The sequence below is a fragment of the Phacochoerus africanus genome, chromosome 3 (assembly GCF_016906955.1).
Source record: "Phacochoerus africanus isolate WHEZ1 chromosome 3, ROS_Pafr_v1, whole genome shotgun sequence".
Classification (NCBI taxonomy): Eukaryota; Metazoa; Chordata; class Mammalia; order Artiodactyla; family Suidae; genus Phacochoerus; species Phacochoerus africanus.
Window position 1 is genome coordinate 137,634,385 of NC_062546.1, and position 138,626 is coordinate 137,773,010.

The 138,626-nt window shown below is 38.1% G+C and overlaps 1 protein-coding gene and 1 long non-coding RNA gene across 2 annotated transcripts; one reads left to right on the top strand and one right to left on the bottom strand.

Moving 5' to 3' along the window:
• The first annotated feature begins 607 nt into the window (after window positions 1-607).
• Window positions 608-90,661, top strand: CSRNP3 (cysteine and serine rich nuclear protein 3). Its single transcript, XM_047772781.1, has 5 exons — window positions 608-749; window positions 16,257-16,427; window positions 71,245-71,504; window positions 86,249-86,545; window positions 88,664-90,661. The coding sequence occupies exons 2-5, from the start codon at window positions 16,280-16,282 to the stop codon at window positions 89,720-89,722; spliced, it is 1,764 nt and encodes a 587-aa protein (XP_047628737.1). The 5' UTR covers window positions 608-749; window positions 16,257-16,279; the 3' UTR covers window positions 89,723-90,661.
• On the bottom strand, window positions 57,264-60,899 carry LOC125123247 (uncharacterized). Its single transcript, XR_007134014.1, has 3 exons — window positions 60,709-60,899; window positions 59,246-59,303; window positions 57,264-57,292 (listed from the first exon to the last, which is right to left on the bottom strand). It is a non-coding gene; the product is annotated as an uncharacterized LOC125123247 (long non-coding RNA).
• Window positions 90,662-138,626: the final 47,965 nt, after the last annotated feature.

Below are 138,626 nucleotides of genomic sequence, written 5' to 3' on the forward strand. Positions count from 1 at the left end.
GCTAGGGCACATTCAACATTTTATACAATTACCAGTGACTTCATGTATTTGTATAGTGACTCGAATAAATATATGCCTGTAAGATGCTGTTTAAATCACAACAAAAAGAAATACCCTATGTCCCTGATTATGCCTGCACTATGTATTCCAAAAGAAAAAAATATATAGCTATGTTTCAAAAACAAGAGAAGTTAATGAAAATTTTAAATTGGCCTTCCGCATGTATTTAAATGAAGTATTTGACTATTTGGGTTTCCTTGGTTACCATAGTCGCTGCTGACAGCTTCTCTTGGTGGGGAGGGGGGGAAGCAAGACTCTAAAACAAAGAGTTAAAAACACTTATCCATTAATAGACACGGGGGATTGGAGGGCGGGGGCTATGATGCGGGCATCCCGGCACAGCCGGTGCTCACTCTCCATCGCGTATTCCAGCTCTCGGGTGATTCAGGTATTCTGGCAGAACTGCAGTTCCACAATTCTTACCCAGCATTCCGTTTCAGCTGCTGGAGGGCTGCCTGAGCCTTATGCAAATGAGACCAGCTCCGAGGCTTTGACTGCAGAAACGAGAGAAGGGGGGCAGAAGGGAGTTCAAAGGTCACAGGGCTGGTGGAAAGCTGGATCGGTTGCCCGGAAAAAATGCACTGGGCTTCTCTGCAGCAGTGTTTCGCAGCAGTTACATGGAGTGTGCTTTATTTGTCAGAGTGAAGATCTTACAGCGTGTGTGCGGTAGTCGTTTAAAGTGCACGCAGGTACGGTGACAGATTTCATGATGCGCCTGATTTTGTTTCTGTGAAAGACACTGATGAGGATTGGCTATTTTAATTCATTGTGGAAATTGGCAGGGTAGTCTCTATTCTCAGCGTCCTTTAACTAGTTTATTAAATCTTCTTAATGTTTTCTCAATTTGAAACGTGGGTGTTTTGCTCCAAGGTAATAATGTCATGAAAGAAAAAATTGGGTTTGGGCTTCTAAATAATTCCATTTGGGGGAAAGTTTGATTGCAGAGGGATATCTAGGTTGAAACATCCAGCTAAATATCAGGACTTTCAACTTTTAGAGGATTTTCACATTTATAAGAAATGTGTTTTAAGTAAGAACTGGGTTCCTAGCCAAAGATTCCTGTGAGGTATCTGGAATTAAATAATTGTGTTCTTTTGTTCATATCCCACATGCTATCACAAGGACATTTTTAATGAGTTATGTACTTTAATTTCATTTTAAGAAAGTGTTTCAGTTTTGAGAGTTTTCATTCTGTATTTTATTGCTCAACCTTATCAAAGAGGTAATTTATTTGGTGTTACATCCTTTAAATACTTTAATTTACATAATTGTTATTAATTTTCTTTGGGACTTTTTAGACAATGCTATTTTGAACTCAACATATTCAACTTCCTATGACTTTTCCTTTCAGTTAAGTCTGGATTGTAAAGTGATCCTTATAAATGTCATAGGCAGGACAAAAATCTCTTTTTCCATGCACCAAGTATCACACTTTCGTAAAATGTGTGATTACATCATAGTAAAACCTGACCTGAACCAAACAAATGTGTACTCACCTTTATCGTTCATATTGCTTTTTTTATTTCCAAAGCACATTTTAAAATACACTTAATTAAAGCAGCATGATCAGACTGTTTATCCATATCATTAAAATGTTTAAATATATCAATTCAGCAGTTACAATGCAGATGGAAAAAAATATTATTTTAACTTGCATCAAGTGTGCATCTGTCTACATGATAGGTTGTATGTCTATGAAAATAAATTGGAAAAATGAAGAGGCAAAACAATGTTTAGTCATGAAATAACTGCTCTTGCTTTCACATTTACATGAGATATTTTAAAATGAATTTTATGAAGCTTACATACAAGACCTAGTACATATTTAGATTAATTACTTTCTTTTGCCTTGAAAAGTGGGCAATAAGTTTATTATAATGATTAAAACTTAGTGGTTTGGCAACAGTATCTTTTAGTTTAACATGGGGAATAGGGAGAGCATGGAAGGCAGACCAAAACAGGAGGATGGCCATTTGAAACAGTGAAGGACAATTATTTTAAATATTTATGAAATCACTTCATAGTAGTCATTCAGGGCCAGATTCTCAACCTTTATCACTCTATAGGGACATAGTGACATTTATCGAGGATCCTGAGACTAATTTAGGAAAAGATACTCATATTTTGTGTGTTTTTTAAAAACAAAAAATTGCCATTTTCTTCCAAACTCTCTTTTGAAACTTTCAATAATGACTGTAGCCAAAGGGGATGTATTTTAAATAAATTGTTTCCTTTTTATGTGAGTGGAAAATGATGCCCTGTGGTCCAAACAACATATTTGTTTACTTTTGTTTTGTACATGTATATAATTTGTTGTGGAATACGTATGTATACATGTATTATATATTATATGTTATGTATGTACATATACATACATATATTTCAAACGGCCAGATAAAATCTTTTTATAGTCAACCATATTTAATCCAACAATTTTGAAAAACAAAAACTCTTTTACTTTTAACTCAGGTCTTGCCCATAGTTTGTACCTACCAGCCTCTGCATGTGTTCTAGGCCGGGCACAGGGAGAAGGAAAGAACTAGGTTTAAAATTCATTTAGGCTGTCCAATACTATTAACTTTGTAAATGCATCCACTACCAGTTAGCACATTCAGAATATAAAAATAAAAACAGTGCAAGCAGAGGACAGCCTGTGAAGATTCTTGGAGAAAATATGGTAATAGACAAATGTGAAATAAAGAGAATTGTTGTGCTTCCGTGAGCCACGAGAGAGCTATATATGTCCTGCAGCAAATTTATGACTTTGAATATCCTGGAGAATTTATGTCTCTATGCAAATTCACTCAAAACTTTGAAGTCTTTTTTTTGCGTTCACTTGAGTCCTATAGCTTCTGTATAGATTTCTACAGCATGTACCTAGTAAGTTCATGGTCTGGATATTTAAGTGTATACAGAAAGATGCATTTGTGTAAATGCAATTCAAATCAAATTTAGGAAGTTAAAGAGTAAATAGAATAATGTAAAAACAAGTCGTTGAAGGACGTGCAGTTGGTCTACTTGAAGAGATGGTGTTATATGACTTAAAAGGAATCTTTAAGGATTTTTCAAAAATTAATTTCCTGCTTTCTGATTACCAGTCTGTCTTTGTCATCACTTGAAACTAGAGACCATATTGTAAGCTTGGAAAAGATTTTAGGGCAAGCATGTTGTACTCAGTCTAGCAGTGTGGAACATAGTCTAAAATCTACAAATAACTATTGTCATCTCAAAATCACATGTGTAGGTTTTAAGTTGTATTATCACCATTTATGTCCTTCTCCTGAACTTCTGGTACTAATGGAATAAAAAGAAGAAGAAAAATACTTGTAATATATAGAAAGAAAATGTTCAAAATAATTGCATATTCAAAAAAAATCACATATCTTCATTTTAACCTGGTATTTCTTAGGAAACATTCAAAACAATTTATTGCATTTTTATCACCTATTCTGAAATTTAAATTGAATTGTATCAATTTTATTGGAAAGTATAAGGACAATAAAATTGTAAAATGATCTTAAAGGTCTTATTTCTATTCCATATTATTAGACACATGGTAACCTTATAGTAATACTTTTTTAGAAGGGTTGGAAAACAATCTGTACTAAATTAACCAATGTTCCAGCTAGGTAAAGTTTATAACTAAAGTGGCCAGTTTTTTTAAATGTTAATTGTTTTCATGGAAGCAAAATATAGTACATATCATTCTGCTTTGTTGAGCAAAATGGAAATCATTTTAGGCTTTTCTTCATGGCATAAGAATCATTATTTCCATTACAGAGACTTATTGTGAAAGATAAAACTGTTCCCCAGTTGTGCCCCAACACTAAATAGTCTTGCTATTATATACTTCTTGCCTGTAAGTTTATATGCTTTTTATATACTTTATATGATTTTATAAATTTATTCTTTTCCCATGTTCATATTTATTATTTTTAATTGTTAATAATTGCTCATTATCTGAGAGCAATTCAAAATTCCAGTTTCTGTACTTTGTTTTACATTAAATTCTAAATCATTTAGACTTTGGTGAGCCAAGGAAGATAGATAAACATACCTCTGTACTTCTCTTATATACTAAATTTCTAACACACACATATACGTAGTAGTATACTGAGCATAAAAACATAGAAAATAAACAAAATTTGTCTTAGTTTTTCTCATGTTCAGGATATTGAAAATCATGTTTGAATCCAAATAGATGAGAAATTGGTTCTTGTTGCTGCAATGAGAAACTGTCATATTAAGCCATCGACAGGAACTTGAAATTATTTTGCCTAATAGGGAAATGAGAAATCTCTAACAGGTATACCAAAGAAAACATACAGACTAGTGTTTTGGGCTGGCATTTGACTAATCATTGGTGTCATATACCTCTTCCTGCCAATTTCAGGAATTATGGTCTATTTCATTCTTAAATCCTGGGACTTTGAGATACATCACCTTCCACCACCATGCTAGCTAGCAAGAGTTGTTACTCAGGCAGTCCCTTATCTCCATGCAAGCTTATGAACCCATGTATTTCATTTAGAAATGCATTTAGTCGTGTGTATCATTTATGCAAATTGCACACACTTAACATTCTTCCAATCACATAACAACAAAAATAAGACAATGGAGCCATCAATCCCCATTTCTTTGAAAATTCACTAGTATATAAGATGCACAGGTGACTGATACCATACTAATTAATAGGTGTTCTCTTACACCTGAAGATCATTTAAGAGCTGAAGGACTGTTGATTCTCATTCCATAAGAATTAGACTAGTCCAAAGTACTGGGAGAAAGCTCAATATTCTGGCTTTTTTTTTTTTTTTTGCCTTAATAGGGCCTTAAAACTACTTTAACAAATGTGTACTTTAATATAATAAAACATTGTAAATTTAGGGCACTTCATGAATAACTGGAAAACCAGGAAAATATTGTATATTATTTTCTTGATAGGTAAGTGCTTTTTATTGTGCAGTTTACTGAGAGTGTGAGTTCAAACTATATCATGGAGTGTGAAAAGGCTGACTAGGACAGTGGTCTGGAGCTTACCTTCAAGTTCCAACCCTGGTATCACTTCTAAGACATGATCTGCCACTTTCAATCCATGTGGCCTTGGACAGGGTACTTGAAGCCTTATCTTCATCAGCAAAGTGGGGATAATTGTGTCCATATCAAAGGTTTTTTTATGAAAATAAAATGACATGATGCCTGCCTGGCACAAAATAAGATCATTATAAGTGATAATTAATATTACTGTTTTTCAAACCACAGGGAGTTGATACCCTGGTGCTGAAAAGACAAGTTCAGCTTAAGTCTGTAGTTGCAGACAACCTTGATAAAACATCTTAGATTTCAATACATGAGGAAAAGATGTGTTTTCCAAAAATAGAAACCCACCAGGAATTTATTGGAGCTCATACGTAGGAAGTACTGAGCAGCTGACACTTTATATGTAGATGGTACTAGTAGAGAAGGCAGTCACTATAGTCATCATGGTTTAAATTATATGTGGCTTCATAGATACATTAAATTTTACTAAACAGAAGCACAATATCCACAAAATTCCTCACATGTAGTGATAAAGGCTTTTCTGAACTTTCTTTGTTGCTTTAAATTTTTTTCACCTTTGGGCCTTTGCTTCCCTCTTTCTTTCATTTTCATGTTTGACCTTGTACAATTAAGGCATTCGTTTTTCATTCTATTCCATGCAGAGTTTCTGTCTCATCCATAGACTATGGACTTTTCTGAGGTTACTTCAGTTACTGTCACATGTAGGTGCCCAAGGAATGTTTGCTGGGCCAATGCTGTTATGGAGCCTAAGAGTCCCATTCCACCTAATGATTTAAAAGTACTGATTTGTTTGAATCATGAAACAGTCTCTATTCATGGACTTAGTGCTGTTTTAAGCTTCCTCTGTATCAGAATGTTTAGAAATATTGCATCTATTGATTTAGTCACAAGGTTTTTCAAAAGAAATTATATCCACTTTTTTTTAACTTAAAAATTAGTATAATAGTAGCATACCTAGAAGGCTCTATGATAAATATATATTGGTAGCAAGTGTTGGATAAATTGGTGGAGAGGTATATCGTGATTCTGCTTTTGTGAAACTTGTTTGAATGACGGAACTTTTCTAAATAGTGATTTTCCAAGTTTTAAAAGATTGTTTGAGTTTGGTGTGACTTATTTCTGTTGTGAGCCAGTTTTAATTCATGCCTATAGAACCTTCACTAAGACTTTAAAATCCAGGTATTTAATCTTATTCTCTAAATTATTTTTACTAATTACTGCTTAATGCAATGTCAGCTGCAGGTTGAGTATTGTTCTCTGCCTCAGACAGTAAAAATCTATATCTTGCCTAAGACAGTGATTCATTTTAAAGAACATCCAAAGTACTTTTTTCTACTTACTCTAATTTTTTTTTTTGAATTTTCTTTATTTTCTGCACAGTGTCTTTGGCAGGATCCTCAAGCTTAGATGGGTATGGTCCTGCAGGTTGGCCATATTTTAATTCTAATATCCACATTAGAGTACTTTATAAGGGAAATGTTTTTAAAAGATCCTTTCACTTCAACGATTCTGAGGTTACTTCTGAAGGAAAAGAACGTCATCTCTCTTAAATACCCTTTGATCTACACTGACTAGTCTTCTTTGTCATTTAGTCAGAAAACTTCTGAACTGAAGAGAAACTTCTTAAATACTCAGGAGGAAAAAAAAATGCTATCTTCTAGTGCTGCAGTAATAATTCTAAATTTTTCCATGTCTGTATGGTCTTTTTTTTTTTCCTTAATATGGTAAGTCTCACCAGTCATCCAAGAAATTAGGCTAAGTACTGATCTTTAGTCTTAATGAGCAAGCATATGAAATAAATTTTTCATTCATACTTTTGTTGTTGGAGGTAGGCAAAATAGGCTTACAACAGGCACTTGATTAATTTCCAACAGTTTTAAAAGCCTTAACATGTTTTTGGTTAGATCTCTCTACTCTTGCTAACTGAAAAAGTATCCTGAAAGATAACTTTAGGGAAGGACTTTCAGTTCATGTGTTTTTTGTTATATCATGTTCCCAAATAGCAAGTAATAAAAATGTTCAGAATTAAGAGATATTGAACACCAAGTTCTGACTATTTCATATGGATACCAACCCCAGTGGCAGATAATAAAAGCTTCTTGGGGTCTCCCCAGCCAGAGAGAATCATGAAGAACTCCTTTACCATTAATTAGTAAGTGAGGTACACTTCCATCTCTTTATCAGCAGGGCATAAATCAATTTAGCCACTACAGTTTGCACACAATGAGAGAAGAAGTTATGGACAATTAGAGGCACCCACCTTTGAGGGCCTTTGAGGCCTTTGGAGGCCAGCGCTTTTATCATTTGCTCCCTGGTACTGCCCTGCATCAGAGCCTGTTCTTACTAGTTATGCCCTGCCCCTTATTTTGATGGAAGTGGAAACTGAGACCCAGAGAGGTAATCCTCTTACCTAAAATTAGGCCACTTGTTAGTAGCTGATCCAGGATTACACTCCAAATTGATGACCATTCATTTTCTGAGCAGGCACTGCAGTACTTATTCATTCTAGGAGGAAACTTATGGTCAAGTGTAAGAAAATGTCAGGTAAACCTGTTACAGTGTATTAAGTACTGCTGAATGCATCAGTCTGGTGCTCTGAATGCAGGGGTCACTATACCCAGTGTGGTGCTGGTCAGGGAATATTTCTTAGAAAAAGTTTGGCTCAGGTTTCTTGGGCAACTGATATAGATTTCTCGAACATTAGTTTCCTTTCTACCTTGCAGGGTTTGGGAAAAAATTACAGAGAATAGATAGTAAAGTATCTGGCCCATAGTAGGTACTCACCAAATGGTGACTGCCATTATTATAAAAGGAACGTGGCAGTCTAACCATGTTCTAGGAAAGACAGACACTGGGAAATGTACATCAGTTTAGATCCATTCAGGTATTCTGCAACCCAAAAAGTTAAAGACAAAGCTGGTTTGAGCTAGTTGTGTTAGAGTAATCTATGGCAGCCAAGAGAACACCAAAGGAAGGAACCCTTAAAGTCAGTAAGGAATTCCTCAAGAGATGCAATCAGCTCTTTGGCACACATAGCAGAAGAAACTGGGGGAGCCAGAAAGAGCCTTGACCTAGGAACGGGATGATCCTGGTGTAAAGAGAACAGGAGGCAACAGATTTTCAAACTTCTTTGGTATTTTGAACTAACATGTTCACAATGAATCATTTCTTCAAGTTCTGGATATCCACCAAAGCTAAGGAAATGGTATAAGTAACCAGAGTAGAAGTTCTTAACTGGAGAGTCCACGGGTAAATAGCATGCGTTTGTGCTTATGTGCACTTTTTTCAGTGAAGACTTTTATCTCTTTCATCAAATTCTCAAACTGCAAATCATCAAGCTGTGAAAATGTTGAAATCCGAAGCACATAAAGTAACCTCAAGGTCACAGGCAGCTCTGGCACAAGGATATCATACATAATTGGGGAACCGCACAATCATTTCTCCAACAAAAATATTCATTAGATAGGAGTGCTCCCAGCATTTTTGGCTTGAGCAGACACCTGGACAAGAGAAGTGTATTTGGCCAACTTGCACATCTTGAGTTGGCAAGCCACCAGTAGCATTTTTCACATTGGTGATGCCCCATGGAAACACCTTGCAGGATTTTACCTTGTGAATTCACTGCCAAATCCCTATCTTCTTGGCAGCAGATTTGTTAATTTCTTGCCAAATGGGTTAAGGCAGAAATGGCCCTACTATTGTGGAAGAATATATCCCCCCATCCTTTTTAAGGAAATGCACAAGCCTTCTGAGACTGTGTGGCGTGATAAGTGTTCAAGGCATTAAAATCTGATGCCAACTTCTTAAGATAATGATTATCCTATTTAGCGGAGACTTTAGCCAATAGTCAGTGTTTGATTAACATAATAGTGTAAGGCCAGTAGCAGTGTACATGTTAGGGCAGAACATCACAGATTACTCAAATCCATGGTATAAAAAGATTGAAGATGGAAATGTTCACACCAAAAAAAATAAAAATAACACAGTATGATATTTTTTAGCTAAGGTCTCTTTTCTTAAATATTGGAATAAAATCTACACACCATCAATTGAGCAACTGTCCTCTTCCTCCTCTATCTAGCCCTGTGGACAGTCTGGTTGATGAAGTGTGACATTGTTAATAATCTTGCTTTTGCCAGATAAGCTTTCCCCACCTGCTATCACAGATGAGCCACACACCAGTATTTTCATCAACCTGTTTGCAATGTTTGTCATCTCATCATTTGAATTTGGTGAAGCAACCAGAAGAAACATCAAAATTGCTTTCCATTCTGCATGAAAGTAAAGAATAAGCTGCTTCTTCTATGCAACTTAATCCTGACACTGGTGTTTTCTGGGCTTGGGGCCCATTGCTGACTGAAACAAGCAGACTTGACTTATCAGAATCATTGGGAGAGAACTTTATCATGGTTTCTTAGCTTTTTGTGCCTGCTGGAAGAATTTGATGAGGATGTAAAAGAAATGATTTTGTTCTTTGACAAATCGTGAAGAAGTGCCCTTCATGTCAGATCATAATGCAAGTTAACATGTCCTTTGACATGTGGTGTGCCACATCACTAAGGCAGAAGGGTCTTTGTCAATGACCTTTGCAGATAAAGATTACTCTCATTTTGATTAACTACAAAACTAGCAAGCAAGCAGCACAAGGATATACCCAGACTCCCTGGTAAAAATGAGCAGAGGGGCTCTAAACACCTTGCTTTGATCCTGAGAGGGAACCATGAAAAGCTCCAGGTCTGAGCAGCTCCGTGGGATAAGGACCTGCCAGGTTAAAAGAATGAGGAACTCAGAGCTCACCATGCTTTCTTTCATCAGGCCAGAGAAGAAATAGCATCTCATCAAAAAGACCTCCCTATCACCATATAAGGAAATTCTTGCTGAGCCAGAATTGCTTCCTTCTAAGTTCATTTTTTCCTGTATTAGTGATAGGCCAGGTCTGCTCTTAACTTATTAACCATTTCCCACCCCTTAACCTTTTTTCCAGTTGTTTGACAGACTCATGCTTCATCCAAATGAGCTTTCATATTTTATTTACTGGGTTTCATCTGATTGGTAAAGGACAGGAATATTCATGTGCAGTAGCTCCAGTTGGTAGGAGGCATTTTTTAATATAGATGTTTTGTTTATTTCATAGTCATTCTACTTTTTTACCAAGAGCCAAGCGCACCAGTTAGGGTTGTCTGAAGAAATGCAGGATGGCCACTTAAATTTAAATTTCAGATAAGCAACAAATAATATCCCAAATGTTATTTATTTTTATATAAAATTCAAATTTAATTGGGTGTCCTATATTTTAATTTACTAAATCTGGCAACCCTAGAATGATTCTTCTCCAAATCAGATAACTTGCTCTTCAAAACTGGGAGATTGATGATATCCTCAAGGCATATTTTCTGTGGTCATTTCCTTATAATACATAGCAAAACATTAGGAAATAGGGTCAGAATGTAAGAGGAAAAAGGATTAAACAGTAAACAAATATAAATGGAATAGAAAGAATTCATTAAGTTACCTAGGAAAGCTGTGAAATTTTTAGGCTGTCAAAAGAGAGTGATATGAACAATATTCCAACAAATACCCAAAGCTTAGCTTCAGTCTTTCTTCCATAGGCATTAAAATGTACATTTTTATTCAACATCTATCTTATCTTCATCCTGCATCCTTCTAGTTTATGATAATTTTTAAGAACTATATTAAATACAATAATTGCATTTATAACCATAGAAAATCTAGTTTAGTTTATCAGTATCTTTTTGAGGAGAGAGATGGAAAGAAACATTCATACTTCTACTTTTTAAAAAAATGTGTTCCAAGGCTTCCAAGCAATAGTTACATCTAACACAAACATGAAATAGTGTATGTTAATTAAGAATAACATATCCAAGATTACAAGATGTTTATTAATTAGACTTGTAAGAAAGTAGTTCTTAATTTGGCAATAGAAAGGGCACTTGGGCGTAGGGAAAGAGGAATCTCAAACTGAGAAGCTAGCCAGGTGGGGAATACATGGACTATATCAATAAATGAAAACATTACATAAATAAGTATTAGACCAAGAGAGAATATTGGCTTTGAAATGCAGTTGAGGAGTTCCCATTGTGGCTCAGTAGGTTATGAACCCAACTAGCATCCAAGAGGATGTTGGCTAAATCCCAGGCCTCACTTAGTGGATTAAGGATCTGATGTTGCTGTGAGCTGTGGTGTAGGTCACAGACATGGCTTGGATCCTGCATTGCTGTGGCTGTGGCCTAGGCCAGCAGCTGCAGCTCTGATTCGACCCCTAGCCTGGGAACTTATATATGCCACGGTGCTGCCCTAAAAAGACAAAATAAAAAGAAAAAATAAAGAAATGCAATTAAGCTTATTGAAACCTCCGAGTGAGGTTCTCTGGAGTGATAGCTAATTGGGAGGCTTCTTGCCCATTGGCCAAAAGTCAAATGGTCACAGGGCTAACACCTGACCCAAGATGGGCTAAAAGATTGCTTACACCTTGGAACTTTAAACTTAAATTATGAGTCATACAAGTTACTGGGCTTAAACCTAGTAACAGTGGTGCTTTAAAAAAAAAAAAAAAAAAAAATCAGGAGTTCCCATCATGGTGCAGTGGTTAACGAATCCGACTAGGAACCATGAGGTTGCGGGTTCTGTCCCTGCCCTTGCTCAGTGGGTTAATGATCCGGCGTTGCCGTGAGCTGTGGTATAGGTTGCAGATGTGGCTGGGATCCCGCGTTGCTGTGGCTCTGACCTAGGCCAGTGGCTACAGCTCCGATTGGACCCCTAGCCTGGGAACCTCCATATGCCGCGGGAGCGGCCCAAAGAAATAGCAAAAAGACAAAAAAAAAAAAAAAATCAAGGAATTTCTGCAACCATAATCCTAGAAGCCATCCTTATTTCTGCAGTTCCTCAATTTTGCGTTTCAGCATTATCTTAGATTGCATGAACTAATTCACTATTTTTCCAACAGATGTCTTTGTGCTTAAGTTAGCTAGCTAACCTGGCTTTAGGGTTGCTAGCAAGCAAAAAAAAAAAGTGTATGACGTTTTGAGGTTAATTTCATCTCATTTTGATTTTCATTCAGTCAAATATACCAGATTTTGTTAGGAGAGAGAGAGAGTGGTGAATGAGATGAACATGATTTCTGCTTTTAGAACTTTTAGTCTCTGAGAGAAAGTAGACACTGACAAAGTAATTAAAGTATGTAAATAGAAGGGGGTTTCACTCATTCGTCAAACAAATATTTATTGAGCACCTATTAGATATAAAGTGTTGTTCTAGACTCTTGGTATACTGGTAAAGAAAACAAAGATCCCTGCCTTTGTATCTTTTAGCGGAGAATAAAAAAATAATTATTAAGCCTAAAAGTATATGAATAAGTAATATGGATTTAGAAGGTAGTAAGTGCTACAGCAAAAGAAATTTAAAAAGTAGATCAGAAGGAATAGTGCATTCATCAAAAGGCTTAGAGGCCAGAGAGAAATTGCAGATTGCAGAAAATGAGCAATTATTAGAGCTGAAATACTGGCAATAAGGCTAGTGGCTCAAAATGAAAATGAAGTTAGCCAGAGAATAGTTAAAGACTTTATATGCCATTTTGGGGATTTTGAACTTTATCCTAAGGCAATCCAAAGCCACCTAAGAGTTTTAAGCTACTGACATGAACACATTTGCATTTTAAATTTACTGTTCTGCCTCCAACCTGGAAAACAGCTTGAGAGCAAACAGTAGTGGATGGGAGAGAATACTTTGGAGGTGGTTGTCCTAGTCCAAGTGAGAAATGGTGATACCCTTGGCTAGCATGTGTTTCTTGAATTGGAAAATGGTAGCTGTGTTAAAATGGCTGATTTAGACTTAGATTTTCAGCTTCTCATATTTAAATTAGTGCCTGTCCAGGTTTGTCTTCTGTTCTTTGAGCTTTGATGCTGTCTGCCGATTTGAAATGTTGACAGCCTTTTCACTGGCTTCTTATCTACCAAGTTTAATTATGCCTCATTTTTAGGAACAAAAATATATTAAGTGGCTATTTCAACAGCCACAGCAGCCATAGGATAAGCACTGATTCTGCTCACTTGCATCTATACCTCACTAGCCACACACTGTCCTCAGATTCTGAGAGAACCAGTACAAGGTACAAGCAAACCAAGTATATATAGCTCCCTTATTAATAGGACCTTCACCCTAAATTTTTGTTTTATTTTCTCTTCAAGTGCGCTAGTAGAGATGAGGTGAGGAAAAACCACATGCTCCCTTTACCATTCCACTATTAGATCTCGATCAAGTTTTATATACTGATAAGCAGTGGGTCAATTGACCCTTATAATTTGTTATGACATCTTATTATGTTCACATAATATTTTTTTAAAGATAGTGAAACTAGACAAGTGTTATGCTTGGTTGCTGCACAAGCAGTTTAGCACTTAACCAGTTTCATAGGTGTATATTAAGGTAATGCCCACCTGTAAATATTTGAATTTTTTAATTTCCAGCATAGATACTAAGATACTAATACCACCTTAGGTAGTCATATCCTTTTTTTCATTTGACCTGGGTCTCACTCATGCTCTTTCATTTCCAAAGACATGGACAGAAATTACAGCCAACCTTAAGCTCCATTGCTTCAGGTCTTGCCAGTTCAAATGTAATAACAAAGGGAAAAGAGACTTTTGAATTCCCTTATCATCACTCTAAAAATTTCCCTTCTCATTCTTGAGAAAGTAAGAAAGGAAGAGTAATAAGTACTACCTTTCACCATGTTGGAATATAGTTCCTTTGGGTCCAACTGAGTGTCCTTGATTGTTGCCTTTCCTAAGCTGGAGCAAGGCAGATAGGAAAGTGGAGCTTAAGGACATGGTTTTTAACTGTTTCCATTGCAGTATCTTATTATAAAAATGTACTTTTTAAACATGGGTTTCCATCTTGTATTACTTTGTGTCTTGGAGCCTCTCCCTTGTGAATTACTTTGCATCTTGTTTGAAGATTGTTTGAACAATTTTAAAATTTATAGCCTGTCCTACTTTTATTTCAGGAACTTTACCTAAAATATCTTTTTTTTTCCTCCATCCTACTCAGATATGCATGAACATTTTATGCATTTCACACTCTATGATGGAGAAAATAATAAGCTAATCTGAATAGTGGTAAAATCAGAATCAGAGTAGAAATTTTGTTCTCAAAAGAGTGGTCAGTGCAGTATCTTCTTATTGCTATCAGTTATCTCTATTGTTAATATAAGTAATGAAAAAGACATGAATTAGTAAAAGAAAGCAGTAGAACCGGAATTTGGAGTTATTTTCATTTTTATGGAGCCCAGCATAATGGATGTTTGCTCCTTTGGGGCAAGTAGTGCATTCTACTCCTTTTTATATCCCCTGCTCCACCTAAGAAGTCAAGCATGTGCATACTAGTTACCAAACATGTGATTAGTTGAGTAGAGTTAATTGAAATTAAAGATACTTCAGAGACGTCTAATGCTGTGCTTAATTTTACTATATATCACACCAGTTGTTGGACAAAATTATTTTGATTAAGAATTAAGTGCTGAGTTATGTAACTCTCTAGGGCTTGTGTGTGGACACAGCCAAGAAAAGAAAGTCCAAGGAGGGAGGCACTGGAAAACAGAGTAGAAATTAGACAAATGGCCTTCCAATTTGAGCATGCATCAGAATTTCCTAGGTGGCTCCACAAAGTACAGAGTGCTAGGGCCTACCCCCTAGGAGTTTCTGATTCATTAGATTTTGAATAGGACTGAGAATTTACATTTCTAACAGTTTCCCTCCCAGGTAATGCTAATGCACTAATCCAAGTAGCCAACTTTGAAAACTACTGAATTAGAATTTGGAAAGCTGGCTCAGCTAAGGTGATCTGATCAGGCTGCCTACTCTGATCTGTACAGAGAAGGGATGATTACAGAGATTTCTGAGGGCAGTACCTAGATAATAAAACTACGAACTCAAATGAGGGTTTAAATCAGCTGACATAAGTGAGATGGAAGATAAAATGCTGGAATCAACGTAGTAATACTTACAGCTAAGTTAATTTACAATGTAAGACCATGCTAATTTATATGTATAAGTTATTCCTGAAAATATTATTACGCCGTAAGGAAATTTTATGCCCTTCAGCTGACTGCTTATGTCAAAGTAAATGGAGAAGGTGAAAAAAATATAGCTTAAAGAGAGGGGAAAGCCCATTCATCTTAGAGAAAGGATTTAGGAAAAACCGTGCCCACTCCCCACACCTCATTCTTTCCACCCAGTTAGTGCTATATCCCAAGTAAATAGCCTTAGGAGGCTTCTGAAACAGTGGCAACAGCTTCAGCAACCAGATATCATGAGGATATACTTCACTTTATTGTAATGTTTAAATAGAAACTACCTAGAATTAGGAGTTCCCGTCGAGGCACAGTGGTTAACGAATCTGACTAGGAACCATGAGGTTGCGGGTTCGGTCCCTGGCCTTGCTCAGTGGGTTAACGATCCGGCGTTGCTGTGAGCTGTGGTGTAGGTTGCAGACGCGGCTCGGATCCCGAGTTCCTGTGGCTCTGGCGTAGGCCGGTGGCTACAGCTCCGATTCAACCCCTAGCCTGGGAACCTCCATATGCCGCGGGAGCGGCCCAAGAAATAGCAACAACAACAACAACAACAACAACAACAACAAAGACAAAAAAAAAAAGAAACTACCTAGAATTAGACCCAATTTCTTATGCTTCATTGTTCTCAGCTACTTAAGTTTCTTGCATTTTAAAACTTCAGTGTGAAATTTTTCCATAGATATCTGTTCCTTCCAGTAATCCTTTAGGACTTTGGGGAACATTGGCATGTAATTTTGTTACAGAATTTTTTGGACTCAGATGGATTTTCTCAATTTGCCAACAAAAAGTAATAGGTATTACATTAAAATGAACAATTTCAAAAAAAAAAGTTGATGCATTTTGGTAAGCAAATGGTCAAATGTTCGTATTTAATTTCATTTCATTTTTGTTAATTTCAGAATTTTTTTTAAAAAAGCCTTCCCTTGCTCCTTTCAAGGGAAGGCTCATCTCATGTATAAAAAGCCACATAATAATGACTCTGGAGACCTTGGCTTCACATCCAGCGGTCAAATATTTCAATGCTCCGTTGCTCCCATTCCTGTTACAGGTACATGTGACAGCGCTGCAGCAATGAGTGGAATTTTAAAGAGGAAGTTTGAAGAAGTTGACGGCTCCTCACCCTGCTCTTCTGTGAGGGAATCAGATGATGAAGTTTCCAGCAGTGAAAGTGCTGACAGCGGGGACAGTGTCAATCCATCCACTTCCAATCATTTTCCCCGTGAGTAAAGAAACTACATGAAGCTGATTGTCTCGTGCTACAGTGAAAATAGCTGTGTTATCCTGGTCATTTTCTAACTTTTATTACTAGTCTTGTTTTGTTTTTACAGTTGAGCTAAAAACAAAACATGATTAAGTAAAAATGAATATTTTTGAGGCATCAGTGGATTCCTTTATGTACACTGCTTTTGGGAGTGGATTATTTGACAGTGTTAACCAACTGATTCAGTGAAAAAAATGGTTTTATTATTATTACTTTTCAAAGGAAGTACCCTGCTCCAGCAGTAGATGAGGAAAGACAAGCCCAGGCACAAAAAGTGTATCCTCTAGGAGCTGAGATGATATCCTAGGGATAAAAGGCGGGAGGATATATTTGGGAGTGGAAGATCTAGGTTACAAAGAGAAGGAACATAGCCAACCATTCACTAAGAGATGGAAAAACAGGAAAACTCTCCCCTGTGTGCAAGTGAGTGCCGTTTACACCTCTTTACTCGCATCCCTTTATTTTCTTATCCCTGAGAATGATATTTAGAGCTTACAAAAAAAAAGATGCATGCTTTCTCTTTTTCCTTTTTCTGCCACCCTGTAACATCATCCCTTCCTGTTAAGCAAGGTACTATGAGATTTGAAGACCTGATGAAAAAATTTCATACGCTAATACAATCTATGAGCTAAAGGAAACTGACTAGTATAGCTAAATAATCTTGAATTGATATCTCTAACATGAAGATTTTAATATATCATGATATCATGTTATATAACTATTCTTTTCTATTTTTCAATTAGGTAGCTGATTTTATTAGTATGTAACTCCATAATAAAGAATTTATTTTGGAAATGTGACAACCCACAAAACCAAAAGAATTAACCCCCCCCCCCGTTTTTTTTTGCTTTTTAGGGCCACACCCGTGGCATATGGAAGTTCCCAGGCTGGGTGTTGAACCAGAGCTGAAGCCCCTGGCCTACACCACAGCCACAGCAGTGCTGGCTCCAAGCTGTGTCTGTGACCTACACCACAGCTCATGGCGACGCCGGATCCTTAACCCACTGAGCAAGGTCAGGAATCGAACCCACAACCTCATGGTTCCCATTCAGATTCATTTCCACTGCGCCATGACTGGAACTCCAGAATTAACCATTTCTTAAGAGTTAGTAAAGAATTCAATAAAGCTCTTAAGCATGAAATAAATATACTAAAAATCAACAGCATTCCTTTAAGCAAGAAAAACTAATGGAAAGTATAATGAAAGGGAAATTACAATTATTATAACAGAAAAATAATAAAATATTCAGGGACAAGATTATTGTTTGATGTAGGTGATCTACAAATACATTTACATATATCATGATAATGCGAAATGAGCCTGTGTTTCATAAGAAGGTATATGTTTACTTATTTGATCTTATTATTAACAGTGATAATCGGAGTTCCTGTCATGGCTAAGCCATAACAAACCTGACTAGTATACATGAGGACTCCTGTTCGATCCCTGGCCTTGTTAGGATCTGGCATTGCCATGAGCTGTGGTGTAGGTCACAGACACGGTTTGGATTTCAGGTTACTGTGGCTGTGGCATAGGCCAGCAGTTATAGCTCAGATTCAACCCCTAGCCTGGAAACTTCCATACGCCACAGGTTCGTCCCTAGAAAGACAAAACAACCCCCCTCCCCCCCCGCCGCCCCGAAAACAGTGATAATAACAACTTCATCTAACAGGGTTCTGTGGAGATCAAAGATAAGTGAGATAATAACACATGAAAGAACTTTGTAAAGTGTCAAGTGCTGAACATGTGTTATATTAAAAGTTATTCTCATAACTAACACTTATTGGTACATACTACAATCAAATAGTTTTATATACATTATGCCAACTCTTTACAGAAATCCTGGAAGTTCCACTACCTTCAGTTTACAGAGGCAACAACTGAGGCTCAGAGAGGCTAAACATTTTGCCCAAAATCACACAGGATTTAAGCCTAGACATACATATATACATATATATGTTTATATATTTATGTGTCCTACTTCATAGTCTACACCTTTTCGGTTATCTCATTTCTGCCTTTTAATTATATACCATTGAATGTATCTTTAAAATGTTATTTGTCCTGAGTTAGAGAAGAATATTGAATTAATGAAAAGACAGGTTATGATTCTGGATAAAAAGGTAAATCAATTAAATCTTTTCACATTAATTTATGAATGTAAAAGTATAATCTCAATGAAATCCTCAGTTGGATTTTCTTAGAAGGTGATATAATAATAAAAATCTATCTGGAAAAATGAGCTAATGAGAATAAAGGGGCATTTTTTTAAAAGAAACCATAAATGTTGAAAGCCACACCAGATATAAAATCATAGTAGAAAATTATATAATTTAACTTTTTTTGGCACTGTGCTAGATCTAGGAAAAAAGAGAATAGAAAAAAATGAATAGAGCATTATAAAACAATGGGAAAGAGAAGAGTATTTAGTAAATGGTTATGGTATTAGAGTTTGAAAAGGAAAATATTTAGATACACATCTCACAACACACACCAAAATACATTATAGATGGACTAGGTAGATAAAGATTTTTTAAGTCAAATTATGGAGAAAGTTGCATATTTGTTAGACATTTGGTAGGATTGTTATCTGAGCTTTGAAGTAACTGAGAAAAATCACATTGCAAAATACATAACATATTTAATAATAAAAAAGTAGTAAACATACCTTCTCCCCAAAAAAGCCCAAAGAAAAAGTAAAACTATCTATATTGAAAAAAAAAAAATTGGGAGTTCCCGTCGTGGCACAGTGGTTAATGAATCCGACTAGGAACCACGAGGTTGCGGGTTCGGTCCCTGCCCTTGCTCAGTGGGTTAACGATCTGGCATTGCCGTGAGCTGTGGTGTAGGTTGCAGACGCGGCTCGGATCCCGAGTTGCTGTGGCTCTGGCGTAGGCCGGTGGCTACAGCTCCGATTCAACCCCTAGCCTGGGAACCTCCATATGCCGCGGGAGCGGCCTAAGAAATAGCAACAACAACAACAACAACAACAACAACAACAAAAAGACAAAAGACAAAAGACAAAAAAAAATTGGGTAAAGCATGATTGTATAAATATCAATTTAATTTTTTATATAAATTAAGATGCACACCCCCAAAGATAATCCACAGGATAAGACATGATTAGCAAACATTTTAAAGCATTTAACAATAATAGTAATAATAATATGGATTAAAATAATACTACTAATAATAATATGGATTAAAATAATACTAAAATAATACTAGAATGAAATCATGGAAATTTTATCTCCATGAAATTAGTGTTCCTCCTTCCAATAAAAAATATTAATACCTAAGTGCCAGTGAAGATCACAGTGCAGATTGTACATAAGTACATGTTACTGTTGATGGAAGTGAAATTCAGAAAGCACCTCGGAAGTATAAGAGGCATAATAATATTCATATCTATAAGTTTGTACTTCAGAGAATTTGTCTGAAGGGGGAAACATTAAAAGCATGAGAAAAATGCATAATTGAAAAAGTTGGTGGTTGAGGGTAAATACTAAAACTGAGGGTGGAGGCAGGGAAGAGGAAGGTAACATGTCTGAGTGGTGAAATAATTCATTAAGTTATGGTAGCTTATGCAATTAGTTTATTTTTATGACAGTTATGAAGAGTTATGAAATAATATTAAAATCAGAACACAAAATTTTACCTACACTGTCAGGGAAAGTCTATCATAAGGGAAAAGAATGGTAAGGTACTCTAAAAACTGAAAAAGATTTGATTTGTTGAATTTTTCATATTTATTTTTATTTTAGTTAATATTTTATGCATCCACACAAATAAGTTGTAAATTTAAACTAAAATGATAACTGTCATTCAGATTGTGTTTATGTAAGCAAATGGCATGATTAGCTAAATCATGTAATACTTCAGCTAACTAGGAAAGACTTTTTTATGAGTTATATCCAACAGAAGTTATTTTTCCCATTGAAGAAAATATATATATTTTGTTATGTCCAAGAAGTTATTGAAATGTTTCAATTCATAATTTATTGTCAGTGGTAGTTGGCAATGGTTAGTTTACTAAATTGCTCATTTAACTTTATATTAAATTAAATCTGGCAGAGATTTTTCATGATTTTTAAAGATAATTAAATGATTATGTTAATAAAAAGTGCTCTTTTTATTTAATAGTCTGTTTAGTTCACCATATTCACATTGAAGAGAGGGAGAAAAGTGAGAGAAAAAAAACCAAAGACTCAAAAGACAAAAGTTCTCCCTAGAATATTTGCTATATAACAGATTTGAAGTGTTAACCAACATGAAAGGAGTATTTAAAAGGATTTGTGTTTCAAGAAATGTATTTCAAATTATTTGCTAGCCCTAAATTGATGCACAATTTTTTTTTTTTTTCTCTTTTCAGGGCCGCACCCATGGCATATGGAGGTTTCTAGGCTAGGGGTCAAATTGGAGCTGTAGCTGCTGGCCTACACCATAGCCTCCACAATGCCAGATCCAAGCTGTTATCTGCAACCTACACCACAGCTCAGGGCAACGCCAGATTCTTAACCCACTGAGAGGCCAGTGAGCGAACCTGTGTTCTTATGGATCCTAGTCAGATTCGTTTCTGCTGAGCCATGACTTTATTTTTACTTAGCAGTTTATCCAAAGTTCAATTTAGTATAAATCATTTGCTGAGCCACCATGGGAACTCCAAAGCACAAATTAAAAAAATGTTTATTTTTTCAGCTAATTAAAGTAAGTGCTTATAATCTGCAGTGGTCTTATCTGCATGTGAATCTATGGACATAAATTTTTAGAAATGTTGTTACTGATGATCTTATTTAATATATTTTTCTATTTTCAAAAATACAAATAATTACCTTAAATAAGGATTTTTAATGACTATCAAATTTGCGTAGTATTCGGAAGCCAAATTTAGTTAGCTTCACATTGAGATCTTTTAGGATATGGTTATTTAAATCTCACTCATCATGAGTTCATCTTTCAAATTTAAAATGTCAGATGCACTCACTGCTTTGTAAGCACTAACATATTGTGTAACAACATTTTGTTGTTGTTGCAAATGTAGGAATTGATAAGATTGTATGATATGTCAGCAGTTATGTTAGTGGAAAATTCCAGGCTCTTCTAAGCTTTCTAAGTAAACATATTTAATTTGCAGCACTTCACATGGTACTAAATGCTTCAAACTATGTAGCAGTAAAGGCATTATGCCTTTTACCTTGGACTTTTGATTTTTGCTGGGCAACTAGCATTCTTACCAGTGATCAACCAAGGTCATATCTCGTACTTCCCTTGAGATAGAAGCAGCTGGATTCTGTATTGCTGTGGAACGCTTTGTTTCATCAAATCCCTGTGGCTCTATAGCCAATCAGCCTGTACTTGAGCGCTGTCAAAAGGAGAGCTACAGAGAAGCTGGAGAGGAATGATTTTTCCTGCCCTCTCAAGGTTCTTGGCACTTCACACGAGTAATGAGAAGCATATGATGAAACATCCTCCCAAAAGGAACACATTTTTCCTGAAACAGAGTGTTTCAACAAATAAATGTATGGTATTTAGGAAGTGGAAATAGCAAAAGGTAAAATGATAGATAATCTAAATTGCACATAAAAACAGGTAGTGGATGTCTTATAAAGGAATAAAATTCTCTACACTTTCACGTTCTTGAGTTCATTTGATATCCAAAAATTGTTGTGTGATTAGTAGTCATGATAATACCCATTTTATAAAAATATAAATTAGTATTCAGAGATGTATTATTAATTTATCCAAAGGCTGAGATTATAAGCTATGTTTCCTTCTCTCCCTCCTTTTTTTTCTTACTTCCCTCCCTTTTCTCTCTGAATACATAGGGCATAAATATGCTACCACATATACCCAAGTCAGTCTTTCACCAATGTCATTTCTCTCCAATGTCATTTCCCTCCCACTGATTGCACATTTCATAGTGGGATTAGACATAGGAAATCAATAGAAATCAGATCTTGACTGAAAGTGTGATTGAAACATATCTATTCTCTTTACCAAGCAGCTAAAATGCATTGAAAATTTAGATTCAGTTTCAACAGACACAGTGTTTCTTATATTACAGGCTCTGTGTAGGTGCTTTCAGACATATCAAAATGGTAGACTGCAAGTAGTAAATACAACTTGGAGACACAGTGACAGATCATGTCTATTTAGCATTGTGGTGTTAATGTAAGAATTTACTATAGCAAAGGCAAACATAGTGATCTACCCCCTGAATCAATGATTTTTCAAACAGTGGAGGAGTGTTCAGGCAGAAACTGTACACAGAAATTTTAGGGAGGTCTGACTGAGCAGGATAGAGGGTCATGTGACCCTTTAAAAGTTCCTTTCTACCCTGTGGTACTATAGTTCTAAGAACAAGGATCAAAACAGCATCTTAAGTTAGAGCAGAGACCAAATAAGAAAAGATAAGCAGCTAGGTCAAGGCCCTCTGATGGATCCTCACACTCTCTGCATCTCCTTATGTTGCATCTCCAACTAGCTGGACCTTGTGATATCAGACCTGGAACCATTTTCATATCTAGTTTACTAGATCATGCCTCTATCCGAACACCAGACATGGGCTGGTTGAATCATTCTTTAGTTTTGTGGAAATATGAGAGTTATGTGACAATAACAAGCAGAGGAAATAGATAGGAGTTAATTGGTTCATTTGGAAAACACTCACTTGAATGTGTTATAAAAGCCATTGAAACAATGGAATTGTTTTCAGATCATTTCATCTGAGAGATCTAAGATCTGGTATGATGAATCAGAAATAGTCAACCATCGCTGCTTCTTCTGACCTTACTTAACCATCCTTCAGTCTGAAATATCTTCTCCTCTGCCTCTCAGTCTCTGACTAGGAAGTTCTATACATGCTACAAGGGTCATATCAACCATTTCTCTCTCCATGAAAACTTTACCAAGTCTCTCATTCTACTTATCCTCTTTGCCTGAATCTCCTTGTATTTCCTCAACATTCAAAAGCTGTGGCAATGATATTCTATATTCTTTCCACCCCATTATTTCCCACCAAACCTTGATGTTAGTAGCCATGTGACGGCTCATTGAACCATTAGCCTCATGTTTCTTTGATCTATTTTGTTCTTGTTCTTTACCTTCATTCCATTTACCTGCTTATGTAAGTAAAACTATTCCACAGCTTCACATAGAATAGTTTTACATATTAATACAGCTCTCCCACCAAAATATCAAATTTCAGTGTTCCAAACTCAAACCAAAACCCCTTTTCCTGGAGTTCCCGTCATGGCTCAGTGGTTAACGAATCCGACTAGGAACCATGAGGTTGCAGGTTTGATCCCTGGCCTTGCTCAGTGGGTTAAGGATCCAGCGTTGCTGTGAGCTGTGGTGTAGGTCGCAGACACGGCTCGGATCCCACGTTGCTGTGGCTCTGGCTTAGGCTGGCAGCTATGGCTCCGATTAGACCCCTAGCCTGGGAACCTCCATATGCCACGGGAGCGGCCCAAGAAATGGCAAAAAGACAAAAAAAACCCTTTTCCTTCCACTTGTTTTCTCCCCTCCCCACTTTTTTACCTCATCCTCTTGTTTACCCCAGCATAATACCCACTTTCTTTTTGCTACATATTTTCCCACCCTTTATTAGCTCCATTATTTCAGCTTTTTTTGTTTTTGAGGCCTGGATTCTTTTGGGGGGGGGCACACTCATCCCTGGGATGAGTCCCACTTGATCATGGTGTATGATCCTTTTAATGTATCGCATTTGGTTCGATAATATTTTTATTTTTGTCTTTTGTCTTTTTAGGGCCACACGCATGGCGTATGGAGGTTCCCAGAATAGGGGTCCAGTTGGAGCTACAGTTGCCAGCCTACACCACAGTCACAGCAACGCCAGACCTGAGCCACATCTGCGACCTACACCACAGCTCAGAGCAACGCCGGATCCTTAACCCACTGAGCGAGGCCAGGGATCAAACCTGCAGCCTCATGGTTACTAGTCGGATTCATTTCCACTGCTCCACAACGGGAACTCTGAGGCCTGGACTCTTAATTCATTTTCCTCCCATATCCTTCACTCCATATTCTCTTTTTATTCAAGACCACTGAACATTTTAAAGAAGGTAAAAGGACAAAACTGTGTGTTTTCAAACTCAGCTGCCCTTTTTTGCTGTACAGCCTGCTTATGTAAGTAAAACTATTCCACAGCTTCACACAGAAGCTCAAAGCACTGTTATCAGACCCAACAGGTCCCTCCCCCTCCTACCTCTTATTCCACAGATCACTTTGCCTTCTCATCATCCTGAACCTTGCCTTCCTATTTGTCCTTATCTGCATGTCCTTACCTTCTGCCTTGAAGCAGGGCACTCAAAATGAGATTTAAAGGAATGACCGTAAGCTCATCAAAGGCAGGAACTAGGTCTTTGCCTGCCTAGTACCTAGTGAGCACTTAATAAATATTTGTATAAGTAGACAAATGAATATTTACTAAGCATTTTCTATTTGCCATTCACTGCACTAGTACTAAGAGCTGGAAATATAAAAGTAAGTAAGGCTTTACTGATAGATCCAGTATCTGTAGAAACTTACAGTCCAATAGTTCCTTAACCCTTCTCTAAGATTTATCTTATTTTGTTTTACATTAGTGTTATTTATGCACACACCTTATCTTTTTTGGAGATTTGTAGAGCTTAAGCATATATTTTTCTCAGTAGTGAGACTAGTACAGGTTTAATTACTATTAAATACTTGGTAAATGACACTTAGCTTGGTAAAGAGTTCTTTTAGTACAACTAAATTGCATAAGAAGAAATGATGCATTTATAGTAGGACTTCATAATGACATGGACATTAGTAGAAATAAATACCAATTTACATGCTAACTCTGTAATTTCTGATTACAGAGTTAGCATGTAAATTGGTATTTATTTCTACTAATGTATCCTTGTGGCACGTCAGGATCTTGATTTATGAGTTATTATATCCAAATACATATGATAGTGAACTGTGTTTTAAATAGGGTCCCACTGTAATTATATATTTCTAACATGTACATGTACCTTTCTGATTTCATTTACTTTTATATGGCTTTCCCCGGCAGAAACATCACTGTTTAATTGGATGCTGTATAGCTATTTAGGCAGTAGCTGAATAACACACTTGAGAGAATCCAAGTTGCTTTCACCTTCACCATTCTTTGAATTGACTAGGAAAAATAGGCATTACCAAGTCAGATCACTAACATTACATAAGTATGGTTCAGGTGCCATTATATAGGTTGTTTTGGTTTGTTGTTTGGTTTGTTTTAAATTTAGAATCAGTTACACACATTTAGGCTTATGGTAACATTAGATTGAGCTCTTTATTTCAGCCTGTTGAGATTTTTTAAAAATTGTTTTTGTTTTATTTGATTTTTCTTTCACAGTCACGTGTTATATAATATATCTCAAATCTGTCCACTTATTTCCATTTGTGTTGCACCTCCAGGTACATGCGACGTCCATCTTTCCCCTTGACTGGTGTCAGAGCCTTCCAGCCTCTCTGTGCTTCCTCTCTTGTTGGAAACTCAGCCTCTTCTCTATGCAGGAATATGTTCGATCGCATCACTTTCCTATTTAAGTCCTTAAATTGCTTTTAGTTGTACTCATTACCTCGATCACCAAAACTCTGTGACTGATCCTTTGTTTTTCTTCCCAACTTCCTCTCCTGCCTTCACTCCCCAGCCATGCTGATCTTGGCTCAGTTCTTTGAATATAACAAACTTTTCTTGCCCTAAGATCCTTCCAGGAGGAGTCTTCCAATGAATGACTTGTTATATTTCAGATTTCAGCTTAAATATCTATCCTTTAATGTAATTGTTTCTGATCACCCTCATCCAAAGCATTCAGGTCCAAAGTTTTCATCTCTTAGAAATATATATGCAAGTATTTATAGGAAAAATGTTAGCTATCTTAGAGTTGCTTTCCAATAACCCAGCAAAAAAAAGAGACATGAAACAAGATTTTTTAACTATATTATCCTCTATATTTTTATTTAATTAAAATTTACATAATACATTTAAAATTATGTAGATGCAATTTACCCTAAAATTTCTGTGAAAGGGTCATGAGCTAAAAAAATGGCCAAGTAAAGTTTTAAAGAAGAATAAGGAAATGGGAGGATGTGCTTACCCTAACAGATGTCTGTACTTAAAATGCTGTGATAGTTAAAAGAGAGTGGGACTGCACATGGACAAACAGAGAGCTTACAAACAGACCAATATTTGAATGGCAACTTAGTTTGTATCAGAGGAAACACTGCAAATGAGTTGGGAAAAGAGAGACTGTTCCAATGAATGTCCTTTTAACAACTGCCCAGCCACACTGAAAAAGATAGTTAGGTCTCTATCTCAGAGTATACATGAAAATAAATTCCCAATGAACTAAATACCTAAATGTAAAAAAATACAAAAAATAGAGAATACCTTTCTATCAGTTATGATGTAAATAATACAAAGCCTAAGAAAATATGACATATTTAAGTATATAAAAATATACTTGTTTCTATGACCAAATATGCCATCAAAAAAGGGAAGAAATAAGCTACAGACAGGAAGAAAATATTTACAATTCATTAACGGAAAATAAATTACTACTTCGTTATGAAAGGAACTTCTGCAAAATAGGGAAGAGCCAAATTAAAAAAAAAAAGCCATATAATATATACTACACAGGAAAAATGGCCAATACTATTATGAACAGAGGTTCAATTCTGTCAGTAATTAAGGAAATTAAAATTGAAAGAAGACACTATTTCATACATAACATTATCAGGTTGGCAAAATTTTAAAGTTTGACGATATAATGTATTGACAAGCATGGGTTGAAGCAGGAACTCTCATAAAGCAGTTCAACCACCTAGGAAATCCAGTAGTAAAAGTTAAAGAAACGTTAACTGTCCTTCACTGTAGGATTAGACAAGCTGTAGTTTGTTCATATAATGATAAGTTGGATAACAGACCGAATCAAATAATCATGTTTACATATTGTTGAGTGAAATACACATGTTGAAAAGAAGATAGTACTTACATAATTAAAACACAAGGGGCAACACTTTATTTTATAGAAGTTAAAATAATCTTAGGAAGAGAATGATGCACAGCAATGTGAGGATTGGTGCCTCTAGAGAGGAGGGGTCTAAGAATAGGCAGAGGATAATTTAGTTGTACTTTCTCATTTATTTAAATTTTAAAAAGAACAATCTAAAGTAAGTATGCCAGATATTAACATCCATTAAATATGGGTAGTATGTACATGTACATCTGAAAGTTTGAAATATTTTATAATTTTAACAAGTTTTACATATCTTTCACCTGGATAAAAGTCTATGGTTCACCCCCACTGTCCCCATCCCCGTTATTTTCTTTCTGAGGACTCTTTTTTTCCTTTATAGTGCATACCACTATTTGCAACTATTTTATGGTATATTTGTTTACTTTTTGTGTAAAGGCAGAAGAGCTCTGCAGCACATTAGAAACTTCCAGGCCAAATTAGTCATTAAGTAGAACTAAATTTAATGTATTTATTCAGAGCCTTCCTCTTGTCCATAATGATAGCCAACTGTCAATTTTTTTCCTGAAATCCTTTCACATACATTCATTGCCTATGTCCTAAAATTTAGGGAGCCATCTCTTCCCCAGGCATCAGGCTCCAGGCTGCACAGTGACATCTAGAAAAATCACTATTGAAATTTAATTTTTGTTCTTATAAAATACACTATACTCTTTTATACGCTGTATACAGTATGTCTCATATACCCTTTTTATCCTTTCTGTAGTGTTAAAATAGAATATTGTTTCTTTAGTCAATTATCAGTGAAGTAGCTGCTTGTGTTTGGGAGCTATTGTGAAAGAAGAGTATTTACATTTGCTATGATTTTGCTTTCTCTAGTGTATCAGTTGAATCTATAAGAATAAAACTCTGCCTCAAATTCCTTCAGTTTGTTCTAATTGAAAAAGCCACAACAGAGGAGCCAAAAGGTCCCCAAACTGTTTTAGTTCTGTTACAAATAGCTCTGACCAAAATTATATCATGTTTTTCACTCGAAAAATGTGAAGATTGATTTTCAAGGTATTTTAAAGTTCATAAGAATGAGATAATCCTTTTTCCTTCCAAATATAATATACCTCTGATAGTCTCTTTAGCTTGAGTTATTTATAGTATCATACTTAAGGATATCTTTGGGTTTTCAATGTACCATTCATGTACCTATATATAAGTCCAATACAATATTCTCTCCGGTGCTTTTAGTTTGTAGACTCCACCAAAAAAAAAGAAAGAAAGAAAGCAAATCATGTGAATTTATTGTAATTGATTACACTTTGGGCTGTCTTGATTAAATAGTTAATTCACCAAAGTATAGTACATTAGAACTGTAAAAAAGGCAGTTTGGGAGTTCTCTGATGGCCTAGTGGTTAAGGATTTGGCATTGTCACCGAATTGCTGTGAGGTAGGGGCCAGACTTTTGCATGCTGTATGCACAGCCAAAAGAAAAAGACAGTTTAATAAGGACTGAATAAAAATACGTGATAATGGTTGGAATAGGAGTTGTGTATATTGTTCTGTTGACAGTGAAATGTTGGAGAAATAAATAGAATATTTGTGTACTTACAATTTTAAAAAATTATCTTCAAATCTGTCTTTAGCTGAGATATATATATAAGTGAACACTCTGGAATATCACATCACCACAAAGGAATGTTCTAACTAAATATTTCCAAAGAAAGCCATAAAAGAATGAAGAATTAGAAGAAGTGATTTATCTAGAACATGTTTAAAATGCAAAGTCATTTTATGTCATGGCATATTATTTATAAAACTGAATTTGTCACATTTATGTGCCAATTGTATTTTAATATTGGTGAGGTCAGCCCAACTTGTCAACAGAATGTGCAGGCATTTAGGCAGTGTATTTTAAGAGGCTTTCTTCTCCTAAAATATCTTTTACCAGATGACTGAAATTCCCACCATTAATGTAATTGCTTTGGGATGATTCCTTTGGGATGACTATTAAAATCCACATATAGGTGCCTATCTAGTCTGTCCTGTAGTTAAAAATGTAATGTCTAGACTCAGATTGCCTGTATTCTCATCAAAGATTGTCTACTCAAAGGCAAGTAATGTAATATCTCTGATGTTTGGTTTCCTCATCTATACCAATGAAAATAGTACCTATACTATAAATTTGATGGTGGCTTAAATGAGCGAATGCAGGCAAAATGCTTTACATTGTACTTGCTATTTAGTAAGTGCCCAAGAAGTGTTAGCCATGATGATGATGATGGTCCAGTGAGGGACAACACACATTTTATTAACAGTTATCCTGGAAAACTACCTATAGAGAGAATAGCTCTCCAGAGGAAAGAGACATATGATAGTTGTGTTTTTGGTAGAGTGGGAGAGAAGTCTAGAAAAGATCTAGATTAGAAATACAAATCTAAAATATCTTCAGATTCAAGCAAGTCCTAGAATTGTGAGAAAGCAGCCAGGTGTATGACGAATACATGGCAGATGTAGAGTATAGCTTCCCAAAAGGCTTTTTATTTCATAGTAACAATAACAATAAACCCATCTAATCCCATGAAATTCTTCCTAAGGCTATAGTCAGTTTACTAACTACCTGTTTGCTACTCTTGGTCTAGGCAGCGGAACATTATTCAGGGGACATCATTAAGATTCAATACAACAGTCACAGAAGTAAGAATTTCCAAAGTATACTCTCTATTCTTGCTCGCATTAGTCCTAAAAAATCATAAGGGTTCAGAATAATAATCACGGATGTAATGACTGGCATTTATTGAACTTTCAATAAGCATTCAATGCTAAGGTCTTCACTTCCATTTTACACGCGTTATCTTACTTATTAGCATTACCTATGAAGCATCTGATGCTGATTTTAAGTAGCTGCCCAGAATCACAAAGTTTATATTAAGTGGGGCCAGTTTTTGAGCTCTATGTCAGTGTGACTCCAGGTCTTGTACTTTTGTATTATTATATGATATTGTTTCCCATAATTATTGCTGAAAACATCATTAATGATCTTTCTCATTTCTCTAGCCTCACTTCTCAGGATTCTGAAAACATGTCCTAACAGTCTGTATCCAAGTCAGAAAATATAGTAAAGTCAACTGTTAATTAAAAAAATAGCACATCGATTCCATTTCAAATGGAAGATGCTCAATAAATATTACATGGTTTGGGTTCAAAGTGAATAAGCTTTGTTGCTTACTAACTCTTTCCTTTGTATATAAATTGCAAGGCAGATAGTCAGAATTTTGTCCTCTTAACGTTTTTCTGAACCTGAACCACTTAGTATTTTTCTGAGTGGTATTTCTTTGCAGAGTAAAAGGAACAAGGAAGAAGAATTGCTGACATTGTTATGACTGAGGGTGTAAGACTCGGCATTGTGGTACCTCCCAGCCAGGCCCTTTTCCCTGCAAGAAGTGTTTCAGAGCTGCAGAGAGGAGGGTGTCTTGGCAGCTGCCTCCCCTTTCATTGACCACATCGGGCTTTAAAAATATCTATGGGCTCATTAGCATCAGCCATTTGCAGAGCTCTCTTGCAGATGATCTTAATGGAAACGTGAGAGCTTTTATGAGTGCACTCCAAGATAGGATTTATGAGAAACAGTCACAGCAGGTGTTTGATGTCTTTTGGACTTTTTCTCCTCAATTCTAGGCACCATCAGAACATCAATAAAGTTTGGCTTTTGTGTAAATACCAAGACAGAGAAATAAGTATTGGCACAGCTATTTCTGGAAAATTTTCTATAACATTTTATCAAGGACAGTTTACCAGAAGAAATGGATAGTAACATGAGGCTTAAAAGTCAGAGAGGGAGGGAAGAGGAGAGTGGAAGGGAGGGAGAAAGAAGATAATGAAGTCGATTGGACTGAAAATGTATACTTATATACACAGAGTGTGGGATTAGGAAAGGAAAAAGCATTGCAGGATGGAGACCTGTGCTTGGCTCAGACCCACAGCAGGGACAGCAAGCAAGTAATAAATAAAAAAAAGCATGGGGGAGTTCCCGTTGTGGCTCAGCAGTAATGAACCCAACCAGTATACATGAGGATGTGGCTTTGATCCCTGGCCTCTATCAGTGGATTAAGGATCCAGCATTGCCATGAGCTGTGATGTAGGTCGCAGACACAGTTTGGATCCTGTGTTGCTATTGCTGTGGCATAGGCCAGCAGCTGCAGCTCCAGTTTGACCCCTAGCTTGGGAACTTCCATATGCCCCATGAGTGGCCCTGAAAAAAAAAAAAAAAGAAAAAAAATACTCATTAAAAAAGCAATTGCTACTGTTCTAATTAGCATCTCTTAAAGTTTCCAGTTAAGGGAGAATCTATCACAGCCTCAGGAGAAGGGTGGGTTTCCTTTCAAATGGTAAAAGAAATATGAGGTTTTAAAAAAAGATGTTTCCAGTGCCTGAACTCTTAACCATGAACTTTTACCTTCCTATGTTAGCCTCAAGGGACTTGCTCAATAAAACCTTATTCTTCTCTGATTTGCAGTTCTTAACCTAGGCTTGATTTTAACCATTGCAGAAATTTCTAAATATAAACTAAAATCATTAATTCAAAAAAGTCTTCAGGAGTTCCCGTCGTGGCACAGTGATTAGCGAATCCGACTAGGAACCATGAGGTTGCGGGTTCGGTTCCTGCCCTTGCTCAGTGGGGTAACGATCCGGCGTTGCTGTGAGCTGTGGTGTAGGTTGCAGACGCAGCTCGGATCCTGCGTTGCTGTGGCTCTGGCGTAGGCCGGTGGCTACAGCTCCGATTCAACCCCTAGCCTGGGAACCTCCATATGCCGTGGGAGCGGCCCAAAGAAACGGCAAAAAGACAAAAAGACAAAAAAAAAAGTCTTCATTGTACAGCTTTTGTTTGTATTGCCTAAAAAGTAAAAACATTTATAGTGCTTAAATGCTTAAAAACATTTAACTCTTTTTTTAAAAGACTACCTTTATATTGTCTACATAATATTTACAAAACCACAGGATACTTGCCAATATATTGAATGAATTATTTGCCATATGCAAAGATTTTTTTAACATTATTTTTGTGGTTTTTCTTGCTAGCCAATTAGTTTTCCAACTTTTAGAATTGTATTTTGTAGAGTAGCAAAATCAGTTGCCTAGGAGACACAGATTTAAGAAGGGCTTGAGGAGTTACCCTTGTGGCGCGGCACAAACTTATCCAGCTAGTATCCATAAGGATACGCCAGCCTACGCCACAGCCACAGCAACTTGGGATCCGAGCCTCGTCTGCAACCTACACCACAGCTCATGGCAACGCCGATCCTTAACCCACTGAGTGAGGCCAGGGATGGAACCTGCAACCTCATGGTTCCTAGTTGGATTTGTTAACCACTGAGCCACGATGGGAACTCCCAACATGTTTTTGATGTTTCATTTTCCTTTTACTTATTTACTTAAATGAAAATTATTAACCAGTATTCTTATCTTAACTATACTCATCTGTCGGCTGCAACCAGGAGTTGGTGATGATATAAAAGTTAGGTAAAAAGCAATTAACAATTGATTCTATAAGAATCAATTCATTAAATGAAATTACAGTAGATTATTTATCATTGGGCTACGCATTCTTCATGGGCTATGCATTCTTCATATAAATAATATTTATAATAAATGTATATGTTTCTGTGGGGAGCCAGTTGTTAATTACTGGGTTAGCTCTATGATTATTGTTAAACCCACCAGAGTTTTGTGTGTTTTTTAAATTTTTTTGCATTTTTCCCTTTATTCTTTTGAATGTACTGGGTAAAAAAAAAAATTTAGTGTTTCTTAACTGATAAAATGGTATTTTGTTAATTTTCATAAATATTGACTCATTCCAAATACTTAAAACTGTAAAAATTGGTTGGGATTGGCCATTCATTACTATAAAATGGAAAAAAAGATTGGGACAATAGTTTATAGATATTTAAGTTTTTTTTATAAAAAATAACCTAGTTTTGGAGTTCCTGTCATGACTCAGTGGTAATGAACCTGACTAGGATCCATGAGGATGTGGGTTCGATCCCTGGCCTTGCTCAGTGGGTTAAGGATCCGGTGTTGCTGTGAGCTGTGGTGTAGGTCACAGACAAGGCTCGAATCTTGCATTGCTGTGGCTGTGGTGTAGGCCTGCATCTGTAGCTCTGATTCAAACCCTAGCCTAGGAACTTTCATTTGCCATGGATAAGGCCCTAAAAAGTAAAAAAAAAAAGAAAAGAAAATGCAGCTTTTGTCTTATGTTTCTCAACCATTTCCAATCTTCTTATGCTATAAGCTTTTGTCTGACTGACCGCTGCATCAAATTCCTTTTCTTCTGTTGACACAGGCTGGCCCCAGTTCTGATCAGATAACTACACTGTCTGTTCTCCAGTTCTACCGAAATAGAGGACAAATAAATGAAAACATGCCACAGCAACAGAAAAACACAGTTCAAAGTGTGTGGTGCTCAATGATCTTTATACACAGACCGTAGTCACATATGATATACAAAAAAAAAAATTGTCCATTTTTTCAACACAGTGGTGGTAGGTCTTTTTACTATGCTATCTTAAAGCAGATGCCTGAAAAACTTTTTTTCCCCTCTTGAAAAATGAAGTATATTATCTTATTAATATAGCTCTCTTTGTCATCAACATTAACTAATATTTGCTAACACCCAAACAGTTACTGTTATTTAATTGGACTCTAAAATTCACAAAGGTAGGCGCCTTTGTTGTATTGAGGGGGAATAGCGTCAAGAAGACAATACGAACCAAGAACCAAACAATTGACATTTACACAGATTACACTATTTTATATAACTCTGACGCCAGCTTTAGGACATCTTTTCTATCCACTCACCTCTTTCTACAACCCACCCAGAGCAAATTATTTATGTGGAAGGATTATGAAATGCTAGAGATAATAGCCTTCACAGGGGTAGTAAATGCTCTAAGGTTAATTATAAAGGGTTTATTATTAGAAGGACCAAATTTTAAGTTGGGCTTAAAGAATGATTTGGTAATGTTTTATAGGTTGGAAAAGAAGTATATAGTAGGATTATGTTGGATTATCCTTATGAATGTTGTTATTTATGTGGTGTGAGTTTGGAAGGCTGTTCAAAAGTGCTGTAACATGTTAGAAACACATTCCTTTTCATTTAGACCCACCCTTCACATTCTTTCTTTGGGGATGGTTAATATTAGGACTTTAAAGCCATAAAGCTCTCAGTTACAGAGAATGTGGTGTGAGTGACTTGGTTTCTAAAAGAAGGTGCGTGGGGCCACAGTAGTGTTCTTTATATCTGAATTATAGAAAAACCACAATTAAATCAAGAAAAAGGGCAACAAAAAAGAGAACTAAAGCCAAATCTCTTCTAATTTATAATTTTACCCAAAATTGTTCCTAAAAGAATGCAGAGTAGATGAGTGCTTATAGAAAGATCCCCTCTTCTATATTTTAATTTTCCATTCAATATTGAGTTATGAAATGAAAAATTATGAGGTGTTTTTTTCTACTTATCTAAAGTTCTTTCGGGTCGGACTCACACATCTAAAGATTACAACTATGGGATTATACTCTTTTTGCTACCACAGAGTATTTCATTACGTAGGAGTGAGTTTAGGAAGCAATCGGTGCTTCTTAGTGAGTTAAGTGGTTGAGGGCCATGTGTATCCCCCCCACCCCACCCCCCCATATTGTACCTCATAGCTCCTGGCAAAGTCAAGAAAGTGGCAAAAACAATGAGAGGACATGTCTTTTTTTTTTTTTTTTTTTCCCCGGGGCCGCATCTGTGGCATATGGAATTTCCCTGGCTAAGAGTTGAATCAGGCCAGCCTGTGCCATAGCCACAGCAACACTGGATCTGAGCTGCATCTGCAATCTACACGCTGTATCCTTAACCCACAGAGCAAGGCCAGGGATCGAATCTGCATCCTTGTGGATACTATGTCAGAATCTTAACCAGCTGAGCCAGAATGGGGACTCTGAGACAATGGCTTTTTAAAATCAGTTATAAAGTTCTACATACACAATGTAAAGCATTAGCAAGAAGAAGAGTTGGAGGCTCAGAAATTCTTACCTTGTCTCTTAGAGCTTATTCACTCAGAAATTCTTATCTAGTCTCTTAGAGCTTATTCATTGACAAATATCCTGATAGAGCTAATTTCGACCTATACTTCAACCTATACTTCCCTGCTAGCTAAGTTTTATGAAGGTTCTGAATTGGTTGTACAACCACCTAAGTCCAAAGGACTTACTTAGAAGTTCCATGAAAAAAGCCTTTAAAGAGTTCTTTTGGGAGTTCCTGTCATGGCTCAGTGGTTAACAAATCCAACTAGGATCCATGAGGTTGCGGATTCGATCCCTGGCCTTGCTCAGTGAGTTAAGGATCTGGCGTTGCCATGAGCTGTGGTGTAGGTCGAAGACACGGCTCGGATCCCAAGTTGTTGAGGCTCTGGCCTAGGCCAGTGGCTACAGCTCCAATTGGACCTCTAGCCTGGGAACCTCTATATGTTCTAGGAGCGGCCCTAGAAAAGACAAAAAAAAAAAAGAGTTCTTTTGGAGTTTCCACTGTGGTGCAGTGGGTTAAGAATCCAGCTGAAATAGCTTGGGTCACTGTGGAGGCTCATGTTTGATCCCTAGCCTGGGAACTTCCATATGCCGCAGGCGCATTTAAAAAAAAAAAAAAAAAAAAGAGTTCTTTCAGACTTACTGGTGAAGTCATTCATTTGATTATTCCTAAGACTAAACTTGCTACTCTGATTGGAGGGGTAATAGATGCTGAGTAAGAACAAGGCTTAGAAATTAAGAAAAAATTATCAGAGGAAGGGCATATGTATGTGAAGTAGGCACCCTTTGTCCTTTTATTTTTGGAAATTTCATACATCGCATAAACAAAAATATTTAATTGCAAAATATTTAAAAAGTAGAATTAAAGCACCTTTGTAGTTAATAATTACTTATTACATGGTTTTCTATAAATCTTATTGGATAAATCATATAAGCACTTTATTTTTTTAAGTTTATATGATTTTTATTTTTTCCATTATAGTTGATTTACAGTGTTCTGTCAATTTCTACTATGCAGCAAAGTGACCCAGTCCTGCACATATGTATATATTCTTTTTCTCACATTATCCTCTATCACATTCCATCACAGGTAACTAGATATAGTTCCTTTCTATATAGCAGGATCTCATTGCTTATCCACCCCAAATGCATATAAGCACTTTAAATTTTATTTTTTCTTTTGATCAGTTTGATTCAGCCAGAGTTTATAACTATGTAAATCCTAAAAATTATCTAAGGTATCTGATCATCTACTGTTCAAAGAGAAAAAAGAATGAAGCATCATAAAGCGAATAAATATTTTAAATTTTCTTTGATTTTTTTTTTTTTTGGAAATCTATGTAGATTCTATTGTAGCTAAATAAGACACATTCACTTAAAATAGTTACAAGTCCAAAGTGGCTTTTCTGGTGTGTATTTCCCAATTAAAAGATAATGTGAAAAAAAAAGATAATGTGAGGGGAGTTCCTGCTGTGACACAGTGGGTTAACAATATGGCTCATCTCTGTGGTGTTGCCGCTTCGATCCCTGGTCCAGTGCAGTGGGTTAGAGATCCGGTGTTGAAGCAACTGTGGGTCTGCTTAGATTCAGTCCCTGGCACTTGAACTTCCATATGCCACTAGTGTGGCCAAAAAAGGGAAAAAAAATGAAAAACAAAAAACCAAAATAAAAGATAATGTGGAGAATGGCAGTTTTGATATTAAAAGGGAGCCTCAGTGTTGAAAACATTGAAAAACCATTGCTGTAGCTACTCATATATGATTTGTTCAGAAGTAAGGATATGTCCAATGGGGTTGATAAGGTAGACCATTCAGGACTTAATAGTATCTCATAGATGCTTTTGTCACTGCCAAATAGATTACTCTGTTCAGATCAACACTCATAAATGTTTGAAAATATTTTGTTTAAAAATTGTTTAGAAGGTTAACAAAACCAAAAAAGCTTTTATTTAAATATTGCCATAGAATTCACAAAATATTGCAAGCACACCCTTGATGAATTGTGACCGATTTTCCATTATATTCTGCAACGTAAACTCATAGCGGGTGTTAGGTATCCTGTAAATGTGGTGGCTGATATCTTACATTTGGTATTTGTAAGGTGTTTTGTATTCTGTGATGCTCACATATTTTCATAGAAGGAGTTTAACTGAAGGATATTACATTATAATTCCTTTTCTGCAACCAAAAGTCAGTATTGCCTCTAGATTAAATGGCCTCAAGCTTTGTTTATAATCCTTCAATTTTATCTTCTCCTTCATATGCTGTGTGTGTGATATGTCTATCTCTATATATAATGATTTGTATATATGCATAATGGTAATATTATATAAGTATATATTATATGTAGCATAATATATATAATGATCAATTCTTTAGCTGATCTCTTTCTAGTATGCCTTTCTTCAAACTTACATATTAGGAGAGCAATGACCACCATATAGTAACCTCACTTCTCTTACTTATTTTATTTTACTTCCACATTGGGAAGAAACATAAGGGTATAGTCACATTATGATACATCTTAAGCTGGAAATCAGAAGCCAAAATAAACAAATACCAGTCCTTGGTAAGCAGTTGTGGATCATTGTAGTCCTGGGTGTTATGCTGAGTCTTGTCCAACCACAGCTGTTCTTGGCAGCTTTTACTGCAGGCGTCCTACCAAAATATTATTATTTGTGTTCTGCTGGCCTCCTTCAATCCTTTTTTTTTTTTTTTTTTTTTTTTGAAATACCATTGATGCCAGCTCTGGCTTTCTTTTCTGGCTTTTCATCTCACTTTCCTCCCAGCAGGCAAAATTGTCCTCAAGTATTCTTTCATTTGATATGCTAAGAATGGAAAACACAAAGAAATAAAACATGGCTTGGCCCTTAAGGAACTCCTAGTTTTAGTGGTGGGAAAAGAGGATGCAAGCAGTTTTCAGTAGAGCATAAAGTGAGTCAGTAGAAATAAGGAAAAGCATGTGAAGCAGCACAGAAGCAGAATATTTCTGTTTAAAAGGATATGGACCAAGAAGGTCTTACAGATGAGGGGATATTTGGCTGTTTTGCTAATTGCAAATGATATTTATTAAAGAGAATTTAGTAAACATTCTCATCAAATTCTTTATCTTGTTCTTAATACAGTTTGTGCTATTGAAAAAAATTAACCTATTTTAAACAGTCCCACCTCATTTACTCCTTGTCTCTTGTTGTTTTGACTTCCCACTTGATATTTGCTATTAAATGTTTCCACAGAGGATTCAAATGTTTATTTTGCTCTTTGGAACCATCAGCTTTACCATGTAGGGAATTTTCTTCAGATCATTTAACATGTTCCCCTACTCTTACAAATCTTAAAAGGCAAGTAGAACTTCTGTCTTTGTGCTGTCTTTGTGCTGATCTTTCTATTCTATTTTGAAATGTTTCTGCTCTAAGAGGCATCTTACTATATTTCTGCCATATTTTCCACTTTGGAAATAATTTCTGAACTTACTGTGGCAGTCAAAAAAGAGAGTATATCACAAATTTAATTCAAAAAGTTCTTCCTTGCAAATAAATACCTTTAATTCTAGAAGCCCATTTTCCTTCTTTTGTACATGTATTTTCTACAGTGTTATTATCCAGCTAAGCCTCCTTAATTCCCATCTGGCTTTATAGATGTTTTAATGGGTCAACTTTGAGTCTGTATATTTTTGCAAGAATCAAAATATATGTTTTTAGGAGTTCTCATCATGGCTCAGTGGTTAACGAACCCGACTAGTAACCATGAGGTTGCAGGTTTGATTCCTGGCCTCGCTCAGTGGATTAAGGATTCAGAGTTGCTGTGAGCTGTGCTGAAGGTCACAGACATGGCTCAGATCCCACATTGCTGTGGCTGTGGCGTAGGCTAGTAGCTACAGCTCTGATTCAACCCCTAGCCTGGAAACCGCCATATACCGCGGGTGCAGCCCTAAAATGGCAAAATACATATATGTATGTATTTTTTTAAATAGCGTATTAAAGAGAAGCATATATTTAAATAGTTTTTCTTGGAGTTCCCATGTGGCATAGATGGTTAAGGATCTGGCGTTGTCACTGCAACAACTTGGGTGCTGTGGCATGGGTTCAGTCCCTGTCCTGGGAACTTCCACATGCCTTGGTTGTGGCCAAATAAATAAATAGCTTTTCTTTATTATCTACATATTTGTTTGGCTGGTGTAACAAAATAATTGCTGCTTTAGCTACATTATAGAATACAGTTAATGGTTAATATTATTCTGTGGCTTAAAGAAAATAAAAGTTTGTTTCTCTCTAAACGTAAGGGTTTAAACATAAGCAGCCCACTGCCATTATGGCAAATCCCTGGTTGTAGGAACTCAGGTTACTTCTATCTTGTCGATATGTAATACCTCACACAGTTTCCAGGTTGGCTGTTTGGTCTCCTGCCACCATGTTCACCTTCCCACTAGTGGGTAGGGGGTGAGGAGACAGACACTTCTCTTAAGAGCAAGGACCAGAAATTGAACATACAATTTTTACTCATACCCACTGGTCAGAACCTAGTCATTTCATGACCCCACTTAACTGCCAGGGATGCTAGGTGACTAGCTTAAAATGACATTAGCAGAGAAGTCAAGATACTGGCAAAAGAACTACCAGTCTCTATGCTAATCTACACCTAGACATCCCTCTTTCTTCCTCCACCCCAAACCTCCTGTCTTTAAACACTTGCCCCTCACCTCTCTGAAGAGTCTCTATGCCGAGGCCTTGCGACATAACCAGGATTTTGTACGATATTGACAGCCCTCCCAGCAGAGTCTTCAGCCGTCAGATATAGTGGTGGTATGCTGTTGGTCACTGATTATCTCCGTCCCTCTCTTCCAATCCCACTTTTGAGCCTGAGATTCCTCTCATAGGTGGCTGTTGTTTAGGCTTTTTGTTTCCTACCGTTACTTTTTCTAACTTTCTTCCCTTCTGTTTTAGAGCAACCTCAGGTACAGTGGCTCTTCCTGTCTCCTCTCCACAAAAGCAATAGACTCCTTGTCTGGTGTCTCCCTGAATTCCACAGGAGGTCCATCAGCCTCTTTTTTCCATTCTGATCTGGAGCTTCCTCTTGCCAACCCTCAACCCCTACAAACAATAGCAAAGAGTCCCAGCTACCCTTACCTGTTATTACAGCCCAGTTATCTTGTTTCTTCTTTCATCTTGGGCCCTAAAAATGATTTAGGAAATCCATACTGGAATATGGGGAGATACAGGGGAAGAGGAAAATAGTCCTTATATAATTTTGGCTTTTTAATGAAGAAATTTTATTAACTACTTTATTTATCTTAAGCTTTTCCATATGTAGTCAGAAGCTAAAGGGTAAAATAACCTTTATCAAAACACAGGTCCAGGCTGGAATTCTGAACATACACGCCCCACCCTGGTTCCATGGGACCTCCTGAGGGAATGAACAAAGGCCTCTGTGCCTGCTCTGCAGAATCACACAGAAGGCTTCCATCAAGCCAGTCCTTTCTTCTTCCTAAAACGGCCTCCAAAGGCAGTCTTTTTTCTCCTTTGATGTAAACTCACAATTTCCTCACTTTCAGGGATTTAAATTATTACAAATGTCCTGTAGGTTCACTCTTTTTTTTCTCCTTGTATTTTTTTTCGTTGAGTTGAAATTCACATAAAATAAAATCAATATTTTTAAGTATACAATTCAATGTAGGATATATTTTTTAAATTTCAGCTTGATTTTCTTCATTTTACCCCAAAGGGTCAAGATACACCTTTGTTTTTCTTTCTTTCTTTTTTTTTTTTTTGGTCTTTTTAGGGCTGCACCCATGGCATATAGATATTCCCAGGCTAGAGGTCCAATTGGAGCTGTAGCTACTGGCCTATGCCACAGCAGCACGGGATCCGAGCCACATCTGCAACCTACATCACAGCTCACAGCAACGCTGGATCCTTAACCCACTGAGGGAGGCCAGGAATTGAACCTGTGTCGTCTTGGCTGCTAGTCAGTTCGTTAACCTCTGAGCCATGATGGGAACTTTTTTTTTTAATTCGTAGGTAAAAGTTGTATATAAGTAAGGTATACAACATGATGTTTTGCTGTGCATACATAGTAAAATGATCACTGTGGTCAAGCTAATTAACATATTCATCTCCTCATATAGTTAATATTCTGGGTGTGTGTCTCTGTGTGTGTGATTAGAGTACCTAGTTCCCATTGTAGCTCAGCAGAAATGAATCTGACTAGTATCCATTAGGATGCACATTCAATCCCTGGCCTTGCTCAGTGGATTAAGGATCCTGTGTGGCCATGAGCTGTGGTGTAGGTCGCAGACACGGTTCGGATCTGTGCTGTGGTGTAGGCCAGAGGCTATAGCTCCAGTTTGAACCCTAGCCTGGGAACCTCCATATGCTACAGCCCTAAAAAAGACCAAAAAAAAAAAATCTACTCTCTTAACAGATTTCCAGTCTATAATACAGTATTATTTAGAGTCATCATGTTATACATTAGCTCTCTAGACTTATTCATCCTGTATCACTGCAGCTTTGTAAAAGTTCATTCATTCCAAGGAACTGTGCCACAGGTCCCTTGCTAACCAGCCCTTCTCATCCATTGTTAAATTGGTCCTTCATAAATTTCCCCTTAGAGGTCCTCTTCACAAAACTTGCCTGGTTTTCTCTTCTTAACCAAGATACCTTCTTTCCATCCTACAGCCCTCAAGGAAAGCCAAATACACCGAGGTTCTCACCTTTCCTTTCCGAGCCTCTCCCTATTTCCTCCTCTTTCCTAACACCTCATTCCTTTATTTATTCTGTCCACTTCAGTAGTCTCACCTACCATTCACTAGGAATTTCTTAGGTGCCAGACATTATGCTTGTTAATTTCCTCAACACAGCGAGGTACGTATTCTCATTTTACAAAGAGGAAACAGGCATAGAGAGCTTATGAAGCCTGAATAAGGTGGGAAACTAAATAGTGGCTGAGCCAGAACTGAAATCCCAGTCTGGCTCTGAGGCCAACACTATGTCACACTGACCTTCAGATGTATTTGTCATGTTCTGTTTTAAAGAGGCCGCATAGAGTAATTGAAACAATGTGACAGTCCAAAAGATCCAATTTCAAATCCTGCCTTCATCACTTGGTTTGTGTCCTCACCAAGTTACTACACCTCTGAGTTCATTTTCTCACCTATAATCTGGGGCCAACGATCTGTTCTTTCATTGAACAAATATTTACCAAGTACCTCCTATGTGCCAGCCACAGTTCTAGGCACTGAGAGCACAGCTATGAATAAGACAGACATTACCATACTCTCAAGGAACCAGCATTCCAGTGGGAAGCAGATAACAAATACACATATCGTGTAGTTGTAAGCACTCTAAAGAAAAATAAAACAAGAAAGAGGAGAGAGTAAAAGAAAAGAGGAGAAGAAAAGCCCTTTTCAAGAATGTGAAACTTAAGCAGAGACCCATAATAAGAAAGGGAGGGAGCAACATATGTATCTGGAATAAGAATATTCCAGGAAAAAGGAAAGTGCAAAGGGCCAAAGTCAGGATTTAGTAGCAACTAACTCAAAAGCTTGTAACAGTTAAATTAATCCTTACAGTGTATGTGGATTGGTATGTTTCAACTACATAAATTTCCTCTTTTCTCCTTCCAAGTTTTCATGTATTGCTAACACTTGCTACTTCCCTGTCCAAAGCATATGTGAGAGCTGAACACATTTGAAAACTTACTGTTTTGCTTCACTGCTAATGTGCCGTTTCTTTCACCACCCTCCAAACAGGTCAAACCCAGAGTGCCAGCTGCTGCCACCTTTCTGTTCTACCATCTTCTCTCTCTTTTCACCCAGTGGCTTTACCCCAGTGTGGACCAATCTCTCTCAGGGTGAAAGCTCTTATTTCTGCCATGCTTTTTAACATAAAGTTGCTTATATTTGTCCCCAAACCAGAGAAAATCCCCACTCTCCTGCCTCTGGTTTTCCATACCCTCAGTCATCCCATTTCCCCACGAACACAATGAAGAGATTCTCTTTTTCTTTCTCCAGTGGCACTGCCTTCATCACTGTGTAGACTGCATCTCTGGCCTCCATGTTTCTGGTGTGATACACTTTGCCAATTCTGGCTTTATGCTTTCATGCCCTTTAAAGAAGTGGTTCTTCGTGACTCCCTTTGAACCCCTTCACCTCCTATTTGACTATTCTCTTTTACTCCCTGCTAGTTATCTGAGACATTCTCTTAAAGCCTCTTCTTCTTCCCACCCAATAGTTGACAATGTTAATTTAAGGCTTTGTGTACTCACAAAGTCCCTCCTCGATATTTTCCTCCTCCCTTTAGCCTTTGAAGACCTCTACCTCTGACACAAGTGCACCCATCACCTCTCTTCAGCAGGTGCAGTCATTTCCCTTTCGTTTTCTTGACTTCTCTATTGCCTGATTGGGCTAGTTTGTTTTGCTTTCCACCACCTGAAATGCTGTGCCATTCCCCCTGCCAGCCCTTTTGCACTAGCTGCTCTTTCTGTGCTATGATAGCCACAGGTAGCTTCCCTGAGTTCTCTTCTCTTTCATGTTGGACCCTTGAAGTAGGCATAGCCTAACTTTACTGAGAAATGATTCGTGGAAATATTCTAGAAATAGCCTTTTCTCCCTCTTTTGAAAGAGTTCACTGATATTCTCTCCTTTTTGAAACTCCTCTTCTTCCTTCACATGGCACTGATCTTGAACCTCATGAATACCATGCTTTTGGTGCCCTCTCTTGGAGCCATTGTTGAAATCTTGAGAAAGAGAATGGGTAGTGTTTTAGTCTCAGCCTGTTCGCTTTATGAATATACATTAGAGTTTGAGAACATTTTCATAGCTCCTGTGTGACCCTGCTCAGAGGCACAGTCTGCCTCTTCAGGCTCTCACTAGGTTGTTCTCATGACATTCCTCCCTCCTTCCTGCTTCAAGTCCCAGGGATAGAGGACTGTTGTGTGTACTCATTATTTGCCTCCTCCTCCTGACTCAAATAATGTGCAACAACAGCAGATTCTATGACCTGGAGCTCTTCCACATCCACTTCACTTGGAGTAGCTATGCTTTTTCATGCCTCCGTTCATGCATCCCATTCACACAGGTAGAGTTCCCATGATTTTTCTCCAAAATGCTGTGAATAGATCTCTCTATTGCTATGAAATGATGGGGGCATCATAATGTCATTTGGTTGCTTGTCAAGTCCAGAGAGAGGGCAGAGTCGGAGGCAGAGTGTAATCTTCTCCCTCCAGATCACCGTGGTATAGTGTACCAAGTGTGAAATGAAGATATTTCTAGACTTGTTTCATTTAGAAACCAAATTAGTAAACACTAAGCTACAGCTCCATCAAATTCCTGTTTATGAAAACCTGAAGCATCAGCTGAGCATTAATCCTATTTGATCACTCTCACTTTCTTCCCTTTAAAAGTTTTCATCTTTGTTTATCTTCATTTTGCAGTCTGCCTTTCATTGATTCCCTCTTTTAATCCCAGATGCTGTGCCTGCTGCATTTAGCAAACTCTTCCTTCTCTCAGATTAGAGGGACTCCAAGCTGATTTCCTGTGGTTTGGTTCTCAACCACTTAAAAGAAAGGTTGCAGCTTTTTCTTTTGTAGTCAGGTGGGTTTGATTGTTTAAAACAAGTTTTCTTTCAAAGAATCTCAACAGACTATAAAAAAGCTTCATCATCGTATCTATATATGGACTAAAATAAGACCTAGGGTACACCATCTAAGGGTGCCTGTTCTTTGATTTTTGAAGAAATTTTAAAAGCTCCCTTTTGTCTCCTTTTCTGCGTGAAAAATTAAATTCTAATGTTCTTATTGAGCAATGTATTGCTCTTAATCATGCGTATGTATTTTGGATTGGTCTTTTCATTTTCTACTGAGACAGAGTTTAGAATTGCAATTTTTATTTCTTCTACCCCTAAATCTGACTCTCTTCCTCCAGCATTTATTTACCCGACTTTGTTTCCTTTCTTGCTTTACTCATTTTTTTTTTGTCTTTTTGCCATTTCTTGGGCCGCTCCCATGGCATATGGAGGTTCTCAGGCTAGGAGTCTAATCAGAGCTGTAGCTGCCAGCCTACGCCAGAGCCACAGCAACGCGGGGTCCGAGCCGCGTCTGCAACCTACACCACAGCTCACAGCAACGCCGGATCGTTAACCCACTGAGCAAGGGCAGGGATCGAACCAGCAACCTCATGGTTCCTAGTCGGATTTGTTAACCACTGCGCCACGACGGGAACTCCGCTTTACTCATTTTTAATGCCTTCTCCTTAATCACTTAGAAGTCCACCACATTTTCTGGTTGTTTGTTAGCCCATGACCTCCCTGGGGCATTGACTAGTGAGCGGTGGACACATTTTGGGTGCCCACGAGAACCTGCCTTGATGCCTTGTCCCTTCAGCTGGATGCTGACAGTTCTTCAGCCTGGGTCTCCAGTCCTCTCCAAAACTGCTCTCACAATGCATCTCTTTTTCTCCCTGATACCAGATGAAGGACAAAGTAGACATTTTATATTTACCCTGTACAGGGACATCTTTTTCCCTCATCATGAATTTTAACACCATTTTAGGAAACATTGACCTTATACAGGTACCTTCTAATTAGAATTTTCTCAGAAATTCTTTTGTCTCTCTTATCTTAAAATTGCAAATATTCAACATGTTCAGAGTCAGCTCTTCATTTCTTCTAAACTGATAGAGCAAAGGTCTTTTGCCCTCATTCATTCAATGAGCATTTATTAAAAGCCTACCCAGGGACACACTGGGACATGTGGATGCCCCAGGGAGGCTAATTGTTTGTTCAACATTCTCTTACTACAGCCAGGGTTTTCAATTATTTGTACACATTTTTAATTATGTTCAAAATGAGAGATTTATTACCTGCACTAAATATTATGTAACATTATAACTTAAACGTAATCGCCTTGCTATTGCAATTTTCTGAACCAGATAGCTTCTAAGGAGGCATATAAGAGGGTTCTAAATTTAAATGATAAAATAAATCTCATGTTCCTGGTAAACAGCAGTTATGCCATGCATCAGACACTTTCAGAATTTCAGCTCCCAGTGACTGACTTAAAGCAACTAACTAGGGGCTGGGGGTAGCATGTGTGCAAGGAAGTGGTGCTTCCTGTCCTTGCAGAGAGTGTCTCGGTGTATATGCCATGTGTATCCTCAACAAAGATAAGTGGTGACAGTGAAGGCTTTTTTTGTATGCTTTGATGAGAACAAGACTAGTTTACATGTTTTTAGTCTCCTTTGGAAATACAGCTTTACTGGCACATATATTTTATATATTCCAGTGATATATAGTCCCATATCCCCTCACAGGAACCTTTGGCAACTGCCCAGCTGTCCTGCCCTTAGTATATTAGGAGATATTAAGGAAAAGCTCGATGCACTCTATGCTCCAAAAGACCTCAATCCAGAAGAAGAGACAGAGCAGATACAGAGAAGTTACACAAACCAGTCATTACATAATCAGAATATATTGTGGTTATAGCAGTAACCTATTTTATGATTCAGAGTTCAGCAAACTATAGCCTTTGCCAACCAAGTTTCTCCTGTCATCAGCTTGTATAAGTTTTACTGGAACACAGCCGTCCTCGTCCATTTACATATCTCACATTGTCTGGGGCTACCTTTGCACTCTAATGGCAGAACTGAATAGTTGCAGGAGACGGAATGGCCCCCAAAACCAAAATGTTACTATCTGGCCCTTTACAGAAAAGATTGTTTTGACCTTTTTAATAAAATATGTATGAACCTATTTCAAAGTGATGGGTCAAATACTATTGGCATTTAAAGCATTTGACTCAAGACTTGTTTGGAGTATTTTCACAGTTTCTGTGCTGTGTGGCCAGGCCTAGAAACAGTAATGAACTGTGACCATCTTCACGCTAACCAGAATAGAAAACCATTAAGCATTTTGCTTAGGATACTGCCCATGTACTAATTCTGAATTTAATGAGAAAATGTTCTTATTTTCTTATCAGTGTAAGAAGTCCATCATCCTATTAAGAAAAAAAAAAGTGAAATAAGAAAAACCAAATGCTGTTTTCTCTTTCTTCAACAATCTCTCCCTGCATTGGGATTTTTAGAGTCTCACGTTTATATTTTTTAAATCTAAAGCTAAAAATCAATAAATCTAAACCATTTGTGTTCTAATAAATTCTCCAGCAGAATACTTCATTGTGATTCATAAAAAAAAAAAAAACCTTGGATTGAGTGAATATATCCTCATGGGATAGCTCCATTAAATATAATTTTGGCATGTCCCACGATGCACCCACATTTTTATTTTGCTACTGTGTTTATCAGAATTTGCACTGAGTCTAGTTGAACGGCATGGACTAAGCAACTTAGCAGCTGTCAATTTCCATTTCCTATCTGCAGAGTAGAAGCCCTTTATCTCACTTGTAGGGCTGTGCCAAGAATTAATGAGATAAAACCTGAAAGAAACACTGAGCACTGTGGTAAACATGTGAAAAATGTTATTTTCCTTTCCTTTTTTGATACTCTCTGTAATATTTGACCATTCTTTTCATGTCATACTTAATGCAAATGTTTCTGTCACCTTAAATGTTACAAAAGGACCACCTGAGTGAACTAGATGTTGACAGTGTGGTTAAGCTTGTGTCTTTCTCTGAAAGCCTTCTTCTCTATTGTTATCTGATAATACCATTTCAGGTGATTTAAACCTGGGAATGCCCCACTCCAAAGGACTGATAATGCAATAATAATGTTAAAAGGAAGGCAGCCAGAACTGTCTTTATTGTTTCTTTCTATCACTTAAATCTTCTGTAACTATGTTGGAATATAGATCATTAACCTCCCAGAGTCAGCAAGTTTTGAGTTCCTTTTTTAAGAAAGAATGTAATCATCTATTATGAAGCCTCAGATTGTGGCATTGGTAATATTTTGATCTTGTTATTTAAAAAAAAATTCCTTATGACCCTGCCTGGAAATATTTACTTTATAATTACGGAAAGAAAGAAATCTCTTCTGAGAATTGAAGCTTCTGTTAGTCCTGCTTTATTCAACATTCTAATGCCTCTCTTTGTTTTCTACATAATAACTGTGTTCCCCTAGCTCACAAGCTTTCCAAGACTCCCCCCTGAGAAGAGAATAAAATCCAGTCTCCTGATCACCAGATTTGAGTTTAAAACCAAACTGGTCTATTCTCCTATTACATGTTGAATACTAGGGCTTGTGTCTAATTCCTTTGTTCATTTTCTCAGAAATGAGACTAGTGCCTGGCATATAGTAGGTTCTCAATAAATAAATCTGCTAAATTTAACTAGTAACTGAAGTATAAACAACACTTCATCTGCAACTACCCACTCTTCATGACTCCCTCCCTGAATGTGTTCTGCCCCTGGCAACCTTGGGGTTCTGGACCATTGAAATCCTACCCACACTTAAGGCCCTGCTCCATGAAACCTTTCCTGATCCTTCAATAGCCAAGATTAATTTCTGCACTGAGTTTTCAGAGCATTTCCTACATCTGTTACAGTATTAAATCAATTTATTAATTATATAAGTATTTATTTGTTGTGAAATGTTACTTATAAAATAGATATTGAGCACCTGTTCTGCAGTGTTCTAGGCACTAAAGATACAATAGTGAAAAAGATTGATAAGAGCCCCATTCTTTTTTTTTTGGTATTTTTAGGGCTGTACCCATGGCATATGGAGGTTCCCAGGCTAGGGGTTGAATCGGAGCAGTAGCTGCCTGCCTACATCACAGCCACAGCAACACCAGATCCGAGCCACGTCTGCGACCTACAACACAGCTCATAGCAATGCCAGATCCTTAACCCACTGAGTAAGGCCAGGACTGTCCTCATGAATGCTAGTCAGATTTGTTTCCTCTAAGCCACAATGGGAACTTCAAGAGCCCATTCTTACAAAGTTTTTATTCTGACAATCAGAATGATAACAAGTAGACAAATGTGTAACTTCAGGAAGTAATGTGAATTCTAACAAAAAATAAAGGGGGAAATGGAGTGCAATGGATGGACCTCTCCAAGAAAAGGGCATGTAAGCAGAGACTCACACTCAGAGGAAGTGTGCAGGGCCTGTGCCGGAGGCTGAGAAGTTAAAGACCATGCAGCATGTGTTGCTCTCAACATCATGAAGAAACTTACCTGTTCAGTGATAATAATTGTACTCCAGTGTCTGGAATATATGCTAACATAACCTGTAGAGGAAAGCCATTCTAGAACTGGTGAGGACTGCCTTGCTATTTTAGGTGCTTCTGTGTTCCCTATATATTGTTATCTTGTGCAGGGAGAAATCATGTGTTGTTCATCTTGGTGTCCCCCAGAGGGCTCACAGTGCCTAATTGTTCTGGGCCCAGCAGGCTGGTAGGTTTGGCAAGTGCAGTCCTGAGCAGAGCCATCCCAGCACTGAGGCTGGAGCTCCTGGCTGGATGTTCTCTGCTGAGGGAGCTGATTGCTCTCCCCTGTGAATTACTGTTCACGCTGAGAAGCCTGCGGCAGCAGCGGATCTAATGATAAGAGAACTGCCAAAGCTGTGAGGCCAGGCTGGGCCCCTGGGGTGCTTGTGAGGTCATCCTCTTCCTTTCTGCTTGAAAAGCTGACAGTGATCATAGTGGAGATGAGTGGGCAGAACCCAGAGAAACTCTTAATCTTTTCTCTCCATGTATATAAAAAATATATCTGCATACCACACAGGGCAATTTTATTCATCCAGGTTGACAAAAAGCCTGCCTCTGTTTTCCTCCCAGGAAAATAAGGAATTTTAAGTGGAAACTAAACTCCAAATTCTTCAAAAACCTTTACCCTCATTTTCAGAGGCACATCTGAGACTTTACTGTCTGGGATAATTGGCTGCTTTAATAAGGAGGTTGGCATTTGTTGAAGCATAAAGAAAGAGAGCAAGTAAGAAAGAGCAAGTGAGTAATTTGTGCACAGATAGAAGCATGGCCACATAGAATGTTGGTACACATGGGACATATAGCTATTTTGAATCCCTAATCTTATTTATTATACTATTTACATATGAGGAAATACTATCTTGTCTACAGACAGTATCTCACCTAATGGTGAGAGTAGCCTAGGCTGGTCTAGGTTTTGTGTCAGATGACAGCAGTCATCTCGATGCTGTGGCCATGGTCCAGTGCATCAGAATTGCAGATTCCGTGATTCTGTAGACTTGAAAAATCTGTTTCAGAGTCATAGGTAATTACCACATGACAAAATGTGCAACCTTGCCTCTCTCCCTGGCTCTGCCCTTACTCACTCTGTATTCATTCTCTCCTTTCCTCCTAAATTGCTCCGCTGAGAGCTGCCAGTCACATGCTTTCATTCCGCAAAACCCTTTGGTTCCCTCCAGCTTCTGTTCCCAAACATTCAAACACAGCATGGGAGTAGCAGACTAAAGAGTAAAGAAACCTGGTTTTTGTTGTAACTCAGTTTCCTGAATCAGTGTAAACACATAACACAGTTTTAATAGTATCCCTATAAATATTAGGGAAAAAAATGTCTTCCATTGAGTCAAATGAACTTTCTTGTTCTTACCAGCTGTGACCAGTGACAAACTCATATGTAAGCAAATTGGCAATTTATGCAGAAGCCACTTAGAAATCGCCTGGGTTATTGGTGTTTAATATATGTTTATTCAGTGAGTTATGCCTGCATAATTGGGTGCATAAATTAGGAGTGTATACTTGAGGAATTCTTTGGAGGAGTAAATAACATAGCAAGATGATCTGCGTTTTTAGAGATATATGTATGAGGAAAACTGTTCCAACTCCATCTATAAGACATGTGTCTTGAGATGTTTTCCTAGTAATGTTGATATGTTTGCCTTATTCAAGTTCATCTTTCCCATATAGCTCTCATATCTAAGGGCAATGATACATAAGACAGGACAGGTGATTACTGTTGCCATGTACAAACTTGGCTTCACTAGAACCAAATTAGCAAATCAACCAGATACTTATCATAAATGGATATATGGCTATAAATCATATACCTATGTTATCTGTATATTTGTTATATGTGTTATTTGTATATTTAAATTCTAGCAAAACTTAGACTCAGTGGATATTTTCCCACCCATTCCAAAATTCCATCATACTAATTTGCTATATATATATTTTTTTCTTTTTTAGGGCTGCACTTGCAGCATGTGGAAGTTCCCAGGCTAGGAGTCAAGTCGGAGCTGCACCTGCAGCCCTACACCAGAACTCACAGCAATGCCGGATCCTTAACCTACTGAGCAGGGCCAGGGATCGAACCTGCATCTTCATGGATACTAGTCGAATTCATTACCACTAAGACACATTGGGAACTCCCTACTTTTGTTATTTTTTAAATAGAGAATTAAGCTTTAGTTGACTCATTACCTACAAATTATTTTGGTTTATTACTAGTGCTGGAGCAGAGCACATAGAGATCTGCTTTATGACTGGTGGGACTAAGGGCAGTGACCAGGCAGTAGAACAAGCAGCAGTCCTTTTTGCAGTACCACAGATATCATGGCATACTGTTCTGATCTAGGCCAAATTTTTGTTTTCTGTTTTTAGTTAAAATGTCTGATATAGTGAAAAGAAGTGTGGCAGAAAATATTCTGGGATCAAAGAAATAGGCAGGTCACAGAACTGTGACTCTGGGTTGATTTAACAAGGCTATGTAGCAGGAACTCATAAAAATAGCTTGGAATTAAGGAAATAAGACCAGCTCCTGATCAGGTGGAAAGAACTAAATGAGACCGGGGCTCTTGATAGGAAAGCTTCAGTTCTAACAGGGCAATGAAATGCGAATTCAGAACCAAGAATGAGGCTGCTTTAAAACTGTCTGGATCTTTATATGGAGATTTGGCAGAAATACTATTATCCAATGGATATGAGTATGCCCTGCAAGGAAGAACAGACTAATTGTATACCTGGCATGCTACTGGAGATGGGGCTATTAATATATTCCCAGGCTCATTCTCAGTGGCTCCGAATTTGTACTTAACAGCTGGTCGTGATGGGACAGGCAAGGAATGACACATTCATAATGATTATGGAATAGTTTAGGCTCTTAAACATACTATATGGATTTCTATGTATAAGTACTTAGGTTTAATGGAATTTTGAAAATGTGAAACATATGGTCATAAGTGCCAGGGGTATAAGATGACCCATCTATAGTAATGCCGCTTCGTGAATGCATTAAACAATTTTATTGTCTTATGTTCAGAAAGCTAATAGAAGTGTTCTTAAAGTACAAAATGGAGAATTTACAGTATTTGTAAGTTTTCTGCTTTTTGTGATGTTTATTGTAGAAAAGTTGGAAAATTCAAAACAGTGTAAAGAAATGGATTTTTTTAAAACTACAATTCTGTCACTCCAAGACAATCAATATTAACATTGTGGTATATTTTTGCAGTATTTGTTTTGTGTATTATTGTATAGCTGCTATACATTGTTAAACTTTTTTTCTAATCTGCTACTTTTTTTTTAACTGAACACTGTATCAGTCATTTCTAGTATTATTAAAACATCTGCAAAATATTTTTAATTTTATTGACTACAGAACTATCCCTTCTTATAAATAGAGCTTTATTTTAACTCATTTCTACTGTGTTGAGCATTTAGGTGGTTTTGAATCTGTTATTATTATGCATAACTTAATGAAAATGTTTGGGCATAAATAATATCTTAAATTTCTAATTATTACATCTTCAAGGTCAATTCCTAGACTCAGAATTATTTTTATTCAGGAAAAAAATTAAGATTGTCTCAGATTCTTGGCATACATTGAAAAATGGCTTGCTGAAAATGTTGCAATAATTCATATACCCATCGGTAGTATAGAAATGTACTCACCTCTTGTACTACTGCCACAATTTAAGATTATTACAATTTTGCATTTTTGCTAATTGAATAAATATCTTTTTTGTCACCTATTTATTAATTGTGCTCATACATCAATTTTAAGAAAAACAGCCCATGAACAGCGAAAAAGTACAACTGATTCTCATTATTCATGGTAATCATGTTCTATGAAGTTGCAGCAAATACTAAATTAGCAAATACTGAACTTCTGCTCCTGGGATAAATATAGTTAGTTTTCTGGGAGCCTCTGATAATAACATTTTCATCCTCTGAGCAATACATACCTTGTTTAGTGTGTTTCTATTTCAAGACACCTTATTTAATATTTATTGTTGATTGGTTAATGTTAAACTCGTGGCCAAAAGCACTGTGACTCATACTTCAACAAAGTTTATCTAACAAGTGTACATTTTCTCTGTCAGGCGAATCACAGCCTTATGCTCAGGAACATTAGACAGCATTTCAGCACAATACTTTGGAGCCATTTTAAACAGCAAAATGACCAACAAAAAGCTCCCCAAAGTTCAAATCCTATGGCACTAACCATACCACGAGAATGATGCTAGTTTATATTAGGAGAGCTGAGACAGGGAGGCTGGCAGTCACCTTGTTCAGCCTCAGCAGAGAACATGAGGCTGCTCAAAAGTTGTCACTGCTCTGGGCATGTCCATCAATGACCATGAAAGTGCGGAAACATTGGTTGCAGGTTACAAATAAGTTTCAGTGAGTAGGCAAATTCACAAATACATAATTCATGAATAATGAGGGTTGACAGTATCTTTGTATCTTAAAGATCTGACCACAGGTGAATGGTGATAAATATGGTTGAGTAAAGAAATGAATGGGTGGGAGTTCTGGTCATGGCACGAAGTGGAAATGAATCTGACTAGGAACCATGAGGTTGAAGGTTCAATCCCTGGCCTTGCTCAGTGGGTTAAGGATCTGGCATTGCTGTGAGGTCTCAGACACGGCTCAGATCCCATGTTGCCATGGCTGCTGTGATTTAAGCTGGCAGCTGTATCTCTGATTCGACCACTTGATCTCTAGCTTGGGAACCTCCATATGTTGCAAGTGTGGCCCTAAAAAGCAAAAAAAAAAGAAAAGAAAAGAAATGAATGAGTGGATAAATATAAATTAATTCATATTCAAGGGAACAAGTAGAAAAGTGTCCTTTAGATCCTATAATTTTGAAATTTAGGCAGGACTTACCATACCCACAGCCAGGAAAGAAACTAAGAATGGCGAAGCAGGTATGCTGACAACTGAGGAGAAAGCAGACAGGGAAATGCAAACGGCACCAGCGTGAGGCCAGAGTTGAATATGAGACTCATTTACCAGCTTCTGACCTTGGATGAGAACCACTCTGAACGTCCATTTTCTCCTCCACAAAATCAAGATTAAAATACCCTCCTTAGGCTAAATGTCCCTTAAGGGTACCTTTTGTCTCTTATTCAGTTGCAACTCTAGGACTTGGCTAATTCTCAAAACATATACGTCAGTTACCTGTGAGATGATTATGTGTGTATATATATATATATATATATATATATATATATATATATATATTAGATACTAAGTGGCCAAAATTTACTAAAAATAAATAAAAATGTATTTAATGTTCAGAATACTGTACATTTAAAATACAGAATGAAACATTTTTCGTTGTAAAACTCTTGTCATATGGGACTAGTCCCTGCCAATGAGTAGTTAATACACATTGATTACTCCATTTCAGACATTCTGCTGCTCTATATAAATGATCTATGTGAGTTGAAATTATATGAGTGATTTGTTGATTTCTTTATTTTTATTTAACACTTAAATAGTACTTTCTATGCACCAAATATTGTTTATTGCTTTACAAATATTAATTTATTTAATCCTTATAACAACACTATGCAATAGGTATTATTATTAGAACTATTTTATACACGAGTCATAGAGTAAGTAACTTGCCTGAGGTCACACAGCAAGTAAATGGCAGACCTAGGATTTGAACTAACTGCTTTGGCTCTAGAGTCATATTTATAACCTCTACTTTGTCACCACAGCCCTAGGAGATTCAGGGTAAGGAAACAGGGGTTAAGTGACAGACCTAAGTTAGCAAGGAACCTACTGGTTCTGACTCCAAAGCCTGTGTCACTAGGATTTATAGCTCCAGGCCCCTAGCGTTCTGGTAATAAAACAGCAGAGGCTGACAATGGTTTACTACTTATGTTGCTTCTAACTGCTTCTAAAACACAAGCAACTTGCCTTCACTCTTCCTGTTTTCTTAATAACGTAGCTCACTATCATTGCCATAATTTTAGATTTTTTTTCTGAGTCCTGGGAACAGATGTTCATGGACTCTAAGAAGGAAGAAGAAGGAGTATTAACCCATTCCAGAACTAAGGAAGGGAAGGAGTATATTGTCAAGATGAACAGCTTGAGCTATGGACTGACACTGTCTGCATTCAGATCAGGCTGCTCTGCTGCCAGCTGTGAGGTTTTGGTAATCTGCTTCACCTCTCTGTACCTTAGTTTCATTTATAAAATTGAACAGTTGTACCTATTCAAAGCATGCTTGTATTGGTGCAAGGATTCAGTGAATTAGTACCTGTAGAGCACTAAGAAAGGTCCTTGGCACACAGTAAACACACAAATAAAATTTCACCAAAAGAAGCAACACTTTCTTATGATGTAGCATGATAATGTGAGAAAATAGAATGTGTATATGTATGTGTAACTGGGTCACCATGCTGTACAGTAGAAAAAAAAATTGTATTGGAGAAATAACAATTAAAAAGAAAAGAAAAGAGGAGTTCCCGTCGTGGCGCAGTGATTAACGAATCCGACTAGGAACCATGAGGTTGCGGGTTCGGTCCCTGCCCTTGCTCAGTGGGGTAACAATCCGGCGTTGCCGTGAGCTGTGGTGTAGGTTGCAGACGCGGCTCGGATCCCGTGTTGCTGTGGCTCTGGCTGGTGGCTACAGCTCTGATTGGACCCCTAGCCTGGGAATCTCCGGGAGCGGCCGCAAGAAATAGCAAAAAGACAAAAAAAAAAAAAAAGCAACACTTTAAAATTATCCAAATTTGTCTTCTACAATTTTACCTCTCGTGTACTAAGTTTCCAAACATTTGTGATTACACATCTCTGTCATTAAAATTGGCTTATGTATAGTGTCCTTACTTTATGTATAGATTATTGAAATGTGTAGCAGTAGATCGTAGTAATAGATTGCATGAAATTTTAGACCAGATTACAGCAGTGGTTCACCAAGTCCTGGTTTATCTTTCCCTAATGCCCCTAAGCTACCCTGAGGCACCCAGGATTTTGTACCCAGACCTCCCTCCCCAGAGAGTTCTCTGCATAAAGCTACCTATGGCCTCCTCTAGTCTTTCTCAGTTTCAATGACTTGCTGAAGTAAAAGGGCTAACTTCTTCTGTTGAAGGAAAGTAATTATATCCATCACCATCTGGGAACAATAATAGTCCCATAACTCTCCCAAGATTATTCACATACTCAAAAAACATCCTGTGTTATCCCTACTGAATCCTTGATCAAAGGCCAGAAGTCTGGGAGTCAAAGCAGGGTTTACCTAAAATTGATTCTGCTTCTCACTTTTTTCCTTTTTTCCAACTCTGAAGTCTAAAACCCCTTTGGTGAATGAGGTGGTCTCTGCCAAGGGTCACAGATGAATATTTTCCTTGTGAAAGTCACTTAAAAATTAGAGACATTGAAGACTCTATATACATGAGAGGGAGGTCAGAGGAACTGGTAATTGGAGAATGCTAAGAACCAGGGTTCGGAGTTTGAATTCGCTCCAGATGATAAAAGAAGCAGAGACATTATTGAGCATTGGTGCTCTTGATGATAGAAGAGATTGAATCCTGCTTTTATAAAATACATATTCATTCTGCTCATTTTTTCCTCTTCCATCCCAAGGAATATAAAAATCCTATAATGTGAAAGGAAAAGAAACTTTATGATACTCATTTCTCCCTTATAAAACCCAAATCTGAGGTCACATTTAGTTTTGGAAAAAAATTCCAGTAAAAACCCATATGTCATAAGAGTAGCATAGAAAGGGGAAGACCTAAATCCTTTAGAACTATGCATCCAGAGATACCTTAAAAATATATATATATATACACACACACACACGATTGCCCCCCCCCCATATCCATGGATTCTTCTTCTGCAAATTCAACCAGCCAGTGATCAAAAATATTCAGAAAAAAATTTCAGAAATTTTCAAAAAGAAAAACATGAATTTTCTATGCTCTGACAACCATTTACATAATATTTACATTGTATTTACAATGATTTACCTAGCATTTACATTGTATTAGGTATTATATGTAATTTAGAGATGATTTAAAGTATACAGGGGGATAAGTTAGGTGCAATTATACCCATTTTATATGAGGGACTTGAGTATCCATGGACTTTGGCGTCCATAGGGAACTGGAAACCAATTCCCCATGCCCAAGGGACACCTTATTCCCCTACATGACCTGTAGATGTGATAGCAAATTGCAATTAGTACCACTCCTGGGAGCTGCCAAAATCATCCCAAGGTCTTTGGACTAATTCTGTCCTTTGGCAAGATGTTTGCAAAGGGAAATATCTGTGAGCTGTGAAAAGACCTAGAAGAAGAATGCTGTACTTTACAGGAATAAAAATACCTCAAGAAGGAGTTCCCTCTGCGGCTCAGTGGGTTAATGATCCAGCTTGTCTTTGGCATTGCCGGTTCGATCCCTGGCCAGTGCAGTGGCTAGTCAGTGGGTAGTCGCAGGTGCAGCTTGGATTCAGTCCCTGGCCTGGGAACTTCCATATGATGCAGATGTGGCCAAAAACGGGGAAAAAAAAACTCATGAAGCATCCTATAGGAAATTCTTTAGTTCATAGACTCTTTGTAGGGAAAGATTGTTTCTCTATGTGTTTTTAATATTGCTTTCAAACACTAAGCAATAAATAGTTATGACATATTTTACCAGAATTACAGTTTAATAAAAGTAGAAATATATCAATAAATACCACTCATTCATTAAAGAACTATGTTTTAAATATCTACTGTATGCTACACTGTTCTAGGTGCTTGGGATATGTGAATGAATGAATGAAATAAATAAAAATTCTGTTGGGAGACCCTTCTCTATAAGTTTTTGCATCTCCAAATGTCTTTCTGAGGATATCAAAAATGCATTGTCCTGTCCCCCCTTTACATGGCCAGTTTCTTAAAGTTGTGTTTGTAGCAAGCAATCCTGAAAGATGAGGTAATGTCTCCTTTTGGGTCAAAGAACAGGCTTGCTTACTGCTTGCTAAAAAACCGGTTTCCCAAAGTTTCTGCTGTGGTGCAGTGTTTTGAGAATGACTGCAGCAACTTGGGTTGTTGTGGAGGTGTGGGTTCAATCTCCAGCCCAGCACAGTGGGTTAAAAGATCTACCTACCATTGCCGCAGCTGCAGCAAAGGTCACAGCTGTGGCTCAGATTCTATTCCTGGCCCAGCAACTTCCATATGCTGCAGGAGTGGACATAAAAATAAATAAACAGTGGGTTTCCAGAATCATTATGCTTTTGGTACGATGCAAACTTACTGTGTGTGTAGCATCTGTTTGGCCCCTCCACATTAACCCTGTAGAATTTAGGGAATAAGGAATGCCAGCAGATACAAGATGCTCATGCTGTTTGATGAACTGTGAACAATGAAGCAGTTTGTTTCTGACCCAGGGGTTTTGTGTCTTTTGCCTCCACCAGAAGCCTTTACATGGCAACTTCTTGTTTCAGGGTAAAATCATTCCAGACAAGACAAATCTCTGCCTTCATTCAATTCATATTCTGGCTCATATTATATCAGTTTTAGCTTGCTTTCATATTTCAATAAAAATTTAAAATCTTCTTTGCTTACCTCTGTACCTAATCTCAGGAGCTTATCAACTAGAGCTTTTCCTTATGTTTCATCAGCACTACCAAGAAAAAGAGAAAAATTAGATGTCTTAGAACATGGCTTTATATTATAAAATTTAATCGGAAATTAATAAATCTTGTGCAATAAGATTTCATTTTTATAGGATAGTCACTGCTCTAAGGCAAAGATAACAAGTTAAACACTGGGAGACATAATCATTTTGTAGATCTATCACTAATGGACCGCTGTAGGTAGGAATTTCAGTCATGTTTTTGCTAGAGGTCAATACCAGATAGTGATATTTTATCATCAGGATTCCTCTTTCAAAATCATTTTATAATATTTAGGTAACCCTTTCCCCTATTAACAGCTTGCTTTTTAGAGATGGGTTTATAAACTCATTATTAATGGATTATTTTAGAGGTTTATTATGATGCTAGGGCTTGTTTTTATGTTAGCTCTATTGAAATATAAAATACAGCGTATTTCAAATGGTTTATAATAAAAGTTAGGTGTACTCTGAAGCCGTGAGGGCAATGTGTCCTCTCTTCAGGATATAATGTTTTTGTTTGTTTTGTTTTTATTTAAAGTTACCTCAGGAAAATAAAGTGACTAGAGATTAGTGAGGAAGGAAGAGGTCAACCATGAGGCTTTAGGGGAAAACTATGAAATGTCATCATTTAAAATTAAGGAAAACCAGAGTTCCCATTGTGGTAACAAATCCAACTAGTATCCATGAGGACACAGGTTCGATCACTGGCCTTGCTCAGTGGGTTAAGAATCTAGCGTTGCTGTGAGCTGTGGTATAGGTCACAGATGAAGCTCAGATCCTGCATTGCTGTGGCTGCGGTATAGGCCAGCAGCTACAACTCCAATTTGACCCCTAGGCTGGTAACTTCCATATGCCACAGGTGCGGCCCTAATGAACAAATAAATAAATAAAATTAAGGAAAACTGGAGTTCCCATTGTGGCTCAGTGGGTTAAGAACTTGACACACTGTCCCTGAGGGTGCAGGTTCAGTCCCTGGCCTTGCTCAGTGGGTTAAGGATCCAGCATTGCTGCAAGCTGTGCATAGGTCACAGATGTGGGATCTGGCATTGCTATGGCTGTGGCGTAGGACAGCAGCTGCAGCTCCGATGTGACCCCCTAACCCATGCACTTCCATATGCTGCACAGGCAGCCATAAAAAGAAAAGAGAGAAGAAGAAGTAAATAAATAAGGAAAATTAAGGAAAATACATCAAGAAATGTGTGTGTTTACTTAATTAGCCCATAGTTAAGTTATTCACTCATCTTAGTTACACACCTATCAAGTGAGTCCTCAGTGCCTTCCCATGTGCTGAGGGTTCCCCAGGCAGCAAAATGCAGTCCTGGGTCCTAACCAGGCAGTAAAGGAGAAACACATGCTATATTATCCGTACTAAGGCAGAGATGTTCTGGAAATGTTTAGAAAAAGCACCTACCTCATCTTAGGGATTCTATGAAAGACTTCCTAAGTTGACATTGAAGCTGAGTCTCAGTTTATTTTTTTAGTAGATGTTGGGTGGTAATTCGGTGCCAGGCAGACATGGTAACAAAGCAACTTCTTCCCAGTTTAAAAAGTGTTAAAACAGACAATGAGGAGATTGAGAACTTGAAGCATATGCTCAATCAAAAAAAAAATGTAGAAAAAAATCATATTACTTCTTTTCTCTTTCCTTCCTTCTTTTGTCTGTCTTTCTTTTTTTCTTTCTTTCTTTTTCTTTCTTCTTTCTTTCTTTCTTTCTTTCTTTCTTTCTTTCTTTCTTTCTTTCTTTCTTTCTTTCTTTCTCTTTCTCTTTCTCTCTTTCTTTCTCTCTTTCTCTCTTTCTTTCTCTCTTTCTTATGTTTACAACCCTCCCAAGTCACTCAGTGACAGCCAGGAAACAGAAGGTACCTCAGTAACCCCAGCTGCCCCTCTCCCAGCTGCCTTCTCAGTGTCTGCTTTAATCCCAGTTCTGCAGCCCTGAATCTTTTTTTTTAATTTAGAATTTCTGACATATGGTGCCAGTAATACAGCACTGATGAATTCCTTCTTTTTCTGTTTTTCAATGATTTGGGCTTTTATTTGGGATTAAATATAATAAAGGCTTTTATACTTAGGGATAAAAAAAAAAAATGTTTCCAGATTTCATCCTTCCTGGTAAAGTTCAAAGTTCAAGTAGATTATCTTTGACCCAGTATTGTTTTCAGAATGACTTGAACTTAGAAGAGTTTTGTTTCTCTTATTGTTATTGAAGATCTCATTTTGTTTTGTTGTTTAGTGGTGTTCTGACCTGAATTACCATGATATATTAGGCTCGATGGGGCTATATTGTTGCAGCAGATGAAATACTGTGTGGGAACGTCACTGAGCAGGTGGAAAGTGCTGTTTAATCCTTCTAACAGGAGCGGCTCATGGTGGTACTGAAAAAAATGTAAAAAGCAGCAAAATAGGTTAGTAGAGCCAAAGAATAGCAAATCTCTCCTCCTGTCATTGTGTGAGCATTTTAATCAAATGGCCTGTCTCATGCAGCTTTATTTTGCATTGAGATAGTCCATGTCCCCCAAATATTTCCCCAATGGTGGTAATGAATTGCATTGCCCTCTCAGTTGTGAGAGCGTGAGTATTCTGCTGTGGAGCCATATGGTTCCCATTTATTTTAATGTGTCTTTGACATCAGGAGAATTGCTGAGACAGCAGAGGAAAGTGCTTACAACCTGGACTGCAGCCAGAACTGCGAATATTTATGTTTAGTAATGACTACCTTTTTTCCCAATAAGAAACGGTATGGTCTTAAGATGTGTCCATGTTGAGATTTTAATAAAATGAGAGTTTAAGTTTATATAGTTTGAAATAGCTGTTACTTTAGTAGCAGTGAAATATATTTCTTAAGCATGAAGTTTTAGGGTTTAATTGCACATATGAGAGATTAAGGAAACAAGCTGGGAGGTATGTGGTACTTATTTTCTCACTGATAATAAAGAAACACACTTTTTATTTGGTTTAACAGCATCACCAAGATAGTACTTTCCATCTGTGATTTCTTAAAGCGTTTTACAAAGGTAATTATTTTTGATAATATTCCTTGGAGGTAGGTAAACATAATTCTGAAAATACTAATGGAGGGTCTGAGAGGGTCAGGTGCCCATTAATGTAATCTGTATAATGGATTTTCAGCAAATTTATAATTCAGATTTTGACTTGAGGACATTATCTAACCACCTGTTATTTTCCAGGTGCAGGATAGAGAAATATTTTCCCTAATTGATTTGTAATATGATATGCTTGTAATAAAGAAGCATTCTTTAAAAATGAGAAAACAAATAAATACTTCAGTATTAATGTATGTTCCATATGTAAATATGGAAATCTTGGATTCCTTGAAAAATTTTAATGTCAGCTAAAGGAATATGCATAGTGTAAACAGAGAAAAGAAGGGATAACCTTCATCAAAATTCAGTGAAATTGTTCTCCCTAGGAATAAGGTCAGATGGTCAGTTGAATATACGAAATAGGAAAAAAAATTTCCAACTTCCAGTCTGTTTTGGACAGAACTGAACAGAATGCAGAGTCCAGATTTAGCAAAACACTTAAATATTACATTGTGTTTCAAATATTTTCCTTAAGAATATTAATGTATAAGCTTTATTTAAGTGATACATCATAGAAACACACAACTTATCTTATAACGACAGCCAGAAGAAAGCCTGGATGTCAAATGTAGACTTGGAACGCCAAGATTCATGATGCCTGGTACTATAAATCTGATGGATGAATTGATGAAAAAGGAAAAATTAGAGTGCAACTTGGTAGATCACTCAGTGGTCCTCTTTTAATCTATGGTTTAATCTGAATCTACTTTAGTTTACAAATTAACCATCCCAGTATTAATTGCATTGGATGTGGATGGCGAGGGCATTCCAAGTCACACTGTATTTTCAACAGGACATCCATTTAATTGTAAGCGAGAGAAGGTCAGTGCTAAGTCGACAATATATTAACATTATATATAGAAGAGGAGAAGACTTCTTTTTAAAATTATTTCTCTTGCATTTTTTAAAATTTCAAGTTTATAACTTTAAAATAGAGTATTTATTCCATTTGTCCTAACAAGTATGAGAACAAAATAACCCCTTGCCTATTTTTTTAGATTACTCACAAGAATTAGGGGGAAAGTGTAGGGGACATCTTTTATAAATAAAAGTGTGTGCATGTAAAATAGCTAGTTCTGAAAAATGGCCACTTTTGTGAGTTAACCATCTTAATTAATGATTTATGATGTCAAAGCTGGAAGGTCAAAGTTTACACTTAATTTTTATATGCAGCTTTCTGAATTTACATCAAAATCCTGGGCAGTAAGCCTTTTTCCTTTCAAGCTGAGAATTGCAAGTCGATGATTACTCTATTAAACCAGCCCTGTAATGCAAATTTGGCTTGCAAAGTGCTGAGAGGCCTGGGCTGTAGCTGTCAGAGCGCTGGTTCTCTCCATACAGATCTCTCGCCTGCTTGTGTGGACGCAGTGACAGACTGAACGGATGACTACGTGACATGCATGTTTATGATCCAAAACAAAGCTGTAGTCATCCGGCCCCCAAGTCATCTTTTATTATATATTATTATGTATTATTTCTGTTCTCGTTAATTTTTTGTGCTTAAATGTATATGCAGTATTTGTATGTATCATGACAGAAAATTTATTATTTCACATAGTCTTGTGTGAGAGGGTTTTTTTGTTTTGTTTTGTTTTTATAAACTGGTGATTTAAACAAAAGGATTTCATCTTGAATTATTTCCTTCAAAAGTTTGCACTGCATAAAAGACGTTATTAGTCTTGAGAATAATCCATTGTAAGTATTTTCACTTACTATTAGGATGGAAAATGCTTATGGCTAAATAGTTAACCCACCCAATCTTGTCTATGAATTATAAACCTATTCCTCTACAGGAGGAATGACATAAGAATGACGACTGGTTCTTATGTATGTTTATCATATTTTATACTCCCCAGTCTATTTGCTGCTTTACTAGTACATAATGTGTTTGGTTAGTTTGAGATGCAGAAGAGTAGCATTTAGGGCTGGAGAGACACATACTACAGTCTGAGGAGCACTTAGAGCTATCGTTCACACCATAGGGAACCAAATACAAACTTAGACTTCTTATCTCGACCATCATTTCAAGTGGGAGTTACTCTACCATGATTTTTGTTTTTGAATGCTACTTTCTTAGTAATAGGGGTGGTAGTCAAAGGGGAAAAAAGCCCCTGATTTGTTATTTGATGAGTTCTGACATTTTCTTACATTCACCGACTCTGTCTCAGTTCTGATGGCCTTTTTAGAAATGCAAAACACTTCAATTCCAAAATATTGGGAATACCACACTATTGTCTCTAACATTCCCAGTGTCTGGGAGAGTCTCTTTCTTCCACTTGTGATTGTTTTTGCATGTGTTATTCTGTTCATAACTGAGTATAAAATAGCATATCATTGATTTGGCCATCACTTGATATTGCATACTTAAGGAAATTTGGATTTTGTTCATGGTTGGAAAGAAAATATTCCCAGTTAGTCTTTATTTTCATTTTGCCTCTTGTTCACTATGCCCTCCGATATTTCTTTGGAGTTACTCCCACTTGAATGATTTACTACTGCTTTAAATACCTTACTTGAGCAAAATAACAAACAACACAGTTGGGGCAAATGTATTTGAGAAACTTGAGAAGGTGACTTAAGGAAATAAAGGGAACAATTAGAACAAGGAAAAGATTGCTTTTGGTAGCAAATTTGGATATCAGTGGAACTTCTCCTTTATGTCTTGGTTGCTAGATCCATTTTTCACTCCTTATTTGTGGTTAAGATTTGAAACGGTGTGAGTGACACCATGATCAAGAGGGGCCAACCTTGACAGCTGTGTCAAGCTGGAGAAGAATAAGAATATGATTACAGGAAATTTACAGACATCACTTATAAAGATTGAAGGCATGTAATTTTTTTTTCTTTTTTTTTCTTTTTTTTTTTTTTTTGTCTTTTTAGGGCCACACCAATGGCACATGGAGGTTTCCAGCGTAGGGTTCTAATTGGAGCTACAGCCGCTGGCCCACGCCAAAGCCACAGCAATGCCAGATCGGAGCCGTATCTGCGACCTACACCACAGCTCACAGCAACACTGGATCCTTAACCCTCTAAGCAAAGCCAGGGATCTAACCCTCAACCTCATGGTTCCTAGTCGGATTCGTTTCCACTGCGCCACAATGGGAACTCCAGACGTATTTTTTTAATCTTAAAATTTTAAACCATTAGAAATTGATTTAATATCCAAGCTGTTATGCTAATTTCTATGCAAAATATTTTCTGATGAAACTGGGTTTTCTGTTTGAAAGCTAGGCTTCATGATGTCATAACTGATTTGATCTTGATTTGTTCTTCAAAAGGTAAGAAATATCATGCATACTTCGGAGCCCCTAATTAATTTGGTCTACATGATTTAAAAACAAAAGTTTTTATTGCCTAGGACTTACCAAGATAAATAAATAAATTTCAACAATCTCACTTTGCTTCTACTAAATTTCTACCCCAAAATGAAAAATAATCTCAAAATATTGACTTACAAATCATCTGGTATTTTTTGTTTGCACATAGTGCATAGAAGTATATTATTTACTTCAGGAGTTCCCGTGGTGGCTCAGTGGTTAACAAACCCAACTAGCATCCATGAGGACTGGACCCCTGGCCTCACTCAGTGGTTAAGGATCCGGCGTTGCCGTAAGTTGTGGTGTAGGTCACAGATGTGGCTCGGATCCTGCGTTTCTGTGGCTATTTCATAGGCCAGCGGCTACATCTCCTATCGGACCCCTAGCCTGGGAACCTCCATATGCCACAGGTGTGGCCCTAAAAGACAAAAAAACTAAAATATGTAGTTCTGTTTACTGCTTTCTGCCTTTCCAGCTATACCAGGGCTTTGCTGATAGATGTTAACACTGGGAAGAAGAAAAAAAAAAAAGTGTGCCTCTAGAGGATAACTGGATTTCTGCTTAAACACTGATCCCAGAGTGGGTACACTATTGAATCAATGGTCCAGAATCTGGTCTTCAGTTTAAAAGGCCCAGATACCTGATGGTCTCCGTGAGTGCAGAGAAGACAGTCTCAGACTGAATGACATACACTAACCTCTTTCACAAATAACTAAAGTATAAATCTGAAAGTAAATTTTGTTATTTTTATCAGGAAATACCATTGAAGAGTCAACCACATGGTCTTGTTGACTTGAGGATATATCCCAATGTGAATGAACGGGTTGGTTTATGAGTATGGAAATGGAACAAAGTTGGTTGAATTTTCTTAGAGCCTGATGTGATTCATCTTTGATATTTTGATATATTCATCTACTCTATGGAATCAGAATATTCAGAATATTTGTCTCCTCAGAACACTGGCTCTCTTCGATAGTTGTGAAAACAGTGTCTGATTGTTAGTTTAGGCTTTCATTTTTAATATACTCTGTTCATGAACTCTTTTAAAATGTATGGTACCGATTATTTTATTTTATCTACTTACCTTCTTACCCTAGCATTGTGAATTGTCAATTTCTCAATTCTTTCCTCCACTTTTTTTTTTTTCTTTTGGCTGCACCCAAGGCATGTGGAAGTTCCTGGGCCATGGTTGAACCCATGCCATAGCAGTGACCCAAGCCACAGCAGTGACAATGCCAGATCCTTAAATGCTAGGCCACCAGGGAACTTATGCATTTTTTTTTTCAGCCACGCCTGCGGCATATGGAATTTCCTGGGACAGGGATTGAACCTGTGCCTCAGCAGTGACCTGAGCTACTACAGAGGCAATGCCATATCTTTAACCCACTGTGCCACAGTGGGAACTCCTCCATTTATTTATTTATTTTTAATAATTTATTTTCTTTATTTTTATATTTATTTATTTGCTTTTTAGGGCCACACCTGCGGCATATAGAGGTTCCCAGGCTAGGGGTTAAATCGGAGCTGTAGCTGCCGGCCTACACCACAGCCACAGCAGTGTGGGATCCAAGCCTCATCTGTGACCTACACCACAGCTCACAACAACACCGGATCCTTAACCTACTGAGCGAGGCCAGGGATCAAACCAGCATCCTCATGGATACTAGTCAGGTTCGTAACCTGCTGAGCCACAACAGGAACTCCCTCTATTTATTTTTAAAAGCACTTTCTTAGGATGGTTAGTTTCTGCATATCAGTTACTCTGCGCTATTTAATTCCTTTAATTTACAAGGGTCAGTATTATCTACATAAAATGTGATTTACAGCAATGCCAGTATGCCCTGATATGCTAACCGTAATGGTGGTCCCAAGAGCTACATCCTGACCGGGATATATATTACTGTCACATCTAGACACTTCTGCTTCAGGCTGGTAACTATGAACAAGATAAAAGGAAGGGAACTGAGAGGCAACAAAAAATTAGTATTGTGTATGAAAACAGACTAGTTATTTTTCAAAGCAGTAATGAAAGCCACCCTCTCCCTCCTCTTTTTTCTTGCTCTTGACCTCACAGTAGTAAAATGAACCCTGAACTCTACAGAGACACAGAGTTGAGTTCAGTCATTCTTTAAGGGGTACAAATTACTAGGTAGGTATAGCAGGGAGGTTTCAGATTCCCTAAGGCAGATATGCTGAATGAGTTTAGTCTGTTTTTCTCAGTCTTGAAGAACACAGATTCTTTTTTGATAACTTCATTCTGTGATGTTAGTCAAATTGGGGCCTGGAGACAGGAAATAGCCTACAAGGGCCCAGTCTAGGGCTCTAATTCAATCATCAGAAGAGAGACATTAGTCGCTCCTAAGCTTAGGAAAGCCACATTTAAAATATCACTCAAAGAGCTGATCTTATGGTTTTCCTAAACCTTCCTTTTAAATATATTCCATAGCCTATTTTTTGAAAATTTTTATTACAGATGATTTACAATGTTCTGTCAATTTCTGCTGTACAGCAAAGTGACCTAGTCATACATGTACATACATTCTTTTTTTCACATTATCCTCCATGATGTTCAATCACAAGTGATTAGGTATAGTTCCCTGTGCTACATAGCAGGATCTCATTCCTTACCCACTCCAAATGCAGTAGTTTGCATCTACTAACCCCAAACTCCCAGTCCATCCCACTCCCTACCCCTCCCCCTTGGCAACCACAAGTCTGTTCTCCATGTCCTTGAGTTTGTTTCTTTTCTGTAGATAGGTTCATCTGTGCCATATATTAGATTCCAGATATAAGTGATATCATATGGTACTTGTCTTTCTTTCTACTTACTTCACTTAGCATGAGAGTCTCTAGTTCCATCCATGTTGCTGCAAATGGCATTATTTTGTTCTTTTTATGGCTGAGTAGTATTCCATTGTGTATATATAACACATCTTAATCCATTCATCTGTCATTGGACATTTAGGTTGTTTCCATGTCTTGGCTATTGTGAATAGTACTGCAGTGAACAAATGGGTGCATGTATTTTCTGAAAGTTTTGCCCAGCAGTGGGATTGCTGGATCATATAATAGTTCTATATTTAGTTTTCTGAAGTACCTCCATACTGTTTTCCATAGTGGTTATACCAGTTTACATTCCCACCAAGAGGGTAGGAGGGTTCCATAGATTTTTGTCAACATTGTTTCTACGGTGTTCCTTATAATATGCAAGAACTAAAACAAGCATAAGCACATGTTCAAATTCTAAACCCTAGTGGATAGGATGAAGCACCGATCCTAGCACACTTTGGCAGTGTTAGAAATGCTAGGAGCCAAGGTGAAGGGAACCTGCTCTCTGCCACTGTTGTCTTCTTCCAAGCCCTTGAAAACCATCTCTACACTGTCTTTTTGGGAAAGTGTAATCTGGCTTTTGAGGAAAGAATGGTGCAATAGATTCATCCATAAGATTGAAAAATCCTTCTTGTAATCTAAACATACAGGTACAAAATCTAAATAAATTTTTAAGGTAATTTGTCTAAAGTACCATGAGTTATCTAAAAAATAAGTAATAATATTGTCAGAGGTGTTTACAATTATTTTAAATGAATACATTAAAATATCTTTTTTACTTGTAAATTTTGGTCTTAAAAGATAATATCTTCAGAGCACATTTTTATGATATCAAGAGCAAAAAATGTTGAAGGTTATCACCCAAAAACCAGAAGGCTCCAGCAGCCTACTGCAAGCTGGTGACGGATGAGGTTGTCAGATAGGGTAGGTAGCAGATTACTGGGCTGTTGAATTTTGCTTTCTACAGTGATCTTTTACATTTTGACAAATTCTCTGTTTTGAGATGATTTAAACATACAATTATGAAGCAGATCAGAGCTTTTAAATCTAAGTTGAAAATTGTCTCTGCTGCCAGGATTACAAGTATGTTTCCGTGAATGTGCACATAAATAAATGGAGAAACTACATACAGCTTGAAAGCATTTGCTTCCTGGCAGTCGTTCCTGGATAAGTAAAACAGTAGAGAGGAGGGAAGGTTGGGAAAGCTAAATTCTTGCCCAAATGTCATACTTCTCATACTTATGAATCTGTTTATTCTGTCTCCGTTTCTCATCACTGAAAATGGAAGTTCCATGTAGGCAGGGATCACCATCTTTTTTTTCCCACTAGTATGTCCAATCATTTAGAAAGTGATTGGTAAAACCTTGGTTTATATTTATTGATAAATAGTTCCTTGGAATAATATGTATCACAGCAACCTCTCTATATTTGACTTGAATGTTTTATAGGAGGAAAATGAGACAAATGACTTGAACGCCCTTGGAAGAATATTCTTATATAAACTAAAAGTGATGCTGGAGTCATTTTTCTTTCATTACTTCTCTAGCATTCCAAATAAAAAATCACTGGAGTCTGCAGCAGTTGACATCTACCAGAAGTAGTATGACACCGGATCTCAGCCTTATTCAATTCTCTTACTGTGACTTCAGCTCCCTATTGTGACTTGTTGGCTAAAAGGCTGGGCTCTCAAATAATGAATGCCAGTTTCACCACTAGTTATATGACCATGTTATTTAACCTTTGGTGAATTAGTTTCCTCAGAATGGAGACTTGGATAATTTCAACACAGTTATATGGATAAGATGAGATAATTTACATGGAGTTCTTTGCATACTCCCTAAATGTTAGCTTATATGTATATATATTTTAAATTCAAGGAGTTCTTTGTTTCTTTCTGTCTGTTTCAATGAAAGAAATTACTCAAATTCTGTAAGACTGAGTTACTTCACTACAAAATGAAAACAACTGGGCTGGGCTATATATAGCATGTCTCCCAACTCCAAAATTAGGATTACAATGTGTAACTCTTTTTCTCTCAACTACAGTGTGTGTCTCAAGCTTCCAGGGTACTCTGTGCATCTTGATGTCCCTGTAACTAGTAATAAAGATTCTGCCATATCTCATGATATTTTCAATTTTCTCAATGTATGCTTGGATTAAAATTCTACTGTCCATAATGTTATTTATAGGAGTTTTCAACAGAAATATTGATTAGATTTAGATTGTAAAAATTTGCCATTGTGAACTTTTATTGCTTTTGGAATTTTCTAAAATTCAAAAATAGACTTTTTCATGCCAAGTGCTTCCTATATCAAAATAAGAGCCAGTGTATGAGGGTATGTAGTATATATCTTTTCTGATTAAAGCATGACATGACTCATATGAAAACCCATAAACCAAAAACTTAGAAGGCACGAGGAAATAAAAAATTAAATTCTGCCACTGATTCACAGACTACTGGCAACTTTCCTAAAAGTTTGCTTAGACTACCATAGAAGGACTTAAAAGCCTACCATAGCCAGAAGAAAAATTAAAAAAGGGAATAGATATCTGTGCCAACTCTGAAATACAGCATTTTTAGTGTCTCCCAGGCAGCAAGGTTGACTCTAGATTCAAGGTCATCAAGTAGCATTTCCCAGTTCCTCACCTCGTTGAAAACTGCTGCCCCGGCTGTTGCTGAGTTGTCTCTTTTCCTTTCAGCTTCCTCCATCCTCAAAAGGGAGAAGCGGCTGAGGACCAAGAATGTGCATTTCAGTTGTGTCACCGTGTACTATTTCACCAGGAGGCAGGGCTTCACGAGCGTGCCCAGTCAGGGCGGCAGCACCCTGGGCATGTCCAGCCGCCACAATAGCGTGCGCCAGTACACCCTGGGCGAATTTGCAAGAGAGCAGGAGAGGCTCCACCGCAAGATGCTGAGAGAACACCTCAGGGAGGAAAAGCTGAATTCTTTAAAACTAAAGGTAAAAAAAAAACTTTAGAAACTCACCTTTTTTTGCCAAACCCCCTATCCTTACTTCAGTTTAGTTGCATTAATCATTAGATCCACAGATTAAATTGGGCATTTTCTACAACACACTGCTGGGTTTTTTTTTAAAGCAATAACAGTATAGTCTCTTCACTGAAGGCAGTGTGGAAAACTTACCTGATCGTTTATTTATTCATTCTATAAATATTTACTTCCGTCATAGACCCCCTTGCTTGGGCTGGGGTTAACTAATATGAAAAATAATGTGGTCTCTTTTCTCCTGGAACTTATGTATTAATAGGAAAGAAAAATGTTAATCATATAGACAGAATAAAATTGTAGCTTCATTAGGTGTTCAGAAGGAGAGTTGCAAGGTGCTGTGAAAGTATGTAACAGGGAATTAATGTGGTCTGGGGGTCAAGGAAAGTTTCCTCAAGGAAGTGACAATTGAACTGAAATCTGAGCAGATAATTAGGCAGGAAATGTTGGCAAAAGTTGTTCAGGCATCAGGCAGAGATGGAGCTGCCTTGTGGCAGGAAGAAGCTCAGTGATCACACAAAGGCTGGTTGTGGCTGGAGCAGAGCCAGAAAGGGAAGAATAGCAAAAAGGGGTGGGATGGGGCTTTGTAGATCCAGTGAAGGCATTTTTTTCTCTTCATCCTAATGCTAACAGAAGTCATCCAGGAGTTTTAAGCATGGAGTCAGGGTAGCAGGATAATGCCCCCAGTAATTTTGGGGTGGGGGCAGCCATGTTGGGGGACATGTGGAGTCAGACCAACTAGGAGGCTATTACTAGAGATGTAATATCCAGAGAGATGATGGAGGGTTAGATTAGACTGATGGTAGGGGAGATGTAGAGAGATGGACAGAGGGAGTAATTTAGGAAATAAAATCAACAATACTTGATGATAGGTTGGATTTGGAAGGAAAAGAAGAGGACTGTCAAGAATCACTGCTGCACCCTCTGGCTTGCAAAACTGAAATGGGCTGTGGGTACCTTTCTCAATGACAAAGATATGACAAGGAATCCAGGAAGAGAAGCAGGTTCAGGCTAAGGAGGGGTGGTGATTAGATAGTGAAATCATTTTGGGGGGTGCTGATTTTTTTTTGTCTTTTTGTCTTTTTGCCTTTTCTAGGGCCACTTCCCGAGGCATATGGAGGTTCCCAGGCTAGGGGTCCAATCGGAGCTGTAGTCTCCAGCCTACACCAGAGCCACAGCAATGCGGGATCCGAGCCGCGTCTGCAACCTACACCACAGCTCACGGCAACGCCAGATCCTTAACCCGCTCAGCAAGGCCAGGGATCAAACCTGCAACCTCATGATTCCTAGACGGATTCGTTAACCATTGCGCCACGACGGGAACTCCAGGGGTGCTGATTTTGAGAGGCTTTTAAGTTGTTAAAGAGATGTCACGGAGGTATCCAGGTAAAGATAACTGTTGTTGTGGCACCTTACAGATTAAGTGGAGAGAAACACAGCTCAGGAAACCTTTTCATCAACCAGAGACCCTCCATATTTGTATAGATCCATCAGCCTATCAATATACAGGAAATACTCTCACATCATAACCTAATGGCAAAGGAAATCTTTCTTAGGTAATCTAGGGTTCTTACTATAAAAGATCACTAGTTAAATAGCAGAAGCACCATAAGCACACCTGTGTTACCTATACTTTTAGTTTCCAGGATAAAGTCAGTTGGCAGAGGTGTGATGCGTTTCAAAACACTTTATTTTTACGTGTTTTGCAATTTAAGTATAGGCTTTGCTCCCTATTGTAAGAAGGCAGTTGCTTAAATTAAGATGGACATAACCTAGTCTAGAGCATATCTCTTATTTCTTTTGGAGGTATTTTTGACATATTTCATTGAAAGTCCCTTAAGATTTTTGGGAAGCAAGCCGCTCTTATTGTTTTTCATGCCTGCTTTGAATGTAACTTAATTTAATAATAATTGTCAGATTTGTTTCTGAAATCCACCCTCTGCCTTTCTAACCCGCTGCAAACCAGCTCTGCCTCCAACCCAGAGTGAAGTCATTCTCCAGACTCAAATATTGGCAGAACAGTAGTAATGGCTGCCATTCATTAAGTGATTTTTATTTGCCAGGCATTTTATAAACATTATTTCATTTAATCCAAACAAAGACCTACTGGGATAGTTAAATTATGAGACCATGTGTACAACTGAAGAAACACAAAGATGTTAAATAACTGGTTCACTCAACAGAAAACTGGTTTTATTATCTTGTTACTTCCTAATCTGAAATTAATTGATTATCCCCTGTAGGCGCTGGGAAATGCAATCTCTGTACCTATAGGGAGTCGTCCCTTTCTGGGGTTTGGCACTGTGTGCAGTGGTTTTTAACAGCTGAGAGACTGTAACTCTATCTGAGAACCGAAAGATTTATTGTTTATGACCTTTGAATCACATGGTACATGCGATGACTTTAGAGGGAGCTACACACCTGCGGGAACCTTCTTGCATACCAGACAGTGATAAATTCTGATACTATAATTTGTATTCAGTTATCTCTACGCTTCTATTTTTTAACAAGCTGAAGAAGAAGCAAAAAGAGGCTTCTATTATTGATTCACTTATAATAGAATTTGGACGTTGGAGAGGCAATCATCTGAGTGGGTGTCATGTCTTGTTTTGTCATTGATACTGAAAACTTGCAGCTTTCTCTTTCGGTGAAGATATAAATGAAAGGCATTTGGATATCATCACTCCTTCCAAATGAATACCAAGCAAAAAGTTGATGGGATTCTAAAGTGATCATATCTAAGCCTCACTGTACTGAAAGTATTCAGAAACTCAGAATACATGTCATATGAAACTAATAAAAGATCACTGCAATGTGGATCTGTTGGTTAAAATCTGAGGAGAAATAATAGAGGAAAACATATATTTTAATTGCAATTCCTCAGTATATTAACATTTATGAGTTTTTAAATATCATTGACTACATTTGTCTGAGGTTTATCTACACAAAAATCTAAAATCAGTTATCCAAAAGCACTACCTATCTGGAAATTTCACATTTAATATGACATTTGTTTTGAAATATACCTCTGGGGTAAACAATGAAATGTGACTAAATAGATTCCATTTTTTGGCTGGAGCAGTAGGAGAGGGTCACTAGCAGAGAGAGAGGTGCAAAGAGGAAAGTGAGGATTGTTAAGGATAAACTTCACCACTTTGGTTTTACCTGGAGATGGTCCTCTGAATGGCAGTGAAGCACCTATTGAGTAAGTAGAAAGAAGGTAGCACCTGACAAAAACACTTTCCAAAGTTCTCACTGTTGAATGATGAAGACCACTATGGAGACTAGATAAAACACTCAGAGAAACTCACTGGACTTGGAACCGGGTAGCTTTCTTCCTACTTACTTGAGAATCAACAGCCCCAGAACAGTAGGGAGAAATTTCTCTTTCCACTGTACCTATATATTTTTCCAGGGCCTCTCCCTAAGTTCCGAACAGTAACCCCACTTATATAATGGCACCTCCTCCATGGGTCCTTACTAGAGAAAGATTCATAAAACACACATCTTGATGTTTCCTTATAATAAATATTTTGGAAACAAAATAAAAGCTGAAATCTAGTTTTTCACTCTAAAGTGCCTTCTTATTTAGTGATTCATCACAATCAAATTATATGAGTTTGTTATGTGTGTATATATATATATGAATAATATATACAACTAGATTGTAGAACAAAATCCAACTTTATTTTGGGGGCTCAAGTGTGGTTTTTTTGGTGGTGGTGTTGGTATTCCAAACATTGCCTAAAAACAGTTAGTAGAGAAAGCTTATTGAATAAACCACATGTGTCTAGAAATAACTAGCTTTACATTTCTGTATCACAGAGCACAGTTCTTTTTCCCTATCAAGCCCATTCAAACATGCAATACCCTTAATAGTAATCAGTGCAGTCATCTTAATACTATACTTTTTCCCAAATTAAGTGCTTAGGTTTTATCATCTGCAGCACATTGTTGAACAATTACATTAGCCTTTATTCCCATTTCATATGTATCTGTAAAATGCATTAGGCAGACTATTTTTATGTTTCAAAAGAGCCTTGGCATTCACATTGCCTCTGGGGTTATATCTTACTGAATCCTACTACTTTGCTGTAGTAAATTTAACTTAGTTTTCACAGATTCCACTAGACTCTCTTTCTCAATGTTTTTTCAGCCTTGATTTTTCTTCCTCTCCTTTCTAAGATCAAGGCTATCTCTATTCTGGTACTCTTTTTCCAGAGGTTTTCCAGGGTTATACACTTTTCTCTTGTGTTCCTTGTTTTCCCTCTTTTCTAATACAAAAGAGTTGTTGAGGAGTTCCCACTGACAATTTGTTAAGAATCCAACTGAAGTGGCTCAGGTTACCTTGGAGGCACAGGTTCTATCCCCAGCCTGGTGCAGTGGGTTAAAAGGATCCAACATTGCTGCAGTTGTGGCCTAGGTAACTGCTGTGGCTTGGATTCAGTCCCTAGCCCAGGAACTTCCATATGCCACAGGTGCAGACATTAAAAAAAAAAAAAAAAAAGTTGTCAGGTGATAATTCTCCCTTTAGTGAACAAACTTTAAAATATCTCTATATAAATCAGCTTCACCCCAAATCTTAGATTTACAATCCCTAAACTATTCTCCCGATTAAAATGTGGGGTGCATCCCATGGTGTGCTGGAGCCACCTTGTAAAAATTGCTAAGGTGGATTTATTCACTTAGTGATTTCCCTGCACAATATTATAATTCTCCTCCTTCACCCCCAACCCTGCCCTTCATGTCCTCTCAACAGTCTGTGATTTAACTAACTTCCAGGAAAAGTTCCTAAATGCTCTAGGAAATAAAGAGATAAGGATTTGTGAGAGATGGTTGACCCTGGTTATTATCTCTAAACTATAGTTTCCAAGTTTTTGGATATGTTTTTTAACTATTTCATCATGCTATAGTTCTTATTAGATGGGTCAGAGTCTACTGATCTTGGTATTTTTAAATTCCATTTATCCCTACAAAACTTCTTTGTCAGCCTCTGTAGAGATTACTTGAGAGCATTCTTAGTGCCAGTGTTTCCAGAATGCATCCCTCGGTGGAGGTCTGCTCCAACACCAAATGGAAAACCGATTTCCCAAATACTCGACATGTCATATGCACAACCCATGTTGACAGGAACAGAGAAAACACACCTAATCAAAGTGATGACTCTTGAGAGACTGGGCTTCAGCCCTGGGCAAATGTAGTACGTTTAAGAACAGGTTCTTTCAAACTATTGCAGTATTTTCATTTAAATGGAAGAATTAAACATATCCAGTCAAATCTTTACATTCTTTTTGTTCAGTAAACACTGACCTTCTAGTTCAGGAGAAATCAATTGAACTTATTCTCCTGATTAAAATGTGGGGTGCATCCTGTGGTAGGCTGGAGCCACCTTGTAAAAATTGCTCACTAAAGTAGACTGTGCACACTTCTTCCCCAGAGTAGCTCAAAATTACCCCCAATGGGAGTATTCACACTGCAGGACTTGACCAGCACAAAATGAACATGACAGTTAGATAAATTAGACAGCAAATTAGAAACACCCCCTTTTTCTCCAACTACCCAGTTATTAGATATTTACTGGCACACTCTTGGATTTTTTTAGCTTATTAGCCACTGGCAAAATAGGCAGTGTTTGTCTAAACCAGAAAGGAGGGTAAGGGAAAGTACGAAAAATTGATATGTCTTATATGTTGATGTTATCTTTTCTGGTGACTTTGGTGATAATATGTAAATTGAGGACTCATTGTAGATTCAAGTGGCTGAAATTTTTATAGGCTGATAAAACAACCAAACATTTCTGGTTCTTGCAGGGCACAATTAATCTGCTGCTCATTTGCTACCCGCAATTAACAGCTAATGAACTGAAGAATTTTACTTTAAGATTTGATTAAATCAAAATGATTTGATTATATCAAAATGATATAAGTGTTTTACTTTAGTTTTCCAGAGACCTTAGTGACCAGGTTATCTATCCAGGTCATACCATGAAGCCAGGAATTCCTCTCATCAAATATATATCCTGTATGTAGATTTGTTTTCCAGCCTCTTCTTGTACATCTCTGGTAACTCAAAGCACTCTGCTTTTTGAGAAAGCCTGTTCCATTTATGTAGCTTTAATTTTTAGAAAGCTCCTCTTTATATTGATCAACCTGCTATCACTTAATTATATCTTTTGACCATAATTCTGGCTTATAGGCACATAGAAAAAATCTTGCCCCTATTTTCCAAACTCCAAGTGTTTGAAAGCAGTGTTGATAGACATGCAAATAGTTGGCATTACATGGGCTCCATGTGTCTATTCTATAGGATTAAACATCCCCGGTTCCTTTCACTAATCCTCCTCAGGTATGGTTTTCAGCCAGTGTATAGCCTTGGTTACCTTTTCTGGATATAATGCTGTTTATTGATACCCACCTCAAAATATGGTACTTGATATGAACCTTGTACTCCAGATGGGATTTGTTCAGTATAAAGGTATGTGTTCCATCACCCCTTTCCAAGTTGTGTATACTCTATCAGTGGGTATACACTAAAATTATAGTAGCTTTTTGGACCTTGATCTGTTTGTTTCTTATTATGCTAGTAGTAAATAAAACAACTAAAAACAAAAAAGCAAACACACAAAACCCAAGTATATCAGGTCTGCATCATCATATAAATCAAAACTTTTTAACATCTCCTGGGCAAGAATTCTCTTTAGTGCTAGATCTGGTGTATAGAGAACAATCAATAAAATTTTGTTTTTTATTTGAATGAAGCTGATCTTTTCATCTGAAGATGTGACAAGGCTGCCTTTTAGTATTCATGTAAGATATAATTTTGAAACGCTACTTAACAACACAGGGCCAAATTCAGGATACCCTCTGAGAGTAGTGACCCTCAAGAGGAAAAGAGGGAGCCTTCCCTGTCACCCCCCCCCGTGACCTCCATGGGGACTTGCTGACCTCTGCTGCTGATGGGATGTATATGAGCCACATCCCTCACTGATGATGCAAAGATGTTGGACATCACTGTTCTTTGAGACATTTTCAACATTTCAACTAAGCAACTAACTAAAAATCTATCCGTGCATTCAACCACACCCTTACCAATCATCTCACATTGCATCCTTCAATATATAGAACATAAGAAATTTTATCAGAGACTCTCAGGACAAATCACTGGTTTTCCAATTGTGTTCCATGGGGTTGGGGCTCTGTGTACCTCACTCTTGCTTTTGTCTGTTTTATATGTTAAGGTTCTGCATGGACTTTAATTTGACAAATGGACATTCTCTCCCTACTGAGCCCAGTCTAACAGTTGCTGCTCAGTGTTTTCACATCTACAGAGACCATCTGTTTAAGTCATCTTTTCTGGAATTTTATCTAGAATTAGAACTTTTAAAAAAAAATCTGCTCCCATTTTGATTATCTTCTAATTGCTTTCTCCCTGACTCTTCACAGATATTGGACTGAGCAATCATAACTTTAAGATTTTTCATTGTTCTAAATACAGTATTGTCTGGGCTTGAAGGTTCTTACATGAAACAGCTAAGTGCTCTTTCACTGTCTCCCTCCTCTTTTTTTACATAAAATCCTTCCTAACGTATCCATTCTCCCATTTCTGGGAAGGGTTTTTCTCCTTGAAAGAGACTGGAATCAGAATAGGAAGGAAATAATTCCACTTTGTGTCTTTGTATCTGCCCTTCCATTTTATTTGTCAATCATTTCCTCCTCCCTGCTACTTCTATAATTTGCTGATATATTTTGTTGCACTTACCACCCTCTATCATATTTATTATGTAGTCATCCCCCAGCAGACTAGAAGCACCCTAGGTGGCAGAACTCTCATGCATATACAAACTCTGACGCCTAATACAGTGGCTGGCAGTATGGCATAGTAATTAAGGATATTCATTCAAAAAAATATTTATTAATTAGTTACTGTGGGGCTGAAATTAACAAGGTACTGGAGATATAGTGGTGAGCAGGACAGATGTGGTCTCTGTTCTCAATGTATCCACATGATAATGAGGGAGATTACATAAAACCAATCATCAAAACTAATATATTACTAAAAAATTAGGTGACATATTATTCTGATTAAATGCAGGCCAGGGTAAATGCATTAAAAATCTGCTGAGGAAATCAAGAGTAACACGTTAGTCCAGCTGTCAATTAGACCAACCTCTTCTGCTGGATATCTTTTAGAAAGGCTACCTCTGTAAGCCCACAAAGTAGATACACAAAGAAAATGCTAACTGCTGAGAATGTCATATTTCAGCTGGCTTCCTGTCTTCTTTTTAGAGTTCTTGTTCTCTGTGTGTGAATCATATTTTTTGTTTCTGAATGAGCCAGTTATAAGGAAGTATGACTGCTCTTTTGCCTCCTTACCCAGCCATGCTGAGATCAGCTCTTAGAGTATGGCTACAACTGTATTCTTTTCTTATATACAGGTTTTCTATTTCTCCAAGAATTTTCATTCCAAACCAATCCTGTAAGCCTGGCTCAAGCTTTGTGGTCAAATAGAACTGAGTTTGATTCTCAGTACAATCACTAGTTCTCTAGGTAGCTAGACTTTGGCAAATTATCTTCTCAAGGCCCAGTTTTCTCAACTATAAAAAATACTTCCTAAGATTGTTTGCAAATTAGTTGAGATAATTTATAGACAGTATGGAGGAAATTTAGTACTTGGTTTTCAATATGTGATAGCTTGGGTCATCTTCAATATCATCATCATTCTAATAGGCAGTAATCAGTATTTGTGGAATTGAAATTTTTTTCACGTTCTTATTTCCACTCTTATTTTTACATATGTTAATAACTTTGTAATAACCAAGAGATTTTATTACTAAGAACACCTTTTAACCACCAAAAGGCAGTCTTTTAATTTTGATGGGTTTTTATTTTGCTTTGGGCATTATAGTCAATCCTCATTTTCAATATTGTTTCCCTCTCTATACTCATTTTGCATTGAATTAATTTCTTCAAGCACTTAATTCTCATTGGACTTTATAGTGGAATATATCCACTACATTATGTAGCCAAAAAAAAGAGAAAAGATTGAATATTGATTTGACAACCCACCCCCACCCTCGGCCCCATCCCTGGGCCCTGCTAGGTACTTGCTCAGGGCAGTCTGAGAATCACTCCATTGATTCTGACAGGGAAGTGTAATGTGTTCCATTCCTCAAGTGCATTTAGATGGGCAGAGGTTTTATTCTCTTGACTTGGGGAACTGTTTATTCAGTATATTTCAAATAGATTTGCAAAAGTAAGGTGTTTCAGTTCTCTCTGTTTAAGAAAAGTTATTGATTTGTAGAGTGAGTCTGGACAAGTTTACACAGTGGCTCAAAAACTAAGTCCCATCTTAAGTATTATCAATGGAACAAAACAAGTGTACACACATACACACACCTTGAAATGCTTATAGTTCAATATAAATAAATGTACACATATATGGGATAAATATGAAATAAGATAAAGATCATTAAATTAAGAGTTAAGTCATTACTTATCACCTGTAAGATGGCTAAGGCAGGGGGACAGAGAAGTTCTGCTGTTTATTTACTTTTTGTTCTTTTCTTATGGACCAAGACAAGAAGGGATCCCACATGAAGTTCAGCCAATCCGGATAATTTACAGTCCAATGAAAGCATCATGCCCTGTCCCAAATCAGGTCTTTAAAACTACTGTTGCTTAGCATGGAACACCTTCTACCTCCACGTGTTCCTCTAACTGCTACTCCATTTTCAGATTCAAGTTTAAATGTGAAAGTCTCCCCTTCGCACCCTACCACTAGCCCCACCTCTAGGTGCCCCTCCTACATAGTCTCAAATGCCCTGTGTTCACCCTCAGCTAGGAATCCTTATAACTTGTATTAAAGTTACTAGATTCCTAGTCTCTTTAATCCATTGAGATCAAGCCTCACGTCTTATGCACCAATACAGCATAATATAAAATAAGCATGAAAGACTATTGAATATATATTAAATACATAAAAAGAGTGTAGCTATATAATTATCAAGGAAGGTAAGAGCCCAAGCTGTAGAATTAGATATCTAGGATTATGACATGGTACATGCCTCACTTCTTGTGGTCTTAGGCAAGTTATTTAACATTCCTTTGCCTGAGTTTCTCCATCAGTTAAGTGGATATAGTTCTAATGTCTACTTCATGGGATTTTTATGATGCTCAACAAATAATGTAGGTAATGTGCTTCGAGCAGTGCCTGACACACAGATTCAAAACTGTTGTTATTCATGTTGCTATTATCCTCTCATATATGTTTCTCTCACCTCTCTTTTGCCCCCATCTCCAACCCACCCCCCCAACACACACACAAAAGCAAGTCTGAGGATCAAGATTGGTTGGTGGTCTCCTTAATCCACATTTTTGGCAAGCTTTCTTGGATCTCTCAGAAAGACAACATTCTTTGGGAAAAGAACACTGAGTTAGATATGGTCCAAGTCCCAGATTGTCTTCTAAGGTGTCTACTTCAAAACAAAGCATTCCTTTGAATGTGATGGTTACTCCATATGCATTTATTTTATAAACAAAATAGCTTTTTAGAACATTGCATTTAATTCCACCTTACAGTCCCAGTACTGCATTAGATACTTGGAATCTCTCTGTTGTATAGAGAGAAAAGCATGCTAAATAGGGGTAAGGGAATAAGATTCTATAAGCATGCCTTGGAGAGGTCATGACTAATTTGAGCCTCAGTAATGCATAAAATAAGGAGGTTGCACTTGATGAACTAATTCAATGATCCTAGTTTGAGATATGAAAAAGAAATATAAAGATAGCACTCATATCAAAGTGGAAAAATGTACAAAATAACTGTTCTTGTGAAGATGGATCATGGGATAAAGGATTCAGCAAAAACAGATGAGGAAAACTTAGAAGACTCCTAGATTTGTTGCATGAGATCTTGAGAGTGTAATGAACATCAGTTGGTGGCCAGAAATAGGGAGCTTATTGACTTATTTCCCTATTGTTCTAATATAGAAAAGTTCATTTGAAAATAATGGATATAGGTTTGGCCTGAGTTTGAAAGGAGCAAATGGGTGTAGACTGGAGGAGAGGGCTGGAGAAGGACTTATATATATATATTTTTACATGTGAGGAACTATTTAATTTTTATTGAAATATAGTTCATTTATAATGTGTTAGTTTCAGGTATACAGCAAAGTTACTTGGTTTTATATATATAATATACACATACATATATATATATATTCATTTTTAGATTCTTTTCCATTATAGATTATTATAAGATATTGAGTATAGGTCCCTGTACTATACAGTATGACCTTTTGATTATCTATTTTATATATGCTAGTATGTATATTTTAATCCTAGACTCTTAAATTATCCCCCACTTCACCTTTGGTAACCATGAATTTCTTTTCTCTGTGAGTCTATTTCTGTTTTATAAATAAGTTCATTTGTATCTTTTTTTTTTAGATTCCACATATGAACAATATCATATGATGTTTGTCTTTCTCTGTTTGGCTTACTTCACTTAGTATGATAATCTCTAGGTCCATCCATGTTGCTGCAAATAGTGTTTTTCATTCTTGTTCATAGCTAAGTAATATTCCATTGTGTGTGTGTTTGTGTGTGTGTGTGTGTGTCACATTCTCTTTATCCATTCATCTGTAGATGGAGACATGGATTGCTTCCATATATTGGCTGTTATAAATAGTGCTGCAGTGAATATTGGTATGCATGTATCTTTTTTGAATTTATAGTTTTCTCCAGATATATGGCCAGGAATGGGATTGCTGGATTGCATAGTATTAGAATTAGCATCATCTGTAGTTTATTAGAAATACAGTTGTTTCTTGTGTGTGTATGTGTGTCTTTTGTCTTTTTAGGGCCGCACCCACGACATATGGAGGTTCCCGGGCTTGGGGTCAAATCAGAGCTATAGCTGTCAGCCTACACCACAGCCACAGCAAGACCAGATCTGGGCTACATCTGTGACCTACACCATTGCTCACGGCAATGCTGGATCCTTAACCCACTGAGCAAGGCCAGGGATCGAACCCACGTCCTCGTGGATCTTAGTTGGGTTCGTTAACCATTGAGCCACAATGGGAACTATAGTTGTTTCTTTTTAATACTTAGATTCCAATTGTTAATTCATGTTGCCCTGAAATTGTCATATTTTTAAATGCTGAAGCGTTATTTTTTGTTGACTTTTAGATTTCATGTACTATATGACAGCAACCATTTTTTTTTAAAAAAAATCAAACCCTGTTGATATGAAATGAAATTCTTATTGTTTTGTAATGTTACCAGTTACACAAGGGAACGTAAATATTACAGGACATGGGATTAAGTAGTCAGGAAGTATTGAAATGAATCATGCTAACCAAGTCCTAGGTATTCTACATGTGCTATGGAATAGAAGTCTGATGAAGTTCACATAGACAAACCAAGAATTAATGAAAACTTAATTTAAAGGCCACAGAGGTGATAAGAAAGGAAAGGTAACTCCTTCTGTTTGTTAATTCAGCTTTACCCATCACAGAGGACCAAGCATATGTTAGACAGTTATACACTTGAATTCCTTAGAAAATCAGATCTTTATAGATAGAAAGATGCTTCTGTTAGCAAATAAGAATTAACAAAAATAATAACAGTAACTAATCAAAGTAACATCCTATTTGTAGATATAACAGAAAAAATGAAAACAATTTAACCAATACATTTATAAAGAAATTTCAAGAAAGGAAATAAATTGTATATCACCTCAAGAAACAAAACCAAATAAAAGGTAATTCCCATCTTTGCAAGAACACAAATTTAAGCTCTGAAATATAAAAAAATTATGTGAATCAGTAGCTCTTGAAGATTCATTTCAGGTACCCTTTGCAATCTATTTTAATATACACTTGCTACTGTGTTGTTTCCTCAGCTTGAGGGCAAAGACCAATCTTCTGTTTGTTTTTTTAGTACATTCAGAGTTGTTAAGATTGTTATTTTTGGTCAGTAATAAGTATTCTTGTCTGAATGTTGGACTTTTTCTTATGAAAATGAGAGAATGATGTCTGGTGTCACCAGAGTATTTTAACTGTGTAATAACTAAACTGTGGATAAGATTAAAAAGCCTAGTAAGGAGTTCCTGCTGTGGTGCAAAGGGATTGACAGTATCTCTGCAGCAGCAGGGATACAGGTTTGATCCCCAGCCCAGGGCAGTGGGTTAAGGATCTGGCATTGCTACAGCTGTGGTTTAGGTCGAAACTCAGGCTCAGATTCGATCCCGGCCCAGAAACTCCATAAGCCACAGGGTGGCCAAAAAAAGGGGGGAGAAAAAAGCATAGTAGTAATTATAATTAATGAGATTTATGAAGTAACGCATTTAAAAGTTAAAGAATCAATGGCATTCCTGTCATGGCTCAGTGGTTAACAAATCTGACTAGCATCCATGAGCCTCAGTCCAAACTCAGGCTCAGATTTCATCCCTGGATTTGCTCAGTGGGTTAAGGATCCATTGTTGCCGTGAGCTATATAGACTGGGATCCTGCATGGCTGTGGCTGTGGGGTAGGCCAGCAGCTACAGCTCCAATTTGACCCCTAGCCTGGGAACCTCCATATGCCACAGGTGTAGCCCTAAAAAGCAATCAATCAATTAATACAGTTAAAGAATCAAAGTAGTTTTCCCATTTAGAACTTTATTGAACAATCCCTTACTGAGTTTCTACATTTATTCCTGTGCTGCTTCTCAGAATATACTTCTTGCTCATATTCAGAGAAAATGCCTCTTTCTAAATGCTTTTTTATGAGGAAAACATATTATGTGGTGGTAAGAAGTAAAATACTGACTCAGGGTTTCCTGATGGATGAAATTAACTTAGAAAAGAAGTATAAATAGATGCAGAAGGGTTGTGGGTATGAGACAGTCATCCACATAATAGTTTATGTGGAAGGTATTGCTTTAAGCAATTTCCTGTGAACTTCTTTGAGAGTGAAGTTCACTCTTTCAGTTGCCCGTTGAGGAGAGCCAGCGTGGTGCCCTCTGCTCCTTGTCAGCACGCTAACCTGACTGATTGCTTCATATCAAGCGCTCATTCATGGAACGTTCTGCTGGGAAGCTGTGTTTGTAATCCCAACTGCACAGTGCAGCATATTTTTATTTCCTGGTACCTAGACTTTTCTGGAGCCCAAAAGACAGGGTTGTTATTTCAAAGACATGTTTGCTGATTTAGGTGGCAGTAGCTTCCACAAAGATGCTCTCACCTCCGAACAAGGACACGTTTATTTCAACATCTGATCTGCCCACCACGAACTGAGTCTAAAGATAGCTTTCACTGATGGGCATCTGTAACCTTTGGCTTTTTTTACATCACACTGGCTAAAAGCTCTAGCAACTATAGCTTGTAGCATTAGGAGGCTAAGAGTTCCAATTAACAAGTCTCGTGTCCATTTAAAAACCTTTCATGTGACACATTTATTTTTCTTCTTGTAATTTCTCTAAAGAGAAAAATAGAAGGAAATAATTTGATGCACAAATGCATTTTTTTCAACCCCCATGAATCATTTATTTTGTAACTCGAAGTTTACACCTCTTCATGTCCCTCACCAATCCACAAACACTTACTCATTTTGGGGATGTGACCTTTTAGAATAGCTTCATTCTTACCAAGTGCAAAAGTAGGGATTTTAGACCCTGCCCGTGCGAAGTCTCTTACTTGCTGCTTTGTATTTCTAGATGACTAAGAATGGCACTGTGGAATCTGAAGAAGCTAGCACTCTTACAGTGGATGACATTTCTGATGATGATATTGATTTAGACAACACAGAGGTAGACGAATACTTCTTTCTCCAACCCTTACCCACAAAAAAACGGAGAGCACTGCTGCGGGCCTCTGGAGTGAAAAAGATTGATGTGGAAGAAAAGCATGAGCTGCGAGCCATCCGCCTATCTCGAGAGGACTGTGGCTGTGACTGCCGGGTGTTCTGTGATCCAGAAACATGTACCTGCAGCCTGGCAGGCATTAAGTGTCAGGTAAGGATTGGGATTTCAGGGAATCTAAAGACAAGACATTATATACCACCCCCTAAAGAAGCAGTTGTGTTACATATGCTAAAGTGTCCTACACATTGATGAAAACTCGGGGGCAAAGCAAGACACATGAGTCAAGAAGAAAGAAACACTAATTCAGGGACATTTATAGGTATATGTAATATGCTTTTATACACATTATAAAATATAGTATAAAAGGCAATCCAAGCTGCAGGTGTCAGTCAAAATTCTTTCCTCTTGGATTCATTTATTATACTAGCTTATTTTGGCTTTTTACAAGCATTCAGAGAGATTCTGGCATCCCTAACATTTGAGTTTGTATTTTCTGATCCATCCACAGGATATAAAATGATTATTGGTTAGAGGTGGTATAGCCCGGTGAAAAAAATTTATAAACTGGGACTTAAGAAAACTGAGTTCTCCTCCTGGCTCTCCTTTTTGCCACTATGTGGAATTGGCAAGTCAGTTAAATTTACTGAGTTCAGTTTTCCCACCTCTAAAATGAATGGGCTGGACTAGATCAGGGGTTGGAAAACTCACAGGTCAAATCTGGCCTGCCACCTGTTTTTGTCAATAAAGGTTTATTTAAGCACTGCCATGGTTTTTGTTTGTTTGTTTACATGTTACCTATACAGCTTTCAGCAGAATTGAGTTGTTGTAGAGACTGTATGGCCTACAAAACATGAAATGGTCACTATCTGGCCCTTTACAAAAAAAAAAAAAAAAGAGTTCACCAAGCCTGGACTAGATGATTCTCAGGTTCCTATCCATCAGCAGCTTTGGATTCCGGCTCTGACCTCTGCTACTACTTTTTGTTGGAACCAGGATGGCTATGCTAGAATCTACCTTCTTCTCAGTAGCATGGGAAATTCTCCCACTTTGTTTAGGTGGCAAGAAGGGCAAGTTCTTTCTGGTTGCCTGTGCTCTGGGCTGCATACAGATCAGTTGGTGGAGTCTGAGACAGTTAGCAAATATCTTAGAAGTTCCTTGACTTGCCTAGAATTCCACTTAATACCTGTGTGAAGCACTTAGTCCAGTAGCACTTGGTGAACCCAGTCACTCTTTCTGCTGAGGTCCATCACTTGAATCATTGTGGGATGTTAAATGAACATCTCCTGGAGCTCCCGTCATGGCTCAGTGGTTAACGAATCCGACTAGGAACCATGAGGTTGCAGGTTTGATCCCTGGCCTTGCTCAGTGGGTTAAGGATCTGGCATTGCCGTGAGCTGTGGTGTAGCTTGCAGACACGGCTTGGATCCCGCGTTACTGTGGCTTTGGCATAGGCCAGCAGCCGCACTCTGATTGGACCCCTAGTCTGCTAACCTCCATGTGCCATGGGAGTGGCCCTAGAAAAAGCGAAAAGACAAAAAAAAAAAAAGAAAAAAGAAAAAATGAACATCTCCTCCTCTAGAGAAGCCTGTAGTCTCAGGGATTGGAGGGTGGGGGGACCAGCAGGTAAACACATGAGTCCACCAGTCACTGTCATGAATGTGCGTGGATACCTGTCACAGGCCCACAGTACACGCATCGTGTACCAAGGATCCAAAACAATAAGAAGGTAAACCAAAGAAAGTAAATTATCAGGCTGCCTGATACAAGTGGTGTCAATCCGGAGACCTTGGGCAGAAAAGTTCATTTTATAATAAGCAATGAAAAAACTCATGGTTAGTATGAGAAATGTTGTGTAATTTAGACTGAAAATAACAAGTGGGGATGAGGGCAGTAAATGTGCTTAAAATCAGTCTTGTGAGCTGGCATTTAGCAGAAGAAAAAAAAAGGAGCTTGCGGAAAGGACCAAAGCATTGAAAAATGGGAGCAAAATTAATGGGGTGGAGAGAAGAAGGGAGAGGAAGAATGGAGACAGAAGTAAAGAAAGCACAGGAGGGATAAATGAACTACAGCTACACACTTACAATGATAACTTTTATTTTGAATATAGGTTTTAAAACTAGGATAACTTCACTTCCCCTTTTTATACCTGTTTTAGTTTGCTTGTCATTTGTTCTGGTGTAAGTAGGTTTAAGTTACCGCAGATTCAAACAGGTTGCCGCAGGGTATTGGATTTTTATTTGGTTTGTAATCTGTGTTCTCCCTTCCAAGGTGGATCGAATGTCTTTCCCATGTGGCTGCACTAAAGAAGGATGTAGTAACACAGCAGGTAGAATTGAGTTTAATCCTATCCGTGTCCGAACTCACTTTTTGCACACAATAATGAAACTTGAACTGGAGAAAAACCGAGAGCAGCAAATCCCCACACTGAACGGCTGCCATGGGGAGATAAGTGCCCACAGTAGTTCCATGGGCTCTGTTGCTCACTCTGTTGAATATTCTATCACAGACAATTTCGAGATTGAAACTGAGCCCCAGGCTGCAGTGCTGCATCTGCAGTCAGCTGAGGAATTAGATTGCCAAGGAGAAGAGGAGGAGGAGGAAGAAGAGGAAGATGGCAGCAGCTTCTGCAGCGGAGTCACTGATTCCAGCACGCAGAGCTTGGCCCCTAGCGAGTCAGAGGAAGAGGAGGAGGAGGAGGAGGAGGAGGAAGAGGAGGAGGAGGAGGAGGATGAGAAAGGGGACAATTTCGTGGAAGGTTTGGGTCCTCATGCTGAAGTGGTCCCTCTTCCTTCCGTCCTTTGTTATTCTGATGGCACCGCTGTTCACGAAAGCCACACGAAGAATGCTTCCTTTTATGCCAACTCTTCCACCCTGTATTACCAAATAGACAGCCACATTCCAGGAACTCCTAACCAGATCTCTGATAACTATTCAGAAAGAGATACTGTCAAGAGCGGTACCCTCTCGCTGGTGCCTTACACCATGACCCCAGAGCAATTCGTTGACTATGCCCGCCAAGCAGAAGAGGCCTACAGCACCTCCCACTACCCAGCTGCCAACCCCTCTGTCATCGTTTGCTGCCCCTCTTCCGAAAATGACAGCAGTGTGGCTTGCAATAGCTTGTATCCCGAACACAGGTCCAATCATCCTCAAGTGGAATTTCACTCATACTTGAAAGGCCCCTCCCAGGAAGGGTTTGTCTCTACATTGAATGGTGACAGTCACATTTCAGAGCATCCTGCTGAAAATTCTTTGAGCCTTGCAGAAAAGAACAGATTGCACGAGGAGTGCATCAAATCACCCGTGGTTGAAACTGTCCCTGTTTAGTAGCTTAAGTTATTCTAGGACCAACTCTTCTCCTATTGAAAGCACTGTATTTAATTGGATTTCCTGGGCTCATTGTGGTTTTAACTGAGGACCAAGAAAACTTGGACGGTGGCGAATCTTCCAGACTGTATTTTGTTTTCTCCTTTCTAGCTTTGTGACTGTGCCATTGCACAGATACAGTCTCAATGAGGATTTTAAATGATTTCAGACTGTTTTGATAGAAAATGCTAATTTTAAAAAAGCATATCTCACAGTTACCTACCTGTCAAACTGTGTGAAGCCTGCCAAACTGTGTAGATCAGAGCTCCAAGTTTTTGGATTATCGGGCCTGTGCAAGATTGTTAACTGACTGGGAAATAATAAGATTTAGAGTCCTAATTTTCGATACACCTGAAGATGATGGTGACTTTTTAATGTAAAAGTAATTATTGTAAGAAAAAGATTTAATCGTCCCATGTGTATTTTATTTATGGTAGTTAGAAGTCATGTTTTGATGAAAATGAACAGCAGCATGTTCTTTTAAGCTGAAGACACATAGTTAGTACCACCGAGCATGCCCACATGGATTGCCTCTGGAATCCATTCACGTTTTTATGATCATGTCTGATCAGATTTGCAAATACTTTCTTAAGGGTGAAATAGGCCTATTTTTGCTATTTTGGACAAATATATGAGTCTATATGTACAGGTCCTTACACAGTTTTCTCTAAAGTGAAGAGTTAGGACAATCCTCTGGTGAGGGTCTAGTTCATTGCCCTCCCTCAGTTGACTCCGGAGATGGAGGTAGAAGGAATTGCCTTTCTTTTTTAAACAGCATCATCTTGATTCTTAGCTTGGACAGCACCTTCAAACTCTACTCCCCTACATCAAAATGCACTTTAGTGCCCCTTCATGGTACCTTGTGAGGGGTGGGGACTGAGAACTCTTTGAGATGAAAAATTAAAAAAAATTTTTTTTTAATCTGTACCTATTATAAGGTTCATATAATTAAATAGAGGAATCATCCAATGATAATTTTTGAAGGAAAAATGACCTGTTTTCCTTTGCCACTCTGAAGACCTAACTCGGTAAAAGCAGAGAAGGCTGAGGAAACATGGAAGAGACACAGCCTCAGCAACCAGCCTTTTGTACAGCGTGATCAATCCATCTCTACAAAATGAGTGTATAATGAAATTTCCATTTAGTGACTAGCCGATTGAAGGGTGGGCCTCTACCCAAATATTCAACTAGGCCTTACTTTTCTGAAGCATTTTGATTTCTCTTGCCTGGGACAATTTTGTCAGAACAGTCCAGAATGCATTGAATACTTTCTAATTACCTCATGTTCTCTTATTAAAGGGGACAGATAGAAATAAAACATGCACTCCCCACCTTTAGGTTATCTGCACTTGGTTCGTCGGAGGACTTTTAAGATCCTGTTTTCCTGTAAATTAATTTAGGTAATTAAATAGTGTTTCACCTTTTTTTTTTTTAATGCAGTATGACTATGCTAAATTTGTTTCATATTTTTTACCTTCTATTGTTATGTACTTTTACATTATATGCCTCTTTGAAATGTGGACATGCCTTGCTATTCAGTGACTGCATAGCTACTTATTTTTTATGTCTTTTAGACTTGGATGTTTAGAAATATGGGTATGAATATATTGTAGATCTCAAGTCCCTAAAAAAATACTATTTTATTTCATTGAATTTAAAAATGTTTGATCTAGAGAAAGTCCTCCAATGGAAAAGTTTCTACTAAAACTTGATTTGGGGAAAACATGTTTACTTGGCAGCTCTTCCACTGTGCAGTTGGTTCCTGCCCCCATTCTTCCCCACCACTGGGCCAGACTTAGAACCATTGGTATTAACATTGAAGCAGCTTTGGGTTGGTCCTTAGGGAGGTAGCAGTGATGAGGGCAGGGATGTTCTTTTTGAATGACAAGCGCTTTGGGCTAATCGGATTGGGGGTTTGCTCAAATCTCAATAGTATATCCCATGTTGTCTACTAAGTTACAGATTTTAGTGCTTGATCTCCAAAATTTCCCCCCTATTGATACAATCTAAAGGGAGCACAGGCCCAAAGAGAAGATGACAGGAGGCTATTGTTCCTTCATTGGAGCATTTGAAAGAATCATGTGTGCCATATGGACTGGACCATTACAAGCCTTTGAAGCATTTATGAGTGAAGTACTCAGCTTATTCTGGGAACTTAGTGTGGCAGAGTTGGGCAGAGGTGACTCTGGCTCAGTTGAAAGGTGGAAAGACGGTCCAGATTCTGAAAGATCTTTAATTCATTTCAGCTTTATTTTCACAAGAAAGTTGATGCCTACTTGCTTATGTTTGGCTGGGTCTCTGTTTTGTAGCTTCATTTCCAAAAAGATGCTTAACCTAGAAACAGGCAAACAAACAACAACAACAAAACCCCAGAGCATTTTTTACCTTCTTCTGTCCATTTGGGGTCAAAAAATCACTGCTACACAGAAGGATTAGCCTTCCAGCCACAACAGCTTATATTCCAAATGTTATATACAGAACCTAACCCGTAAACATCTCCCACAAACTACATATACAGATTACGTATTAAAACAAACATATATCACATGCACACACACACATGCAATAGATGTATACCACAGAGAATGACAGATTTTAGGCAATAGCCAATAATGAGTACTGAATTTTTCCCACCCTAGAATCTAGTTGGGTTTTATGATCTAAAAATGTGGTCTAGAAATGAAGATAATTTTTAAAGCTATAGTTTAAAAATATTGGATCAAGGTTGCAATACTATGATGGAATCACTTCATTGTTACTTCCTTTCCCAGAAAAGCTGAGAGAGCACAGTGTGTCATTTGACTTTTTTTCCATTAATAGACCTTCTATTCAACAAAAATGCCCACATACCAGGAAGGCGCTACAGCTTTTTCTAAGCTTTTTAAAATGGGGATCAAGCTAGATGCAGCCAGTGGATACTTAAGATCTTTATACCAAGACACAATAACCTGACCTGCAGCTGTTATATTGCTCCCACAGTATAGCTAACCAAATTATAGGCTTTTTTTTTTTTTTGACACACAGCTTTTTCGTCCTTCACTGTCAATGGCAAAGCCTCATGCTTTGGTCCCTGTTGTTTTAGCATCAGCCCTCTACCTTTTATTAGAGCTTAATTCCCAGTTATAATCCAGGCCAAATTGATTTGCAAGTCAAGTGGCTAGAGAAGCTTGCTTTTCCTTTGTCATTCTAGGTTTCCTTTGAGAGAAAGGAGTCAATAAAAATGATTTACTTAAGTTTTTTTCTCATCTATGGATCACTGATTATTAAGACATAAGTAAAATTCATCTCCTGTCTTTTGGTTAACTGAATAATATGGTTACTTTTTGAAAGCCAGTCTTTTCTTTGTGGCGAAACTATATTTTTCCCAGAGTGCCAATCACATATAAAATGTGAAATTAATACTTATTAATTAATTTTATTATTAGAATCTTCACAATCATATATGACCGAGGATATGAATTACAGAAACACTGGTCACAAATTAATCAAGAAACAAAGAGATTGCAAGTGATTTTTTTTTTTAATTTCATACTCTAACAGATTACTTCTAGGCAAAATTCTGGTTTTGTTATCATTAAACAGGAAAATATATGATTTATTTCCTATAAATTTATATATCACTGATTCTTTGGTTAAACTTCTGAGATTGTTGTACAAGTTAAAATCTTTTGGTCTTAGTATTTAGAATTTATTAAGTGTCCTTTCTTTTAACAAATATTTATTGAACACTACTATGTTAGAGAAATTTTCTGGGTGGTTAAAAAGAGGGGAAAGAATATTACAGATTCTAAGGGATTATGATAGTGATGAAGAGCGGCATGAAATAATCAAGCGTCATTATAATCCTTTCAATTTGTGATTTTTTTAAAGTGATATTGGAAAAGGTGACATCAGTTCTTGTCTAATTACATGGAATCTGCAACTTACAGGATGCTTTTTTTTTGCCTAAATTAATGGAACTCAGCGGGTCCTCCTTCTTCCCTCCCTCCCTATCTGAAATTTGTGAATTAAATCTGGGCTCAACTAGAAGGACTAAATCCAATGAAAGAGAGATTTTCAGATAATTGCTTCTTCAGGGTTAGACCTATGTAAGTGATGCTAAATTTATATCAGCAAACTCCTACCAGACAGTTTCAAAGGCAGTTGACTCACCCATAACCCAAGAAACCTTTGAAGTAACAATGTGGAACTCAATCACTCTTACTTCTATTTATAAACAGCCTATCAAAATAGCAAAGCCCAAATTCCTGGCTCCAAAGGCATTGCCTTGCAGCTTGTGGAAAACCGAGAGGTCATTCAGAGCCCTCACTTTTAGCTGGGATTACAAACCATTAAATTAGCAGGTGGAAAATTGACATCCTCAAAAATCAAGGGACTGCCTTTTTAAAAAGTGCCACAAGCCTTCCATTTCTCCATATATCACTTAATCTTTCTCTTTAAAATGGCATCTGCTCCGTTGTCTCAAAGACATTTAGAGTATCGTCATAGTCAGTATATAAAATACCAACCTTAAGTGGGAAGTACCTTCCTGCCTTCAAAGGCAAGACTTAATAATTCGATTCTGCAAATATCTGTGTGTCCTTACCACAACCAACACCAAAAGCTTGAAGCCTTAATCACTTTTAGTTCTAACACAAATTTATAACTACTGACTACATTATTCTTTCTGGGATCTGCTAACTTGTTCTTGATAATTTAAATGCCTAAGCCACAGCTTTACACAAATAGCACAGCTCGTCAGATGTTTCTATGACATAAAGAATTTGACTCAATTTAACTGAATATCCAGCAATTTGAAAACTCACTAGAATTATACAAGTGTCAGGGTGAGGTAAGGATGGAATATAAGCTTAAATGATGGTGTCTCCTAGGAAGCATAAAGGTTCAGCAGAGCTGAAAAACTAGAATTTTATTATACTAGAAGAACCAACTTCACAAAGGTCAGTTACAAAGTGGGCACTCACAGCCCGGCTGGTGTTCATATCTGTGTCCCACCATCCCCATCAATTATATCTCACTATCTAAAAATTATTTAGTGCTGTAAAATATAAAAACTCAGAGCCACAACATGCTAAAGAAACTATTTTAAATATTTAAACATATTTTATATTAAAAAGATTGATGGACTCTTGTCAAAAGTAATGAATATGGAAATAAAAGAGCTCTTTAATATTTTATCTGCCAAATTTGTATATTCGGTGTGACTAGTTTAAAACAGTTAACTTCTTTGTTTTATTTCAGTTCCTCTAACAGAAGGAGGAGCATGAGAATCCCCCCCTTTCCTAACCCTTTCTAACCAGTGCAGGTGTTTTGGTTTTTTCCTTTCTTATCAAAAATTCAGACTCAAAAGCTTGATATAACCTGGATTTTACCTGGTGAGCAGTCCTGGGGTAAGTCTAACTTTGTGCTGTCTGGATAGTAATCGTAATAGTGCCCTGATTTCCATATCCTGACAGCAGTGATTCAGACAGAATGATGGGAAGCAGGAAGGTCTATAAAACCAGATTCAAAGCCTAAACTAGTTTGTTTTTTATATGCAATTTTATAATCTGATTAACATATAGCCTGGGATTTTAGTAAATCCAGGTACTTGTTACATTCATGGAAAATGAATTTCAAAGATTTAAGTCAGGTCGATGACTACTTTTCTTTCACTTGTGATAAATAAACCACTATGCAGGGTAATTGTTTTCACTTGATATTTTACACTTGCTTGTAATTCAAGAAAAGCCAACTCTAGTGTGTCATTTTATTTTATCTCAAAAAAGTTTCTGGCAGAACTGAATTTTTAAAAAAGGGTATGGTAAACTTTATTTTGGACAATATTTATACTCAGTGTGCTAATGGTGCCGTTCCTTTCTTTCCATTACTCATTACCATAGTGATAGTCAAGTCAGTTCAATGACTGTCATTTTAGTGACATGTATGAGGCCATTTAAATATTTTTGAGATAACGTGTATTGACTAGAAAGATTTAGGAGGAGACAAATTTATGGTAGAAATTAGCCTGCCTTTGTCTAAGTTAATTTATGTGACCTGTTTTAAAGGTTTTAGTTGTAATTTTGGAATACTTCTTTGTTAGGTATTCTTCTCCTTTCTCTTGTGGCTTTCTCCCAATTTTTTTTCATGGCTTATCAGTATCTTAAAAGTTATTTATTGATAAGTATTTAGAAAGAAATTGATTTAGAAAGTATCTCTTTAAAAATTGTCTAGGAGCTCCCACCACCAGAGATCTCCATCAAATCCTACCCGCTCACGGGGTAAGACCAAAAAACTCCTTGTCAGGGGGGTGGCCTTCTAATATGGTTTTGCTGTTGTCTCTAAACAGGGAACCTATGAAAATGAGATTGAAATGTCTAACTTTTTAGCATAATTTATCAAATTTTGTTTGCTCCTCCTTTTCATGTTAACCACCAAGTTTTTCTCCTTGGGCATACATAAAATGTTCATCTCTTTAAAAAATTCAGTTATGTATACCATTTTGAAATGACATTGAAATATGAAAGAGAAAGAAGAACAAAATATCCAAATGTGAAGTCCCCTAGAGAGGAAAAACCTAATTACCTAAACCTAGAATATAAACTGCCTGCAGTTTGTTTTTTTGTGTTTTTTTTTTAATTTACTGTTGATCCTTGGATGGTTTAATGATACCCAAATGATAGGTGGAATTGATAGATTTTAAATTTTAGTTGTTTTCAAAGTCATTTCCTTTGTACCATAGTCAAATGGGGTCCACTGCCAAAGGTTACTGTCTGAATCTTGATTCATTAGGCACTAGTCATGCCAAACGGGTATCTCAAAATAGTTTAATCTTTTCAAAGATACTCACAATGGCCAATTGTGTGTGAATAATAAAAAGTGAGATTCTTCTGTATTCCTCAAATTTTATAGTCCTGAGACTAGGAGAGATCTCCAGAGGTCATTTGGCTCATCCATCTACCTCCAGGGAGGACTGTCACTCAGGCATGCTCTACAGGATAGATACCCATCTATTCTTAACATCTCTAGGGAAGGCGGTTTCCTTGGCAACACAATCCAGTTCTCTTAGGTTTTTCTCACAATAAGAAAATATCTTGGCCAGTCTTTGTGAGCTAGGCACCTGGCAACAGTTGTGGTGATTTGGGCCATTGTACTGGAAGACTCAGAAAGTTGGGGTTTCTCCTACCTTTGATGTTTGTTATATTTGATGATTTTATAAGTCTCCTAAGAAATCAGAGTTTAAAAAATAAAGATGTGGGTATTGAGACATTGCTCTACAAAGCGACTTGCTCTTGACAAATATGGCTGTAGTTTTTTGTTTGTTTGTTTTTCTTTTCTTTTGTGTTTTAACAATGCTGTGATGTCAGGAAAAGTGACTATTTAAGATCCTCAGTGACAGATATCAGAACTAGGATCAAGTGACTCTGCTTTTAAACTGTTCAATTTTCTGAGAAGTTACAGTTATAGAAAGGGAGCATTTTCCACCTTCTTGCTTCTAAATAAGTACCTTCTCGTTAATCTTTCTATAGCCTAAAATGACAAATGAGAATCTCAAGTTTTCCACATTTTCTGGGGAAGATGTGACCAGTGGTGTAGAGTCTGGTGTGGAATAAAATAATTCCAGAGAATTAGTCAGCCACCATTTTATCCCAGCCTTTGTCCCTTTGTTGTTTAAACAGTGACTGCTTGCCTTCTCAGGGATCAGCAAAATGATTTTAAAATGTCATCTTGACAAGAACTAAAAACGAAAGTTCAGGAGGGGGGTGATTTTTTTCTGAGTACACTGCTTGACCCACGCAGCCCCTGCAAAGAGCTTTCTCCGTTTGCTCAGAGTTGCCTCCAACTCAGAGTCATTACTACACGGAAGATGAGGAGCACCCTCAAATCAATGTTTCCTTTCTCCAGGGGATCTTTTTTCAAACTAGATACAGCTGCTTATTTATTTCCCCCAGCTCAGATGTTCTTGTGAAATGACAGGCATATCATTGTGGTTGCGCCCCACAAACAACATTAGGGAAAATAACCCTTTTTGCTTAAAAAAAAAAAAAAGCTATAGGATGCTTATGTAAAGAATGTTGAATCATTTGGCCCATTTTTAATTGACTCTAGACACCTCTATGGAAATAAGTCTGAGGCGTAGTTTGTGAAACATGTTTCAAAAGTGTTTGATGTAAAATAAACGCTAGACATTTACAGTGCAGAAATAGTTAAAAAATAAAAATAAAAAACCTGTAGATTTACGACTCTGTTCCTAAGAACCTCAGCCTTTATTGTGTCTTAGTAAAGTTGATCTGCTTTCATTTTTGTTTATTGCATTTCTGGTGTAATAGCCTCTTAAGATAGAACTATTAATACATATGTACTGGTTAATGCCTGTTAATGCAGAAAATGGCACTTTGTTATTTCAGTGTGTTTCCCTCAGTGTCACAGGGTATAACAATTTGATAGGAAAAGGTCATTTGACATTGGTCAAAAATGCATTTTCCCCATTTAAAATGTATATGTATAATTGGATGCATAGACAAATGTCACCTTTTGCAGTATCTTTATCTTGATCATAGTCTTAAACATCAACTGTGTGTCCACTTTCCAGCTGCCGTAGAAATTTGGTACATTTTGCAAATTCTGGTGAAATCTAGTGAGCTGAATGTAATGGTAGATCAAATGATCCAAAGCACTTGAGTGTTATCCTTCAGTCTACATTGAACCATTCGGACGTTGGGAATGGTCTTTACACAAGGGAAGTGTTTTGAGTATGTGTGGGGTTTTTTTGGGGTTTTTTTTGTTTGGTTTTTTTTTTTTGACTCTTGGATTTTCTGGCAAAAAAGTAATTAAAAAGAGTGAGATCAATTCACTGTAACATTTTTCAACATTGTGATTGGTTTTATCTTTTAGTTGATTCTTGTCATTACTTTTACTCAATTCCAACAGTATTTCAATAGATATTTTTACTGTTATGTTCAAACTAATAACTTAGAAAGGTTGGAAGGGAAGAAAATCAAACTATAATTCATATATATGTTCACTTTACATGAAGACATCATGTTGTATGTCGCATAGTTTCTAGGTTGATTTCTCTTGTGTATAAGTTATAACATCAAAGATGCCAAAGGGTATATAAAATAAGCTACAATAATATTCCACAGTACTTAACCTGGACTTTATGTTGTAATAATTTATTCATATTAGCTGTAGTCTTCTGTATTTATATTTTCAGTATTTATTATGAATGACATGGAAATTTGTGTATTTATTGTGGCTTTTTATTGCAGTGTGTATATATATATATTACAAATAAGCATTTTTAAGTCTTTTAAGTTTCTTTTATTAGTGGCACTTGTATTATGCTGTACTTTTTATTATATATTGTACAATATCTTGTCCATTTGTTTGCAGCAGAGTAAAACCGGTTTCTAAGTTGTATCTACTGTTGCATTTTTGTTGCATTTTGCATAAATCCTTTGTTCTTACCTTCTGAGTTGTCACACACACACACACACACACACACACACACGAACATCTCTCTCCCTCTGTGTAATAGGTATATTCCTAAAAAGTTGTGTATGAAGCCAGTCCCTTTGAAATGGCTCGTTATGTTATCATCCAAAGATGTACTAACTTTATTATGATTGATCTCTAAATAGAGATGCTTAATAACATTTTTCTTCCTTGACAATTCAATCATTCCATCATGTAATGACATGTAAACAAATATGAGGGCCAGAGAGGAACATCCTATTCATATGAATTGGGGAGGATATTTTTACCAAGCCAAATCCAATCTTTTGTAAGTACTATCCTACAATAATTCATCTGTTTAGTAGTAACTGCGATTTACTTTGCTTAAAGCAGAATTTTTGATTTGGTATTTAGAATATATATATGTGCACATAGGTACATATATATATGTCTATCTGTTTAGTCACACAAACTTAAGATAAACAAACTTCTTTTTGTAGTAGGAGAATGAAGAGAAAAAAATGGATCCTTCCTAATCTCCCATTACATGCAGGTCACTCTCTTCAATAACCTGTTTTTCTTTTTTAAAGTGCCCTTTTTTTTGGCTGCGCCCACGGCATATGAAAGTTCCCTGGCCTGAGATTGAACCTGTGCCACAGCAGTGACAATGCTGGATCCCACTAAGCCACCAGAGAACTTCATAACTTGTTTTTCTTACATTTGGACACTCGGTCTATATTTTTGAAAGTTAAATAATAATACATAATTGCATGATCATCCCAAATTGCAAATTTGATTGTGTCATCCACTTACTGAAAAACTCTTCTGTGATGGTCCTTCCTCATTGCCAACAAATTAAAAGTCCAAACTCTCTGGAAAGCCCCTACGGGATGACCTAAGATCTGGATACAACCGACCTCTTCAGTGGTTTTGTTCATGAAATTCTCTCTTTGCCTCCCTTGTCCTCCTTTGCCCACAGACAGACTGCTTAGACCTTGCCTGTCACCCTATTTTTCTCTGTCTCCCCTTTTGCCCGGAATATATGCCCCACAACCTCATGTTGACAACACAATTCTAATGACTACTTATTTTATAATAGAAAACTCAAATGCTACTTCCTTTATGCTGCCCTTCTGGTTCTCCTGAAGATCGATGACCTGCTCCTTATGCCTAATGCAGATGTTCATTGGAGCACCTCCCTTTGAGTCTCACTGCACCCATATATCTATCTACTCCCCCTACAGGGCTCCCTGAGAACACAAAGTATTATTCTCCATGTCCTCAGCATCCAGCTTAAGACAGCAGATGCTTAAAATATGTGCATTCCAAAATGAATGGTACATTTGCAAGAATTCAGATGAGGGAAAGATATTGGGCTGAAAGGGTGGACACGGTGTCAGATTCAAAAGGAGGGAGAAATTCAGCTTGTAGAGGATGTTCTGTATTCCACTTTGTGGAACAGCTTGAGGAAGGGCTGAGTCAGGACCAAGTCACACCCTTTTATGCAAGGCAGAAGGATGTTGCTAAGAGCAGATGATTTGCCTTCAGGAACAAATGAGCAATCAGGTGAAAAGACTTGATTCCAATACTACAAAGCTCTGAAGACCAGTCTATAGAGTATGACATATCCTTAGGGTAATAGGGAAATCTTGAAGTATTAGAAGATAAAGTGCAACCAAGTAAAAGTTATGTTACCAGTGTGAAATCAGTGTGGTTGCAGGACACAGACAGTTTGGGAAATTGGGAATGCCAGAGTGAAAATCTGCCTTGTAGCTATTGCAGTCACTACTCATTCAGAAAATCATTGTCTAGGACACACTTATTTGCTAGATTACAAGGGGGCAGCACTGAACAATACAGGCAAGTCCCCTCCAGGCAAGCGAGGATAGGGGTGTAGATGATTATGGCAAAGAAAAGGTTGGTTTTTTGAAGACCCACTTGGGTGCGAGAGATTAAGAGTAGCAAAAAGATGATGAGCTTAAAATAAAGCAGGTGAACTATGGGGAAGGACTTGAGAGAATAGATGTATTGTTTACAGAAATGAGGATGTAACAAGGAGGAGGAGATGTGTTCATTTTGGACTTTGAATTGTTGCTGGAATACTCAGTGAAAATACCAAATGGACAGAAGGAAACATGAGTCTTGAGCTTAGATAAAGGTGGGAGATTGGGAGTGACTGTTTTAAGAGGAGACTAGAGAGAGGGCATGAGAAGGGTACTGAATAGAGAAGACTGAGCCTTTCAGAGGCTGGAGTTGCAGGTCGTGCTTTCCAACAGCAATGCTGAGATGGAGCTTAACAAGCAGGATTTTCCTTAAGGACTAATAATACTCGTGGAAGCAGGGAGGGCACAGGCAAGGAAGAGGAAGAAATCAAGCTACAAAGCAGATCCAACAAAGCCCAGCCAGCCACCCCCACCTGGGTGCTCTGGAACATCAAGGGCTTCTCTGAGCCTGGGGCTGAAAATGGCTGGTCCTTTATAGCCACCCTACAGACATTCACTGGAAGAGCTCCCCAGGAAGGGAGTGCTCTGAGGCAGTTTGTGTTCTGCAGTAGAAGGAATTCCCCCAAAATATCTGAAAACTGGAAGCTGTTTGCTTAGAGCACTCTCAGGAGCTGGGAAAGCCCTTCAGGGGAACCCTTGAAGGTGGCATAGCTGTTTTCCATAGTCCATCCCTCAGATCCACTTCTTTTAAATTTCAGGGAGCAAGCCCTCCAGGACTAAGGAAAACTTAGAAGAGCTCAATTAGTAGAATAAATGACAGCCCTTGCCACTGCAGGAGGGTCTTAGAGCCAGAACTGGTACTCATCTTCTCCCTCGTTCACTATAAATTCCACATTCTCCTCAGCTTCAGCAGTCTCTTCGGCTAATCTCGGTGGCTTACTTTGTAGTATGACCAGGCCCCAAGAGGTATCCTAGTTGATATTCCTTTCTGCTCTTAGTAGACCCATCTTCCTGCTAGCAGTAGACCCATCTCTTCCTGATGACCAAGGTCAATTAGCTTAAGTTCTTTGAGAATCTTTAGTCTGCTAATAAAAGTGTGCCCCTATTGGGACCTAGGACTTTTAACCCACTAGAGTCTATAGCGCTATGAAATAGGACACACTATTTTCCCCAGTGGGTCATATTAAGTGAGGCCACTTCTGCTTTCACCTCATGGAAGGAACAGCTGGGTTCCTATACCCATGAGATATTTCTACAGGGAACAAAATACTATATAAAGGTTTTTGATCCAATGTGTATACTACATTCTGAACCATGGTACCCCATCCTACAGAGTATCACCTCCAAACTTGCACTGGAACTGCACCTTTAGCAGGTCAGCCAACACTCTGTCAGGCTGGAAGCTTCCCCATGATATGACCAGTGGGTCTCATGGTCATGGGCCCACTCCATACCTTCTTTCCTATAAATTTTTTCATTGCTCTGATATGATATTATAGGAGATCCCATATGGGCAAATCAAATACACTGTCAGCTCTGCAGCTAAGAAAGGCAAAATCAGACCTGGAATATATTTTTTAATTAAAAATAAAAATAAAAATCTCTGGTACTTCCAGAATGTAAGAACTCCAATGTAATCAATCTGCCAGCAAGTCTGGTTACTTCTGAAGAATAGTGCCATATTGAGGGCTCAGCATCAGTCTCTGTTGCTGGAATTCTGTAGATTTGGCAGCAGTAGTCATGTCATCAACCTTGGTAAATGGGAAGCTGTGCTCACGGGAAAGCCTTTCAGGAGAACCCTTGAAGGTGGCATAGTCTTCAGGTCTCCCACTGCCACCCAATTCTTGTGCCTATCATGGCAGCACTGGAGTAGCCAATGGCTGAGGCTGGCTGCTATCAACTGGCCAAGTTCTTCTGTGATATCAATACTATCCAAAACAAATATAAGGTGAGCCACAAGGGTGAGTTGCATATGTAATTTTATATTTTCTTGTAGCCACATTAATAATAGGAAGAAAAAGATGGAATTCATTTCAATATATTTTATTTAACCTGGTACATAAAGCATATTGCCATTTCAACATAACCGATAAAAAAATCATTATTAATATTTTACATTCTTCCTTTTTTGTATTTCTAAGTCTTTGAAATCTGATGTGTATTTTTGTATGTTTCAGTTTGAATCAGCCACATGTGGCTAGTGGACAAAGCACTGGGCAGCACAGGTCCATACTGCTCTTTAGTGGCCCATCTGCCATGGATGCTTTCTGGTTGGTGTTAACATACGATATGATGATCTTCACACCGTGTGCCCACTCCCATATGATCACCCATGTGATCCTACCCCAGACCCCTTTTTCCCCAATCGTCTAATCTGAGTAGTCAGCCAGGCTATTCACTTCTGTTCATGATCCATATGTATTCTAACAGCTGTTTCTCCTTCCACACCAAGAGAATGACCACGTGCACCACCAATGATCTGCCCGTATTTAAGGTTTACCCCAGCTGCTGTCTTTCAAAGTCTCCCCTGCCCTCCATCCCACCATGAGCTGCAGGGCAGCTGCCATCCATTTTTGGCTTATATTGCAACCAGTCTCCAAACAAAATTTTGCCTTCCTATACTACCTGGCCATAAAGTGTCCTCCACACTATGTAAGAGTGAGTTAAGGGAGAGGTGCTGGCACAACGGTGTGGATGATGTGGAAGATGGGCTACCTGTTCATACAACTCCCTGTGCCTTCCTGTCCTGTTTGTGCTTGATTGCAGTTTTTTTACTTTGATCTTACAATGGATGGCTGCTAGCCCTGCCTTATGTTTTGACTTAGTGGCTTAGTTGGAACTCAGCTCCTGAGATGTGGTTCCAGAGGCATGGTCACTTAGTATCGCCTAGTCAGGCACTTACTCTCTACAAGGCCTCAGTAATACATTGAGTTATTTTTCAAAAGGCATATAAATTACCTCTCCAAATGGCAATGCCTTAACCCCTGGATCTGTGTTGCCGTTCTACAAGTAGCACTGGCTATAACTTCCACATCACATCTTTTGCCACCCCTGATGTCATGGCTGATCTGCTGGGCTTCGTGCACTGCAACCAAGCCTTGCTACACAAATCACGTGGAACTGGCAGTTTGTCACATTGCCCAGTTTATGATCAGAGCAGCATTCCCTGATGTGCAATATGCTGCCTCCTGAACCTCAAGAGTCTTAGCAGATATTGAACTTGTCTTTTCATGGTGGAAGACACAATAATTTATCTTTACCATAAAGAAAAGTTTCTAGAATGACCCACACTACAAGATCCCCAAAGATTATGCTGATGTAGCAGGCTTCTGAATCCTCCAAGGGTTTATCTCCCGTATTTAGAGTGCCTGTATTTTACCAAGGCCTCCAGCATGCTGATGATTTATTGGTCATCTGGCATAATTAGCATAATATCATAAATGGAGGGGTTTCCATTGTGGTGAAGCGAAACGAATCCGACTAGGAAACATGAGGTTGCGGATTCAATCCCTGGCCTCACTCAGTGGGCTGATGATCTGGCATTGCCATGATCTGTGGTGTAGGTCACAGACACGGCTCAGATCTGGTGTTGCTGTGGCTCTGACATAGGCCGGCAGCAACAGCTCCGATTAGACCCCTAGCCTGGGGACCTCCATATGCCCCAGGTGTGACCCTAAAAATAAGACAAAAGACAAATAAATAAATAAATACATAAATAAATGGAGTAGTCTGCAGGATGTCTAGAGAGTCAAGATCTCTTTGTACCGTATTATAACAGAGTACAAAACTAAATGTATATCGTCATCCACTTCAAGTGAATGCAAATAATTTCAATCCTCTTTTCTAATTGGAATGGAAAGAAATACATTTGCCAAATCAATGGCCTCACCACGTAGCTGAGGTTGGTTAGCCTTCTCTAGCAAAGATATCACATCTGACATGGCAACTGTGATTGCAGCTACCACTTGGTTGAATTTGTGGTCATTTACTCTCATTCTCCAGGATCCATCTGCATTCTGCAAGGACTAAGGTGACAAAGGCAGATGTAATGGTGAAACCGAGAAGGACTCTATGGTCCTCCCCCCATCCCATGTCCTCCACCTGCCTTTTGTCTGTAGAAAAACTTTAACCAAAGAAAAAGTTTAATTAGAGAATTGAGGAAATACAGAAGCAAAGGAAAATAATCAAACAGAACAAAACAACACTAGTTCAGTTAGTAAGCAAAGTCAAGGACTTTAGTTCCTTCTCAAGTGTTATAGATAATATTCTGAGCCATATCCTGTGAGCTGTAGATATTGAAACCCCCACCAGGCAGAAAAAGTTAACTGCATGATGACTGGACTGTAGTTATTACCTACACTGCCATAATTCTGAGAACCGGCCTCAAAGAAATGGGAACAAATTGACCCCGGAACTGAAGATTAACTGTATTTAAAACAATCAAGATGACACTGGTCAGACCACCACGTGACCAATTTCAAGATGACTATCAGATCTGACTGTGCTGTTTCGACATGTAGCCCCCTCCTGTCTTTAAAAGCTCTTGCCCACTGATTGTCAGCAGTGGGGGAGTCAGCCTTTGGCCAGAAGTCTGCCCTGCACCCCCACACCCCACCTCCTGTTGCCAGCCTCTGAAAGAAAACAAACTTTCCACCAATCTTGCCCCTTAATTGGCTTTAGAACCGCCAAGCAGCGGGACCCTGCTTTTGGTAACGTTTCGGCGCTCAGTGTGTGGCTACTGTGTTCTCACGATATCTGGCCTCCCTCAGTTTTCGGAGTAGAGCCGACAGCCATAGCAGTGCCAGAATGGTTGCGATGAGCCAGCTGCTTGGTGATTCCGGCCCTGAGAGGGGAATTTTGAGGAGCATTTATAGGAGCCACTGAAACCATTTGTTTTGGGGAATCCTCCCTGTTTCTCCCTTGCTTGGCACTGGCTGCCAATTTACACTTTTCCTTGGTGGAGTGGAAAGATGCATCTGGATGAGCTGAGGAGCTCCAAGACTAAGTAAGTCCATGGGTGTTCATCAGGGCAAATTTTCCTTTTGAGCACAAAGTGCTATTTGGGCATTTTTGCCAATTGGTTCTACCGTTGAGGACTATTTGTGAGCACTGACTGCTATTTGGGCATTTTTCCATTTTGTTCTGAAGTGTGTCTGCCTTTGAGGACTATTTTTGAGGACCGAGGGCTACCTGGGCCTTTTGCTAATCGTTCCTGACTTGTATGTACCGGTGAGCACCGTTGTGTGTTGGAGAAGTGTTTGTGACTCTGTATTGGCCATCCTCTTGGAGGATTTGTGACCATTCTGTCTTCTGGTGTGTTAATGTGTGTTCCATTAATTTGTGTGATTGGTATTGTTGCTTTTGTAAAATGAGAAATTCAGGTTCAAGCCATTAGAATGATTTTAGGTCCTTAAGGTACCGCTAATTTCCACTAGCCTCCCTGGATGCAAGCTTATTTTTTATTTTATCTTGATTAGGGGGAGGGAGCAGGAACTGTTTTAGAGATTTCCTCTTGGCCTTCCTCACCATTATGACCTTTATCTCACAAGCCAAACATGCTGCATGGGGACTGCATGTACCAAATATGCCAATCTTGATCATGTAATCAGAGCCAGAGGAAATGACCACAAGGTGGGTCTGCAGACCTAGTGGAATTAAGCCACTTGACTAGAACTCTTTATTTCCTAGTTCTTATATGCCCCCTCTTAAACCAAGGGCTCATGGCGAGGCTTCAGTTATCCAGGTCATTGTCAAGTCGAATCTGATGTCAAACAGTCCTCAAATGTTAGGGTATTCTCCTTTCCCTGGTACACAGTCATCTAGGTAAATGATTGCATGGAGGACTGGGGGAACCATTACCATGTATACTTGTATGATAGAGCAGAGTCCTTCCTCTCAGGGACCTGGCCTCCTCTTGAGTCAATGGGTCCTGAGTCTGCAGACTGATTCAGGGCTATAAAATTTGGCGAGAGATATTATGATCTTTTTTATTGGGGTGATTATCTTCAGGCTCCTAGTCATCCATTCTGATTTCTCGTGATGGTATAACAAGGAAAAAACATTACCACTTCCATAACTCTTTGTGTGTCAGAACCCTTTTACTGCTACTCTGACTCTGCTGCTTACTATGATAATTAAAACCCCCTGGCTTTTAGCAGTTATGTGTCATCACCTGTCTACCCTTGCTTTAGAGTTCTGCCACCCCCTTTGGACTGCCACGTTGGGCCATGAAATGTCTGTGCTGTACATACCATCACTGAAGGGGTCCACTTTACTAGCCAAGTAGCATGTGCAGCTCCCCAGTCCCATCACACTGACAGCGTTTTTTGGATCATTTCTGGTGCCAAATATCAGGTTGGGTGTTCTAGAAACAGACCCTAAAATGGAGATTGACATGCAGGATAGTTATTAAGTATCAGCACCTGTGGAAGCAAAGCGGCAGAAGCAATTAAACAGAGGAGTAAGTCTAACAGTGATGCAGCCTCAGGACAACCCACAGGGAGCTCCAGAGCTGAAATGACCCATTAGAGTTGTCCCCTAGTGAGCCAAGAATGTCAGGTCTTTAAGCCCTCTGTGATCAGTCATTGTATGTGAGTGCCGTAGGCTGGTCATGCTTTTTAAATAAGGCCTCTCTGCAGCTGAAGCCATCCTTGAAGGAGAAATAACAGTCAGCACTTAAATGAACTGGGGTGGTACATCTAATGTCCACCACAGATTTGGGATTCAAAAGAAGGAAGTGAGAACATGTAACAGTTAAGAGATAAATATAAAGTCTTGAACTTTGGTTTACAAAATGAACACATGCTTTACCTGTACAAGATTTGTCTTTCATGATTGAGCCCCAACCCCTACCCACCCACACTTTGAGGGCTGACTTCAGTCCTGGTTGCTGCAGTTTAAGAAGAATATCCACTTCCTGGAATGTGTTCAGAGGAGAAGGATCAGGATGGTAAAAGGGTTAAAAACTACAACAGAAAAGGTTGAATAAAAGAACTAATGTTTTCACTAAAGAGTTTTCTTCAGATACCTAAGAGGCTTGAAATTATTCCCTGTGGAATTAATATCTAAAAGTCTAGGAAGGCAGAAATTTTCATAATATAGGGAGAATAATTTTAATAATTAAATGCAAATTAAAAAAGCACTGCAGGTCTAAATTAGATGAAGGAGGGAAGGGAAATTTCCCATCAAAGGAGCTATCTCAGGCAACTGTGTAGAATTCAGATTCACCAAATATAAAACCACAAGAGAGTGGCAAAAGGGGAGAAAGAACATAAAGTCAACGTTAGATCTTCAATGGGTTTGAAGTCATATTTAGGACTTTAGCTATTAAGCAGTGGAGACTTTTACTCCATGGAGAGTTTTACTCCACTTAGAGTTTTAAAAGCGTACGTCTGACAGCAAAATAGAATGGATTGGGGAGGTATGCAAGACAGGAAGCAGAGAAACCAATTAAGTATAGTCAGGATCAATGGAACCAGGTTTATCTTGCTCATCACTGTTTTTGCAGCACCTGGCATTTTAGCCGCATGTGGAAGAGCCTCGATAAATCATTATCAAATGAGTGAATGCTCACACCAGGTAACAAGGTCATCTGATCTAAGACAATGGCTGTGGGAACAGAGACGGGGGCAACCTGTTCAAACATATGTCGAAGGCTGGATGAAGATGATGGGAGAGGAGGGAGTGAGTGAAGGATAATACATAGATTCCTTGATATGCACCTAGTGGTACACTTGCTCTAGACTGGAAACCCTGAAAGAGGAGTAACTGGTGGACAAGGGAAGAGAAGGAAAGACTCATCTAATAATCTATGATTAAGAGCTACCTTTGTTGAAATTTCTTCACAAAGTCTCTGCTAATGCGCCTTCTCATAGACGCTTTCTATGCACAAGTTCCCTGCTATCAGCACCTCCCTGTCGGTATGGAGCAGCCTCTGCCTCTTTGTCAAGCTTTCACTGGTAAAGCAGAGCAGCAAGCCAATTACTGAGATCATTCAGATGAAAATTTTACTTTTGCCTGAATTAGCCAGAGAATCGAAGCATAAATGGACCTTTTCACATGACTGATTGAGATAATTGCCTCACTTTTCTAGGGGAGACCTATAGCTGGGAGGCTGTGTTTGGTCACCAAAACATGTTTGTAATATGCGGTATTGACTTTTCTTGAAACATCTATGCTTGACTAGGTGCCACACTCAAATGCTATACGTTGTCTCTTGAGGTATCGGAAACAATGCAGAGAAATACCATACCTGGGAAAACTCAATTTTGAATTCTTTCAATCTGGGCCAGCCCCAAAATACATGAGTTCAGGCCTCCAGAAGAGGTAAAATGGCATTTAGGGGGGTTTGGGAGGAGGCGGCGGGGCAGGAGGTCGGCTCAGTGGATAAGACGCAAGAAGTGAGAATTAGCTCCAGGTGCACAGAACAAATGGCTTTTCCTGAAAGAAGTGGGTAGATGGACTTGAAAGAAACATGTAATTTACATTTATTATCAGAAGGGTGAAAGGAGTTAATAAAGAGACCTGGAGTAGGGGCATACATTAAAGCAGCAGCAGGACTCAGATCAGAGCCTTTGGCCTGGCTCCTGTGTAATAGCACCTTTTTCTACCAGCATGGGACATGGAGAAAGAAGGATTCCAAAGAAACAGCACAGCATCTAAGCTTTTCTGCAGCATTTACTATCGGATGGTCTGCTGCTCTGACAGCCTGGGAGTGCATAGACAAAGCAGGATCAATGATGACCTAGAAAAGTCACAGAAGAGCAAGAAGTACATTAGAAAAACCCTCACAGACTTTCATTCTAGGAGGATAGGTTGTCATGTAAATGCATTGGTAATTACTTTGTGATGGCTCCCCTTACTGGCCAACAGGCAGAATGTCTTAGATCCTGTTCTGAGGAGAAATGGGAAAAGACACCACTAAGGCATTCTGCTTAACTCCTATTTTTTTAAAAAAAAATGTATTAAAAAAAAAAAAGTTGCATTAAAAAATGTTGCAGAATTCCCATGGTGGTGCAGCGGAAACGGGTCCGACTAGGAACCACGAGGTTGCGAGTTCCATCCCTGGTCTCGCTCAGTGGGTTAAGGATCCGGCATTGCCGTGAGCTTTGGTATAGGTCACAGACATGGCTCAGATCTGGTGTTTCTGTGGCTCTGGCGTAGGTCGGCGGCTACAGCTCCAATTGGACCCCTGGCCTGGGAACCTCCATATGCTAGCAGGTATGGCCCTAAAAAGACAAAAAGACAAAAAAAAAGTTGCTAAAGTAGATTTTATTTTATAATTATCAAAGTAAACCAGGGACATTTTCAGCCATGGCCTTTATAAAATCCACCAGAGTTATTCTTTGATTTTTATGTTCATTATCCTCAGTGGATATTTAGGGTCTGATGTTAGGACATGTGATTATAAAACAATATGCTTTAAATATTTTAATTTTTTGAATGTTTATATTTACATAGAAGTTCAAAAACTACTTGAGATAATGGATGAGGTACACACACAAACACACAGGTCAGGATTGATACATATAAATAGCTGCATTTTTTGAAGACTGTGTGTTTACAATAAGGAGGCTGTCACTGTCAAAAGCAATCTTGAATTTTTTTTGTTGTTGTCTTATTGTTTGGAGTATAACTTTAATTGTGGCAAATATTAATACTTCAAAAATCAATTTGGCATTTTAACATCCAGTAAATCTCTCGGAATCAACTATGTTGAATCATGAGTGAACTAGTAAAGTTAAGCAATTTTATCTAAAATAAAATAAATGTCTTCCACACTGTTCCCTAGGATTGCCCCCCAAATAATCTTAAAAGTGTCAGGTAATGTACTAACTATGTATCACCCAACTTTCCCACAAGCTGTAGATGTGGTTTTTTACATAAACATATGGACTGGAATATTTTATTTTAAAAACTTTAATATCTATATATAGGTATCATAAAATATTTTTACATGCATTTTGTCATCAAGTAGTCTGAGTAGACCAATTCAGTTGCTAGTACAAAGCTTAATGTTTTACTTTAAATCAAGACTGATACATTTGCCTGCAAGACAAATAATATTGGCATGGACATAATCACACTATGAAACTGATGTTTTAAATTTAAGCTGATCTGCAACAGATGTATACTCTGGAGATTAACAGTTTACACTGAAATTACTCATTCTCATTAGATTTTTCACTTTATTTTTTAATTTTTTAATTTTTTTTTTTTGTCTTTTGTCCTTTTAGGGCTACACCCGCAGCATATGGAGGTTCCCAGGCTAGGGGTCTAATTGGAGCTATAGCCGCCGACCAACGCCAGATCTGAGCCACATCTGTGACCTACACCACAGCTCACAGCAACGCCGGATCCTTAACCCACTGAGCAAGGCCAGGGATCAACCCCGAAACCTCATGGCTCCTAGTGGGATTCATTTCCTACTGTGCCATGAAGGAAACTCCCCTCACTCTTTTATTTTTATTTTAGTATATTCCCTCTGTTAGTCAAGAGAATCTAAATTATTCTATGTTTAGGGGTAAAGAAGTCTCAAAATCTCAATAGTTTAAAACCTGACCTCACTTTATGTCCATCTTAAATGGTTGGGGCACGCTGCCCGAAGCCATCCTCATGCAGGTATTGAGGCTGATGGAGCCTCCTAGCATCTGTAACATTGCAGGCAGTGGGAGGAAGGTGACTAATTACACAATTTCTTAAAGATTTCTGGCTGGAAATAACACATCCCTTCCACTACCACTGCATTGACCAAAATGAATCATAGGGGACAGAAATAGAATTGCATTTCGCTTCCTATTGTGTGAATTGATTCCCAGCAAAGATACTTTACTCTTTCATAAAAACAAAGGGGGTTGGTTAATACTATCCTACTGTGTGCTTGGAAAGAAAACAGAAACACTGGTGAACAGCACCAGTAACTGTCACACTTATACTGAATGAGGAATTTAACTTAAGGCAAGGAAAGGGGACAGTGCTTCCTACCTAAGAATCAAATACAGCAACAGGATACAGTGAAATTTATGTTTTGATTTTTTAACAGAAAGAAGTTTAACATGATATTTGCTCTTTAGATTTAATGCCTGAACTTCTTTCCAAGTCTTACTTTTTACTGCAATAAATTGTACTTAAATTGAGCTCTCTGGGGATTTCACAGTGATTGATTGATTAGACTGTGTTTAGGGCCACTCAGGGTAAGAGTGAGACATGGGGCGACAGTGTGAGAGCAGCTGCTTTCAGGAATGGGGCCTTAATCTTGAGTGTTGCCATGGTGACAGCTGCCAGCAGGATCCCACTTGGGAGCCCAGTAGGCTCACTGGCTGCCAGACCTTTGTATCAGACTGTGGGGCATCCCCAGCCTTTCAGATATAAGCATAATGAACTCTTTAGCCAGGGTGTTTCTGCTTCCTCTCCTAGGGGACAGTTTGTTCTTGCTTGAACTGTCAATTACAGATGTCAATTCAGACAAACTCTCTTTTCCCTTTCTTCCTATTCTCTTGCTCTCAGCTTATTTTCATATCATAGCCCATCCTTTTCCCATTTTATAGTTATATAATTAACAATTCTTAATAGAGCAACCTCAACACATAGGTCCTCTAACACAGTACTGACCAATACAACATTCTGTGATGACAAAATGTTCTGTCTGTGCTGTTCAGTGCAGTAGCCACTGGCTGCATGTGGCTACTCAGTGCTTGAAGTGTGGCCAGTACAAATGAGCAACTAAATTTTAAAAATGCATTTAATTTTAGTTCACTTTAATTTTAAATAGCTACATGTGGCTAGGATGATTGTGTTAAACAACATGGTTCTAGAATCGTATTTAAGTCCACCAAATGGTGTCACCTACAGCTGGTCCAAAAGGAACCATCCTCAGCAGCTTTCCCTCATTTGCAGTAGCATATTATCTGCTCTAGCACATATTACTGCTATAGCCACAAAAGGTATTCCTTGCCCTGCACTAACCTCTTTGCCTCTTGTAAATTTAATTATGTAGCCAAAGAAAAAGGAATAAAAGGAAATATGATTTGGGACCATTACAGGTAATAGTCATCTAGAAGCAAACCTTAGCAATGAGAAAGGTGTTATTGTTTGTAAATAATACATTAGCTACATTGTTGTGATTCTGCAAAGAACCAGATCCTCACTAAAAGTCATCAGTCTAGTCCCAAATTTTATACTAGTTGACTGTATTGCTTTGGGAAGACACACAACAGATGGGATTTTTTTGCCTAAAATTTCTCCTTCATATGAAAAGGGGGATAATAATATTTACTGTGTGTTTACTAACATGACAAAGGCTTTGTTTAGGACTCATATATTCCTTTTTAACAAGTCCATAAATTAGGGTTTATTATGCACATTACACAGATGAAGAAACTGAAGCTTAGAAGGGTTAAGTGGTTAAGATTTCCCAGTTAGCTAGTAGTCATGAGAACCAAATATCATTCCCAACCAAGTCTGTCTCCAAAGCCCAAGTTCTTTCTACTAAATGTCATTAGAATGTGTCTAAAATCCCTTCCAGCTTTTACTTATCACTAGAGTGAGTGCCATGTATTTAAACACATTGAATGAGTTTTGCATACAAGCAAAAATAGAAATCTTCACTGTACTCCATTTTTAAAAGCATGACAACAACTGTAGCTACCAGACACTTCCCAAGTTGGACCCATCTAAGAGGCCCTAATTCAGTTGCTTTCAATCCTGATTTCACATTAGAATTATTTGGAGAATTTTTTATATGATCTTTATTTTTTCCATTATAGTTAATTTACAGTGTTCTATTCATTTCTACTATACAGCAAAGTGACCCAGTCAGACAAACATATACATATGTTTATATTTTCTCACATTGTCCTCCATCATGTTCCATCAAAAGTGACTAGATATAGTTCCCTGAGCTATGCGGCAGGATCTCATTGCTTATCCATGCCAAATGCAATAGTTTGCATCTATTAACCCCAAATTCCCAGTCCATTCACTCCCTCCCTGTCCCTCTTGGCAACCAAAAGTCTGTTGTCCAAGTCCATGATTTTCTTTTCTGTAGAAAGGTTCATTTGTGCTATATATTGGATTCCAGATATAAGTGATATTTTATGGTATTTTCTTTCTTTTTCTGACTTAGTTTATTTAGTATGAGTCTCTAGTTCCATCCATGTTGCTGCCAATGGCATTATTTTGCTCTTTTTTTATTGCTGAGTAGTATTCCATTGTGTGTATATGCCACATCTTAATCCATTCATCTGTCAATGGATATTTAGGTTGTTTCCATGTCTTGGCTATTGTGAATAGTGCTGCAATGAACATACTGGTGCATGTACCTTTTTCTTTTTCTTTTTTTTTTAGGGCCAAACCCATGGCATATGGAGGCTCCCAGGCTAGGGGTCAAATCAGAGCTGTAGCTATCAGACTACGTGACAGCCACAGCAACGCCAGATCCAAGCCATGTCTGCAACCTATACCATAGCTCATGGCACCACTGGATCCTTAACCCACTGAGCGAGGCCAAGGATCAAACCCGCATCCTCATGGATGCTGGTCAGATTCATTTCTGTTGAGCCATGACAGGAACTCCCATGTATCTTTTTCAATGAAAGCTTTGTCTGGATATACGCCCAAGAGTGGATTGCTGGGTCATATGGTAGTTCTATATTCAGTTTTCTGAGGTACTTCCATACTGCTTTCCACAGTAGTTGTACCAATTTGCATTTCCACCAACAGTGTAGGAGGGTACCCTTTTCATTTGGGGAATTTAAGAAAAAGAAAAATACTGATGCCAGGGTTTGTTCCCAAACCAATTAAATCAGAATCTCTAGAAGTGGGGCCTGGGCATAGTTTGTGTTAAGCCTGTTCAGGGATTCTGGTGCACAGTGGGTCTGAGAACTGATGTACCAGATATGGAAGTTGCAGAAACCTGGCTCTGTTTAGCCACCTGCTAGAACTTTATGATCCTGTCTCCAGAAGAAAGCCCCTTGGCATCATGTTTGATGTGTTTCATATTATGGACATGTGCTGGGGACACCGGACATGTGGAGATGAGGAAGCCATCTCACAGCAACAATCTTTTCCTCCTGAACACTGGCTAACCATTAATTACCACAGAGGAGGTTTTTCATTCTGAGCCATAGGACCCTGAAGGCTCTGTCACATGCAAGATTAGAAGGTGCAAAGAGAGTAATTTGATGGGAGAAGGAAAGACTTGCCAACTTCATTCTGAATTTCTTCATATGCATGGGTGCTATAACAGGACAAGTCTAAGTTTAGATTGCAACAGGGTTCAAAAAGCCTCTCTCCTGGCAGGCAATGCCATAGGAAAGTACATAAGCTAAAGTAGGATTTCCCCCAAGGAGCAAAGGAGTTTAATAATTAGAGTGGCTCACAGACTAGAAAAACAGGCTTGCCTATGCTCTCAAACCTAATCCAATTGCCTTTTGTTTTCCTTTTCCTTTTTTTTTTTTTGGCTCCATATGCCATGCAGGACTTTTTCTTACCAAAAAAAAAAAAAAAAGGTAGACCAAAAATTTGGTAGCCCTCAACAGAACTTAAACTCTCACCAGAACTTAAATTCTCACATGATTTTCACATGATTTTCAAGAGCTTGAGTTTGTTAGAACACTGTCTTACTCTTTTCACTCTTCTACTCATCCTCAAAAATCTTGAGTGACATGCCTTTTCTCACAATAGTGATTCTCAAACTTGGTGAAGTTTGTATAAAATGCATATTCCTGGACCCTACTCCTGGAGGTCTAGAATGGAGCCCTTTTGAAATCTGTGTAGTTTAAGGATTCCAGTTAAGTGTGTTCTAAGTGATTGCAGTACGCTGAATAATGGTCCCCCTAAGATGTTCACATTGTCATTCTCAGAATATGTAAATATGTTAGCTTAAATGAAAAAAGGGTGTGATTATAGCAAGGATCTTGAGATGGAAATATTGTCCTGGTTATCCAGGTAGGGTCAAATGTAACTACTCTTATTTTGTGAGAGGGAGGCAAGAGGGTCGAAGTTTAAAAAGATGTGACAATGAGACCAGAGGTTGGAGTGAGGCACTTTGAAAATGGAGGTAGGAGACATGAGCCAGGGAATGCAGACAGACCCTAAAAGCTGGGAAAAGCATGGAAACAGATTCTCGGCTTGTCTCCTAAAACCTCCAGAAAGAAAGCTGCTCTGCCAACATCTAAATTTTAGGTTTCTGATTCCTAAAACTATAAAATAATAAGTTTATGCTGTTTTAAGCCACTAAGCTTGTGGTCATTTGTTACAGTAGTAATAGGAAACTAATACCATGATCCAAGGGATAGAGCATTCACCCAAATAAAACACTGTAGAAATCAACTTCAATACCTCCCATTATAGAAAAGCAACCTTGAGCAGAGAGTGAAGTAAATTATCCAACTTCACTCATGGACTTATGGAAAGTCTAGGATAAAAGTGGAATTTTCTTAGTCTGATTCTCTCTCTCTCACCTGGCATTCAAGGTATAACTCCTCAATCTAGCCCAACCTTTTCCACCTTTTCCTGGTCTCCTATATTGCTATTCCCATGAGAAGCAAAGTAGTAGACACATCTCTCTCCCTGAATAAGCCCAATGTTTCCTGTTTTACTACCTTGGCATAGGTACTTCCCTCTTCCTTAACATTCTTGAATGTTAACGTTCATTCAAGGACAAGTCCTGTCCCTTCCTGAGCTATCCAGTATCAAGTGAGCATTGACCTGCAACTCATGGTATCAGTATAGCTGCTCTGAGAAAATCATGATGTAGACACCCCAGTCTATTTATTCCCCAGTGTGATGACCTGATTAGCTATAGGGCTTGTGGATACTCTGTAAAGTAATACTGAGGCAGAAATGGGTAAATAAAGATGTTTATTTCAAGTTGAGCCTGTCATGGTCTGTGTGCCCAGGTAAGAAAAAGAATTTTCCAGACTCATTGCAAGATGAAAAGAAAGATAAGTTTATTGAGATAAAAGATGCTGCTAGTACAGTGGGACAATTTCCTGATAATCAGGGAGAACTGACCCTGAGAGCATGGTCTGTTTTTATAGCCCAGAGAGCAAGGAGAGGGCTTATGATATACCTGTTAACTACTGATTTGTTGGGGAAATAGGGTCTTATGATATACTTGCTGGTTGGTTGGGGGTGGATAACACCCCTATAGCAATGGGGTGAGAGTGGGCCATATAACTTTCCTAATAGGGGGTAGGAAAGAGTAGGCCAGGTTACTTCAAGGTGGTGGAGAAGCATTACAATGAGACAGGTGGGGCAATGATAAGGGTCCAGTAATTTTTATCTTGGCCAGAGCCTTTGAGTTCTTTCTCCTTGAAAAGGCCTTGAAGTCCCATATAGCAACTACATTTTCCTTGGTCAATAATTACAATATCATTTCCCTAATTTATAGACAGCAACCTCAATATTTGTATCTTGGTAGAATAATAGTTTTTTTAAACATATTTCTTATTGAGATATAAATCACATACCATAAAAGTCACCATTTTAAAGCATTTCTAGTATATTCACAGGGCATGCAACAGTCACCACTGCCTAATTCCAGGACATTTTATTACCCCCTTTTAACCAAAAATAGACACTCTCCATCCTCCCTCCACTTCCCTAGTCCCTGACAACTACTGGTCAATTTTTTTCTCTCTATGGATATGTCTATTTCATATAAATTAAATCATCTAATAAGTGGTCTTTTGTAGCCAGCTTCTTTATTAAGTTTAATGTTTTTAAAGTTCATCCATGTTGTAGAACGTATCTGGATCTCATTTCTTTTTATGGTTGAGTAATATTCCATTGTATGGATCTACCACATTTTTTTTACCCACTCATCAGTAAATAGATATTTGGGTTGTTTCTACTTTTTAGCTAATGTGAATAATGTTGCTGTGAACATTTGTGCACCAATTTTTTGGTGTGCATTAAAATATGTTTTTAATTTTATTTGGTATATAACTAGGAGTAAAGTTGTTGGATCATATGATAACCTGTGTATAATTGCCAAAGACAAATACTGTATGATATCACTTGTATGGGAATCTAAAAGATAAAACAAATGAATAAATATAACACAACAGAAACAGTCTCATAGAGAACAAACTAGAGGTTATCAATGGGAAGAGAGATGAGAGAGGGGCAAGATAGGGGTAGGGGATTAAAAGGTACAAACTACTATAATAAAATAAGATATAAGGATATATTTACAGCACATGTAATATAGGCAGTATTTTATAATAACTTTAATAATTTATAAAAAATATTGGATCACTATGTTTTACACTTGAAATTAATACATTATAAGTCAACTATACTTCATTACAAATAAATAAAGCTGTTTTACTGCATGAGTGACTTGGGGATTCGTTACCATCTAGAGACTTTCCAATTTCCTCTTTCTATTGGGGTTGTTTCCCAAACTCAGTCAGATGAGATGTTATTAAAGAATGCAGATTCTGGAACCTGGAGATCTGTGTTTTAACAAGTTCTTCAAGGATCATAGCGATTGGCCAGATATAGAAAATTGATGCTATATCTTTTCCAGAAAAACTAAACACCTCAAAGTTAAACATTAAAGATAGTCTAGATACAATTGACTTGACTGCTGGGATAAAAATGATGCTAAATAATTTAATAGGAACTTTTGTCAGGACTGTAAGAATGAGCTGCTAAAGACCTATTGTATCAAGCACAGGGAAGGCACAGATTTGCTGGGGACACACTTCATCAAATGCTGTTTTATATGGAACATGTAACTTAAGAGTTCCAATTTCCCAGCCATATCAGGTTTCTTCCTCCATAGCTGTACCTAATTGAGTATATGCAAAACTAAAAAGTTGTTTTGATTCAAATGTAAAAATGCACGATGCATTTCCTACTTTACAGCCTTTGTTCCTAAAGTTACCTCTAAAATAGTTGCTTAGAACCACATAAATATCTTTTAGGAGATGTAGTAAATGGTAAAAGGGGTTAATGCATTTTAAAAATTTTACAGCATAGTAAATATCTAATTTTAAAAAAAGTAACGTAGCAGCAGGAGTTCCCATTGTGTTCTCTGTAGAAACAAACCTGACTAGTACCCACGAGGATGCAGGTTCAAACCCTGGCCTCGCTCAGTGGGTTAAGGATCTGGCATTGCTATGAGCTGTGGTGTAGGTTGCAGGCACAGCTTGAATCCTGCATGGCTGTGGCTGTGATGTAGGCCAGCAGTTGCAGCTCCTATTGGACCCCTAGCCTGGGAACTTCTATATGCCACAGTGTAGCCCTAAAAAGCAAAATAAAATAACATAGCATAAAAACAGTTCAATAGACCTTTCCAACATTCTGGAAATACAAAATCATAGAAGGAAGGAAGAAGGCACAAGAGCTGAGAAAAGAGGAAAAAAGGGAAAGCGCATCTCCTCTTCTTTATTGAATGCAGGGTCCACCATAAGGAATGTGATTTTGCATCTTTCTTTGCCTTTTCTGTGGCCTTCTTTGGTCTGCGTTGTCCTCACTGCCACACATACAGGTTGACTGGCCCTATTACAGTTAAAGCTCTCCTTTACTTAGCAAATAGAACACTTGTTCCTCCAGCACCGTACAAACGTATTGGCTAAATTCGATCTCATGTATACTTCTTTTACCATTTCAGTGAAACTATTTTGTTTTACAAAGGCTGTACCCAAGGTGTGTGTGTGTATCTGACACACATACATACATACAATTTAGGAAATATAAGACAGTGAAGAACAATGATAACAACAGTGAAATCAGGGTAGAAGTGGAAATGCCAGGACTTCTAGCTTTATCCAATTTTTCAAAAAAACTTGAGTGCGGGGGGTGGTTACTACTGCTTATAGTATATGTTGTTTGAAATGTGAAATTCTTTGTCAAGTCCTTAAAAGGCTCAAATTCCTTTCATTCACAGATAGTCCCAATTTGCTCAAATGGACATTTAAAATAATTTTAAGTTACCAAAACCTCAGTAATCTCCAGCTTTCAGCAATATACGTCATAAAAGAAGATGGACCCAATCCTTTATTTAAGTATGTCAATGTTTTCATTATACTAAGGAAGAAAGTAGGGTCAAAGTGTAGATTATCTTGTTACTGTTTTCGCTGTGTTTAGTTTGTTGTGGTTGTCATTTCCTTTTAAGTTTTTATTTTTACATAATTTCATATTTATAGGAAAATTTTAACAGTGGTACAGAAAATTTCCATATACCATTCACTCGGATCTCCCCAGTGTGACGTTTCCTCATATTTACTTTCTCTCTCAAACATTTTGCCTCCTAAATCATTTGAGTGTGAGGTGCAGAAATGAGGAGTTCTGGTCATGGCTCAGTGGTTAATGGACCCAACTAGTATCCGAGAGGATGCGGTTTCCATCCCTGGCCTTACTCAGTGGGTTAAAGATCCAGCATTGCATTGAGTTGTGGTGTAGGTCACAGAGGTGGCTCAGATCCTGCATTGCTGTGGCTGTGGTGTAGGCTGGCAGCTGCAGCTCTGATTCGACCCCTAGCCTGGGAACTTCCATATGCCATGGGTGTGGCTCTAAAAAGACAAAAGACAAAAAAAAAAAAGTTGCAGAAATGATGCCCCTTCACCACTTAATCCTTCAGTGTTCTGCAGCAATTTGAATCCACTCTGCTAGCTAGGTGAGGAGTCCTCTTACCCTCTGAAGGTAATTCCTCTGTTGCTGGGTTTTCAGATCAGCATTAGACCCAAGCTCCATTAGACTGAAACATTTCTTCAGGAATTTGAGTCAGCTCCTGGAGTCCCCTGAAAAAAAGAAGGCAATAACTATTGTCTGCTCTGTCTGGGCTTTTGTTTTCTAATGCTTTTCGACATACAAAGCTGCTCTAGTATTAAAAAAAAAAAAAATACAGTTCCCCTCCCACCTTAGCTGCTGACGTAATTTAGCTGAACACACCCTATTAAATATTTATTAAACATCAGTTCACGGAAGCACTATATCAAAATGGGTACACAAGGGCAATGCCCAGTGGGCAGGTTTCCAGTAAATCAAAAAGCTCGCTTCAGAATTAGGAGGTCGGCTGATACTCTGCAAAGAGTAAGTGTAACATGAACTTGACTATTCGCAAAAATGGTTTGCACAATAGCAGGAAATATTTTGTAACCGGCTAAAAAGCAGAACCAGAAACATCGCAAATACATTATAAGAGATGTTACATTTCATCTTCCTATGTGGATATGGAATTAAGTTTCCTTCGTTTATTGTTCAGCTTTTGCATTTGCAATTGTTCATTTTCTTGCGTACCAAGGGCAGGTCCAAGTGCTGTGGAGGCTGAATGTTGTACAATTTGGGTGTTTGTTGTTATGAAAATAAAACAAAATTATAAACAGAATACAAAGGCACTTTTAATGAGAATTTAAATCTTAAAAAATAAGCAAATTTTAAAAGCTGACAAACACAAATATAAAATCATTAATATTAGTTGGTTAATACCTCTACAGTATATTTTCATGCATTTTTTAGCTGTATGCTCTTTCCTCTAATGATTTTTTTTTGCCTTTTTTTTTTGCCATTTCTTGGGCCACTCCTGCGGCATATGGAGGTTCCCAGGCTAGGGGTCTAATCAGAGCTGTAGCTGCCAGCCTACACCACAGCCATAGCAACGCAGGATCCAAGCCGTGTCTGCAACCTACACCACAGCTCACGGCAACGCCGGATCCTTAACCCACTGAGCAAGGGTAGGGATCGAACCCGCAACCTCATGGTTCCTAGTCGGATTCGTTAACCACTGCGCCACGATGGGAACTCCTCCTCTAATAATTTTTAATGTCATTTTCTACATAGAGAATATAAAAATAATTCCATCATTTCTATAGCATGATGATAAAATTTCTATCAACAATAAATAGGTGCCTTTATTAGGGCCAATTTTCAGCAATAGTTATTTTAAACTTCTCTTTATATGTATATCCTTCACCCTCTAGACAGTGCAGGCAAAATTTTCCTGTGGTGGACAACAGAGTGGGAATGTGATATATTCTGTCAAGTGTTCTCCTAGAGGAACTTTAATCAGTCTTTCTAAATTTGGAGTCTTTAGCCAGAGTGAGGGTAGAAGAATCAGAGAATCCTGAGACATAAGGAAGAGGAAGGACAATGAAAAGAGCATTTTTTAAAAAAATGCAGAAAACAGAGTTAGGTGAGAGGATGCCGAAGTCCTTTTCCTGAACATTAACTCATAAGGCCTTTGGTAATATTTTCTCTTCTCCCATCACAAAGTGAATTTGCATGCCAAGAGGCGGGCACACTCCCATTGTTGAGAGAAGCAGATCTAAAAGCAAGTACCAAGCAGACAAAGATGGGTGATAAACATAATGAGCACCACTTTTCAGCTAACTATAGAAAGCTGTAAGCACAGATGGAGGAGGATAGTTTATCTTTGCTGTTACACTTGAAAAATAGACACCAGAAATATAAATGCCATCAAAATGTTGACTCTTCTCAAACCAAAAATTTTGGTTTCATATTCAAAGCCATGCCCATTTAGAAGAAAAACACATTCATTTGGATTCTGTGGTTTGAGGAAAGGACTGCCAGAGAGGAGGTGGAAGCCACAGTGGAGCATTCCTGGACAATCCATTGCAGGCCTGGGGAGATCACCATGCAGGCAGCTTCGGCTCCCTAATAGTCAAAATAGCAACAGGACCACAAATAATTCAAAGCCTGAAACATTTTCTTCCCTCCAATTCAAACTCTCCTTCTATTAAATGGCTCCAGCAATCCTGTCTCTTCTATAAAGCCTTTCCTAGCTGAAATAGTGGCAACTCCCTTTGAACTCTACTTTATGTAAACACACAATTCCCCTGGTTCCCTTATAACTCCATTAAATGCACTTGCTCTGTGGTTGGAACACAATGCAAATCCTTTTATGCTGCTTTTGTCCAACGCTCACTGCTTTGGCTATAGAGCATACATCCAGTAGGCCCTTCTGAAGTATTCTAAGTTCCACATTTAATTCACCTAAACTTTGGCTTAGCAAAGCCTCCTACACAGACAAATATTTATCATTAATGTCTTAGGATGTATTGGAGACAACAGCCATTTTAGAGAAAATAAGGATAATGGTAAGCAAAGCAAACCCTGCTTGTGAAGTTATCCCACCTCCACCATTCCCCACCTCCTAACTCTTCATTATCCTCATCCTTCTGCCTTCTTCACCCAACCATTTTTTAAATTTAAAATGCTTCATTTAATTTAAAATGCTTCTTTTAAATATATATATAAATAAAATATTTTTTTTTCAAGAAGGATGAAAGAACACCTGAGCACCCCCGCCAAGAAGTAGAACGTACCTCAGACAATTCCTAGAGTGTTCCCTCCCAATCACATCCCTGTCCTCCTACACTCTCATACACCTATCCTGACTTTCACAATAATCACTGACTTTTGCTATTCTTTATAGAGTTTTACTACCTACGACTTATCTCTAATAATATGTAGTTTAGTTTTTAAAAACTCAGTCACGGAGTTCCCGTCATGGTTTGGTGGTTAGCGAATCCGACTAGGAACCATGAGGTTGCGGATTCGATCCCTGGACTTGCTCAGTGGGTTAAAGATCTGGCGTTGCTGTGAGCTGTGGTGTAGGTGGCAGACGTGGCTCGGATCCCGCATTGCTGTGGCTGTGGCGTAGGCTGGCAGCTGCAGCTCTGATTAGACCCCTAGCCTGGGAGCCTCCATATGCCCCAGGTGTAGCCCTAGAAAACACACACACACACACACACACACACACACACACACACACAAACTCAGTCACAATCACAAGCCTATCTGTGTAAGACAAAGATCAATATGGCTCCTGATAGAGGACATTTCCCAGAAAAAAGTTAAGCTGACAGAGGCCATCTGTCATAGCGAGCCTTCGGTTTTACTGGGAGTTTACAAAAGTCACTGATAGGGAAGCAGAGAAGGATGAACTGGGAGGGATGGACTGCCAAAGCCAGGGCATCTGGGGTGTGAGACTGGAGCTGGAGAACTGGCAGGAATAGAGTCAGGAGAGGGGATAGCTCTGCCTTATCTGCTTCTAACTTCACCGTGACCCACCTCTTGCTTTGCCTGATTCAAAGCATAAACACCAGACTACTAGGGGAAGCCGAAGGGCAGTAAGTCTGGCTAACCCTAAGTTGTTCTTCAACATACAGTGCAAGGGCATGTTTTGCAGCAAAATTGCCCTGACACCCACACACGTGACGTTGTATGCAAAGTCACCCCTTTAACTCCCTTTGCACTCTGTGCTAACCTCTATCCCCCACTCTTACCCCAACTGTCCATATCTTTATTGAACTGGACACTCCTTGAGGAAATAGATGATATCTTACTCATTTTAATAAGTCACCTAATGTTTGTCTAACTTACTGATGTGTATAAATTTCATTGAAATTAAACACCAAGACTTGATAAATATAGGCAGAATATGTGGCCTTGCTACTGTGACCTTATTAGGAATGCGGAATTGGGGGTATGTCTTGTGTTGAAGTGCTTCTGTGAATTCTTCTTGCATTCTCTTGGCTTCAGGTACATCACATCTTATGCAGATATTTCAGTACTGACTTTTGCACAGTAAGGAGATGTATTCACAGTGATGCACATGAAAGTAAAGATGTTACATATGTATTTTTGCCTTCAGTTGTGCCTAAAATGAAACATGAGTGTATTGTATTAAAATATATATGTGATTTAACCACCTTCTGCTTTTCCTAATACAACTAGAGGCTTGTTTTACTTTTTTTTTTATGGCCATTAGATTTTTTTAAAATATTTTTTTCATTTTTTAAAGTTTTATTGAAGTATAGTTGATTTACAATGTTGTGATAATTTGTGCCATACAAGGTGATTCAGTTATATATGTACACACATCCATTCTCTCTCAGATTCTTTTTCTACAGAGATTATTACAGAATATTGGGTAGAGATCTGTGCTGTACAGCAGGTCCCCATTGGCCAGTCATTCCGTATACCTTGTGTGCATATGTCAATTCAAAACCCCCAGTCCATTCCTCCCCAACTCCCACCTGTCCTCTTTGGTAAGCATAAGTTTGTCAAAGTCTGTGAGAACTGCAAATAAGTTCATTTGTATCCTTTTGTTAGGTTCCACATATAAGTGATATTGTATGATGTTTGTCTTTCAGCGTCTGACTTACTTCATTTAGTATGATGCTCTCCAGAGCCATCCATTTTGCTGCAAATGGCATTATTTTGTTCTTTTTTTGTGGCTAATATTCCATTGCATGTATTGCTACATCTTCTTTATCCATTCCCCTGTCAGTAGACATTTAGGTTGCTTCCATGTCTTGGCTATTGTAAATAGTGCTGCTATGAATATTGGGTGCATGTATTTTTCTGAATCATGGTTTTCTCTGGATATATGCCCAGGAGTGGGATTGCTGGGTCAAATGGCAGTTCAATATTTATCTTTTTAAGGAACCCCCATACTCTTCACTACTCTTTATGATTTTAAAGACAAATATTTTTCATTATTTTTTACAAGATATGTATTTTATGTACAAAATATACATACAAATATACTATTTAATAGTACATCTATATGAAAATTTCTTCATAATTGTCTCCAATAAGCATTTTTATTTTTCCAAATTTTCATTAAATAAAACTCTGATGAATATTCTTATACTAAAATATTACACATACTTTTCTTTTTATCCTGGGATAAATTTCTAGAAATAGAACTGCTGAGTCCAATTGTTTGCACAGTTTTAAGGCCATTAACACATACAGCCACTTAGAAAGATTATGCCAATTTCAATTCTCACCAGCAACTTGTGAGTCCTTTTCTCTTAATCCTCACCAACATTGAGTATATGTTGGTGGAAAAAACAAAAACACCTCTTTCCCAATTGGATTAGTGAAAACTTTTCTTCTATATTTTTTCTAACTTACATTTCTTTAATTACTAGTGTGATTAAAATTTTATAAATTTTGAGAAATTTCTACTTTTTATTCGTAAATTTTTTTGGCTTGTTTTTCTGTTAGAGCAGCATTATTCTTATTGATCTATACAAGAATGTAATGTCTTTAAAGATATCAAACTTCTCTCTGTTTTATATCATGTGAGACAGAATAATGGCCTCCCAAAATTGTTCATGTCCTAGTCCCTAGGACCTCTATTTCATGTCACATGTCAAAAGGAGTTACGTTTGCAAATGGAACTAAGGTTGCTAATCAACTGACCTTAAAACAGGGAGATTATTTTGGATTATCCAGTGGACTCAAAGTAATCATAGATGTTCTTAAAAGTAGGAGAGAAGGACAGAGAAGGGATCAGAGTCAGAGAAAGTTTTGAAGATGCTGCACTGCTGGGATTGGTGATGGAGGAATGCAGCTGCAAACCAAAGAATGTGAGTGGCCTCTAGAGGATGGAAAAGGCAAGGAAATAGATTCTCCCCTAGAGCTTCCTTCAGAAGGAACAACCTCCACAAGCCCTGCCAGCAGCTTGATTTTTGCCCAGTGACATCCATCTCAGACTTCTCTCGAACTATAAGGTAATAAATTTGTGTTATTTTGAACCACCAAGATTGTGGTAATTCGTTATGGCAGCAATAGGAAAGTGATATACATGTTGCAGATATTTTCACAATTTTTAATGTACAGAATCTTTGCAAGGCTTACCAATGTACCCATATGATTTGCTTTTTAAAATGTATTCAGTGTATTTCTTCTATTCTCACCTACATTGAAACAGCTAAAATTTGACCAAAAATACAAGCGGTCTAGTTTGGCTTCAAATAATTTTTTTCTCTGTTTTAAGAAGTGTTTATAAAAAACAAGAGGCTGTTGGAGTTACCATTGTGGCTCAGCAGTTAGTGAGATTGACTAGCATCATGAGGATGCCGGTTCCATCCCTGGTCTCACTTAGTGGGTCAAGGCTCTGGCTTTGCTGTGAGCTGTGGTGTAGGTTGTAGATGTGGCTCAGATCCCGTGTTGCTGTTGCTCCGGCTGTAGGCTGGCGGCTATAGTTCTGATTGGACCCCTAGCCTGGGAACCTTCCATATGTTGCAGTTGCAGCCCTAAAAAGACCAAAACAAAACAAAACAAAAAACCCAAAAAACAAAAAAACAAGAAGCTGTTTTCTCTTCACATCTTTTTCTTCTCTCCTTCCTTTCCTTTCTCTTGGAGATGTGCTGGGGGCTGAAAAGAAGGACAAGGAAATGTACTGACATTATTTTCAGAGAATAATAATAAGGTCAGTACATTGGATTCATGTGACTAGAATAAAGATAGTGAAGAGATGAAATGCCTGAAAATATAATTTAGGGTCAAATTATGAAAAAAATCTTTATATTCCACACTGGAAGATAAATGTCTTTGGACATTATCTGAGAGTGGAAAACCATTATAAGATTTTAAGTGGGTAAATCATGTATTTAAGTCTGCAAGTTAGTAGTTAAAAGAATTTTTAAGCAACTAAATTGAACTAAAATACAGTTCAAAAAATACAGTACAGTAAAACAAGATATTCCTTAAACATTTTTATTATCCTCAATAGAAATAAATAGATGAAAATGTGTTCAATTAGAAATCTTTTATAGGGAATTCCCATCATGGCTCAGCCAAAATGAATCTGACTAGTATCCATGAGGACGCAGGTTTGATCCTTGGTCTCACTCATTGGGTTAAGGATCTGGTGTTGCTGTTGCTGTGGCTGTGGCATAGGCCGGTGGCTACAGCTCTGACTTGCTCCCTAGCCTGGGAACTTCCATATGCTGTGGGTGAGGCTCTAAAAAACAAAACAAACAAAAAATGTATTTTAAAAATAGGTTATGAAAGGAAATAAAAATGTTCCATCCTTAGCATCTGCAAGTGCCCGAAGATCCCAGAATCATAGCGCTTTAAAACTGATGTGATTTAACAGAAAAGAAAATCATGGACATGGAGAACAGACTTGTGGTTGCCAAGAAGGAGAGGAGAGGGAGGGAGTGGGATAGATTGGGAATTTGGGGTTAATAGATGCAAACTATTGCCTTTGGAATGGATAAACAATGAGATCCTGCTGTAGAGCACTGGGAACTGTATCTAGTCATTTATGATGGAGCATGATAATGTGAGAATAAAGAATGTATACATATATGTGTAACTGGGTCACCTTGCTCTACAGTAGAAAATTGACAGAACACTGTAAATCAGCTATAATTGAAAAAATATAAATCATTATATTAAAAAACCTAATGTGATTTTTTAAAGAGTAAAGAAAATCCTAGTACATACAACCAAAATTTTAAAATATTAATTTTTTTGGAATTTTTTTTAATATATTTTTTTATTTTCCCACTGTACAGCAAGGGGGTCAGGTTATCCTTACATGTATACATTACAATGACATTTTTTCCCCCAGCCTTTCTTCTGTTGCAACATGAGTATCTAGACAAAGTTCTCAATGCTATTCAGCAGGATCTCCTTGTAAATCTATTCTAAGTTGTGTCTGATAAGCCCAAGCTCCCGATCCCTCCCCCTCCCCCTCCCCCTCCCTCCCCTCCCCCTCCCCCTCCCATCAGGCAGCCACAAGTCTCTTCTCCAAGTCCATGATTTTCTTTTCTGAGGAGATGTTCATTTGTGCTGGATATTAGATTCCAGTTATAAGTGATATCATATGGTATTTGTCTTTGTCTTTCTGGCTCATTTCACTCAGGATGAGATTCTCTAGTTCCATCCATGTTGCTGCAAATGGCATGATGCCATTCTTTTTTATGGCTGAGTAGTATTCCATTGTGTATATATATAAGAGGTATATATATATACCTCTTCCGAATCCAATCATCTGTCGATGGACATTTGGGTTGTTTCCATGTCCTGGCTATTGTGAATAGTGCTGCAATGAACATGCGGGTGCACGTGTCTCTTTTAAGTAGAGTTTTGTCCAGATAGATGCCCAAGAGTGGGATTGCGGGGTCATATGGAAGTTCTATGTGTAGATTTCTAAGGTATCTCCAAACTGTTCTCCATAGTGGCTGAACCAGTTTACATTCCCACCAACCGTGCACGAGGGTTCCCTTTTATCCACAGCCCCTCCAGCACTTGTTATTTGTGGATTTATTAATGGTGGCCATTCTGACTGGTGTGAGGTGATATCTCATGGTAATTTTGATTTGCATTTCTCTTATAACCAGTGATGTTGAGCATTTTTTCATGTGTTTGCTGGCCATCTGTATATCTTCTTTGGAGAACAGTCTATTCAGGCCTTTTGCCCATTTTTCCATTGATTGATTGGTTTTTTTGGGTTGTATAAGTTGTTTATATATTCTAGAGATTAAGCCCTTGTCGGTTGCATCATTTGAAACTATTTTCTCCCATTCTGAAAGTTGTCTTTTTGGTTTCTTTTGGGTTTCCTTTGCTGTGCAAAAGCTTTTCAGTTTGATGAGGTCCCATGGGTTTATTTTTGCTCTAATTTCTATTGCTTTGGGAGACTGACCTGAGAAAATATTCATGATGTTGACGTCAGAGAGTGTTTTGCCTATGTTTTCTTCTAGGAGTTTGATGGTGTCCTGTCGTATATTTAAGTCTTTCAGCCATTTTGAGTGTATTTGTGTGCATGGTGTGAGGGTGTGTTCTAGTTTCATTGCTTTGCATGCAGCTGTCCAGGTTTCCCAGCAATGCTTGCTGAATAGACTTTCTTTTTCCCATTTGATGTTCTTGCCTCCCTTGTCAAAGATTAATTGACCATAGGTGTCCGGGTTTATTTCCGGATTCTCTATTCTGTTCCATTGGTCTGTCTGTCTGTTTTGATACCAGTACCACACTGTTTTGATGACTGTGGCTTTGTAGTATTTCTTAAAGTCTGGGAGAGTTATGCCTCCTGCTTGGTTTTTGTTTCTCAGGATTGCTTGGGCAATTCTGGGTCTTTTGTGGTTCCATATAAATTTTTGGATTGTTTGTTCTAGTTCTGTGAAAAATGTCATGGGTCATTTGATAGGGATTGCATTGAATCTGTAGATTGCATTGAATCTGTAGATTGCTTTGGGTAGTATGGCCATTTTTACAATATTGATTTTCCCAATCCAGGAACATGGAATATCTTTCCATTTCTTTCCATCTTCTTTGATTTCTTTGATGAAAGTTTTATAGTTCTCGGCATATAGGTCCTTTAACTCCTTGGTCAGGTGTATTCCAAGGTATTTGATTTTGTGAGGTGCAATTTTAAAAGGTATTATATTTTTGTATTCCATTTCTAATATTTCATTGCTGGCATACAGAAATGCAACTGACTTCTGAATGTTAATCTTATATCCTGCTACTTTGCTGAATTTATGAATCAGTTCAAGTAGTTTTGGGCTTGAGTCCTTAGGGTTTTCTACGTATAGTATCATGTCATCTGCATACAGTGACAGTTTGATCTCTTCTCTTCCTATATGGATGCCTTGTATTTCTTTTGTCTAATTGCTGTGGCTAGGACTTCCAAAACTATGTTGAAGAGCAGTGGTGAGAGTGGGCATCCCTGTCTTGTTCCAGATTGGAGTGAGAAGGCTTTCAGTTTTTCCCCATTGAGTATTAGATTTGCTGTGGGTTTCTCATAAATGGCTTTGATTATATTCAGGAATGTTCCCTCTATACCCACTTTGGCGAGGGTCTTGATCATGAATGGATGTTGGACTTTGTCAAATGTTTTTCTGCATCTATTGAGATGATCATATGATTTTTGACCTTTTTTTTGTTAATGTGGTGTATGATGCTGATTGATTTGCGTATTTTGAACCATCCTTGTGAACCTGGGATGAACCCAACCTGGTCATGGTGTATAATTTTTTTGGCATGTTGTTGGATTTGGTTGGCTAAGATTTTGTTGAGAATTTTTGCATCTATATTCATCAATGATATTGGCGATAGTTTTCTTTTTTGGTGGTATCTCTGTCTGGTTTTGGAATGAGGGTGATGGTGGCATCATAGAATGTCTTTGGGAGTATTCCTTCTTCTTCACCCTTTTGAAAGAGTTTAAGGAGGATGGGCACCAGTTCCTCTTTATATGTTTGATAAAATTCACCTGTGAAGCCATCTGGTCCTGGACTTTTAATTGTAGGGAGTGATTTTATGACCTCTTCAATTTCATTTCTAGTGATCGGTCTGTTCAGTTGGTCTGTTTCTACTTGATTCAGTTTTGGCAGGCTGTAAGATTCTAGAAAATTGTCCATTTCTTCCAGATTGTCAAACTTGTTGCCGTATAGTTGTTCATAGTATTCTCTTATGGTTTTTTTGTATTTCTGCTGTATCCGTTGTGATTTCTCCTTTTTCATTTATAATTTTGGTTATTTGGGTTCTCTCTCTCCTCTTTTTAGTGAGTCTGGCCAGGGGTTTGTCAATTTTGTTGGCCTTTTCAAAGAACCAGCTCTTGGTTTTATTAATTTTCTCTATTGTTTTTTGAGTCTCTATTTTATTGATTTCTTTTTTGATCTTTATAATTTCCTTCCTTCTGCTGACTTTAGGCCTTTTTTGTTCTTCTTTTTCTAATTCATTTAGGTGGAGGGTTAAGTTGTCCATTTGGGATCTTTCTTCTTTTTTGAGAAAGGCCTGTATTGCTATAAATTTCCCTCTGAGCACTGCTTTCGCAGCATCCCATAGATTTTGAGCAGTTGTGTCTTCATTATCATTTGTTTCAAGGTAGTTTTTAATTTCCTTCTTGATTTCCTCATTGACCCATTGGTTTTTTAGTAGCATGTTGTTTAGTCTCCATGTAGTAGGTTTTTTTCTCTTTCCTTTTCCCATGGTTGGTTTCTAATTTCATGGCATTGTGGTCAGAGAAGATACTTGAGATAATTTCTATGCTCCTAAATTTATTGAGATTCGCTTTGTGTCCCAATATGTGGTTGATTCTTGAGAATGTTCCATGAGCCTTTGAGAAGAATGTGTATTCTGCTTTTTTTGGATGTAGTGTCCTGAAGATATCAATGAAGTCTAACTTTTCTATTGTTTCCTTTAGGATCTCTGTTGCTTGATTGGTTTTCTGTCTAGAGGATCTGTCCATTGATGTGAGGAGGGTATTAAGGTCTCCTACTATGATTGTATTCTCATCAATATCTCCCTTTATGTCTGTTCATATTTGTTGTATGTATCTGGGTGCTCCTGTATTTGGGGCATATATGTTGACGATGGTAACATCCTCTCCTTGGATGGATCCCTTAATCATTAAGTAGTGTCCTTCTTTGTCTTTCCTTATGTCTTTTGTTTTAAAGTCTATTTTGTCTGATATGAGCGTTGCGACTCCTGCTTTTCTGTCATGTCTATTGGCGTGAAATATTTTTCCCCACCCTTTCACTTTCAATCTATATGTATCTTTTGTCCTAAGGTGAGTTTCTTGTAGGCAGCATATTGAAGGTTTTTGCCTTTTTATCCACTCAGCCACTCTGTGTCTTTTGATTGGGGCATTCAGTCCATTGACATTTAAGGTGATAATTGATAGATGATTATTTATTGCCATTTGAACCTCGTGTTCCAGTTGATTCTATGGTTCTCCATTCTTCCTTTCTTTTCTTTTTTTTTTTTGGTTGGATGGTCTCCTGTTATTATCTGCTTGAGTGTATTTTTTTTTTCATTTTTTGCAAATGCAATATTTGGTTTTGGCTTGTGGTTGCCCTGTTTTTTAAGTATGCTAACCTCTTCCCATAATTGTGTGTTTTAGCCTGATGGTCCTGTAAGTTCAAACACTTCATTACTGTATTAAAATTAAGAAGAGAAACATACAAACCAACAAACAAAAAGGGTTATTTATTTCCTAACATCCCTTGCCCACATTTTATGGTTTTGATGACTCTTTTTTATTTTTTTCTTTTTAATTTTATTTTGTTTGAAGCATGTTCATGATTAAATCTGTATGCTGGCTTATTTGAGTGACTGCTCGCTGATTGCGGTTTCCTCAGTCCTAGTTCTTCCTCTTCTTCTTTTCTTTTTTCTTCCCTTTCCTTCCTTTCTTTTTGGTTTAGAGAAGCCCTTTCAATATTTCCTTTAACCTGGGTTTTGTGTTGCTGTATTCTTTAAGTTTTTGTTTGTTGGAAAAAATTTTTATTTCCCCTTCTATTTTAAATGATATTCTTGCTGGATAGAGTATTCTAGGTTGCATATTTTTTCCTTTTAGCACTTTAAATATCTCTTGCCATTCCCCCTGGCCTGTAGTGTTTCTGTAGAGAAGTCAGCTGATATTCTTATGGGGGTTCCATTGTAGGTAACATTCTGTTTTTCTCTTGCTGCCTTTAGGATCCTCTCTTTATCACTAACTTTTGCCATTTTTATTATGATGTGTCTTGGTGTGGGTCTATTTGGGTTCAACTTGTTTGGGGCCCTCTGTGCTTCTTGTATCTTGAACCCAGTATCCTTTAGATTTGGGAAGTTTCCAGCGATAATTTCTTCAAATATATTTTCCATCCCCTTATCTTTTTCTACTCCTTCTGGAATTCCTATTATGCGTAGATGGGTCCGCTTTATATTATCCCATAGGTCTCTTATATTGCTTTCCAGTTTTTTGATTCGGTTTTCTGTCTGTTGACCGGATTGAGTGATTTCCATTATTCTATCTTCCATATCACTGATTCGTTCTTCTGCATTATTCATTCTGGTTTTTACTGCCCTTAGTTCCGTTTGCATCTCTGCAAATGAATGTTCTAGTTTTTCTTGGCTCCTCCTTATATTTTCTAGTTCCTTTCTGAGGGTATCTGCATTACTGTTCATATCTTCTCTTAATTCCTTCAGTATTTTCACTAGTTCTCTTTTGAACTCCAGGTCTGTCAGACTGCAGAGATCTGTTTCCTTGTTGACTGTTTTAGGTGAGTTCTCCTGTTGGTTTGACTGGGGGTGGTTTCTCAGCTTCTTCATCTTGCTTGTTCTTTTCTTTCTCCTGAGGGAGTTGTACTCTCCGTTATCGGGCAGTGTTTGCCTTGTCACTGCCGTGGAATATTTCCTGAGGGCTGGCATTGTTGGTCAATCTTTTTTGAGGCAGTGTGGCTTTTCTGGAGTGTTGATGGGGCTAACAGTGTTTCTTTGAAGCAAAGGAGGACTTCCTGAGGGCAGACAGGACTGGGAGGTCCACACCACGATGGTAGCAGATTTCCCTTGGTCATGCAGAGCTTGCTCTGGTGTTTTTAGGCTGTGGGGTTCTTGCAGGGGGTTGGCGGTGTTGGGCAGCTGTTCCTCAGGAGTGCAGCACCCCCTGGGGGCTGGAGCAGCTATCTGGGTCACTGAGAACCTAAGAGGCTCTTCCCTAGGGCAGCCCAACTTAGAAAGATGGCCTGCGAATGTAGGCAGATCTTTTCACAGTCTGGCCAAGCTTGTTGCAGCTTTTCTGGGCTGCAGGGGCTCATCCAGGGGGCTGGTGGTGCTGAGCAGCTATTCCGTGGGAGTGGGGCACCCCATAGGGGCTTGGGTGGGTAGCAGGGCCACTGGAAACCCAAGAGGCTCCTCCGCAGGGCAGCTCGACTCAGAAAGACCGTCTGAGATCTTTTCCCGGCTTGGCCAGGCTTGTTGCAGCTTTTCTGGGCTGTCGGGGGTCCTGCCTGGAGCTGGCAGTCCTATGCAGCTGATCCTCTAGAGCTTGGCACCCCCTGGGGGCTTGCGTGGGTAGCAGGGCTGCTGGAAATCCAAGAGGCTCCTCCCCGGGGCAGCCCGACTCAGAAAAACCATCCGAGAATTAGGCAGATCTGTTCACGGCCTGGCTAGGCTTGTTCTAGCTTTTCTGCACTGCAGGCCTTTTCTCGGGGGCTGGTGGTGTTTGGTGCTACTCTGCGGAAGTGTAGCCCCTCCAGAGGGCAAGCAGGCCTGTGCAGGGACAGCCCCTGCGGTGGTAGGCTTCAGGCAATTGTTGAGGCCAGCCCTCCTGGATGGCAGGCAGCCCCAGGTTCGGCGAGAGCGTAGGGGGTGGTGGGGGTGGGGGGAGGGGATGCACTGGGAAGCACAGCTTTCAGCTAGCTAGTGGGCCTGCAAGCTTGCTGTGGCATGGGGGGTATTCTATGGGGACCCACCCCTTCTTCTCTCCCCTCCCCAGCATGGGCGCAGACCAGGCTCTTTTCCCAGGTTCCCTCTGATGCGGCTTTCCACTTCCCCGCCCCTAGAGTATTGCTCCCTTCCTCTGCGACAGCTTTGTTTTCTAGTCTCCCAGGCAGTCTCTGCCCCGTCAAATGGTTTCTAGACCTCCCAAGCAGTTTCTGCTCCGCCCCGCCCCCACAGCCCAGGGACTAACCTTCGGAAGCGAGGTATCGGTGCCCAACCCCCACCCAGGCATCTCAATTTTTGGTGACTGTGCCCGTAGTTCAGATGGTCCATTCGGTTCTTGATCGGCTTTTCCGTACTCCAACTTACTGCTACACTCTTCTCTGCATCTGGAGATTCCTCCGGTTTGTTTGATCTTTCCCCCCCGAGTAGGTGACTTTCCAGGGTGCGGGATCCCTTTCTCCTCCACAGTTTCCTTTCGGGAGCGCCCATCCCACTCGGATTCACCTTCTCTCACTCTCCTCTTTTCTCCTGTTCTGCCCCATAATGTCACGAACTTCTTGCCATTATTGGAGTTTAGGTTCTTCTGCCAGCGATTGGTTGCTGTTCTGTGCGAGTCATTTATTCTGTAGATGTGCTTTTTTTTGTTGTGTTTGTGGGAGAGGGTGAGCGTGTCCCCCTACTCCTCCGCCATCTTGTCCTCCTGAATTTTTCAGATAAGCATGATGGGGACAAAGACACATGAATTGAGACTGGTAGAGAATTATTATAATGATGAAATATTGAACCATTCTGGATCAGAAGACAAGTGTGTACTAGAGGAGAATGATAGGCATAAGTAACAAAATCAATGGTTTGGAGGCTTTAAAGAGGCAGAGAAAGGTTTTTGAGAGAAAGAACTAGTATAAATGAGCTAGAAGGACAGGTAGTGGAAATCAGAGAGTTTATGGGTGATCAAGCTGTCATAAATGGATACTAGTGATGACATTGGAGGGTGTGGCTTGGGACAGAAATGTGGGGTCAAGTAATGAGAGCCTAGGATGCTGGAATCATCTGCATGCAACTGAAGTCACCCACAAAGATGACCGAAGCAGGGGTATAAAGAAAGCCAAACAAGAACTTAAGCATTCAATGAATGGAGGGAAGGAATCAAGAAAATGACCTATAGGAGTTCCCGTCATGGCGCAGTGGTTAACGAATCCGACTAGGAACCATGAGGTTGCGGGTTCGATCCCTCCCCTTGCTCAGTGGGTTAACGATCTGGTGTTGACCCGAGCTGTGGTGTAGGTTGCAAACACGGCTCGGATCTTGCATTACTGTGGCTCTGGCGTAGGCCGGTGGCTACAGCTGCGATTCGACCCCTAGCCTGGGAATCGGGAGCGGCCCAAGAAATGGCAAAAAAAAAGACAAAAAACAAAAAAAAGAAAAGAAAAATGACCTATAGATGTATAGTTGATAGCAGCAGAAGCGGTAGAGGATAACGTATTTAGATGGCAAGAGCTTCATGGGACATTTTTGAAGAACACAGCTACTGCAAATCCTTACCTTGATTCACAAGAGGAGTTCCAGAAAACAAAAAACAATCACCCTTACTGAAATAGGATGTCCAGTTCAGTCAAGGAAAGACAATAAAATAGAACTTTCAGAGACTAAGTTGTTGACATAGGGACGTTTTCTAATCAAAGAACTGGAGTAGAATCTGGCAGAGTCGAGAAGGCAGTCTAAGGTGGGGATATGCAAAGTATGCAGGAGTTTCCAGGGAATAATGTTAGCACTGACTTGTGGTAGTCCCTGAAGTAATTGGGGATATGATGCATGATGGAAGACATTTTGGTTCTCTCAAAGAACCCTAGGCCTTGGTTCAACTAGTGTTCTTTCTACTCAAAGTGTGATTCTGGGACCAGAAGCCTTGGCATTATCTAAGAGATAGTAGAACAGAATCATGTAAGCAATAAGGTCCTATTGTATAGCACAAGGAACTATATCCAATCTCTTAGGATAGACCATGCTGGAAGATAATATAAGAAATACACACATGCATGCATATATATATGCATGTATATATGCATGCATGTATGCATATATATATATGTGTGTGTGTATGTATGATGGGGTCACCGTGCTGTACAGCAGAAATTGACACACTGAATCAATTATACTTTAAAAGTTAAATAAATATAAAAAAGAAATACAGAATCATAGAAATATAGAATCTGAGTAGACTCAGACTTGAGGAATCAGCATCTGCATTTTAATAAGCTCCCCAGGTGTGTGCAATAAAGTTTGAGAAGCACTCTTCTTGTTATTTACCTCTAAAATATGAGGCGCCTCGACTTTCTTCTCTAGTTCCTTGCAGTGGACTCATGAAAGGCTGAAAGTGTTGAGTCCATCATTAACTGTTTCTCTGCAAAATATCATTGTTATGCTACCTCACTGATGACCACTGAACTAGACTGTAAACTTCTTGAAAAGAAGAGCATTCTGTGTATCATTATTGGCCAATGCTTACTACAATCGCAAAAACACAAAAGATATTTCCTAAATATTGCTGAAGCCTAGAGTTACTGAAGATCAGAGTACAATAGTGACTGCAAATGTGTGCAGGAGAAGACTCTTCCCTAGTGTAAGTGGGCTGAGAGTTGATTAATTTGAAAGGGTAGTTAAAAATAGAAAGCTACAGAAAAGATATATGTCAAATATTTTAAACTTAAAATATACAAACACTCCTACTTTTGTATAGTATATTAATCCCTTAAAGAATATTCCATTTAAGGCCAAGGCCTTTTATTTGAGTATGAATGGGTTCCTGAGAAATATGCAACATCTTTCCTGCGTAATCCCACTAAAAATGCATCTTCAGACACTTTGTTTTGCTTTCTTTAAGGTGAATTGTAAAGCAATTTGATTTTTGTTTTCTCTTTTATAGTTATTATCCACAAAGAACTCAGCATTTTAAAAAACAATTTGACTTTTTTTCTAGTTTCTTCAAAGAGTTCAACCTTGTTTCCTCAGAAATACTAGCTCCTACCTTTTTGAACTTATATTTTGATGGTTCACATAGTATTTAAATAGTTGTCTATCAACAGTAAGGCCAATTCGCTGTCAATATAGGGACTTAAAAGTTTATCATCCATCATCACAATGGAAATTTTGGCACATTGCTTATTTCCTGCTATGGTTAATTGTGTAGTCATCTCACGGCTTTACATCCATCAGGTTGACATGGTCCTCTGGAATGAAGGCAACATACCACATCTTTTGCAGCAAGCAGACTCTTTCCAAGGTAGCTTCAAATTGGGCAAGAGTTCCACAATTTCAAACTCCAGTGCATTCAGATCTCTCAGGTAGATGGTAACCAGGCTCCATAGATAACTTCTTGCTAGCTTTGTTTCAAAACTCAGATTTTGCAAGATAACTAATCTCTCCCTGAAGGGCAAATTTCTAATGAAATGAGTTACAGGAAAACTCAGTAATAGCCTGAGGTTTCCAAATTAGGTAAAAAGGACTCTCCCTTTGAATGCATATAATGAAGTCATAATAAAATCAACCTAATCTGAATAGAT

What these genes read in the sequence shown, in the direction of transcription:
- CSRNP3 (XM_047772781.1), top strand. Translation starts at nt 16,280, where the DNA reads ATGAGTGGAATTTTAAAGAGGAAGTTTGAAGAAGTTGACGGCTCCTCA. An exon ending in CACTTCCAATCATTTTCCCC is followed by an intron (nt 16,428 to 71,244) that starts GTGAGTAAAGAA and finishes TTTTCCTTTCAG; the next exon opens with CTTCCTCCATCCTCAAAAGG. An exon ending in TGGCAGGCATTAAGTGTCAG is followed by an intron (nt 86,546 to 88,663) that starts GTAAGGATTGGG and finishes CTCCCTTCCAAG; the next exon opens with GTGGATCGAATGTCTTTCCC.